The sequence below is a fragment of the Bufo gargarizans genome, chromosome 6 (genome assembly GCF_014858855.1).
Source record: "Bufo gargarizans isolate SCDJY-AF-19 chromosome 6, ASM1485885v1, whole genome shotgun sequence".
In the NCBI taxonomy this organism is placed as follows: domain Eukaryota; kingdom Metazoa; phylum Chordata; class Amphibia; order Anura; family Bufonidae; genus Bufo; species Bufo gargarizans.
Window position 1 is genome coordinate 112,608,955 of NC_058085.1, and position 122,514 is coordinate 112,731,468.

Sequence of the window (122,514 nt, forward strand, 5' to 3'; positions counted from 1 at the left end):
AATAGGGGTTCAGGGGGGTGATCTGGGGCTAAGTATGTACTGTTGGTGTACTCACTGTGAAGCCTGCTCCTCTGCTGGATCCAACCGACGAAAAGAACCAGCAGAGGAGCAGGCAGCCATATAACAGATCATATTTACAAATATGATCTGCTATATGGCTCTGTGATTGGCTTTTTTGAAAATCAGCAACCTGCCAGCCAATGATCGCTGGCTGGCAGGTCCTGACGAAATACTCCTCTATGAAATGCCGGCCCGCGATGCGCATGTGCGGGCCAGCTGCGGCGAAATCTCGCGTCTCGCGAGATGACGCGCCGATGCGTCCAGGAGGAGAAAAGCAACCACCTTCCGGACGCATCGGCGCGTTAGGCGGTCCGGAGGTGGTTAAAAAGGTGAAGGAGTTTGCTGTGCCCCCCCTGATGTCGTATAGGAGAGCAGACAGTCTGAAGGACAAACTGGTGAGAGCAGATGTTACCGGGGGTAAGGCCCCTGTTCAAACCTATATAGGCCGCAAGAAAAATGGGTGCTACCCGTGTTTAGGCTGTGTTAATTGCAATTATATGCTAAAAGGGGATAAATTCATACATCCGGTATTGAAGACCCAGTTTGAAATCAGACATTTTCTGACCTGTGATAGTTCATTCGTGATATACCTTTTGTCTTGCCCCTGCAATCTCCTGTATGTAGGGGAAACTATCTGCGAGGTCAAGACCAGAATGAACTACCACAGGTACTCGATCCGTCAGAAGAGGAGAGACCTCCCGGTGCCGAAGCACTTTGTTGAAGCAGGGCACAAAGAAAGGGATCTTAAATTCAGGGTCATTGACCATATCCCCCCACTTAAAAGGGGAGGCAATAGGGAAAGATTGTTGAAGCAACGTGAGATCATGTGGATACACAGATTACACACACTGAAGCCGGATGGCCTCAATGCTGAGTGTAGGTGGGAACTGTATGGATAAAGGATATTTGTAGTGCTCATCTACGTGGGGGGTTCTCGACCATTGAGTCTGGTGTAGGAGAAACATAACAGTGCACGCCTTTTGATTATATATTGACACTGTATTTTCTCTTTTTCAGGATGTTTTGATTAGCTTGATGAACTTTTATCTTGATATTGGATGGAGCCGCCCTAGTCCTTTGGATATGAATTTGATAATGAAACTACGTGTGGAGACATGCGGGACGACGTCAGACAGCCCGGGACTGTTACATGATTGCACTATATGCCCAATACTGTTTTATAATGTACAGATGGATTGATGGTGTGTGCGCGTTACTGACCACACAGTTGAGGGTCAGTGACTTGACATACACGATATCTTAAATATGTGCAGGTTGATGGGAGGAGTGTGTCCCACGACAGCCACACCATATGAAGTGGATGGTGATGGCAAAGGGGGATGATATAATCGCTTGAGCTAGTGGCTGGGCTTGATTTTCCTCCCCCCTGGCCATTTCCAAACACAGTCTTTTGTCTGGATCTGTGCGCATGTACTTGCTCTGGCCGCGCTAGGCTCGTCCGCTTGTCCACACTTGTTTACATCACTATGGTAACAGCTGGGTCCCGCCTGCGGTGTGACGTGCGCTGAGCCACATGGTCTGGCCTCCCTCCCCCAGCAGCTGCGGCTCCTGCGTGCGTTCCGGTGGAGGACGCTGCGGTCCATTGGAGCGTGACGTGGGTGCGCGGCGCTGTCGGGGGCGTGGCCAGAGCCGTCTGGTCCGGCGCATGCGCACCGCCGACTGGGGGACGCCAACGCTGACAGCATGGTGGTGTAGACTTGTAAATGTCTATAGATGGTGAGCTCCGTCCAACTTTTAATAAGGTACAGCTGCAACTGCAGCAGATGATTTTAACCTTTTATGTACTGCACCATATAATGTTTTACTGTGGAAAAGGGGCTTGGATCCTCTATATATTATATATTGTATATGCACCGTGGTTGTTGTGCACATTGCTTATGTTTTTGCTAACAAGATGAACACATTTTGATGCTCGTAAAAGAGTAAAAATATTATGTTTATTATGTCAGAACACCATGTGACGATGTAGTCTTAGGTCATGTGACTGGATCGTTAACAGGTGTAATCACTGATTGCTATTCACTTGTAATGTAGTGTGGGTATATATACCCAGTTATTTGCACTGTTATGTAGCTTGATAAAGGCCTCATTGAGCAGGCCGAAACGTCGCTTGGATTAAAGTTTGGGGTCTTCACCCGTACATCTAAAGCTGGAAGTGCTGCCTCGTTATTTCACCTTTTGTATATCGTGGAGGAGGGGCCTACCTCTGTGGGGATTTGCACCCAGTCCACTAACTCTGACTGTGCTGCTGCACTATTTGTGTTTATATATATATATATATAAATTTGGTTTCACCATGATTGTACTGCTCTAAAGAATAAAATACCCCAAAAACAATGGCCTATTTGCATTTTTCTATTGCACCACACATTTTTCAATATCTTGTATGGTATATTAAATGGGGCCATTAAAAACAAAACATCCAGCAAACAAAGAAGCTAAAATCAAATTAAAAAGTTATGGATCTTAGAAGTCTACAGTGACTGGAGGCCTGGACAGCACCCAGGAACAGTGATCCAACACACGGCAACACTGTCCCACTGAAGGAAAGGAAAAAGGAAAAGGGGAAAAGGTGAAGAGGGGGGATAGCCGACAAACTAGTGAAGCTAACCGATGTCTGTATGTGGCATTTGTACAAAACTATATGTAAATTTAAATTAAAACATTACAAATTATCTTACCTGTTTCTACAGAGGGCGGTGCACACAGAAATAATCCGTTCTCTAAGTAAAACCTAGACTATGCCCAACTCCCAATTGAGAGTTCTGACAAATACATAACATTTTATTAATTACAGTTCATGTCCACCATAATTCTGTAGCATATAGTTTTTACACACAGTCCTCCACATCTTCTGATTCTCTTCACAGTTAATGACAAAACTTAGATGTTTTACCTTGTTCTGTTTTTGTTCCTATATAGCCTGGAGAAAAATCAGAACATGAACAACTGGCCTTTATCAAAGACCTGGCCAGGAAAGTCCTGTGTGTAATTCCACGTCTGGTTCTCTCATTGGAATGCCAGGTAAGGATCCATAGTCTTCTATTATATCACATGTCCTAAAATTAGTCAGCCCTACACAGATAACTTCATATAGCTGTGAAGTTGGTTCATGTATGTGGCACTTGTATGACACGTATATATGAGGATATTGCAGTCCCCTATTATATACAATTAATATTAGCTGGTTCCTTAAAAAATTGTTTTGAGTGGAAATAAAGTCATTTTACTGCTGCAAATATTGCAGCCTGTATTCCGCATACATAAGCAGGGTCAGGCTGGAGCACCAGGATAACAATTCCAATTGGCCTAAGTTCCTATTCAGCAGATGCCAACGCCACAGATATGGTTTGAAACAGTCTCTTTTCACTTGGGTTTATTTCTTGAGGGTTGATAACATGTCTAATGGGACTGATTACAATAAAGTATGCTATATTGATATAGGGTAGGAGAACTTACACTTTTTCCACCTAATGTAAAAAAAACTTTGGATTTGATAGAGATTCAGTCATTTGTATCACTGGGGTTCACACCTTTACTGTTTGTGAAAGAAGAACAAAATGAAACAAATGATCCTCCTGAGCCAAAGAACAGTTACCTGGGACTAGCCAACGATTTGATTCTTTAACATTTTCATTATCGAATCTATCTAATAGATGAATATATAGCTGCCTCACACTGGATAATGGAAATCAGAACAATTATATCATTTATTGGCGTGTTTTACTTAAAATCTTGGGTGTTATGTGTAACCATGGAGCCTGAGCCACAGCTTTATTACACTTCTTGTGATTTTACATTTTTATTAACCATCTACTTGTTATTACTGATCATTGTATTATCATATTATGTATTGTTGACTGATCGATAATTCTGCCAGTGTCAGTATCATAGATGAGCTTGTCTTGTTTCTACTACTTTAGGCCTCTGGACTCCAATTTTTGGCTCGCCAAATACAGCAAAGCTACACCCGCCGGCATGCCTTGACAGAGTTTGTAAACTGTTGTCCCCAACGACTACACTGGTAATGGTGACATGTTATAGACAGGAGATATTGGTGGCATCTGGAGCTTTTATGTTCAAGCCTCTAAGTTTGCATTCCTTTTCTTGTTCTTTTTTTAGAACTTGACTGGATCCATGGTCAGAAAGCCTTGTAAGAGGGACTTTGAGACCTCCGCACCGATCAGCAGTGGAGCTTATGAGTGAGCTTTATGCTGGAATGATATGAGCTGTAGGCTCTGTTCACATATGTCAAGACTTCTTTATCTAATTCAAGCAGACGTGTAGCAGATGAATGAGATTCTATAATAAAAACCTGTTTCTCCTCTGTTTCTCACCGAGCGGGCGAACATGTGGCAATGTCTGCTGGCACCATATTCTTTTACATTGTGAAGAACTTTGACCCATCCATCAGGTGCTACAGGACAGCCAATTGAGACATTTCAGCACATGGACATACCCCCTACCTTTATAAATAAACCTGATCTGGCCGCCATTTTACATTCAGTCTTTTTCCAGTGTAGGGAGAGGTTGCTGTGTGGAGCAGGGAAAGACTGTTAGGGACACCAAACACTAGCTAGTAGGGCCACAAAAGTCCTTTTAAGGACTGGTATAAGTGTGCTATCAATAGGTGTGACTTTCAGAGGGGTGTGATATACTTATTATATACTTTCTAACATAGAAAGTATATTATAGTGCATTTGTATTGTGCAGCAGTTGTGTGCGGTTCTGCTGTGATACTGCAGCTATACAGAGGGACAAACGCTCTTGGAACAAATCATTTCAACTGGTGTGATATAGCAGTTGCCCCCCAAAAAAAACAGATTGAAGCAGGGGTGTGATATACCAATAATATACTTTCTATATAGTGCATTTAGGTAGTGCAGCATTTGTTTGCGGTTCTGCTGCGCTAACACAGCTACACAGAGTGACAAACGCTATTGGAACAAATAATTTCAACTGGTGTGATATACCAGTTGCCCCCCAAAAAAGTAATTGAAGTAAAAGGGAAAAAGAAAAATGTGTGCTAGGAATTCCCCTAAATGGCTTGGTGGTAGTGAAGGGGGAATTAGCACTGGGGCGCCAAGGGGGGTCTGTGCTAGTGGGTAATAAAATCTGGAATTAGTGGTATTAAAACAGTAATAACAGTACGAAATTGTAGTACTGGAGAAGAGTGTAATATATAAATGCGTATATAAGTAAGGCGGAGATGGGGGACTTACTTCACCAGGGAGGGCGGTATAGGATAAGCATATGAAACCTATACCCTTCCCTCCCCCGCCGAGATCGCTTGATAGAGTGGTATGAACTCGCCTCCACGTCCCAGAAGAATGACACCAGGAGAGTTCTTTATTGGTTAATAGCTCAACGCGTTTCAGGGTGTATACTCCCCTTTTTCAAGAGCAGATAAAATACCAAACAAGAGTGTACAAGGTAGCATACATATATAGGGGTGGTAATCAGCCAATTAGGTATCGAATGGCAGCAAAATTTGGTGCGGACCGGAAGTGGACGGGGCTTCACTTCCGGTCTAATCAACCTAGTCATGTGGCTTCTAGTGATTAAATAATAATGCTCTTGTCTATAGGGTGGCGGTGTGTGAGACCGTCTCTTTTGGGATTTAGGGCCCTTTGAGAGAGATTTCTCCTAGCTGTGCCGTATCCTTGGCTGTGATCGCCCGGGGACGACTTCCGGTTCCTCCTGCATGCGCTCCAAGGTGGAACGCATGCCCGAACTTACAGTTCACGGCCAGAAGCCCAGAAGTACGGACGCATCCTCGCTTCGCCCCGAGGTGGAGAGCTAATGAGAGGCACAGTGCTGTTGCATTCCAGTGTGGAGCGCAACATGTGTGGAGATTGGTCTGAATATATGGGTCTATACAGTGGAAATGAAAGTGATTTTGACCCCATGATGGGTATAATGGGACCCCATGCTGGGTATAATGACCTCTGACCCCATGCTGGGTATAATTACCAGATGTTGATTCAGTTACATATTTATTCCCAGAGAATTCTTGTACAGTCACTCAGAATTGAGAAAGCTTGTTGGAAGAACGAGTGAAACGTTTTCAAGGTTTTCAAGAAATCTACAGTAAGTCCAGTTGCCTTGATTTATACTTTACAGATTTAACAACTAGAAATCTGCCATCTGAGTCAGATTTAGATTGGACATTAGTGAAAGCTAGACCTTTTTTGAAAGCAATACTGACCTCTTTAGGATCTTGGGATCCACTACAGCTATGAAACCACTTTGTCATAAGAGGAATATTGGAGCTTGGGAATTTAATGCATTTTAAAATGCGTCTCCTGCAATAATAATATAGATGGCGAATTCTTGCGTAATAATGTGAAAACCTGCGATCTCTTTTGAGGTACATTAAACTCCTTCACATTAAAGGAGTAAATTCTATGTGAGGTAATGTCACAACTTGGGTAAGTATAAGACCCTTGTGAGTAATCTGTATCCTCGTCTCAGAGTGTCCCAACGAACCAACAAAATAAAGCATTACATAACATAAAAATAACAAAAACAGTGATGTCAAGAGTAAATATTTGATGAGACCAAGCTGGCCTAAACCGGAAGCCCAGAAGAGGACATCCAGGGCAGTTAACAGCTCGTCCAGATTGGTCCCATCAATTTTCGCTGTGTAACCGGGGGAAGAGGGTTGTAAAGACAACGCCATAGCTAAGCCTGTCTCACACAGGCCACCAAACCAGTTGCCAGTAAAACCACGGGAAACACTGTGATGAGATATAATATTGCCACAGGAAGGTATTATAAAACTAGAGTCGCATGGGGTGGGGAGGGGGATGGGAAGTAGGCTGAGGTAGACCACAGTACCACAGTTAGGTATAAACATAGGTCATCTCCATGTAAACTGTGTAGTAACTATATCATTAAACACTACTATATGCAAATAGAATGGCCATCTGTGTGTCTAACAAGTTGAGAGGGATAAGCAAAAGAAAAACGGAAATGTGAATCTTCAAACAAAAGGTCATCTCGTTACTAAACACCTGCGAAAATTGTGATGGATTCAGGCCCTGTCCTGGCCCAGTACGTCCGTGAAAATGGATGCGGCACTATGCTTTTCAGGTATGCCCTTGAATATCAGATTATTCCTGCGGTTGCGGTTTTCCAAATCCTCCATTTGGTTAAAGGCTTCATTCAGTTGCCGTTGTTGTTCCAAGAATTTGGATCTCACCGGGCCACCAAAGGTAAGTAGCGCCCCAGACTGCTCTTCCAAAGCGTCCACGCGGCCCCCAAGATGGCGGAGCTCCGTCCCAATATCTTTAAGCTCCTTCATAAGGGGCTTCATAGCAAGTGTAATGGTTTGCTTTAAGAAACCTCGGGTGATGGGTTTAGTATCGCTTACCCCTCCAGCAGCGCTGTCTGCATCAGAGTCTTCTGTAGCGTCTGAATCGAATGTGTTGGCATCCGGCACCATCTTGGATGCGAGTGAGCCAGAGTTGAAGTCCTTCCTTTTCAGGTATTTTTCAATCTCCGCTTGTTGTTTTAAGGGTCTGTGTGGACCAGGGGTCTCTTTACTCTTATCCCTGCCGACTTTCCCCATGGTGAAGGTCTGGGAAGTTGTTTAAAAGCTGGTTAAGGCGGCGTATGAGAAAGGAGCCCATGACTAAGCTTCCTTATCCATGCGTGCTCAGGCTCCGCCCCCCTCAACCCTCTTTTTAAGGAAACCTAACTCTCACCTTGCAATTTTTTCTTCACAGGCCAATTCTTGTCTGCAGCCAAGTCATCATTTGTGACTGTTGCTCCCCTGGTTTTAACAGCCCCAGCAATACACCAAGCCCCAGTGAAGTTATGATTTCAATTGGAACCAAGGGGTCATAGATTGGTGCTCTGTCTATGAAAGATGGCCCCCATGGCTATGGCAGGTGACTGTGATTAAAGAGAATCCCTGAGCTGAATACAGTGTCATGGAAGCCAGTATCTTTTATATGAATATTTACATAATCCCTTTTTGCTCCTTTCCAAATGCATTGGTATCCACTACTATATCTAGCACTGATCCTATTTCTGACTGCTCGCTCTGCACTCCCCCTCCTATATCTCAATGTTAGAGAAGGTAGGGAGCAGATGTTGTACACATCAGACTAGAGTGTGGAGAGGGGGTGAAAACATTCAAAGCCTGGAAGGTTGCAGGGGAAGAATCACATTGTGATGTAATCTGATACATGAGAGCTGAAGAAGGCAGCAGTATCCTGGACACACAGACCAGATATCGTATGCATCACTGAAAGGAATTCTCCCACATGAGGAACGTTTGAAACTAGAAGTAGGTAACAAACTGAATATCAGGTGGTCTGACAATGAATGCACAAATAAATGAATGAATGTTGCAGCCTGGAACTTGTTACTCAAGGAAAACTTCAAACATATGTAACATTTGTTTTCTCTATGTGAAATGACTGCGGCCAGGTAAATAAAGCCTTGCAGGAAGAACCAGAGCAAAAGCATAGGAGCAGTCTGGTAAGTAACAATATATTCTTTAGGTGGACCACGAGTGTTCGTTTTCCTCCCGAAAATGGACAACCTCTTTAACTGTGGTCAATCACAGCCAGGTATGTGGTATAGCATGTATTAAAATGAATGAAAGGCAAACTGGTGTAAAGTAGAACTGGCTTAGTTGCCCATAGCAATCAGATTTCACCTTTCATTTTTAACAGCTACACCTTTCTTCAATTTAACAGACTAAACGTTGCATGAGCCCGGAAGCCAAGTTCTTTTTATATAAGTTGCAGCTGAGGTGTGCAAGTGTGCGCCTAATGCAAAACCAACCAAGTTGTCCAACCCCTGTATAATGTGAGAGCCAAAGTGTGTGCCCCCCATACCAAGGCAACTAGAGGGTGCCTTTCTGATAATGCCAGTCCCTGTCACAGATTGTCAAGTTGACAACAAATCCAACTGATACACAAAGTGGAGTTGCACATGTTCTGTACAGCAGTGGGTTGGGCTCCTAAGTGCGAAACTGATTCTGGTTGTTAAATGGGGGGCTCTCACCACCCAGAACAGCATATTAGGGCATTGTATAATGAGCAATATTCTAATATAATCTTATTTTCCTAATTGCCCTCCCTGAGCTTCAACTTCACATGTAGGTGGATGATGTCAGATATAGATACAGATGGTTCCTATACCCTGTAGAGCCTGGCTACAACCTCAGGGTAGAAATGCATTTTATCTCTGCACAGAGCCGTCTGATCCTTTACCAATCAAGAGGTTAACAGCTCAGGCTCATGAAAATTTACGTAACAGTCCAGATTTGATGCTGCCTGGAAGTATGTGTACAGTACATCAATATTTAAGTAACTAGATCTAACTACAAGCCCAAGAAAGCTGGGAGGAGGCTCACACGACAGCAGCTCGGCTCTGGTGCTAAATCTTCCTTGCTTCATTCCCAAACCTTGTGCACAGGGTCACGGAGTAGTGATGGGCCGCAGCTTGTTATCCACCTTCATTAGACCCAATTATCAATTTAATTCTTAAACTGGATTTAGCAAAGATTGCCGACAATTTTTATATACTGTTTGACGTTCCATGAAGAAGGAGGGTGGACGTGTATGGGTGAGTCCAAACACAATTTCCTATTATTCTGTTGGTGTATATATAGCTGCAGCACAGGTTTACCTGCAGTCCTATGGAAAACTATAGATAACACATGAAGTCTAGCGCAATAAGTTCTGTTAAATGACAAACTCACTCCTGCTACATCTGTATCATAACTGGGATTTATTGAATAGAAACCTGTATAAGAGTATAAATATTGCCCTCTACATTTATTGGCAGAGGAGAACTTTTTAAGGGTGAAAAGTAATACTGAATATGCTGTATAATTATTAGAGGACGCATTTTATTTTGCCCACCACCAGCTATTGCAACACAGTAAATAATCATGTAACGGAATGTAGTAAATGTTTGTGATTTAGCTTTTCCTTTTATATGTTTAAAGATATCTTAATAGGTTTACCTATTGACACATACAGTGTAGATAGATAGATAGATAGATAGATAGATAGATAGATAGATAGATAGATAGAAAAGCAACATACAGCAGCACCTCACATCCAAAGTAAAGCAGTGCGGGCAGTGAGCAGGGTCCCGGCAACTTGAGCCTGTATCCATAATCCACAGCCCTTGTCCCTTGAATTTGTAGTTAGGTAGATAGATAGAATAAAATAGATAGATAGATAGATATGATAAATTAATAAATAAATAGATAGATCGATAGATAGTAATCCATGAGCGATTTTAGGAGATTCATTCCAAAAATTCTCGATATAAATTTTTCATTTTTTATTTAGTTGTCCATTATTACTACTGTTTGCAAATGGTGATTTCTCCTCATACACAATAGTAAACCCATCCATGATATGACCATACATATGATTATGGACGTACCACAGTGTACCATACATATTGTAAATCAATGCTGGATATATTTGGCATTCTATACAGAACAGAAAGATCAGTCCTGTTATATAGTGAGCCCTAGGCATGCATGGCATCACAAGCCAGGATATACTTAGCATGTCATACATAGACTAGCATATGCTATGATGATAACGAAAACTCCATGCTAGTAACAACCCCCCCCCCCCCCCCTCCTTCCAAAAGGTCATCTCCCAACCAGTATGTCATCCAGCTTACCCATACTCTTACATGGAAAATCTTCTCAGTTATTAATAACAGGAAGAGTAAGACATATTGGTGGCCACCCAAATGTTTGTTAATGTCTAATATATATCTATGAGCAGGAATTGGTCTCAAACTGGTTTCTAAAATGGTTCATACATGTGAAGAATAATAATAATAATAAATAAGTGAAATACTGAAAAGACTAAAGAGAACATGAACATTCATGGACACAAGGAAGTCGAGACAGTCTACATATGGTTTATTAGGAAATTCATCTCCTAGGATAACTTTAAAGGAGTTTTCTGGTACTTAGATATTGATGACCTATCCTCAGGCTAGGTTATCAATATCAGATCAGTGGTCAGTACCTGAAGCACAAGGTTCCACCCACTTGTAGTGGCCGTGTCGGGACACTGCAGCGTAGTTCCCATTCAAGTAAATAGGAGCTAAGCTGCAGTACACCAGCACCAGATACTACACAGAGTCATCCGCCCACTGTACTGTTTTCTGTGCCGTTGGCTGCCTGAGACAGCTGAACAGTGGGAGTGCCAGGTGTCTGCCCCCCATGATCTGATATTGATGACCTATCATAAGGATAAGTCAATATCTAAGTACAAAAAAAAACACTTTAATTTGATCCAATACAACTTTATAGCTGTTCACTTTTGCACCACCACTATGCAGTCTCCAATGTTCATCCACTAAACTACAAACAGAAATGAATAATAGAGCATCTTGTTTATCGTTGACCACTGAGACTCATGTCATCATTTACAATGATCATCAAACTGTAAGGCTAGGTCCACACCTGAGCGTTTTACAGCGCGTTCATACGCGCTGTAAAACGCTCAACAGACAAAAGCCAATGTTTCACTATGGGCATGGTTCTCACCTGAGCGTTTTACAGCGCGTACGAATGCCAGGGGCGTAGCTATAGGGGGTGCAGAGGTTGCAGTCGCTACCGGGCCCAGGAGCCTGAGGGGCTCAAAAACCCTTGTGCTGCTTCAACACTGACATTATAGATAGTGCATACTGGTCAATTTACACCTCTGGCTGGAGGGAAGGGGTGTAGGTTAAGAATTTGGCATGAGGGGGTGCCCTTTCAATGTTTTCCTCAGGCAGCAGGAAGGCTATGTGCTCCCCTGCCCCTTGCCAACATGCACTGAGGGACGGAGGCCCAAGCTGAACTCTTGCACCAGGGCCCATGAGCTTTTAGCTACGCCCCTGACGAACATGCTGTAAAACGCCCTACGCCCCAAGAAGTACAGGAGCTTCTTTGGGGTGTATTGTCGCGCGTAACACCTGTGTTTTTCATTGTACGCCTCTGTGGTCAATAGCAAGAACGCGCATACGACACGCGTTTCCAAAATACAAAAACGCCCCAAAATACGCCTCAAAAACGCCTGTAAACAGCGCTTATCAAATATGCTCAGGTGTGAACCCAGCCTTACACTTTCATCTAATATTCATTGCTGTCCATTCTATTCATCTATAGATGGTAAAGATAGACTAGATATGACAACTCCTCACCTCAGGTCTATCATCATTGCTGCCAGTCTGTACAATTGTCCATATATACATATGATTACTGCATCTTCACTAGAGGACCCATTAAACCTCATATACTATATACTTCCATAAAAGGAGATCTATTGGGACCTTTTATGACCTTATCTGGCCATTATTAAACATGGCAGCAAAGTTTGACATATCCACGGTGGGCTCTCATTCACCAGACCCCTTTAATTTGAGAGCCGCTGCATCCATCAGCGAACTGAGATTGCTGATTGAAGTTGCCGTTGGCTGCTCATTTCGCTTGCAGAGTCCACCACAGAGAAGATATAGCATAACTTGCGGCTAAGACATGAATGTTAATTAAGGTAATACATGGATGAACTGGGTCTGCTAGAGCAAGACTATTCCCTGGGACATCCATGTGCTCTAAAAGAGCACATTGAAAAAGAATGGTTGAGATGACACAACATTGCCTATTCTTGATTGCAAGTTAATAGAAAAGTAATCCTAGAGAGGGAGGGGAGATTTAACTACACTGTAAAATATTTCTACTTGATTTTTATATTATTTTTATGCTTTACGTTATCAGATACAGACATGCAATAACCATTCACCATGGTTCATAAAAGTAAATCTTTTTGGATTGGAAATTTTAAGGACTATTCCATAAATATCAATGTTGGAGGACTGAAGAAGAAAATCAGCTCCATCACACTATCACAGTTCCCGGACACTAGGCTTGGACGTTTACTATTTTGTGACTCTGAAGAATCCATCCTACAAATCTGTGATGACTACGACTTGGCATCTAAAGAGTTTTACTTTGACCGAAATCCAGGTCTTTTTCCATACGTCTTGTACTTTTATGAAACCGGTAAACTGCACATGATGGATGACCTATGTGCCTTCTCCTTCTCCCAGGAAATAGAATATTGGGGGATCAGTGAGTTTTTTCTAGACTCTTGCTGCAGTTATCGATACCATGACCGTAAGTTAGAAAGCAGAAGACGTAACTGGGATGAAGAGAGTGAGGTGAGCAGTGTGGACACATCTGTAGATGAGATTTCTGACTTTAACCATGACCTCCTGCGTTTCAACACATTACAATGCGGCAACTTGCGCAAAAGGCTTTGGCTAACTACGGAAAATCCTGGCTATTCCATTCCCAGCAAGATTTTCAGTTTTATTTCTATCTGCGTAGTTCTCCTCTCAATATCTACCATGTGTATCAACAGCATGCCAGAATATCAAAACCTAGATGAGGATGATGTTCCCATTGACGATCCAATCCTTCACAACCTGGAATATTTCTGTATCTCTTGGTTTACATTTGAAGTATCTTCTAGGCTGCTCCTTGCTCCCAACCTCAAGAAGTTCTTTAAACATCCATTAAACTTAATAGACATAGTTTCTGTTCTTCCATTCTACTTCACCCTTTTGGTAGATCTGACCATTGGCAGTGATCACGAATTAGAAAATGTGGGGAAGGTCGTTCAAGTGTTTCGACTAATGAGGATTTTTCGAGTATTAAAATTGGCGAGACATTCAACTGGCCTTCGATCACTTGGAGCTACACTTAAGGTAAAATTAACAGATATTACTTTTCAACTCTTTATTGGACACCTTTTCTTATTGATAGCAAAGTTACATACTGTAGTTGATAAAGTTGGAAAAGACATGGGTCCATCAATTCCAACCCACAATCCTAGACTATGGTCTACAAAAGAAGGCAAAAAACCCTGTAAGGAGGATGCCAATTGCCCCATATTAAAGAAGCACTCCCACAAAAAAACTTTATTCTCTGACCTGTTAGGCTACTTTCACACTAGCGCTTGATCGGATCCGTTCTGAACGGATCCGATCATATTAATGCAGACGGAGGCTCCGTTCAGTACGGATCCATCTGCATTAATAACTTAGAAAATTTTCTAAGTGCGCAAGATGCCTGAGCGGATCCGTTCAGACTTTCAATGTAAAGTCAATGGGGGACGGATCCGCTTGAAGATTGAGCCATATGGTGACCTCTTCAAGCGGATCCGTTCCCATTGACTTACATTGTAAGTCTGAACGGATCCGCTCGCCTCCACACGGCCAGGCGGACAGCTTGCAGCGTTCAGCTGTCCGCCCGTCCGTGCGGAGGCGAGCGGAGCGGAGGCTGAACGCCGCCAGACTGATGCAGTCTGAGCGGATCCGCTCCATTCAGACTGCATCAGGGCTGGACGGAGGCGTTCGGGTCCGCTCGTGAGCTCCTTCAAACGGAGCTCACGAGCGGACCGACGAACGCTAGTGTGAAACTAGCCTTAGAAAGGTACATGATGTAAACTTTAGTGAAGATAATTTTCTTACCAGTGACTGAGTTATGCCCTCCCTTCTGATGCTTAGTTGTGTCATGTGACTGACACTCAATCTCCAAATAACACATCATCGTATGTGTGGACAGGAAGTCAGTTTCTCTATGTATTCCTATGGGAGCCTCAATTTCAGTCTCATAGGAATGCATAGAGAAGTAACTGATTTCTTGCCCTGTGTCAGTTAAAGAGGCAGAGTGCTGTTCACATGACACAGCTGAGGATCAGAAAGGTGGAGATAACTCACAAATACAGTCTCAGGTTAGAAGATTACCTTCACTAAAAATAAATTTTTTAACAAATATCTTTTTATTGAGTTACAAAAAAAGAAACGAAGAATAAAACTTAAGCAAAAGAAAAAGAAAAAAAAGAAAAAAAAAGAACAAAATATAAAAACAGGTCAAAGGTTTGAAGGTTGAACGTCGCTAAGTCGGACCCGGGATCCCCCTTTTGTATTTAGTGTTAAGTATCATTTTGCTCCCATGATCAGTTACAGCGGAAGCAATCATCAGAGGATTTCTTCAAATGATCAAAGTCTATATGTGTGGTGGTGTGGACACAATCCCCTATGTGTTCATAACATTGTTTCTAAAGGCTGTCTATGGAGACCATAGCCTTTGGAACTTAAAATGAGATCTGTTTGCTCAGCTAGCCAGTTCCTCCATGAGGCATATCTGATCCACCCTCTCCCGCCATTGGTCAAGAGAAGGAGGGGACCTTCACTAAAAATGTCATTCCGTACCTTTCGAGCAGGTCAGAGAATAAAATTCTTTGTGGGAGTGCTTCTTCAAAAGAGAAAAAATCCGACCTTACCAATCCTAAATATGGCAATTAGAAAGTCATGGATCCAGGCCATTCTTGAACTTCTATAATGAATCAACCATCAGAACGGCTAGTGGCAGAGAGTTCCATAATCTTACCGCTCTTACAGTAAGGAACCCCTGTCAATGCTGATGATGAAACCTTGTTTCCTCAAAAAACATGGATAATGCCCTCGTTTTTCTGATAATATAAATTGATAATTGGAAATATCTGTGTACTGTCCATTCATATAGTTATACAGTGTAATTAGATCGCCCCTTATTTTCTTGGTTCTGCAAGCCAATTATTCCCTTAATTAACTTGGAGACTCCATCCTCTGGAGACTGTTTTGTCTTGCACATCTAATTCCTCTTTGAATGCATCCCATTGTTTTACTTGTCTTGGCAGAAGCTGCCTGGCATTTGTCACAAAAGTTTACTGTCTAACAATATACCTAAGTCTTTTTTCAATGGCAGTTTTACCCAGTGTTTGACTATTTAATTATATTGGTGCATTTTGTTTCCACTGCCCAAGTGCATTACATATGAACTTCGTTTGCCTATTCTCCACCCAAGTATCCAGCCTACCCAAATATCTCTGCAATGTTATATTATCCTCCTTTGTATTGATTAGGGTCATCTGGAAGTTGTGAAACTCCACTATGTATTAACAAACATATTAGGCTACTTTCACACTCGCGTTTTGGCTTTACATTTGTGAGATCCGTTCAGGGCTATCACAAGCTCACAAGCGGTACAAAACAGATCAGTTTTGCCCTAATGCATTCTAAATAGAAAAGAATCCGCTCAGAATGCATCACTTTGCCTCTGATCAGTCTCCATTCCGCTCTGGAGGTGGACACCAAAACTCTGCCTGCAGCGTTTTGCTGTCCGCTTGACAAAACTGAGCCAAATGGATCCGTCCTGGCACACAATGTAAGTCAATGGGGACGATTTCCTTTTTTCTGGCACAAAAGAAAACTGATCTGTCTCCCATTGACTTTCAATGTAGTTCATGACGTATCCATCTTGGTTATGTTACAGATAATACAAACGGATCCGTTCATGACGGATGCATGCGGTTGTATTATTGTAACTGATCAATTTTTGCAGATCCATGATGGATCCGCCCAAAATGCGAGTGTGAAAGTAGCCTTAAAAGGAACAGGGCATATTACTGACCCCTGTACAATTTCACTGGTAACTGTGACTATAAGGATATGCCATTAATAACTACCGCGTTTCCTATTGCTGAGACAGTCTTTTAACCCATGTTTGACAGCCAGACAGAAATTTAGCATTTAAACAGAAGTTTGCATTTGAAATGTATATATATATATATATATATATATATATATATATAAAGAAAAAAAGGAAAAAAGCAGCACACAATAAGTACGGGTACAAATCCTCCTGAGGACCTGAGACCAAGATCCCAAGTGTACATAGAAGAGAAAAAAAGGCAGCACTTCAAGTTGTGATGAAAAGAAGTGGACGGTTTATTCACCCATCTAGCAGCAACGTTTCAGCTCTTTCTTTGGAGCCTTTGTCCAGCTGGACAAAGGCTCCAAGGAGAGAGAGCTGAAACATCACTGCTAGATGGGTGAATAAACCGTCCACTTCTTTTCATCACAACTTGGAGTGCTGCCTTTTTTTCTCTTTTATATATATATATATATATATATATATGTGTATATATATATATATATATATATATATATACACTGCTCAAAAAAATAAAGGGGACACTTAAACAACACAATGTAACTCCAAGTCAATCACACTTCTGTGAAATCAAACTGTCCACTTAGGAAGCAACACTGAGTGACAATCAGTTTCACATGCTGTTGTGCAAATGGGATAGACAACAGGTGGAAATTATAGGCAATTAGCAAGACACCCCCAATAAAGGAGTGGTTCTGCAGGTGGTGACCACAGATCACTTCTCAGTTCCTATGCTTCCTGGCTGATGTTTTGGTTACTTTTGAATGCTGGCGGTGCTTTCACTCTAGTGGTAGCATGAGACAGAGTCTAGCACCTACACAAGTGGCTCAGGTAGTGCAGCTTATCCAGGATGGCACATCAATGCGAGCTGTGGCAAGAAGGTTTGCTATGTCTGTCAGCGTAGTGTCCAGAGCATGGAGGCGCTACCAGGAGACAGGCCAGTACATCAGGAGACGTGGAGGAGGCCGTAGGAGGGCAACAACCCAGCATCAGGACCGCTACCTCCGCCTTTGTGCAAGGAGGAACAGGAGGAGCACTGCCAGAGCCCTGCAAAATGACCTCCAGCAGGCCACAAATGTGAATGTGTCTGCTCAAACGGTCAGAAACAGACTCCATTAGGGTGATATGAGGGCCCGACGTCCACAGGTGGGGGTTGTGCTTACAGCCCAACACCGTGCAGGATGTTTGGCATTTGCCAGAGAACACCAAGATTGGCATCTTCACAGATGAAAGCAGGTTCACACTGAGCACATGACAGACGAGACCGAGTCTGGAGACGCAGTGGAGAACGTTCTGCTGCCTGCAACATCCTCCACCATGACCGGTTTGGCATTGGGTCAGTAATGGTGTGGGGTGGCATTTCTTTGGAGGGCCGCAAAGCCCTCCATGTGCTCGCCAGAGGTAGCCAGACTGCCATTAGGTACCGAGAGGAGATCCTCAGACCCCTTGTGAGACCATTTGCTGGTGCGGTTGGCCCTGGGTTCTTCCTAATGCAAGACAATGCTAGACCTCATATGGCTGAAGTGTGTCAGCAGTTCCTGCAAGACGAAGGCATTGATGCTATGGACTGGCCCGCCCGTTCCCCAGACCTGAATCCAATGGAGCACATCTGGGACATCATGTCTCGCTCTATCCACCAATGTCACATTGCACCACAGACTGTCCAGGAGTTGGCAGATGCTTTACGGCCTCTGCAGTGAGGGAATCCCCTGATTTATGAACAAGTTCCTGCAGCGTGGCTCCTGAACCAGAAGATGCATACTTACCTGCTTTATGCCGCCCTGCCCCCGCTGCCTCCATCTTCCGGTTCCTGCACTTTTACACCTGTCCGTGCATGACCATGGTCACATACACCGCTCCAGTCAATGACTGGCTGCAGCAGTGACATGCTGCTTGTGGCCACATCACCGCTGAAGAACTTTTTTACTGGGAAATTCCTTTAAGCCAGGGTAGATTAGCCATACATCTTACAGAGAAATTTCCCAGGGGGCCGTCTGGGCCCTCCACACGGCCAGCCAGTGAGAGATTTTGGGGATGTATTTTGTGCTCATGGGGGCAGTATTGTGTGATGAACTGTGGGGCGGTATAATGTGCCACAATATGGTATTGCTGGCCCGGACTTCCGTTAATTTGTACCCGACTACAAAATGGGCCACTGTTAGTATTTTTTCCAGGGCCAGCAGCGAGATACTCAGGTCAATTACTGGAAACACATCTTCATAGGGACACTCACTCATGATAACTGGCGGTATAATCGTGCCGCACATCTCTCTGTGTGATCAGGGATGTGCTACTGATAGTCAATGTAACTAAATGAAGGAGGAATGACTGTGATAGCGATCATTCCTTCCCAGTCACTTTACATCGGCCTGTGTATATTGCGGCCCCTTGAAATAGAGCAATGTGACAATGCGGCCCTCAGACCAAAAAAGGTTGTGCACCCCTGATCTAGACCTTCTAACATTCTTGCCCATGCTTTGTCACTGTTAGGAGAATTATTATTTAGCCCATTTTTTAACATTTGCTATACATTGACTGCAACATTGTAATATGTATCAGCACAAGAATGGACAGATGTTGCAAAATAAAATGTAAAATTCTTACTCAACAGTACAACCCCAATTCCCAAAAAAGTTGGGACACTGTAAAATGTAAATAAGTGTAAATAAAAAAAGAATGCAATGATTTATAAATCTCATAGACACATATTATATTCAACATAGAATATAGAGCACATATCAGATGTTGAAAGTGAGACATTTTACCATTTCATGAAAAAATGTACTAATTTAGAACTTGATGGCAGCGAAGCATCTCAAAAAATTGGGACAAGGGCAACAAAAGGCAAGAAAGTAAGTGGTACTAATAAAAAAAAACTGCTGGAGGAGCAATTTGCTACTAAGTCACATGACTGGGTATAAAAAGAGCATGTTAGAGAGGGAGAGTCCCTCAAAAGCAAAGATGAAAAGGGGTTCACAAATCTGTGAAAAACTGCATCTACAAATTAAGGAACAGTTTGAATATCCCACCATCTACAGTGCATAATGTTATCAAATGATTCAAAGAATTTGGACAAATTCATGTGTGCAAGGGAGAAGATTGACAGTCAATATTGGATACTAATGATCTATGGCCCTCAGGTGGCACTACATTAAAAACAGAAATGATTCTGTACTGGAAATCACTGGAAATCATGGGCTCAGGAAAACTTCTAGAAACCATTGTCTGTAAACAGTTCGCCGTGCAATCCACACAAGTTAAGCTGCCATATGTCAACACGATCCAGAAACATTGGTGTCTTCTCTGAGCCAACATTCATTTAAAATGGACCAAGGCAAAATGGAAAACTGTTCTGTGGTCAGATGAATCTGTCCTATGGACTCAAGAGGAGAGGGACCATCTGCACATTTCAAAGCCTGCATCTCTGATGGTGTAGGGCTGCATTAGTGTCTGTGGTGTAGGCATCTTACACATCTGGAAAGGCATTATCAATGTTGAACAGTAAATAGAGGTTTTAGAACAATATATGCTCCCATCCAGACAAGGTCTCTTTCAGGGAAGGCCTTGCATATTTCAGCAAGACAATGCTAAACCACTTACTTCATCCATCACAACAGCATGGCTTCACAGAAGAAGAGTCCGGGTGCTGAACTGACTTCCTGCAGTCCAGACTTTTCACTAATAGAAAACATTTGGCGCATCATGTAATGAAATATCCGGCAAAGAAGACCAAGAACGGTTGAGTGGCTAGAATCCTAAATCAGACAAGACTGGGACAACATTCCTCTCCCAAAACTCCAGCAATTGGTCTCCTCACTTCCCAGACGTTTATAGACTGTTGTTAAATGAAGAAGGGATGCTACACAGTGGTAGATGTGGCCCTGTTCCATCCATTTTGAGATGTGTTGCTGCCATCAAGTTTTAAATATATATTTTTTTTCATGAAATGGTAAAATGTCTCACTTTTATCATCTGATATGTGTTCTATGATCTATTGTGAACGAGGTCTATGAGATTTACAAATTATTGCATTCTGTATTTTACTTACATTTTACACAGAGCCCCAACTTTTTGGGAATTGGGGTTGTAAAACCAAAAGGGAAACGCTATTAGTAAAAGGGAAAAAGCAGCCACTGATTAAAAATGTTATATATAATGAATGCTACAAAAAAGCTGAGATGACTCTTTCCACTTTAACTACGAGCTACAATCCAGCTCTGGTTTAAACTTATAAAATAAAGATAAGCAAAGCTTTTATGGTGCTTTCAATCTGGCCAACATTTACTTTAAGACGTGTGGAATAATTTGTTTTTGGAGCCAAGAAACAGCGGACATTATACCACTACAAAAATGTTCCAGTATAAAGTACAGTCTGATACATTCAGTTATAGATTAACCAGGCAATGTTAAATTTATATCCACTATAATGTACCTATTAATTGAAAGGAGAGCTGTCTTCTAAGGCTGTTTTACCCAAATTGTAAAAATTGGTAAATTGTGAGGTTTGACCATATCCTACATATTATCTAAGTGTCCTCAAGGTTTGTAAGGCAAGTTACTCTCTTCTCAAATAAACTACATTAAAGGGGATGTCTCACTTCAGCAAATGGCATTTATCATGTACATAAAGTTAATACAAAGCACTTACTGTTTAGTGATAGTCCATATTGCTTTCTTTTGCTGACTTGTTTAATTTTTTTCATTGCATTATACACTGCTCATTTCCAGGGCTTACGACCACCCTGCAATCCAGCAATGTTGATCATGCTTGCACACTGTAGGAAAAAGCGGTGGCTTTCTGGTGGTTGGGACCGCGGAAGTGAGCTTTTCCTATAGTGTACAAGCACGACCTCTGCTGCTGGATTGCAGGGTGGTCCTAACCATGAAAACAAGCAGTGCATGTAATGGAAAAATGACTCAAGTGCTGCTTCTAAGGCTACCAGGATATTGTCAGCATTAAACGAGGCATGGACTCGCGGGGCAGGGATGGAATGCTACCACTTTACAAAGCGCTGGTGTGGCCTCATCTGGAATATGCAGTCCAGGTCTGGGCACTAGTACATAGAAAGGATGCACTGCAGCTGAAAAAAGTACAGAGGAGAGCGACTAAACTGATAAGGGGCATGGAGGGTCTAGTTATGAGGAAAGATTAAAATAATAAAATTTATTTAATCTTGAGAAGAGACGTCTAAGGGGGACATGATTAACCTATACAAATATATAAATGGGCCATACAAAAAATACAGTGAAAAACTGTTTCATGTGAAATGCCCTCAAAAGACAAGGGGGCACTGCCTCCGACTGGAGAAGAAAAAGTTCAGTCTCCAGAAGCGTCAAAGCTTCTTTACTGTGAGAACTGTGAATCTGTGGAATAGACTTTCTCAGGATGTGGTCACAGCAGGAACAGTGGACAGTTTTAAAAAGGGTTTCGACGAATTCTTAAAAGTAAAAAACATTAATGCTTATGAAAACGTGTACAGTCGTGGCCAAAAGTTTTGAGAATTACATAAATATTGGAAATTGGAAAAGTTGCTGCTTAAGTTTTTATAATAGCAATTTGCATATACTCCAGAATGTTATGAAGAGTGATCAGATGAATTGCATAGTCCTTCTTTGCATGAAAATTAACTTAATCCCAAAAAAAACTTTCCACTGCATTTCATTGCTGTCATTAAAGGACCTGCTGAGATCATTTCAGTAATCGTCTTGTTAACTCAGGTGAGAATGTTGACGAGCACAAGGCTGGAGATCATTATGTCAGGCTGATTGGGTTAAAATGGCAGACTTGACCTGTTAAAAGGAGGGTGATGCTTGAAATCATTGTTCTTCCATTGTTAACCATGGTGACCTGCAAAGAAATGCGTGCAGCCATCATTGCGTTGCATAAAAATGGCTTCACAGGCAAGGATATTGTGGCTACTAAGATTGCACCTCAATCAATAATTTATAGGATCATCAAGAACTTCAAGGAAAGAGGTTCAATTCTTGTTAAGAAGGCTTCAGGGCGTCCAAGAAAGTCCAGCAAGCGCCAGGATAGTCTCCTAAAGAGGATTCAGCTGCGGGATCGGAGCGCCACCAGTGCAGAGCTTGCTCAGGAATGGCAGCAGGCAGGTGTGAACGCATCTGCACGCACAGTGAGGCGAAGACTTTTGGAAGATGGCCTGGTGTCAAGAAGCGCAGCAAAGAAGCCACTTCTCTCCAAAAAAAAACACCAGGGACAGATTGAGCTTCTGCAGAAAATATGGTGAATGGACTGCTGAGGACTGGGGCAAAGTCATATTCTCAGATGAAGCCTCTTTTCGATTGTTTGGGGCATCAGGAAAAAGGCTTTTCCGGAGAAGAAAAGGTGAGCGTTACCATCAGTCCTGTGTCATGCCAACAGTAAAGCATCCTGAGAACATTCATGTGTGGGGTTGCTTCTCATCCAAGGGAGTGGGCTCACTCACAATTTTTCCCAAAAACACAGCCATTAATAAAGAATGGTACCAAAACACCCTCCAACAGCAACTTCTTCCAACAATCCAACAACAGTTTGGTGAAGAACAATGCATTTTCCAGCACGATGGAGCACTGTGCCATAAGGCAAAAGTGATAGACCAAACCGTTGACATTTTGGGTCCATGGCCTGGAAACTCCCCAGATCTTAATCCCATTGAGAACTTGTGGTCAATACTCAAGAGGGGGGTGGACAAACAAAAACCCACTAATTCTGACAAACTCCCAGAAGTGATTATGAAAGAATGGGTTGCTATCAGTCAGGAATTGGCCCAGAAGTTGATTGAGAGCATGCCCAGTCGAATTGCAGAGGTCCTGAAAAAGAAGGGCAAATACTGACTCTTTGCATAAATGTCATGTAATTGTCGATAAAAGCCTTTGAAACGTATGAAGTGCGTGTAATTATATTTCACTACATCACAGAAACAACTGAAACAAAGATCTAAAAGCAGTTTAGCAGCAAACTTTGAGAAAACTAATATTTGTGTCATTCTCAAAACTTTTGGCAACGACTGTAGAAATCTGAGTCTCACTTCCTTCTGGGATTCGCATCCCCACCTATGCCTTGGTTACACTTGATGGACTTATGTCTTTTTTCTACTATGTAACTATGTAACAAAGGAGGCAATATGGACAATCAGAATACATTAGTAAGTGCCTTGTATTAACTTTCTGTACATGATAAATGCCAATTGCTAAAGTGAGACATTCCCTTTAAAGAACCCCCAAAGCTATGATCATACACTGTACCTACTAAAAACAGAGCATGTGGACATTAGAAACATGATATGTTCCTCGTGGGGTACACATACGGTACCATAGGTTGGAAGCTTAAAGAGGTTTTGCCACTTCAGCAAATAGAATTTATTATGCAGAGAAAGTTTCCATGGTTACGACCACCCTGAAGTCCAGCAGCATGGCCGTGCTTGTACACTATAGAAAAAAAGCACCAGCCTAAGTGAGCTCCCACGGACTCGGCTACCAGAGAGGTTGGCATTTTTTCTTATAGTGTGGAAGAACGAGCACCACTGCTGGATTACACGGTGGATGTAACCATGGAAACAAGCAGTGTATAATGCGATAGAAAAATAAATCAAGCCAGCAAAGGAGGCAATATAGACAATCACAATACATTAGTAAGTGCCTTGTATTAACTTTCTTGTATTAACTTTCTGAAGTGAGACAGCCCTTTAAGATCGCCCCCGGTCAACTATCAGTGACTGAGAGATATGTACATATGTATACACACTTAGGCCTCATGCACATGAACGTATTTTCGGTTTGCATTTTTTACAGATCAAATGTGGACCCATTCATTTCTATGGGGCCGCAAAAAAATGTGCACAGCACACGGATGCTAAATGTGTGATGTCCGCATACATTTATCATGTAGAGAAAGTTAATACACTTACTAATGTATTGTGATTGTCCATATTGTCTCCTTTGCTGGCTGGATTCATTTTTCCGTCACATTATACACAGCTCGTATCCATGGTTACAACCACCCTGTAATCCATCAGCTGTGCTCGTGCTTGCAGCCTCTCTGGTGGCCAAGAGCGTGGGAGCTCATGTAGGCTGATACTTTTTTATATAGTGTACAAGCACAGCCACCGCTGCTGGACTGCAGGGTGGTTGTAACCATGGAAACTTTCACAGCATAATAAATGCTATTTGCTTAAGTGGCAAAACCTCTTTAAGCTATACTGTAAGTTGATTTAAGGGTGCACTTTCATCACATTTTTATCACATACAGTTGCAAGAAAAAGTATGTAAACCCTTTGGAATTACAAATTGGTCATAAAATGTGATCTGATCTTTATCTAAGTCACAACAATAGACAATCACAGTCTGCTTAAACTAATAACACACAAATAATTAAATGTTACCATGTTTTTATTGAACCCACCATGTAAACATTCACAGTGCGGGTGGAAAAAGTATGTGAACCCCTAGACTAATGACATCTCCAAGAGCTAATTGGAGTGAGGTGTCAGCGAACTGGAGTCCAATTAATGAGATGAGATTGGAGGTGTTGGTTACAGCTGCCCTATAAAAAACACACACCAGTTCTGTGTTTGCTTTTCACAAGAAGCATTGCCTCGCACAAAAGAGCTCTCAGAAGATCTACGATTAAGAATTGTTGACTTGCATAAAGCTGGAAAGGATTATAAAAGTATTTCCAAAAGCCTTGCTGTTCATCATTTCACGGTAAGACAAATTGTCTATAAATGAAGAAAGTTCAGCACTGCTGCTACTCTCCCTAGGAGTGGCCGTCCTGTAAAGATGACTGCAAGAGCACAGCGCAGACTGCTCAATGAGGTGAAGAAGAATCCTAGAGTGTCAGCTAAAGACTTACAAAAGTCTCTGGCATATGCTAACATCCCTGTTAGCGAATCTACGATACGTAAAACACTAAACAAGAATGGATTTCATCGGAGGATACCACAGAGGAAGCCACTGCTGTCCAAAAAAAAACATTGCTGCACGTTTACAGTTTGCACAAGAGCACCTGGATGTTCCACAGCAGTACTGGCAAAATATTCTGTGGATAGATGAAACATCAACATCAAAACCTCATCTCAACTGTGAAGTATGGTGGTGAGGGCACATGGTTTGGGGCTGCTTTGCTGTGTCAGGGCCTGGACGGATTGCTATCATCGAAGGAAAAATAAATTCCCACGTTTATCAAGACATTTTGCAGGAGAACTTAAGGCCATCTGTCCACCATCTGAAGATCAACAGAAGATGGGTGTTGCAATAGGACCCAAAGCATAGAAGAAAATCAACAACAGAATGGCTTAAACAGAAGAAAATACGCTTTCTGGAGTGGCCCAGTCAGAGTCCTGACCTCAACCCGATTGAGATGCTGTGGCATAACCTCAAGAAAGCGATTCACACCAGACATCCCAAGAATATTGCCGAACTGAAACAGTTCTGTAAAGAGGAATGGTCAAGAATTACTCCTGACCGTTGTGCACGTCTGATCTGCAACTACAGGAAACGTTTGGTTGAAGTTATTGCTGCCAAAGGAGGTTCAACCAGTTATTAAATCCAAGGGTTCACATACTTTTTCCACCTGCACTGTGAATGTTTACATGGTGGGTTCAATAAAAACATGGTAACATTTAATTCTTTGTGTGTTATTAGTTTAAGCAGACTGTGATTGTCTATTGTAGTGACTTAGATGAAGATCAGATCACTTTTTATGACCAATTTGTGCAGAAATACATATCATTTTAAAGGGTTCACATACTTTTTCTTGCAACTGTATTTAAAAAAAAAACTATATATGGCAATAGTTTTTTAATTAAAAAGTGAATGGATGGTTTTCTGGATATAGTTTTTGGAGTAATTCCATATATTCTACTTCCTGTCCTGGTTCTTTAACTTCCTACTTTGCTTGGACTTTTAGCATCGCAAACAGTCTTGCTTGACTTTTTTAGTTAGACCAGGGGTTCAGCAAAATCACTTCAGTTACTGATAATACAGACATCAGTTATGAATGGATCCGGTTGTCATATCTTTAACATAGCCAAGACGGATCCGTCATGAACTCCATTGAAAGTCAATGGAGAATGGATCCATTTTCTATTGTGTCAGCAGATTGCGTCAGAGAAAACGGATCCATCCCCATTGACTTGCATTGTGGGTCATGACGGATCTGTTTTGATCCACATCCCAGGACAGAAAGAAAACAGCAGCTTGCTGCTGTTTGCTCTCCGGTATGAGAACACAACCAAATGGAACGGAATGCATTTTGGAGCACTCCGTTCTGTTCAGTTACGTTTTGTCCCCATTGACAATAAATAGGGACAAAACAGAAGCGATTTTTCCGGTATTGAGACCCTATGACGGATCTCAATACTGGAAAATATTAACACTAGTGTGAAAGTAGCCTGACTCCATTAGAGCATCACACATTACACTAATCAATGCAATGCTCTTCTGTAGGCATCTTTATCTAGACCTTTCAAGACAACAATAGAGCTGTCATACTGGTACCTCAATTGTAAACCTACCATTATGAGAATTACCCATCAGATAACATATTCCCCTCATAGCAGCAGTAAACTGACAGGAGGTGTTATCATTTGTGCTGACTGCTTTAGAATCATTTGTATTTCATTTTCAATGGCATAGTAATGTTGCGATAAAAAAAAATAAAAAAAGGAGTTGTCTCACTTCAACAAGTGCCATTTATCATGTAGAGAAAGTTAATAAAAGGCACTTACTAATGTATTATGATTGTCCATATTGCTTCCTTTGCTGGCTGGATTCATTTTTTCGTCACATTATACACTGCTCGTATCCAGGGATTATGACCACCCTGCAATACAGCAGTAGTGGTCGTGCTTGCACACTATAGGAAAAAGAACCAGCCTATGCGCACTCCCACAGTCCTGGCCACCAAAGAGGCCTTTTCCTACAGTGTGCAAGCATGGCTATTGCTACTGGACTGCAGCCTGGCATCGAGCAGTTTATAATGCGATGGAAATATAAATGAGTCCAGCAAAGGAGGCAATATGGACAATCTCAATACATTAGTAAGTGCCTTGTATTAACTTTGTCTACATGATAAATGCAATTTGCTGAACTGAGACAACCCCTTTAATATTGCTTTTAGAAATAATACCCATTTCTAATTGGTGTTCCTTTAATCTATTAATTACTGGGACCATTTTCATTTTTGCTTTTTTTTTTTTCTCCCCATGTTCCAATAACCATAACTTTTTATATTTTTCTTTCATATAGCCATATGAGGGCTTAATTTTTGCAGATCCAATTCTTGAGAAATATCTTACTTCGGACCCATTGGTAACGGCAAAGCGTTCTAAAAATCTGAGGGACTATCATGTCCGAAGCTTGTTTTCAAAACAAGTACCCCCAATTTTTCCAGGGGTGGACAAACCAAGGTGGGGTTTCTCTCCGTGTGGAAAATGCATTGCTTGTCCAAACATGGAGAGAGCCACCTCCTTTCATGATTATGAAAAAACATTTCAAATAACACACTGTCTGACATGTTCAAGTACAGCGGTCGTATATATTATGCAACATGCCCCTGCCCGAAAATTTATGTGGGCTTGACCACAAGAGAATTGAAGGTTAGGGTACGTGAACATGTCAGAGACATTATGTCAGCCACTGATGAGAAAGATGTGACTACTCTAGACATTGTAAGACCCATCATGCTTGTAATTTCAGGGGTCTGAAAGTTTGAGCCATTGATAGTGTTTTGAAAAATGCCCGTGGTGGGGATATTTCAAAAAGACTAGCGCAGCTCGAATGCAAATGGATCTGGAAACTAAATACCTTACGCCCATATGGACTAAATGAATCCACCGGTTTTTCAACATTTTTGTAGGCTATCCCATAGTGGACTTCCCCGGGGCTCCATTGTCCATGATCTTGCTTTTAATTAAGTTTATGTGATTTGTTTATTACACAAATGATCTTTTATGGGTCATCCATGGGGTTTATATTGTATATATGTTGTATTCACAACACTGGTTAATTTCCAGTGTTGTGGCTATCCGAATAGCAGTAATTCCGAGGATACGAGGTTAGTATGATGTGGATGGAATAATTAGGGGAGATATGAACAGTAGAAATAGTGGAAATAGGGTGAGTGTCATGGGAATAGGAGTTTTTGCCATCACTGGTTTTGATGCTTCTAACCAGTATTGATGACAGTACTAATATTCTTGAATGCATTATTAATTATTTTTCTATACCAGGCATTCTGAATTATTTTTATTTTTCCATTATTCACATTTTCTTATTTTTCATTTTCCAATTTTTACATTTAATTTTTTATTTTTTATGATTTATTTAATTCTTAACTAATCATGTGTGAAATTGTTAATATTTTTTTTGTCTATACTCACATATTAGTTTGCTGGTCTGTGTGTTCCACAATTGTTTATTCATTTATCCGCACAGTCACATGTTTTGATCACATATCATATGAGTTAGTTTGACACATCTAACACATTTGTCTTTAATCTAGCTATCCACTAATTGTATTTTTTATAGCCACATGATTTCACATAGTATAATTTTTATTACACAGGTTTTATATCACAATGGTCACACTTTATTTTTTTTATGTTGCTCACTTTCATGTTTTTTATGCGTTCATTATGCAATGAAAATGTATTATTCTTTTTATAACAATCATGTCTCTCATTCATCTATTTATTTTGTGTTTAATCATGTGATGAAAATTCATTATTCTTATATCAATCATGTTTCTTATTCATCCATTTAACTCTAGGGCGGCCGCCCTCCCCCTCCTTTTCTTCTTTCTTTCCATATGTTTTTGTGTCTCTCCTATTCCTTTTACACGATGGTCCCTATACTATGCGGTGGATCTTGGTAACTATTGGGTCTGACATGCGCAATGTAACTGCTTATGCCAGGGGCATGATCTCGCGATACTGGGTGTCGCGATCCCATGCCAACGTCATCATCACGTGTTCACGGAAGTGATCACGTGACTTAATCACGTGATTTGTGTAATCATGTGACTTTCTAGCATCGCTTGGCATGTCTGCAATTGGGACCGCATAGAGCCATGGGTTTTATAGATTATGATAATCACTGGATTCATTGTGATTGCTTAGTCAATGTATTTAGTCTGTGTCCCCCCAGAGATGATGCCACCCCCAGATAAAGGTTTACCGAAACGCGCGTCAGGGCTGGCGTCATCCTGGAGTGAGCACAGCATGGTAAACTGTTCTCTGGCCAATTGACTGTTATGTCATGTGTTTGCACTTGCACTTTATTGTACAGTATTTAAGCACATGGACGTATACATGAACTCTGTATCTGCTGTGTTCTACCTCCAGATGATGTCGCCTTTTCCCTGCACCCATACCCCTTTTTAATCATGTATGTTATATATGTTTTGGGGAATCCTGGCTTTCATCATTGCATGTCATTTTTAAGGATAACGGTGCAGGTGTGTGTAGTGGAGACCCAGGAAATGTTAAGGAAATGCAGTCTACTCTGAATAACCTGTTTCATAAAAGGACTAAGATGTAGTGGAAAAAAGCATTTTTAGAGAGGTATCTTCAGTTGGATATGATACCAAAAGGCTTGTGAATACAGGTCTTTCCATCTTTTGATATTGACAATGAAGTCTTTCTGTCCAGTTGGGAAGAGGTATGTACAGAATCAACTAAGAAGCTTATGAATCTCCTGATTAATCACAATATCCAGACATTAACATCTTTGGATACTGATATTGAGAGGATTCAGTCAGCTCTCAAGCAATAATGCAGTCAAGAGTCTTTAGCGGCCTTTAATATGATGCTCAATAAGAATTTTGAGAAGTGGGAGAAAGAAATTCAAGATGTTAAATCAAAGAAATTTGTGCGGGATTGCAATGATTTTCAGCAAAAGCAAGTATACAAATGGAGGCGAAAAGAGAATTACCCACAGAGGAGTGATAATCTGGCCTTCCACAACCGTACATCTTCCATGTTAACTATATCATCAATATCAGATAGCCAGGAATCAACTGGCAGAATAACAAAGTCACGTTCAATGCAGAAAAGAAAAATACCTCCTGGCCCTCCCTTGAGTGGAAAGAGGAGGACGTTTTTTGAGAGGAGGGAAGATGGTCGTCAGGATGGTTTAAAGGTGATTAATTTATCTGAACATATCCTCACACCAACTGATGCATTGTTGCTAGAACATGGTTTAACTTTCTCATCATGTGTTGCTTTTGATTCTTTTATAGCGGTAAAAGATTTGCATATCTTTGCCCGCTCATTTCTTTTAAAGAGATGGCATCATAGGGAGAAGGACTCAGAAAATGTGTTCACCCCGGAAGAACAACAAGCGGTTCGAATTTTGGAGGAATTACAGGGAGAATGTGATCAGCCTACTTTTGAGGAGATTCCGGCTTCCATTAAATGTAAGTCAAAAAAGTTTCCCCGCTATCATTATGCCCAGCTATCGATCTCTTTGTCAAACTTGTATCAAAAGAGTTTGAAAACATGTCAAGGTTGATTCCATGGGACAACCTTTCCAAGGTCCAACGTCAGAGCTTAAAACATCTGTCTAAACTCTCTGATGTTGTTTTTAAACCCTCTGATAAAAGGGGAAACGTTGTGGTGTGGCCCCATATTCTCTATAAACGAGAGGCCTATAGACAACTGAGAGAGAAGGAATGCTAACAGAAACTAACCTATAACCCTCTGCATTCATTTGAAGGAGGTCTAATCCAGATTTTAGATAAAGCTGTGGAGAACCAAACGATATCCAAGGCTCTTTATGATGCTCTGATTGTCAAAGAACCTACTGTATCAACTCTATATCTTCTACCAAAGATTCATAAGAATGCCAAAGTGCCTCCAGGTAGGCTTATCATTTCAGGTAGAGGAAACTTCACTGAAAAGGTAGGACGATACCTGGACTCCCAGTTTAAGAACGTTGTAGCTAATCTTCCTTCATATGTAAAGGACACCACTGATTTTCTGCAGAAAATTGAGGGGATTCCTCTTGGGGAGGATACATTGATGGTAAATTGCAATGTGGAGTCCCTATATACCAGCATCAGACAATAAGATGGCATTCAGGCAGTTGAGTTTTTTCTAACACAGGAAAATTTAGATGTTGGCAAGAGGAATTTTTTGTTAGATCTTTTATCTTTTGTTCTGACACAACTTTTTTAATCTTTGATGGGTCCTTCTACCTGCAGCTCGAGGGGACTGCGATGGGGCGCACCGTGTGCGCCCTCTTATGCAATTTTTTTCCTAGGGCTGTGGGAAAGGGACCTTTTCCTGTCAGATCAGTGCATATCGATGAACCGCAAAAAATTTTGGGCACGGTACATTGATGATGTATTCATGATATGGCAGGGAAACTCATCGGATTTACAAGATTTTTTTGTGATGTTAAACAGCAATTCAAACTGACATATAAGTCTGATAGGAATGCCATCAAGTTTTTGGATGTCCAGTTGGAAAGGGGTTTATATGGCTCTATTGTGACCAATGTTTTCAGAAAACCAACATCTGTCAACGCTTACTTACATGCGTCTTCATCCCATCCCCCATAGATGATCAACTCAATTCCGATTGGACAATTTTTAAGGGCTCGTAGGATATGTTCAACAGATCAGATGTTTGAACAAGAGGCAGATGTTCTGAAGCAGAGTCGCAGATACAGTCAACGTTCGATCAAAAAAGCATGTGGAAGAGCAGAAATGTGTTCTCGTCACGATCTTCTTTTTTTCAGAAAGACAAAGACCAAAATTCTGGCCACTCCTCCTGACCGATCCAATTCTTGAGAAATATCTAACTTCGGACCCATTGGTAACGGCAAAGCGTTCTAAAAATTTGAGGGACCATCTTGTTTTCGAAACAAGTACCCCCAATTTTTCCAGGGGTGGGCAAACCAAGGTGGGGTTTCTATCTGTGTGGAAAATGCATTGCTTGTCTAAACATGGACAGAGCCACCTCCTTTCATGATTCGACTTATGAAAAAACATTTAAAATAACACACTGTCTGACATGTTCAAGTACAGTGGTCGTATATTATGCAACATGCCCCTGCCCGAAAATTTATGTGGGCTTGACCACAAGAGAATTGAAGGTTAGGGTATATAAACATGTCAGAGACATTATGTCAGCCACTGATGAGAAAGATGTGACTACTCTGAAACTTGTAGCTAGACATTTTAAGACCCATCATGCTTGTAATTTCAGGGGTCTGAAAGTTCGAGCCATTGATTGTGTTTTGAAAAATGCCCGAGGTGGGGATATTTCAAAAAGAGTAGCTCAGTTCAAATGCAAATGTATCTGGAAACTAAATACCTTATGCCCATATGGACTAAACAAAACCACCGGTTTTTCATCATTTTTGTAGGCTATCCCATAGTGGACTTCCCCGGGTCTCCATTGTTCATGATCTTGTTTTCAATTCAGTTTGCGGTTTTTTATTACACAAATTATCTTTTATGGGTTATCCATGGGGTTTATCTTGTATATATGTTGTATTCACTTTGTTGGTTAATTTCCAGTGTTGTGGCTATCCGAATAGCAGTAATTCCGAGGATACGAGGTTAGTATGATGTGGATGGAATATTTAGGGGCGATATGGACATAGTGGAAATAGGGTGAGTGTCATGGGAATAGGAGTTTTTGCCATCGCTGGTTTTGATACTTCTAACCAGTATTGATGACAGTACTAATATTCTTGCATGCATTATTAATTATTTTTCTATACCAGGCATTCTGGATTATTTTTCCATTATTACACAGATTTTATATCACAATGGTCACTTTATTTTTTAATGTTGCTCACTTTCATGTTTTTTATGCGTTGATTATGTAATGAAAATGTATTATTATAACAATTATATTTTTTATAACAATCATGTCTCTCATTTATCTATTTATTTTGTGTTTAATCATGTGATGAAAATTCATTATTCTTAACAATAATGTTTCTTATTCATCCATTTAACTCTAGGGCGGCCGCCCTCCCCCCTCCTTTTCTTCTTTCTTTCCCTATTCCTTTTACACGATGGTCCCAATACTATGCGGTGGATCTTGGTAACTATTGGGTCTGACATGTGCAATGTAATTGCTGATGATGGGGGCATGGTCTCGCGATACTGGGTGTCACGATCCCATGCTGATGTCATCACCACATGTTCACGGAAGTGATCACATGACTTAATCACGTGATTTGTGTAATCATTTGACTTTCTAGCGTCTCCTGGCGTGTCTGCAATTGGGACCACAGGTTTTATAGATTATGATAATCACTGGATTCATGGTGACTGGTTGGTCGATTTAGTTTGTGTCCCCCAGAGATTAGGCCACCCCTAGACGAAGGTTCGCCGAAACGCACGTTGGGGCTGGCGCAATCCTAGAGGGAGCACACCATGGGTAATTGTTCTCTGTCCAATTGACTGCTATGTGATATGTTTGCACTTGCACTTTATTGTATTTAAGCACATGGATGTATACATGAACTCTGTGTCCGCTATGTTCTTCCTCCAGATGATGTCGCCTTTTCCCTGCACCCATACCCCTTTTTAATCATGTATGTTATATATGTTTTTGGGAATCATGTAATAAATTGACATTGATTTAAAGGCGGTCTGGTAATCAATTATGGGTTTATAATTTTTAGCAGGATACGTTTTTATTTTTATGGCACCATTTAATTTACCATGTCTTGTATTGGAAAACAGGAACAAAATTCTTTGTGAGGTTGAATGTAAAAAAATCACAATTCCGACAAGGTTTTTTAGGTTTTGAATTACAGCGTACAAAAGTGGTATGATCTATACCAGTGTATTACTGTACTGCGGCGGCAGCAGCAGGAAGCGCACGGCGTCATAGCAACCAATGACGCCGTGCGCTCCTGCTCTCAGCAGGAATCCAGCCCGTGGAAACATGGCCGTGTGCATTCGGCCTTATTCTGCAGCTTAATACGATTATGACACTACCAAATTTGTATACCTTTTTTGTTTTATAAAACTTTTTAATATGTCCGTCTACAGAACTGTATGATGAACTGTAGTTTTTATTGGTATCGTTTTTGGGGTACATACAACTTTTTGGTAAATGTTATTCAATTTTGGGGGGGTAAAGTGACCAAGAAATGGCGAATCGCGTGTTTTTTTTTTTTGTTCACATCCCATAGGAAAAATATTTTAATATTTTCAGACACAATGATACCTGTCATGTTTATTTTTTTCATTGTTTATATATGTTTATTTGTAAAATTAGGAAGAGGGGGTTATTTAAACTTTTAATATTTTCTTTTACTTTTTAAACAATAACTCGGGCCTGTCCTAATCCCATATTTTTGTAGCGCCAATATGTCCTAGAAGATCTTTCTTATTGGATAATGTAACAGTAAATGTGCACTGCTTATAGATAAGGGAATACAATCAAGCAGAATTGAGACCCCCTTCTCTATGTGCTTCACAACAGCCAGAGTGGCTGGTACTATCATAAAAATGACTTTAGGAAAAACATTATAGGGGTTGTCCACTCCTTTTAAATTGATGGTCTATTCTCAGAATAGGAGATCAATATCTTATTGGCAGGGATTCTACACCCCACACCAACCCTATTCGAAAAGAGCTCCCGTGCTGGAAGTAGGCGATGGAACTACACAGCTCTATCCATTGTCTTATGGATGAAGCTCATTACTGTAGACCTCCTCTCATTCACCCTTAAACATTTCACATGAACAAGCTAGCACCTTCATCCAAGGGACTACGTGATGTGAGTAAAATGCATCTGAAGATACAGATGTGTCCTTCCTTACCTTTTCATCTGTTTCAAGATATCCTGAGATTAGTGGTGCAAGATGACCAGTTCTTAACAAAAAAAAACTCTTGGGTTTCTCACACCTCCCTACAGAATTTTTATTTTTTTTGGTACAGGAAAGTTGTGAGTCTTTCATGTTGACACGATATGACCACAAGCAGTTGTAAAAGCAATGTACAAAACTCTCGCTTGTATTTTATTACCATCTGACTATATTGTACATTTGTGTTCTTCTAGCACAGCTACAGAGAAGTGGGCATCCTACTGCTTTATCTGGCTGTTGGTGTCTGCGTCTTTTCTGGAATGGCATACACGGCAGAGAAGGATGAAGACACAGGGTTTGACACAATCCCTTCTTGTTGGTGGTGGGGGACAGTAAGTATGACCACTGTAGGCTATGGTGATGTTGTACCCGCCACCGTAGCTGGAAAACTAGCGGCTTCTGGTTGCATCTTGGGTGGAATATTAGTTGTAGCATTACCAATAACCATCATATTCAACAAATTTTCACACTTCTACCGAAGACAGAAAGCTCTGGAGAATGCTGTGAGAAACAGTGACAGGAGGCCGAGCAAAGAACCCAGTGTGGATGGAGAAAAAGAATCTGAGAATTTTACTGAACTGTAGGTAACGACAGAGAGAACTACCATATATTTTCTGTGACTATGCATGTACATACATACACTATGCGATAAACAAATGTATATTTACCCTGCAAGTGTCTCTCACACTGAAGCAATATGATACTAGCACAATGCAAGAAGGTTTTTTTCCTTTGGGACAGAGGTCTTTTATTTACAGAGGAAACATAAAATAATAAAATAAAAAATGACACCCCAAAACCGACAACGTGGTATGGTCTGCATTACAAATGTCAGCTTGTTGTGCATTGATGTGCATGTTGGCCAATAGGAAATTATAAAATGCCATACAAACACCATATTTTTTGTAGGGGCGTTCTAAGCCAGTTTCCATGCATTTTTTTCAACCCTTTTTGCTTAAAAAAATATGCTGAAAAGCAAGAAAAACATTGTTCCTAAAAAAATAAAAAATAAACACTTGTAAGGGTGGTATAAAAGGGTAGTATATTTTTTTTTCTGTATATTTTAGGCAAAACGCCAGCTTCAGGTCTTACATAGAAGTCTATGGAAATATTAAACGCAGCATATACCGGTATGTGTTTTGCTGTAGTGGCGTTTTTTGACAGGAAGTACATTTTTGAAATCACAACATGGTATGGCATTGTTTGCTTCATTTTCTGACATTTTTGTCCGACAGATAACTATTGGTTTTTGCGTTTTGTTGCGTTTTTCAGTGACATTTTTGTTTCGATTTTTAATCAATGCATTTTCTGCATACTGCTCTACAGAGGGAGTGACATTGCAGGGGGCTATATATTTTCATATCTAAAAATGCAACCCCACTAAAAAACACCCATGCTCTTTTGGTCACTTGGTGCCAGTGTATTGTGGACCCGCCGTACAAAATGTGTCAATGCTCCAAAAAAACTGTCTAGTCTAAGTTTACACCACCTATAAGTTGGTGTAGTTTTACAAATATGTGTCAAAATATGTGCCAAAATGTTAGCACATTTAGGTCATGCCCTCTTTCCCAGTGAAGCCTCGCCCCTTGTCAGGCGAGGCGTAAAATGTTTACAAAACAGTGTAAATCAGTTAGTAAATGTGATGCAAAGGGCCAAAAAACTAGCACTTTTTTAATAGTAAATCTGCCCCACTGTACAATGGAAAGATTTACACCTGTTCTGTATTTTTGACCTGCTCCTTGTTTGGCTCACAATCACTGATGAAAATCGCTGATCAGTGGTCAGTCAAAAACGGACCAAACATGGATTCCATCAGTGTTGTGTCAGCAACCGTTTACTGACTCAGACTTCAATCGGTGTGTTTGGTCTGCATCACAGACCAAAGTACTGCATGTCTCCGTGATTTTTTCACTGACCTACGGTCAGTAAAAAGCTACCGATATGTGTTCAAACACATTAAAATCCAGGAGCGTAGCTATAGTGTAAGCAGGGGAAGAGGCTGCTATGGGGCTATAACTCAGAATAGGCCAGTCCAGGGGAAGGACTAAAAGATTTAATTAACAGTATTATACAATTACATTATGTACAGTGACAGTATATACCGTGATATGACATACAGTATACATGTAGGAAACGGACAGAGCAGCTGCCTGGCCTGGTCTGAGAAAGTGATCTTGACTAGCCACAGGAGTGAGGGTTGCACAGGAGGAGGGGATTGCTGGGGGGGGGGGGCAGTTCAAAAATGTAATGTGGGGCCCAATCACTGCTAGTTACGCCACTGCTAAGATCAAAGGGTACATCTGCTGTCCATAGAAAATAAGGATAGCACACGTTGGTGAAAAATGAAAATGTGAACGAGGCCTCAGGCCATCTGTGCATGAGGCTCCCTACACTTTTTAAATGCTAAGCAGTTACCAAAAGACCTATAATCATAGTCCTGAGTGAGAGAGAAGAAAAAGACCCACACACTCCCAATATGTTAGAGTACTGGAAGTGGAACTTATATCTAACAGACATTTATGACATCATTTTAAAGTCCATAAATGTATCAAATGGTAATACCTCGTTTAGTTTTATGGCGGCCCCTGGGAGTGGTTCAACATGAATATGCAAGGTTTTAGGTCAAAAGGAGCATGATATAAGTGAATAACATATCTGTCTCCACCTAAGGCCTTATGCGCACAACTGTATTTTCAGTCTGCATCCGATCGCATTTTTTGCAGACTGGATGCAGACCTATTCATTTCAATGGGGCTGCGAAAGATGCGGACAGCACACAGGGTGTTCTCCGCATCCGTTTGTCTGCTCCACTGGCCTGCCCAAAAAATTTAACATATCTTATTCTTGTCTGTTTTGTGAAAGGACATTTCTACAGGAGTTAAAAAAAAAAAATATGGCAGCATGCACATGGCTGGGATCCGTATTTTCTAGATGTGTGGTTTGCGGACCACAAAACACATACGGTCGTGTGCCTGAGGCTTTACTACAAAATAGAGAGCTGACAACACACCCAAAAATGCATCTTTGTCAATTGGACATGATGTGAACAAGAATGCTTCCACTAACTGACAGCAAGCGGATTGATACATTAGAAAGTCGCAGATGCTTTATTTAAATAAAATCACATTTTAAAATCCCTTTAAATTGATTAAACATGAACTCACACACACATTATCAGCCTCACTCTATGTACATACATCCTTATAAGTTGCAGCAAAATATATAAAAAATGTCTAGAAAAATAAACATTTTTATAAAAAATATCAAAAGTCCAGCCATGGTTTAAAGGGATTTAGACATTTTGCTGCCTGCGTTTCTTTGATTCTATGGCATCTAGGATGGGCTGTCGTTTGGCCTGATACTTTTGATGAATTTCTTCAATTTCCCTCTCCATTAATGGATCCAGTGTATTCAGCCTCGTCTGTAGTTCGCCCACGTCCCAGTCGTTTAGCTTAAAGAGACAGAAACAATCAGTTAAAGAACAAAAACATCCATTTGCCATATCTTGTACTCAGATGTTCCTCTCTGGTAGGACAGAGAATTATGTCTGCTAAAATTACTGGAGTTCTATGTTCTATTCCATTGCTATAGAATAAATAAGAGGCATCCTTAGGATAGGCCCCCAATGAGTTATCAGTGGGGGCTGCCCAAATGATCAGCAGAATGAAGGGGTCTGAAAACCTATTCAGACACATTGCTGTATCCATACATGCGGCTGAGCTGCATCACAAGAAACGGAAAGTCAAAATACAGAATTAGGCTTCTTGCACACGAACGTTGTGTGGCCGTACGGCGGGTCCACAATACACTGGCACCGTCCCGTGTGCACTCCGCATCATGGATACAGACCCATTCACTTGAATAGGTCCGCAATCACGGAGATGAGAAACAGAAGAACGGATCGGAACCCCACGGAAGCACTACGGAGTGCTTCCCTGGTGTTTCTGTCCGTGCTTCCCTTAGAGGTCTGGAAGTATTAAGTCAGTGTTACCTAATACATTCCAGAACTGTAAGGGATACACAGCATCATAAATCAATATAAAGGTGTGTGACCCGTCAGTGGTGGAAGTTCAGGACCGGTGATGTACTGCAGACTCGCCACATGACACTTGCTCCTCTGAAAGGGGCCTAAGGGCTTAGTACTTCATTTTCCTTTGCTTCAGGCCCCATGCACACGGCCGTGTGCGGGCCGTGGAACCGCGGCCTGGATCCCTCCTGAGAGCAGGAGCGCACAGCGTCACTGGTTGCTATGACGCCGTGCGCTCCCTGCTGCCGCCGCAATACAGTAATACACTGGTATGATCTATACCAGTGTATTACTGTACTGTGCCGGCAGCAGGGAGCGCACGGCGTCATAGCAACCAGTGACGCCGTGCGCTCCTGCTCTCAGGAGGGATCCAGGCCGCGGTTCCACGGCCCGCACACGGCCGTGAAACACGGCCGTGTGCATGGGGCCTCACTGTTGAATTACTCAATTATTCCATCACCAGTCTATTTGGATGGAAAAACGCTAATTGTTGTGTTCTTGAATTGGATTACTATCTAATTGGATTACTATTGGAATTGGATTACTATTACTAGGAAAATGTATGACCCTATGATCTGTATTTCATCACACAAAGTATATGACTTGTTCTTTCAGGCAACATCTATGCCATATGGGCAAAAGTATTGGGAGACACCTCTTAATTCTTGAATTCAGGTGTTTCAGCCAGTCCTATTGCCACAGGTGTATAAAATCCAGCACCTATCCATGCAGTCGGTCTCTAAAACATTTGTGAAAGGAAGGGCAGTTCTAAAGAGCTCACCTGTTAGTGACAATATTCCAAAGTAGAAGCAATTAGGCTAGGTCTACATGACGACATTTGTCGCGCGACATTTTGTTGCACTAATGTCGCGCGACAATTTTTATAATGGCAGTCTATGGTGTCGTTCTGCAACATGCGACATGCTGCGACTGCAACGCGACAGTCGCAGAAAATCCATTCGAGATGGATTTTTCTGCGACTGTCGCGTCGCAGTCACAGCATGTCGCATGTTGCAGTGCGACACCATAGACTGCCATTATAAAAATTGTTGCGCGACATTAGTGCAACAAAATGTTGCGCGACAAATGTTGCGCCCCATCTGTCGCGCAACTTTTTGTCGCGCAACAAATGTCGTTGTGTAGACCTAGCCTTAGGAACCACAGCAACTCTGCAGTAATTGAGTCAGCAGAGCATTGTAACTTTACATGGTCTGTCATTAACATCAGCACAAAAACTGCTGGGAGCTTTAGGGCATGGGTTTCCATGGCTAAGTAACTGCATGCAAGCCTTACATCATCAAGAACCATGCCAAGCATCAGATGGAGTTGTATAAAGCATGTCACCACTAGATCCTGGGAGGGAAGGGATGCAAATGAGCTCTTAACAAGCTCTGCCTCTAATGCCACCAGATGTAAGGCAGCTATCCTATAAGTCAATGTCCAGCTCCTAAAATAAGCCTTGAGACATGACTTGGATATTAAATAAGCCAGCACCTCATCTGCAGACAGCTGTTTCGGGGTGATCACCACTAGATCCTGGAGCAGTGGAAACGGGTTCTTTGGAGAGATGAATCACTCTTCTCTATCTGGCAGTCTGTTGGACTAGGAGAATGTTACCTGCCTGCATTCTGCCAGCTGTAAAGTTTGATGGAGAAGGGATAATGCTGTGAGGTTGTTTTTCAGAGGTTGATGAAGGCTCCTTAGCTCCAGTAAAAGGAAATATTAATGCTTCAGCATACCAAGACATTTTGGACAATTTTATGCTTCCAACTTTGTGGAAACAGCTTGAGTTAGGTCCTTTTCTGTTCCAGCATGACTGTGCCATAAAGGCATTATTGGTCGAGTTTGGTGTGGAAAAACATGACTGGCCGCACAAAGTCCTGACCTCAACCCCATCAAACACCACTGGAATGAACTCGAACAGAGATTGTGAACTAGGCCCTCTCATCCAACATCAGTGCCTGACCTCACAAATGCTCTTCCCAGAAGAGTAAAAGCTGTTATAGCTGCAAAGGAGGACCAGCTTCATATTAATGCCTAGGGATTTGTAGGTGTAGTGTGCAGATGTCCCAAATGCTTTTAACCATATAGTGTATATCAGACAGTAACATCTATATACAGTAATATCCATGTACATATCTGTGCATAATATTGCTGCCTCTTTTTATAAGCTTTCTTATGGTTGCCACATCTGTTCTTAGGTGATTGGGCCCTTTAACTGTGGAACTGGCAGTTTCTTGAAATTTCTCTCTTACTGAAGCTTTTGCCTGACCTTGGTAAAATCCATATGTGCATTATGTTTAAAATAAATCTGATTGATTTTAAGGAGAGAGAAAAAATATCACATTTGCTGGTGTTTTTACTGAAGTGCAGAAGGAAAACTCTGAAGTGTATTGATCCTGAGTGTTAAACCTGCTGTATCTGATTACTGCATGAGCGCCTGTGCTCAGGGTAATGACATCTGCAGCACGAGATGTGTCAGGTGTCTAGATAAGAAATAGAAATAATGGTCTTCTCATCTATCCCTAAAAATGTCTGTTTCCAGGAATCCCAGAACTTCAGAGACATTAGAGGCAAACACTATACTTACAATTTATGAATGCACAACTCTACGTATGTGAATGCGGTTGTATGAGGTGAAGAGCACCACTCTTGTTCATGGGCTGGGTCTTGTTTTGCAGCTAAATACCAGACATAGCCTACAGACAGTAAATACATATTTGGGGATATGGATGTCACAAAGGGGAAATCCCCACTCCGGAACCCTGTCTGTGAGTCTGAGCAGAGAGCTGGTAAAAAGTGCTTCCCGGTTTGGTGGGCCTGCCTCATCCATGTATTACATGGGCAGCCTTTCATCTGAACTGCTGGCAATCATACCCCGATGCATCTTTCTCCATCAATCACAGCATTTTCTCAAGGCTTTCTGAAGTCAGACTATCATTTACAAAATGTGTTAACCTTAAAGGGGTTGTCCAGAATTAGAAAAACATAGCTGCTAGGGATGAGCGAATCGACTTTGGATGAAACATCCGAAGTCGATTCGCATAAAACTTTGTTCTAATACTGTACGGAGCAGGAGCTCCGTACAGTATTAGAATGCATTGGCTCCAATGAGCGGACGTTATTGCTTCGCGAAGTCTCGCGAGACTTCGCGTAATAACTTCATAAATCAATTTGTACTGTAGAAAAACAATTTCCCGAACTCGGGGTTGGTTCCAAGTTGAAGCAATAATTTCGGCTCATTGGAGCCAATATATTCTAATACTGTATGGAGCTCCTAATCTGTACAGTATTAGAAAAAAGTTTTATGCAAATTGACTTTGGATGTTTCATCCGAAGTCTATTCGCTCATCCCTAGTAGCTGCCTTCTTCAAAAAACAGCACCACACCTGCCTATAGGTTGTGTGTGGCAATGCAGTTAAGTCCCTTTCACTTCAATGGAGCTGATGTGCAATGCAAAATATCGGACTGAAGATCCTTAAGACTGTATTACAAGCGTTCCCTCCCAGCAATTACCTGCTCGCTTGCGGAAGAGACTGCTGCTATTAAATGCAGTAATCTCCTCCACAAGAAGGGAAGGAACAATCGCTATGCCATCATTCATTCTCATGCTGCATTATGGTTTGCCGACAGCAGATCATTTGATTAGACACCACCATCTGCCGCCTGCAAATGATAATTTCTAACATGTCAAAAGATTTGGTTTGCCCAATGAAAGAGCGTCAGCAGTATTACACTGCAACATGATTGCTAATAACAACATTATTGTGTTATAACTATAACCTACTGGAGGATCCTTTAGTAATCTGGTGGGCTAGTCGGAGCCTACAAACTGTGGAAAGCTGTGGTGCCGTTTCTGGAAGTATACAAACTAAAAAGACCGGGGCTACTTGAGAAACCTTAGACATGTTCTACACCGTAGGACATGTTGACTAATCTCTCAATTTTAAAATCAGTTTGAGGGTTTAGTGAGACTGCAGAGTGCACCTGTCTTTGCTATTGTTTTGTTATATTGTTATATTGATTATGACATCCGCACTTGCTACCTTGTGTGAGATGTCTATTGTGGTACTTGTGGTTCGCCGCGGGCATCCTCCACCGAATGCTTTTTGCTGGGGATCGCCATTAGCAACGGGCCACAAGTGCAGGATTTGCTCCCCTGTATATATGCACGACTGCATGTGGGTTTGAGCACCTCCTGGTAATGCCACCCTGTCTTTTTAGTTTGTATATATTGATTCCTGGAGGTGTATAAACTCCAATTTAAATGTGCCTGTTTTCCATCTACAGGCCACATTTAGGTGCACCTGTGAGGCCTGGGCCATATCAGCCAGTCTTGAGTGGGACTCGCAGACTCCTCCCTCCTCCCATTGCAAGCATGGCTACATGCTGGAGGTAACTGGTGAGCTGTTTGTGAGTCGGCCTCATGCTCCTGTAATTTGCCCACTGGCTCCTGGTATTGCCCATACGGCTCAGGTAGGAGAGTGTTAGGTCCTGGGCTACTTGAGAAACCTTGGCGTGGTGCCCAGGCTTAGACATGTTATACACCGTAGGACATGTTGACTAATCTCTCAATTTTAAAATCAGTTTGAGGGTTTAGTGAGACTGCAGAGTGCACCTGTCTTTGCTATTGTTTTGTTATGCCGTTTCTGGAAGACCTCCATGTGAATGACCTCCAATCAAATCTCCATGGGGGACCTCCACAAGTGCCCCAATCATACCTCCATGTGAATAGCCCCGAATCAGACCTTATAAATGCCCCAATCAGACCTCCATGCGAATGAACCATGCTCAGATCAGTTAAAAACAAAATAAAAATTGACTTACCTCTCCTGCTCCAGACGTCGCTACTTCTGACATCCATGCTCTTCTTTCTGCTGCACGCTGTGACCGAACGTGCACAGCATGAGGTCACAGAACACCGACGTCCTCATGCTGTGCAAAGTCACAGCAAGTGGCTGAGGAAAACCAGGAAGCGGTGAGTACAGAGCCCGGGGAGTGCTGCATTCACCGCTTTCCGGTCCTCCTGTACTAATGAGCTCTTCCATAATAGAAGCCCTCATTAGTATTCGTCCCATAAGATGCACTGACATTTTCCTCCCAATTTAGGGAGGAAAAATAGGGTACACAGGGAATGCAAGTAGCTACCGAAACAGACATGTCAGCAGTGGTGACAGGTTCTCTTTAAGATATTCTGGCAGCAATTGGGAAATTGGGTAAAAAAAGAGAATTTAAATATAAGCCCTAAGGCCTCTTTCACACGGGCGTCATATTTTTGGCCCGGATAAGAGGAGTGTGCGTTGCGGGAAAATGCGCGATTTTTCTGCGCGAGTGCAAAACATTGTCATGCGTTTTGCACTCGCGTGAGAAAAATCGCGCATGTTTGGTACCCAAACCCGAACTTCTTCACAGAAGTTCGGGCTTGGGATTGATGTTCTGAAGATTGTATTATTTTCCCTTATAACATGGTTATAAGGGAAAATAATGGACCATGTGATCTGACGTCACCACAGGTCATTTAGCCCACAGCTAAAGAAGAGACCGACCGGGAACTACGCGATCAAGAGGAGAAGGCGAGTTAACTTTTTTTAACCCTTCCAGCACTATTATACTAAGCATTCTGTATTCAGAATGCTCTTATTTTCCCTTATAACCATGTTATAAGGGAAAATAATACAGTGAATAGACTGTCACCTAGAACCCATGCGTGAAAATCGCACCGCATCCGCACTTGCTTGCAGATGCTTGCGATTTTCACGCAACCCCATTCATTTCTATGGGGCCTGCGTTACGTGAAAAACGCAGAATATAGAACATGCTGCGATTTTCACGCAACGCATAAGTGATGCGTGAAAATCACCGCTCATGTGAACAGCCCCATAGAAATGAATAGGCCAGGATTCAGTGCGGGTGCAATGCGTTCAACTCGCGCATCGCACCCGCGTGGAATACTCGCCCGTGTGAAAGGGGCCTAAGCAATATTGCTAAAATCTGCTTGGCCTCAAACAATGCTTCTGTGCTGAATGGAGTGGCCACACACCAGTTTTCAGAAGAGATAATGGCACCTATTGATGATGCCTCTTGGATTTCTCCTGGGACGATCCTACTCAGAGGAATAAAATGCTAGTAAACATAAGGGTTGAATGACACAACAAATTTTGGTGGGAGTTTATCAAGCCTACTGCACCAGAATAGTGGTGCCAAAAAGTCTCACATTTTCATGTAAGACTTTGATAAAAATAAGTGTGACTTACTACCCAGTTATGCAGCACTCGCCACTTTTCTGGATTGAGCGGGGCTTAGTAGGAAGGGAGTGACCTCCTGCAGCCCAACAAATTTACAATAAGTAACACCAGAATCTGTCATATATTATTGCTTAAATTTAAGCCAGCTCATAGCTTGCATACTTTTGACTTTCTGCCACACAAAGGGCCAGAGATGTACTTGATATATTAAGAGTCCTGCACCTCTTAATAACTAAAGACACATATTACTCACTCACTTCAAATGAAATGCCAGTCTTGATAAACTTCCCTTTTTACCTCTGTCAGCATTTCCTCTCACACATACTGTCCTGTAAATTATTATTTCAGTAATACTTACAAAGCTGTAGTCTCCATTAAGAGGTATTTTAAATTCAGATGAATCTGAAGAGTTTTCTGGGGTCTTTTTACTGGATGCGCCTAACTGGATCTCGTTCTTTTCGAAGTACTCCAGAAACGATGGTTTGGCAGGTTGCGAAGGCTTGCTAATTTCTGTAATGTAAAATGGTAGTGTCTACATTACATTAACTTTACAAGAGTACATGGAAATTGGCTGGTGTAAGTCTGCATTCACACTGGTCATTGATGATTTTTGACAGGGGTTCCTATATTATCAGTCTCTAGCGCTATTCTACCCTTCAAAAATACTTAGATACTGAAGGAAACCTGAAACACCATACAGTAAGTCCATGCAGTCCATCAGGATTTGTCAGAAGCCATGATGTTAATATGAAAAAATCTTAAAGGGGGTTTTCTGAGACCCCCAAAAATGTAAAGGGAGGTGGAGAATGTTAAAAAGTAAAAAAGAAGCAATACTAACCTGCTCAGTCCCCAGCTGTTCCAGCTCCACCTCTCGGGTGCGCCCAGCAGTCCGTTTCCAGAACTGTAGCAATGACATGCCCGATTATGCTACGTGAACACTGCAGCCAATGACTGGCCTCAGAGGTCACATGAGGTAGTTGTCCACGTCATTGTAGAATCACCAAAAACAAAGACCACTGGAGCAGCTACACTGGAATAGCGGGGGATTGTGCAGGTGAGTATTACTTAATTTTCTTTTATTTTATAACATTCCTGGCCTTCAGCTCAATTTTTTAGGGTCTCTGGAAACCCTTTGAAAAAAAACATGGTGCAATTTTTTACATTCTAGAATGCACATAAAAGTAAATGAATAACTGTACAACACAAGTAACCCCAGTGTGTGGATAATCAATTAATTCTTTGGTTATCAGTACTGTATTACAATTCATGTAAATGTCCTGTCTCACAAATAATCAAGCCTCTTCCACTACTTGATCATTTTGCATCTACAATATCCTCTACGTACAAGGATTAGGCATATGTTTTTCCTGCGAATTGGTGAGACAAGTCTGTTTTGATATGACCTTGAGTGAGTGGAGAAGGTTACGACTGACAAGTCCCTATTGTGAGATACGGTAAAAGCTTTTCTTCCTATGGGAGTATACTTTTTCAGACTCAAGTATTGGTGAGTTTGCCTGGAACAATTTAAAGACTGCAGTGGGATACAATTACAATCCTCAAAAGTCTAAGCAAAAGGACAAACCTCAAAGAAACAACTAATCAATACAATGTCAAGGTGGACTGGCAGTGACCTAATCGAAAAACTTTTCCAATGGTTCAATACCTACACGCAGTTTTCTACAGTAATAAAATAGCTGAGATATGTCCATTGCTCAAAAAAGGTCCCATTCGATATGTACCTTAAGTGTGGAATTAAGGATCTCGCACCCGACCAGTATGGAGAACGATTGGATCTCAGTTTTTCCACCAAAGAAGTGGGCACCATGGATCCCACTGTGATCAGCATGGCCAGCAGTAGGTTGGTTGATGCCTTCTATTAACATCCTCTTTTATAGTTGACCACATGGTGGCCAAATAATACAATGATACTCTGCATATATTACACTTCTATAAGGTGCTCAAATATCTGCAGACAGTTGTCTAAATCAGCCCTTCTCGAAGTGTTGAGGCACAGCTCAGGGGCCAGTAGAATTGCTGAAGATCCACCCAGTCTGGTTCCCTCGCCAGGTGGAGGAGAGGGCAGGGAGAGGAGTTAGAGCTTTGAGTTTCAAGGAGGATAAAGCAGTGACTGGATATGCAACATCAGGGACACTAAACCAAAGGATTATTGTTCCTACAGTAGGTGAGGACACCACAGTTTAGAAGGCAGCGCACAGCACTGTAGTCCTGGTATATTGTGCCACCTGGTTATCTGACATATTCCACAGAGCTTTAGTAACATTATCATCCCTGGCTGTCCCACAATCCCTATCAGTATATCTTTTGAGTGTGGGAGGAAACAGACTACCGTAGGAAACCCACGCAAACACAAGGAGAACATACAAACTCCATGCAGATGTTTTCCTTGGTCTGATTGAAACCTAGGACCCCAGTGCTGCAAGACATCAGTGCTAATGACTGTGCCACCATGCTGCCTAATTATTTATATATATTACAGCCTCTAGTCTTCTTGGGTCTGATACCACAAAGTTTGCACACCTGGATTTGGGGATTTTCTGCCATTCTTCTCTACAGATCCTTTCAAGTTCTGTCAGGTTGAATGGGAACCGTCAGTAGACAGCCATTTTCAAGTCTCTCCAAAGATATTCAAGTGGGTTCATGTCAGGGCTCAGAGTCACTCAAGGACATTCACAAAGTTGACCCTAAGCCACTCCAGTGTTGTTTTGGCTATGGGCTTAGGGTCATTGTCTGGTTGGAAGGTAAAGCCTAGTCTGAGGTTCAGAGCACTCTGGATCAGGTTTTCAATAAAAATATCTCTGCACGCAGCTCTATTCAACCTTCCCTCAACCCAGACCAGTTGCCTTGCCCCAGCTGCTGAAAAAACGTCCACACAGTATGATTCTACCATCACTATGATTCACTGTAGGGAAAGTATTGGGCAGGTGATGAGCAGTGCCTAGTTTCCTCCCGACATGACGCTTAGCATTGTGGCCAAAAAGTTCAATCTTGGTTTTGTAAGGTCAGAAAATATTGTTTCTCACAGTCTGACAGTACATTAGGTGCTATTCTGAAATCTCCAGGCGGGCTTTTATGTGTCTTTTACTGAGGAGTGGTGTCTTTCTGGCCAATCGGGTCTAAGCCTAGACTGGTGGAATGCTTCTGGAAGTTTATGGATCTTTGGAGCTCAGCCAGCGTAACCAATGGGTTCTTTGTCACCTCTCTTACTATGGCCCCTCTATCCTGATTACTTCGCTGGGGCGGCTAGCTCTAGGAAAAGTCCTGGTTGTTCCGAACATTTTTTCTCAGAATTATCTACTATGTTTTTTTTTTCTTTCTGTTGTTCCTCCCTAACTGGCTTTTATCATGCTCCTTGTCAAAGAGTTGTGTCCCCCACAAAGTCTGCCACTGTCCAATACTCACTGACAGTATCCAGCTGTGTAGGGACACATCCTATTGACAAGGGGAATGCTAACAGCCAATTGTCAAATAGGCCTGGGCTATATTATCAAGTGACAGATGAAGGTCACAAGGTAATTGAGATAATTGTACCATTCAAAAACTCTCAATGTAGGCCAGGCCATTTTAATACATTTACAATATGAATAACAGAAGGACAGATGCCCCAGAACTGTTATCTCATGGATGATAGAAGGATTTACTATGACAGACATGTCAGAACAGATGACAGCTCCTGTATAAATCTAGTGACTCAAATGTGATGTCTTCTCTGATTCTCTCTTCTTCTCATCTCTATCTGGCCCACACCAACATGATGACTACACCTCATAATTGCGGAGTTTGCTGCTAAGATATCCCTAGCCTTGATAGCAACACAAATCTCTATCCTTTCATACTACCGTCCTACTGCTACTACCAATACTGTGAATGCTTCTGCCCCCAAATACTTATACTATTGAAATAATAATGGCCAAGAACCTGTGTGCAGATGAAGACAGAGACTTGGATTAGGAGTTATGGGGCCTTACTTGTAAGTTTCCTTAACTCATGCTGGTTTAAATGGAGAGGCTGCATTACATTAAATCTCATATCTTCATTAAAATCAGCACTCATAAAATTCTATAATGAGAAAATCCCTTTAACTATATTGTGCAACTTTACCATCAATAGCAGTTTTGTTAGAAGTTTAGTACTGGCAGCTGAATAATTTAATTGATGTGCAGACACTGCTGGCACCGTTTCCTGGCTGCCTCTAACATTTGCCCTTTAAGGCAAATTGGCAGAACCTTACAGCTATTTGAGATATACAAACATTCAGTTTATAGCTCTTTTGGACCATTTAATAGGAAAAATAGAACCCTTTTGTAATCTTGATCATTCTCTCTGGCAGTACAATGGGGGAGGGGCTGGTAATAATATAATGTGCAGCCTGTACATGTTTATACAAATCTCTACATGCATGTGGCTGGTAAACTACTAGAAAGAGTATATTTGGCTCATAAAATGCACATTAAATATTTCTACAGACTGTACAAATTAGCAGACCTCTAAAAGAGTGCATTTGTCTTAAATTAATTTCAAACAAACCCTATAATGTTAGAGCATCTACAGAATGTCGAAGCAAACATCATCTGCAACCACTAAAAAGTATCCAAATTAATATGCCTTAACACCAAGTACATAGATGGATAAATAGAATAGATCATATCAGCTCAGACCCCCAAAGCTAATAAGACCCCCAATCAGACCTCTGCTCAGACCCCTAATACTAATAAGACCCCCAATCAGACATCAGCTCAGACCGCCTATATTTATAAGACCCCCCCAATCAAATCTCAGATATTGACCCGTGGACCCCAATCAAACCTTAGATTAGACCCCTATTGTTTATAAGACCCCCAGACCTCAGATCAGACAAAAAAAAAAATACAACTTATATCTCCTGTTACGGGTGGCGATCCTGAAATTCAGCGCTCTTCCTGCCATGATGTGAACAGATGTCGCACAGCGTGAGGTCACACGCTGTGCACAGTTAACAGCCTGTAGACTAAGACCAAGAAGCGGTGAGTACAGAGCCCGCACAGGGATCGCTGCATTCACCACTCCCGCAGCTGCACTAAAGAGCACAATGATGGATGCACTCATTAGTATTCGCCCCATAAGACACTATGGGCCAGATTTATCATTAGCTCAGGTCAGAATAATGGAGTGAAAAAGTCCCAAGAAAAGTCCCAAACGCTAAAACTGGGCACAAATTGGCGACTTTTTTCTGCTCTGCACTATGCTCGCCAGTTTTCTGAAAGTGGGCGTGTTTTCTTATGTAAATGAATCTCTAGACAGATTTACTATTGGGACTATTTAAAAAGTCGCAAAAAAGTCACAATTTCACTCCAGTGAGGACCATGCTCATCTTAGGAGACTTTTTAATAGAACATGGGACTTTTTCATAGAAACGTGCAACTTTTTCGTAAAGATGTGCGACTTTTGTAAAGCTGCTTACTGGCGGATAAACTGCTACTGTCAAACCACATTTATTTCAGTCTTAAAGGGCCGATCATAAATCTGACTTGGCTAAAACTGACTTTAGCCATATGTTAAAGTGGAGTGAGCTGTAGGAGTATGATAAATCTGGCCCTATGACATTTTCGCACCACTTTGAGGGGGGGGGGGGGGGAGTGCATCTTATAGGGCGAAAAATATTATTTTGTCAAGGCTGATTTTTCAGCCTGTAATTGTGGGAGGGGCAGAGTCCCTATAAACTCATCCATTCCACACGGGCGTCTTTCGTGCTGAAGGCTGTTCCTGTCAGGGGCTACGTCACAGTCGCGTCACAAGTAGGCGTCCAGCTAGGTAAGCTTGTGCTGTGGGTGCTCCAGCTGCCCGACCTTCTCCTTCTGGAGCCTCGCCCCCCCCCCCCTTTCAAAACAACTGCTTACCACTTGAGCAGTAATTCCTATCTGTGCCAGGGGGTGCGATGTCGCATCCAGTGGCAACCTACATCGAAGGGGGGGGGGGGGGGGGTCAGCTGGTGCAGCGATCACGGCACATCAGAGGCTGGCAAGATGCCGCTCAACTCCATTCATTGCCCGGCATGGGTCGCGTGCGCCGCTCGATCACAGGCAGGCGCGACTTCGGGTAATCCACCACTCGGATATATAGTTTTAGGGCATGGATGTCAAACTCATGGCCCTCCAGATGTTGCAAAACTACAACTCCCATCATTCCCTGATAGCTGTAATATGCCCAGGCATGATGGGAGTTGTAGTTTTGCAACAGCTGGAGGGCCACGAGTTTGACATCCCTGTTTTAGGGTCCTCAGGTCCTTGTAATAATTCGACCCTGTTGGGGTCACGGCTTTTACTGAACTGGGGGTTCATGATAAAGAAAAAAAAAAGAAAAAAATGAGTCACAGCGTATCTCAGATTGTTAATAGGGGATAACTGCTGCTTGCACAGGACATTTATCATATCATTATATGGTGGGTTCTTGTACCATTTAATCCAAGCATGTCACACTTTCTCATGTATTCGAATATTGTCTTTAATTAAGGACATGTTGTTTGTTTTTATCTACGGTTCATTTCTGGTTGTGTGTGACGCCTCTCCAGGCCAAGTTCTAACAGCAATACCACGCCTGTTCACGTCGTTTAGGACACTTTTCATCATCCAAGGTTTGTGGTCTGTCATTCAGGCACCATTCACATCATCTAGCCACGTTGATTACTGCTTGTTGTCTCGATCTTACGCCATCTGTCGCTTAATCACGCCACGATTCTCTCATATAGATATATGTTGCCTGCTCACGTTATTCAAGACAATTTTCCTATTACCAATGTCCATCGCCTGTTTACGTTATTCAGGCCACGTTTTCTCATATCTATGTCTGCCGCCTGTATACGTTATTCAGATCACGCTTTCCTCATATCTATGTCTACCGCCTGTCTACGCTATTCAGGCCACGTTTTTTCCTCATTTCAATGTCTATAGCCTGTTTATGTAATTCAGGCCAAGTTCCCTCTTATCCATGTCCACCGCTTGTTTATGTTATTCAGGCTACATCTCCTCACCTCAATGTCTACCACCTGTTTACATCATTCAGGCCACGTGTTTTCCTCATCTTAATGTCTATTGCCTGTTTTTGTTTTTCAGACCATGTTTCCTCATCCCTTTGTCTGCCGCCTGTCTACGTTATTCAGACCACGTTTTCCTCACTCTCAATGTCTATCCCCGTTTACGTTATTCAGGCCACGTTCCCTCTTATCCATGTCCACCGCCTGTTTACGTTATTCAGGCCACGTCTCCTCACCTCAATGTCTACCGCCTGTTTTCGATATTCAGGCCACATTTGCCTCATATCTATGTCTTCCGCCTGTTTACATTACTCAGGCCACGTCTCCTCATTTCAATGTCTATCGCCTGTTTTAAACTATTCAGGCAGTTTCCTTGTCGATGTTTCGTCGCCTGTCACATATCCAGGCCACCCTCTTCTTCACCCTGTTACGTCAGTCAGACCACGTCTCCTGCATATCAATGTTTACATCACACAGGCCTCTTTCTCTCCCTCCAGTGTTGCTGTTTCTTTCAGGCCACTTCCTTACAAAAATCGATCTCCTGCGTATGTTCCACACATGTTTTCCTTCGCCTGTCTACGTTAGTCAGATCACGTCTGTCGCATGCTAATGTCTGTCACTTACATTCTGGCCATGTTCCGTCAATGTCGGTCATCTGACACTTATCCACGCATTCTCTGTACATCGCCTGTTATGCTCTGCGGGTCTCTTTGTCAATGTCCATCGCCTGTTCACGCCATGCAGGCAACCTTCCTGATCTAGGTCTGTCGTCTTCCATCTTATTTGAGCCTCATACCTTGTCTGTCGCATGCCACCCTCTTACTCAAAATTTCAGTTGCCTCCAATTCACGTTCTGTCTTCATATGCTGATTCTTACTACTCAATCGCACTCCACCTTCTCGTTACTTAGGTCACGTCCGTCTTCTAACTACACTTTAATTCACTATTGGTTGTCTGTCATCTAAGCTCGCGTAATCACAGAACGTCTGTCATCCACTCACGTCACTTCCTGGCTTCTAGTATCTTATTCTTATTCCATCCAGGGAACCCTTATTTCATGTCTGCTCCAATCTAGGGCACAGCCACTTCTCACGGTTATTCAGGCGTTTAGGCTTCTTCATCGTCACTGGTTTCCGCTATTGCTCATTCACGTCTTTCATTCGGATCTACCGGGTTTTCAAGTCAATTCACATTTCTTGTCTCACACGTGGCTCATTCACGTTCATCTTCAACCACGTACGTCATCTCATCCCAATGGTTTTCCTCCAAGATTGTCTCTAGGGTCACATATCTCGCTTGTCTGTCACTTCTGCCATTAACTGTCTCTTCCGCCAGGCCATCTTCTAAATTTCTAATGGTTATCTCATTTAAGCTTCGGTTGCAGTATTGCCTCCACGATTCAATTCAGGATCAGGGTCTTTATTGCAAGTATTGGTCGCCGGGTTCGGATATCAGGTATTTAACCTCTCTCCACTAGGGTCTACCACATACACGGGTCATCATATGGAACTGTTCTGCTGTCATTTCGCCGGGCTAAAAGCTCCAGCGTGCGCTTCATGCCAGCCGATTCTCCATTCCTCAGAATGGTATCTGAATTTCAGTTATCCGGTGGCCCAAAGAAGATCGGCAGGCCCCTCAGGGTTCCAACAAAGGCAAAACACTGGCACAGATAAATTGGGTCGTCCCATAGTCTTCTTGGGTAGCAGCCAGGTCTGCAATAACTATAATTTGGCAACATGTAATTACAACAAATGCAGAGCACTCCACGTCTGTTCTGCCTGCTTCAGAGCTCATCCCCTTTCGGCTTGCCCTCAAAGAACGTCCAGCAATAAATGACTAGGTGGGTTTAGGTTGACCTGCTGGCAATACTTCTTCGTGATCACCATAACCCTCACCATGTACAATTCTTGCTAGATGGTAAAATCATCTTGTATCATGCCCTTTGTTCACAAATTAGTCTTGCTTTCCTTACATTATAACTTTCACATGTCATGCAGACATATCCAAGGCATTCAGAACTTAGCTGCTGACGCATTATCACGCTTTAATTTCCATAATTTTTTCCAGGTCATGCCAGAAGCGGAGCAAACGGGATTATACCCTCCAGACTTCAATACACTGCGCATGGATTAGAACATTAATTGCTTTTCTCGCATATTGTCATAAACACCTTAAATTCGTTTATAATCCAATTAAATTATATTTGGCTGGGGTGAAACACTATTCAATGTTGAAAGATCCAGGTAGTAGGTCAATCTTCTCATCCCCTGCAATCAAGGCAACTCTCAGGGGTATTCAAAAAAGCTGCAGAAAAACCACTTCAAGCAGACAAACAGTTTCAGGGGAACTGTTCAGGAAACTCTCCAACTCCTTAGACGGTAATCCTTTTGGGCTGGGCCGCCATGTATTTAGGTTTCTATGGGTTTCTACGACCACGGGAATTCACTGGTTTCTCTCCCAAAACCAAAAAGGTTTAACTAGGAGCCAACTAGTATAAAAATCCCGACCATTACATTTTATATATGCCATCAACTAAAACATCATAAACCAGGCCTCCCGTTCAAGTTAAATATTTTCAGACTTTCAACAAGTGGTGCCCTGCCCATATTTTAAATCGGTTGATAGCAACCTTGGGTAATTTCTCTCCTGATAGTCCGTTACTGCCTTTCAAAGCCAAGCCCCTTACGTCAGCACAGTTCATATCCCACATCCGCATTTTAGCAACTGGGTTAGGTTTCGACCCCAAAGCCATATCAGGGCGCTCGTTTCGCTTCCGCGGCTTCTAAGCACAATGTGCCCTGCCATATCATCCGTAAAATGGGTCACTGGCAATCATCACCAGGTACATTCCTAACCCACACAACTAAATTTCTGAAATTTTTTACCCCTTATAGGCCTACCCACGTCCCCGGCTATGGGCACAATCCAAGCAGTTCAGTTAAGTCAGCAGGAAGTGGATAGATAGACTATTCTGTCACCATCGTGTTCAGGTTCACTATCCGCAGCCATGACCACAAATACAAAATTATATATATATATATATATATATATATATATATATATATATATATATACACACATATATACAACTTTTTAACACTTTGAACTCCCTTCTCCGTCCCCCAGCGCTCCCACCCTCTCCTCTCATCTCAGCTGAGGACGTTGCCGCATAATTCAAACAAAAAAGATAGACAACATCAGAGGAGAAAGCTTCAGTACACAGTCCCCACAGACCCTGTACACAACTGCTCAGTCCTCTTCTCCCAAAACCCGCTTCTCCACCCATTACAGAATAAAAACTCTCCACTCAACTCTCCAGATCACATCTTACCACCTGTGCACTTGACCCAATCCCATCCCACCTCATCCCTAACCTCACCCTAACGCATCTCTTCAACCTATCACTAACCTCTGGTGTCTTCTTTTAAACATGCTACCATTACACCCATCCTCAATAAGCCTTTACTTGACCCATCTTCTTTGTCCAGTTATCGCCCCATATCACTTCTTCCGTATGCCTCTCCTCTAATCACATCTTCCCACAATCGCCTCCAAGATTTCTCCCATGCATCCCCCACACTCTGGGACTTGCTACCCCAACATATCAGACTCTCACCTACAGTGGAATCCTTCAGAAAGATACCTAAAAACCCACCTCTTCAGACAAGCCTACAACCAGTGACCCTCCTCTATACCGCCATGACCAGCCTTACCCTCACCTACTGTGTCCTTCTCCCATACCATGTAGATTGTGAGCCCTCACGGGCATGGCCCTCTCTCCTTCTGTACCAGTTTGTAACTTGTCTTGTTTAAGCTTAGTGCAATTGTCTGTGTTATGTATATATATCCCTTTTCATATGTACAGCGCTATTGAATGAATGGCGCTTTAATAAGTATATATACACAGTACAGACCAAAAGTTTGGACACCTTCTCATTCAAAGAGTGTTCTTTATTTTCATGACTATGAAAATTGTGGATTCACACTGAAGGCATCAAAACTATGAATTAACACATGTGGAATTATATACATAACAAAAAAGTGTGAAACAACTGAAAATATGTCATATTCTGGGTTCTTCAAAGTAGCCACCTTTTGCTTTGATTACTGCTTTGCACACTCTTGCCATTCTCTTGATGAGCTTCAAGAGGTAGTCACCTGAAATGGTTTTCCAACAGTCTTGAAAAAGTTCCCACAGATGCTTAGCACTTGTTGGCCCATTTGCCTTCACTCTGCGGTCCAGCTCACCCCAAACCATCTCAATTGGGTTCAGGTCCGGTGACTGTGGAGGCCAGGTCATCTGGCGCAGCACCCCATCACTCTCCTTCGTGGTCAAATAGCCCTTACACAGCCTGGAGGTGTGTTTGAGGTCATGGTCCTGTTGAAAAACAAATGATGGTCCAACTAAACGCAAACCGGATGGAATAGCATGCCGCTGCAAGATGCTGTGGTAGCCATGCTGGTTCAGTATGCCTTCAATTTTGAATAAATCCCCAACAGTGTCACCAGCAAAGCACCCCCACACCATCACACCTCCTCCTTCATGCTTCACTGTGGGAACCAGGCATGTAGAGTCCATCCGTTCACCTTTTCTGTGTCGCACAAAGACACGGTGGTTGGAACCAAAGATCTCAAATTTGGACTCATAAGACCAAAGCACAGATTTCCACTGGTCTAATGTCCATTCCTTGTGTTCTTTAGCCCAAACAAGTCTCTTCTGCTTGTTGCCTGTCATTAGCAGTGGTTTCCTAGCAGATATTCTACCATTAAGGCCCGATTCACACAGTCTCCTCTTAACAGTTGTTCTAGAGATGTGTCTGCTGCTAGAACTCTGTGTGGCATTGACCTGGTCTCTAATCTGAGCTGCTGTTAACCTGCGATTTCTGAGGCTGGTGACTCGGATGAACTTATCCTCCGCAGCAGAGGTCACTCTTGGTCTTCCTTTCCTGGGGTGGTCCGCATGTGAACCAGTTTCTTTGTAGCGCTTGATGGTTTTCGTGACTGCACTTGGGGACACGTTCAACGTTTTCCCAATTTTTCGGACTGACTGACCTTTATTTCTTAAAGTAATGATGGCCACTCGTTTTTCTTTACTTAGAATTTGTATTATGGCAAGAAAAAAAAGCAGCTAACAGTCTATTCAGAAGGACTATCAGCTGTGTATCCACCAGACACCCCATTTATAAGGCAAGAAATCCCACTTATTAGACCTGACAGGGCACACCTGTGAAGTAAAAACCATTTCAGGTGACTACCTCTTGAAGCTCATCAAGAGAATGCCAAGAGTGTGCAAAGCAGTAATCAAAGCAAAAGGTGGCTACTTTGAAGAACCTAGACTATGACATGTTTTCAGTTGTTTCACACTTTTTTGTTATGTATATAATTCCACATGTGTTAATTCATAGTTTTGATGCCTTCAGGGTGAATCTACAATTTTCATAGTCATGAAAATAAAGAAAACTCTTTGAATGACAAGGTGTGCCCAAACTTTTGGTCTGTACTGTATATATATATATATATATATTTTTTTTTTTTTTTCCAACTTTATACTCTACAAGAGTTATCAATCCAAGCATAAAGAGTCAGTGAACTTAATGCTTACGTTTCATAGTACCAGACTCAATGTCCTCATCTTCATCCTCGTCGTTTATTAACATGGTGCCAAGCTGTGTTTCTAGGTGTTCATTTTCCACCATTGTGCCATCTGCCCCTTCACTCATGGTGCTGAACTCCTGCATTGTCCCAATGTCTTTATTTCGGGTATGAACCATCGTGCCAGCATCAACATCATCCTCATCCTTAAAAAGAGAAGGAAAAAAAACAAAAAAACACAAAAAACTTGTTTTGAAACAGCAAAAGTCATATGCTGGCATTGGGAATTATTACAACTTTATATATAGGCTACAGGCTAATCTTCTGAGGATTTGTCTGTGAATTGGTCACACATCTTCCTAAGGGCTGATATTTGTGGGTAAGACTCCAGGTAATGGTGGGATGATAATCTTAAAAGGGTTTTTCAGGAATTATCATATTGACATCAATATGACATTGGTGGGGGTCCGACTCCCAGGACCCCTATTGATCAACTTGATGAAGATGCCGTGGCATTCGGTAAATACTTAGCCCTCTTCCTAGGCCATGATCGTTCACATGATCTAGGCACAGCTCAGTTTCTTTCAAGTGAATGGGTTGAGCTGCGAAACCAATGGTCAGTGCCGTCCGCATACGTAGTTCCGTTCGCAAAAAAGATAGAGCATGTCCTATTCTTGTCCACAATCGCAGACAAGAATAGGCATTTCTATCATAGGGCCGGCCATGTGCGGTCCGCAAAATGCAGAACGCATACAGCTGGCATCTATGTTTTTGTGGATCCGCAATTTGTGGACCCCCGTAGTGTTAGGGAAATGATGAGAAACCTGAGGGAGTTTCCAAGCTACATACACATGTTTACAAACAGCTGATTGGCTGCAAGTATTTAATCTGCTGACTGGTGCTTCAAATTGTACTGAGATTTCCTGCTGTGAGTGAGGCAGGGGTAGCTACCTAAACCAGACTTTGGAAACAGAACGTTTTACATCGCTGCTGCCAAAGATCAGACAACAAGCTTGACATAGCACTGATTTACAAGTTTTTGTTGCATTAATGTGTTTCTAGTATTAATGTTTGCACGTAACCACTGTGAATGCTCATATGGTGATCAGTGTACAGTCCCTATAGATATGTTTAGTAAATACCAACCGCATTCTCTTCCTCCTCTGGTTCCACTTCACGTTGCTGGAATTCACTACGTTTAATATTTGCCTCCATTGCTTCATTTATTAAATGTTTTAAAATGGATGCTCCTTTGGTAACTTTGACAAATGGGTGCTGGGTAAGATAAAAGTAATATAATACTAAATGTCAAACCTAAAGAAAATCACCAGCTAATTAAATAAATACCCCATAAAATTACTTTATCTAGTAAACTATCACACAATGTACACATAAGGCCTTATGCACACGACAGTTGTTTTTTGTGTCTGCAAATTGTGCGTCATCTAAAAATAACGGATGCGGCATCCGTTTTTTTTGGAGGATCAATTTTTTCCCCACAGATCCCTTGTAATAAATGCCTCTTCTTGTCCGCAAATGTGAAAAAAGTAGGACATGCACTTTTTTTTTTTTTCTAAAGGGGAACACGGACAACGGACACGGAACACATACGGATGAACTATCAGCCTTTTTTTGCTGACCCATTAAAATGAATGGGTCCCCATCCTATCCGCAAAAAAATAAATAAAAAATAAATGGAACAGAGGCCGAGAAAAACAACTGTCGTGTGCATGAGGCCTAAATCTAAAAGACATTTATGATTAAATTTATACATTTTTTATTATTTTTTATATATTTGTAGTGTTCAGAGCTCAGTTTTTCTGATATACACAGTCACAAAACTCCTGTATGGACAAACAGTACAAAAATCTGTCAGCCTTCAGCCACCACTAGGGGAAGCTTTGGAGTTTATTACATAGCGTACATATACTGAAATAACATGGAGGCAGAGATCAAAATAAGCCAGAATTCTGGCCCAATTTACGCCAAAAACTGGCAGATATAATTTGCACGGCATTTACTAAGTGTTTTAGACTCTTCAAGAGTGTTTTTCTCCTTTCACAAGGAGCCTGTTGTAAAAGGGGCATGACTTGAAGATGTTATCCCAGACATCATATAGAACATGAAATCTCTCTCTACCAGCCATGCACCTCTCATGGATCTAGTATCTTTCCCCATTCACTGCTCCAGTTGCCCTGCTAGATTTATTTCAAGCTAAAAGCTCAGGTATGTGTCCTTTCTGCTGTAGTTCCTTACCTGGAACGGTCACAGTTTTAACAATAGATATGGCTGATAGCAGTTGGAAGTATGGAACTCAGCATGTGCGTCCACCTCAGCGATGTTACTCAGGTGGAAAGAGAAATAAGGAAAAGAAAAAACAGCAGGTGGCGCTATACCAAAAGATTTTATTGAGTAACTCAGCGACTATACAAAAGTTCTAATTACATGCAAATACAGAAGTGTTCAGATCCAGGTGCTTCTATGGAAATATAGAATATTTTTCATGGGACAACCTTTTTGAGATGTGCCAGAAATCACCACAATTTTGGCACATAATTGTGATGTAAAGTAATCCAACTTATAGATGGTGTAATGTTACATTAGACAGTCTAAAGGTGCATCAGATTTATTATCCAGCATCAGTGTCATAAATCTGGCACAGTTTGTCTAAGTTGACACTGTCTAGTATTTGTAAATTTGCCCCAGGGTATCAATTTTGCTAAGATTGTAACATTGCAAACGTGTAGGTCCATGACGCTAACCCTAGTGACTTTAGACTGGTGTGACCATTACCAGTCCAGCTAATGCGGTAACACATCTGATCGTTAATAATAGATGGCATTTATTTATCTTGTATTTAATGGGTGTTGTATTTGGCGGAGCCCAAATCTCAGGTCAATAAATAATTCAGTGAAATATTTGTAGCACATACTATTCCCACCACATCATGTCCTAGTTTTCCGAAGTCATGACTTCCCTGAGTGCATGAACATTTTATTTCCTCAGAAATAAAAACACTAAAGGGAATCCTCATGGTTATGAGGGAAATCCACATTCTGAAAGGTCCCATGATTGAATTGTCACATTTAGGATGCACAAGCAATTAAAGCAAAACAATATTCCAGCTGCTGCCCCATGTAATGGAGGCTTGCAGTATTAGGTCCTGCTTAAAGGAACAGACTTTTTGAGATTGAAGAGGCATTGTTTTTTCCTTCTCCCATTTTGGGAAAAGAGGGAAGGCTTTGGCTTTGTGTGTGGCAGACTATGAGACAGATATCATTGGTCTGTCTAAAATGAAAAACTGGTGAGCCAAGTCCACCCCTCTAATGTTCTCCAGCCAATGATGAAGAGGTGCACAAGAAAATTGACCTTTTTTTTCTCACAAACACCTTGGTATGAATGCAGTTTGGTCTCAGTTGCTTGAACCTGAAGGCTCTTTCCCACAAAAACCCTTCTGGTGCCTTGTTAAAACACAGTTGGATAAGGCCTAGTCTCCTCCGCAAATTAAACTGGACAGATGTAGATCTCAGTAACTCACTCCAATATAATTTTTCCAAGGTAATTGATTCTTCCAGCACAAAGTTTACCCAATAAGTTCAAATATCCCAACCATGAGTAAGAGCTCATATGATCTCCGATAACTAATAATGCCACATATCAAGGTGGCGAGATCCTTAACAAGCAGCTTTTGTTGGGGAAGGACTAGGTCTGCTGCTTGTTAATGGCCCTTCATTTTAGTTCACATGGGGGTATAGAACCTGGTATCCCATTATTCGATTTTTTAAAACCATGCGCTGTCATCCTCCACAGTACTGCTAATTGTCCAGAAGCAGTGCATGGCTGCTAGCATCTCTTCTCTCCTGGTGGTCTCAAATGTTGGAATACTCATCACTAGTGTTGCACTTCTGTCCATGTCACTCATGATTGCCCCACCTCCTTCCCACTGCTTGTGTGCACTCCCTTACGGCACATGTATACTCACCCTGGCTGTTATAGAGCCAACACCTGCACAGTATAATCTGTCCGAAGCCTATATGTACCTTTTTCCTTTGAGAGGGTGCCTGAGCAATAAGGTTCCTAGCTTGTCTAGTTCCTATGAAGGTATTCCACAAGTGTGTATTCTGAACCCCCATGTCCTGACTTCTGCCTGATAACCATATAGACTCTGTGCTGCCTGTCCTGACCTATTGCTTGTTTTACCGTGCTGCACAAACTGCCTGTCTTAACCTTGGTTTGCCCTCTGACCACGTTTCTGCTTGCTGTCTTGGTGACTATGGACCTGCCTGGCTCATCAGCTCCTGAACGAAGACTGCTCCTAGAGCTAGAGCCTGGTGGCCACCCTGTAGCAACATCCAGATCCCAGTACGGAAGTAAAAGGGTGAATACCAGGGGACCACTTACAAGGCCCTAAGGAGTAGCCCCAAGTTAAATATATTCATTGGCACAGTGGCTCCACACCTGCTGCATTACGGAGAGGAAAAACACCATAAATTATGTCACATTTCAATTTTGCCCCTGGCTTAAGTAGTATAGTTACAGATAAATCTGTCCTATAGTAACTTATCAGTCAACGATCAAGCAATGAAATAATTACATTATTTAACATATCTTTTAAAAAGTAATGATCAATGCTGTCGCTATTCATAAATATCCATAGTTCATATGGGAACTGTAAACTGGCTTTATATATATAGAAATGAAAAGGATTATACCTGTAGCAGTTCAGTTGCACTCCCTCTCTGCTCCGGATTTTTGACTAGACACTGGTTAATAAAATCTATGAAATGTTTTGACCAAAGTTCTGGTCTTCGAAGTGTTGGTGGTGGGTTTGATGGAATCATGAATATAGCCTAGGAAAAAAAACAAATACAAATGTAATATGATCATCTTGTTCTCTTGAATATAGACAAAAGTTCTGATCCAGAGCCCATATTGGGTTCACACAAAAATGTAATTCCACACTCATGATGAATCATATGCCCCCTTCAACAATGCTGTACACCCATCCAATTGTTAGAACTGTTCCGTTTCAAGAAGGTCAGCATATTAGGACAACCCTCCATTCATGGAATATAATGTGGTGCAAATGTGTTAGAGGACAGCATTGGATCATTAAATTGGCAAATGTAAATCTAATAGCTTTGTAACATCTCCTGTTTACTTATTGTACGCACCAACTCAAGATGCCTTTACTCTATGCAGGAGAACTGAACAAGCTGCTGTTCCTGATCTATCTGGAAACTTTTCACATGCTAAATGAGAATTTGGAAATCTCATTTAGTTTACGAAAATCGGTACAGAACTGTAATGTCCCATCCGGTTTGGGTATTAAAACTATAGGACTGTCCCACTCACTTTTAGACTCCTCAATAACATCTAGTTGCAGCATTAGCTGCACTTCCCCTGAGATGGCTTGTCGCCAAGCCTCGGGTACTCGGTATGGTTTTAACCAGACTTTTGCCTGAGGCTCAGTGACAATGTCATGCTAAATTGTGGAAGTACATCCAGGGAGGTCTGAGAACACATCTGCTGACGAACTTCCTAGCCTCATAAGTCTGTTTAGAGGAGAGGCTGTCAGCAATCTTCACTGTGACAACCGCTTCCCTTGCATCAGACCAGGGTCCGGAACCTCTTCCCCTAGAAAATTCAGGCGCGGGCTGTCGTGAGTTCCATTCTCCCTATCTTTCCAAGGTTTGAGAAAATTCACATGGTACACCTGCTCCGGCTTTCGCCGCCCTGGCTGGTGTACCCTGTAGTTTACCTCTTCAACTTTTTCAATTACTTCGTAGGGTCCCTGTTACCTAGCCAGGAAATTGCTCTCCACGGTCGTTACCAGAACAAAAACCCGATCTCCCAGGTTAAAGTTTCGAACCCGAGCCTGCCGATTATAGACCCGACTTTGAGCTCGCTAAGCTGCCTCCATATGCTCTCTTACAAGAGGCAACATGGTTAACAAACGTTCCTGCATCTGGGTGACATATTCAATAATACTTTTATATGGGTTGGGTTGTTGCTCCCACGCCTCTTTGGCTATGTCCAAACAGACCACGAGGATGTCTGCCATATAGCAGTTCGAAGGGCGAGAACCCAGTAGAGGCCTTGGGCACATCTTGCACTGCGAACATAAGATAGGGCAGAAGGAGGTCCCAGTCCTTCCCATCCTTAGACCCCACTCTTTTTAACATGTTTTATGTTTGGTTAAACCTTTCTACCAGGCCGTCAGTTTGCGGATGATAAACGGACGTCGATAGCTGTTTGATGTGCAGCAACTTATAGAGTTCCATGACCTTGGACATAAAAAGGGTCCCCTGGTCAGTCAGAACCTCTTTAGGTAGCCCCACACGGGAAAACATCTTCATTAACTCTATAGCTATAAGTTTGGCCGATGTATGTCGCAGTGGCACTGCCTCCGGATACCGAGTGGCGTAATCTAGGATGACCAAGATGTGTTGGTGTCCTCTAGAGGACTTCGGTACTGGACCTATGAGGTCCATAGCGATTCGCTCAAACAGTACCTCGATGATCGGGAAAGGTACTAAGGGACTGCGGAAAAGGTGCTGGGGGCTAGTTGTTTGGCAGGTCGGGCAAGACTTGCAAAACTCGTCCACCTCTGAACACACTGGGCCCGTAAAACCGTTGTAATATCCGGTCCTGTGTTTTCTGCATTCCCATATGACCACGAGAACATGTTGGTGGGCTAACTTTAACACGAGTTTGCAATAAGCCTGGGGCACGACCAACTGGGATTGGGATAGGGTTTGGTCCCGGTGTTGTGCTGTACCGAAATTTTCCCCGCAGACGTTGAGGTCTGCCAACTCAGGACCCAGTGGCAATTCCTCCACGTCTCCCACCATTACACTCAGTGGGGTTGTCTCCCCCTCTTCCACCGAAGTGGCGGTCACCCCTACTGCTGGCCCTTCAGCCTCAGATTCCCAGGCTTTCTCCTGAACAAGGCCAATCTCCTGGGTTTACCCCTGACTCACGGGTATCAGTAACTCTTACAACCGGCCGTAGAGTCGGGAAGCCCAGAAAGTCTCTCCCTATTATGAGTTCGTAGTGTAGATTTGTGGTGACTGCCACCTCGTGGGTCCACCTCCAGGCTACCGTTGTTAAAGACAACAGCGCGGAGGGGTAGTCTTTTAAGTCTCCATGGATGCACATCACCCCGAGTCCAGCAGTGCCTCCGCTTGAGTGTCTCCCACTTCCACCTGGCATAAGTGGTCTAGAGATTCCTGGGTACCTGTTGCACAGTTTCCTGACATAAAGCGACTGATGGTAACCACAATTAGTGTCCATGGGCTCAACCCGATGAGGACAGTCTGCCCTTACATGGCCAGGCTCCTGACACTGCCAGCAGACTAACGGAGCCAGGCCCATAGTGGGTACATCCCGGGTGGGTTTCATCGGCCCAAATCTCCGGGCCTGGGGTGGAGATTTCCGGGGTTTGATTGCCCCCCTCTCAACAAAAAAAAAAAACCTGTAGATTCTTAGTAGCCTCATAGCATTCCACCATCTCCAGGGCATTGCCAGGAGACACCTGGCTGATCCAGTGCTGGAGAGGGGGTGGCAAAGCCCTCCAGAACATATCAGCCAATAGTCGATCCAGCATAGCCGTGGGACTCAGCACATCAGGCTGATCAACACATTCACCCCCAGTCTTGCCAGAATCTCACCCTTTACCTTCTGGTAGTCGCTTGTTTGTCCGGCAAGTCGAAATACACCCGCTGAGAATCGGATGACAGGAACGGAGAGACGACCTCTGCCCACTAGTCTCGGGGTAGTTTCTCCCTTGTGGCCACCTTCTTGTACATTGCCAGGTAGGTTTCGACGTCATCTAAGCATATTTAACCAATCATTAGTAACAGGAGTCATCCCGGAAGATTGGAAATTGGCAAATGTCGTGCCCATTCACAAGAAAGGTAGTAGGGAGGAATCGAGCAACTATAGACCAGTGAGTCTGACATCAATAGTAGGCAAATTAATGGAAACCCTATTAAAGGATAGGATTGTGGAACATCTAAAATCCCATGGATTGCAAGATGAAAAACAGCATGGGTTTACTTCAGGGAGATCATGTCAAACAAATCTTATAGATTTTTTTGACTGGGTGACTAAAATAATAGACGGTGGAGGTGCAGTAGACATCGCATATCTAGATTTTAGTAAGGCTTTTGACACTGTCCCACATAGAAGACTTATCAATAAACTGCAGTCATTGAGCATGGACTCCCATATTGTTGAGTGGATTAGGCAGTGGCTGAGTGACAGGCAACAGAGGGTTGTAGTCAATGGAGAACATTCAAAACAAGGTCATGTTACCAGTGGGGTTCCACAGGGATCTGTACTGGGACCAATTTTGTTTAATATCTTCATAAGTGATATTGCAAAAGGCCTCGATGGTAAGGTTTGTCTTTTTGCTGATGACACAAAGATATGTAACAGGGTTGATGTTCCTGGAGGGAAACGCCAAATGGAAAAGGACTTAGGAAAACTAGAAGAATGGTCAGAACTCTGGCAACTGAAATTTAATGTGGATAAGTGCAAGATAATGCACCTGGGGCGTAAAAACCCAAGGGCAGAATATAGAATATTCGACACAGTCCTGACCTCAGTATCTGAGGAAAGGGATTTAGGAGTAATTATTTCAGAAGACTTAAAGGTGGGAAGACAATGTAATAAAGCAGCACGAAATGCAAGCAGAATGCTTGGATGTATAGGGAGAGGTATAAGCAGTAGAAAGAGTGAAGTGCTTATGCCGCTGTACAGAACACTGGTGAGACCTCACTTGGAGTATTGTGCGCAGTACTGGAGGCCATATCTCCAGAAGGATATAGATACTCTAGAGAGAGTTCAGAGAAGAGCTACTAAACTGGTCCATGGATTGCAGGATAAAACTTACCAGGAAAGGTTAAAAGACCTTAATATGTATAGCTTGGAAGAAAGAAGAGACCGAGGGGATATGATAGAAACTTTTAAATACATAAAGGGAATCAACTCGGTAAAGGAGGAGAGCATATTTAAAAGAAGAAAAACTACCACAAGAGGACACAGTTTTAAATTAGAGGGGCAAAGGTTTAAAAGTAATATAAGGAAGTATTACTTTACTGAGAGGGTAGTGGATGCATGGAATAGCCTTCCTGCAGAAGTGGTAGCTGCAAATACAGTGAAGGAGTTTAAGCATGCATGGGATAGGCATAAGGCCATCCTTCATATAAGATAGGGCCGGGGCTATTCATAGGATTCAGATATATTGGGCAGACTAGATGGGCCAAATGGTTCTTATCTGCCGACACATTCTATGTTTCTATGTTTCTATGTCATCTTGGGGATCGCCGCACGGACCGCTTTTCGGACACTTTGGGATGTTCCGGCCGTCTGTATAGCCATCACGTGTTGTAACAGCAGCTGGTTTGTTTCTTGCTGCTGCCTGTTGGCCTCCCATTGTTGCAGGTTGGTTTCTCACTGCTGCTGGTTAGCTTCCACAAGAGCCTTCATTATGGCCTCCATTTTGTCGAGGGTCACGTTTGAAATTTAGCAGAGCAAAAAAAAAACAAAAAAACAATACTTCGGCGATCACACATGCCTCACTGCGCTTGCCCGCATCCTCCACCAATTGTGGGGTTTCGGTCAGGTAGATAGGGTAAGCGGACGTAGTACAGAGGCAAAAGACAACTTCTTAACGCAAAACTTCAGTGTTTATTCACACTTGAGTCAAATGCACAAAACAATGCGTTACTTTGTAGTCTTTGTGTTTACTTCACACACAATGGAAAGTACATCTTGGTGTTACACAAATTGGAAAGTTCATATAAGACAAGTCACCTTGATGTCAGTTCTGCCTCCAGCAGTCCACGGCAGGCTTTAGGGGGCCTGTTTCCTCGGCCCATGGGTCTCAGCCCTCCAACCTGGCACCAAGTCTCAGATCCCAACACAAAGATCCTGCTGCTGAGACCAGCTGCCTATTTAAAGGACAGCCAGGTGCTGCCAAAAACCCGAACCGGCAATTAAAATCCAGTCCGGTATTTGACCCCACCTGGCTGCAAATCAGCCCAGCAGCACACGCTGGGAGGAAAATACCTGTTTTCCCAGACCATTCCCCTCACTGTGTCACAATATATACAGAAAATATATAGAGAAAGAGAAATGCACTGAAGCTCCAGTGCCACTAATGGCTAAGGGAGTGGGTAATCTGAATGCTGAAAGTTGTAAACAGGTTCATCAGAATTGATGATGCATTGTCCACTTTTGGGAAACTCTCCTTTAGGGCTCATGCACACGAACGTATTTTCCTTCAGTGTCCGTTTTTTTTGTGGACTGTATGCAGAACCATTCATTTCAATGGGTCCGCCAAAAAAAAACAAAAAAAAACAGAAGTTACTCCATGTGCGTTCCGTTTCTGTATTTCCGTTCCGCAAGAAAATTGAATATTATTGTCCGCATTACGGATAAGAATAGTATTGTTCTATTAGGGGCCAGCTGTTCCGTTCCGCAAAATACAGAAGGCATACGGACGTCAACCGTATTTTTTGCGGACCACAAAATAAATACGGTCGTGTGCATGAGGCCATAGGGTACATTTACACAACCGTATGTGTTTTCCGGTCTGCAAATTGCAGATCCGCAAAACACAGATACTGGCCATGTGCATTTCGCATTTTGCGGAACACACATAGCCAGCTCTATGATAGAAATGCCTATTGTACCGCACCGCACTCCGTGTGCTGTCTGCATCTTTTGCGGTCCCATTGAAATAAATGGGTCCGCATACATTCGGCAAAATTGCTGAACAGATGCAGACCCATTCATACGGTCATGTGAATGTACCCTTATACGAAGACTAATATTCATTGTAGTACAGAGTTCAGACTAAAAATACTTCAATTACTCTTACCGGTAATATGTTTTCCATGAGCCCATGACAGCACCTGTGAGAGAGATTCTCCCCCTTCCAGACAGGAAACAGGAACTTCCCAGATCTTTAAATTGGTCCACTGCCTTCCACCACTCAGTATTTTACAAGATTCCTGGGACCAGCAATACACCTATATACAGTGAAACTAAGAACATAAGCAAAAAATAACACAAGGAAAACTGTGCCAACTATATGCCCGGGCATATCTCCTCTTTGACACAACACTTGACTATATATAGATTTAATTTTTTTTTGCCCCATGACAGCACCTGTGAGAGATTAGACTAGATGACTATTAGGGAGGGACTACAGCCTGCAGCACCTTTCTCCCAAAAGACATGTCCTGCATAGACGAAAGGTCCAATCTGTAGTGCTTGTAAAACGTGGAGGGAGAACTCCCTGTTGCTGCCCTACAAATTTGCTCAATGGTAGCGCACACCTTTTCTGCGCAGGAGGAGGCTACTGCCCTAGTGGAATGAGCTGAAAAATCCAAAGACACCTGACAACCTGAATATGCCAGATATCGCAATATCGCTCTCTTAATCCATCTGGCTAAGGTACGGCTTGTGATTTGGGGGACAGATGAAGGACTGTGGAGGAGATTGACTCCATCCTGAATTTTTGGTATGTCAGATATTGGTTGAGGTTCTTCAGATTTATTATCAGTCGGAATGTACCGTTGGGTTTGGGAACCAAAAATAGGGTCCAATAGAAGCCCTTTCCTTGTTCATTTTCCGGAACTGGTACAAGGACTGCCTTGCCAAGGAGGTTGTTTATTTCTTCCATTAGCGCTGCCTGTTTTGGAGAATGTTGGTTTATGGATGTGATTTTTAATGTCCTGGGTGGTAGCTTTTTGAAGTCTAGGCGGTAGCCTTCTTTTATAATACTTCTTACCCAGGCGATTGCGGTAATATTTCGCCAGGTAGGAGAAAACGAAGAAAGACGACCCCCTACCTGGGGTCTGGCGTCATTGCTGAGAGGAACTCAAAGTCTGAGGTCTGGATTTAAACAGCACGCTTTTTGATTTATCCGATCTCCATTCCCTTCTTTTCTTTTGATCCCCAAAACCCTTCTCTCACTATTCCGAAATGGCTTCCCCTGTCTAGGAAAGGACGGCGTTGGAAATCCTTTTTTCTTATCTGATGCCTCATCTAAAATGTCGTCCAAGGCTGACCCAAACAAAAAATTTCCTTGACAAGGAAGGGCACATAGCTTAGGCGTTGATGCCACATCGCCATTCCACCCCTTCAACCATAGGGACCTTCTGGCTGAATTAGACAGTGCGGCCGCTCTAGCAGATAGTCTCAATGCATCAGCGGAGGCATCAGAAATAAAGTCTACTGCTCTGGACATGGTTGGTATAGCTTCCAGAAGCTGATCCCTAGGAGTCTTGTTCTCTATATGAGACTCTAGTTCCTCCAACCAGACTTTTAATGACCTTGCCACTGAAGTAGTTGCTATATTCAGTTTGAAGGCAGACGTGGATGCCTCCCAATTTTTTCTTAAGTAGGCGTCTGCCCTTTTGTCCATTGGATCTTTAAAGGGATCCTAAATCCTCAAAAGGAAGAGCCGATTTTTATTTATTTTTGCAATGGAGCGAAGATCTGGCCGTCCGGTTAAGTATCTGGTTTGCCGCTGCTCCCTCCATGCTGGCTGGCCGGTGGTCCCTTTTTCAAATGGGCCGCGTAACGTCCGCCATGTTTAGGCTCCTCCCCTTCCGGTCGGTGGAACACACGTGTCACTTCCGGTGCGACGCGCGCGTCCAGACTCGGCCTGCCACAAATAAGTGGAGAAGATACACCTTCCCCCTCATGCCGAACTTCGCCGGCCTGGCAAGGGACGATGAGGCAGCCCCAGGCATCCCCCCATGGCGCTGAAGAAGGGAAAAAAAAGCCGGGCTTCTCAGCGGCTTCTAGTGGAGACTTACGCCAACAGGTACCTCTACTAGGTTTCAGTCCTTTTAACCCTAGAGGTCCTGCAGCCCCAAAAACAGACCTGAAAAGAAATCCTCCTGTCTCTGGACAGGAAACAGGAAAGAACTAAGTGGTGGAAGGCAGTGGACCAATTTAAAGATCTGGGAAGTTCCTGTTTACTGTCCGGAAGGGGGAGAATCTCTCTCACAGGTGCTGTCATGGGGCGTAATGGAAAACAGCGCTATATCAACTAGAAGCTGCGGGTAAAGACAAGTTCTTGTGTGAACATCATGAATGCATCTGCTCATCCTCCATCTAATATTCCAACCTGATTTGATATCTGAGCAAATTATAATCAATAAAGAATCCTGGGCAGAGTCCCAAGATAAGGAGGATGGCCGGTAAGAGTACTACAGGGTCCATAAATGGATCCATTACCTAAAGATCAATGATGTCAGTCATACTGCAGCGCTGATGTTTCTGGGATTGGATTATATCACAAGTTGGAAAAAAAAAAAAGTATAACAGAGGTGTAAATACGATATGAAAAGGTTCCTATTCCATTTCCTGGCAGTTGTTATTGAGGACATTTTAGCAAAAAAATGTCTGCAAGTAAAGATCTGTCATCTCTCTTAACATGTCTGTTTTATTTAATACGTCACTACAATTCACATGACCACATATTTCCTGGGTTGTCTGTTGGCCAGCATCTGCCAGGCCGACCACGGCTCCCTGACCCCAACTGTATCGCAATAGTTTATGATACAGTCAGTCTCTATCTGATTGTGGGTCTATGGTACTGTACTCCTATGATGAGGCGAGTACACTGCCCTACGATCAGATAGAGACTGACTGTATGATACAGTCAGTTTGGGTCAGGAAGCTGCAGTCGGCCCGGGAGATGTGGCCAACACACAGACCATGTTTTCCAGGCTGATCGTGGTCGTGTGAATCAGCCCTAATACTTACAGCACTGATAAGATTAGAAGATAAGTGTTAGACTGTGCAGGCACATGCCTCTTTGACAAGATGAATGGTGAAGTTGTCTATTTATTCATACATTCCAATAGGTATAACAGAGGAGGGGCACAACATCAAGTTATGAGAAAGATGCTCCAGAATTGTTATTTAATGGGGAATAATAAAAAATAAGAATTTACTGAAACTGACATTTCAGGAGAGGGGACAGGTCCTCTTTAATTGCTATAAATACCAAATTCCTAATATAAAAAAAATAAAAAAAATAATCACTTTCTTTATAAAGATGGAGCAAATATCCCTGTAGGGCTCCTGTGTAATTCAACTTGTTATCATTTGCCCTTGTGAACCTGTCATCAGAATAAGTTATCATTTCGGATCTAAAGTACAAGATTGTCTTCTATTTTGAACATGCATAGTTCTGGCCTCCAAGATGTATAACCTTTTTGTTCAATCATAAGATAGTACAACATAAAGGGGCTGTGGTCAAATGTAGCACTAAAAGTATAATGGTGGGTCACTTAAAGGGGGAGTCTGTCACTACAAAATTCACTGGTAAACCAGGCCCAATGCCCTGTAGGAATGGCTCCACTGAATGTAATGATACCGTTCACTTAGCAATCCATTGAGTCATTGTGGAGAAAAAAGTACTTTTAATCCATATGCAAATGAGCAGATGAGTGCACTGAAGGTGGACCCAAGCAACTCTGTGCATCCTTGCCCGTCCTGCTTCCTCTGCCCAGCGCCTACTTTTCTTCTTGATGCTCCTGCATAGTCATCTTGTTAGGCCCTGTCAATCAGGGAGAGAGAGGGGCTGGCAGAGGAAGCAGGAGGAGTAACTGTGCACAGAGTGGCTTGGGCCTGCCCTTGGTGGATATAACTGCTAATTTGCATATAGATTAAAGTACTTTTTCTCCAGAATTAGAGGGGTTTTCCGAGACCTATATATACTGATGCAATGGAGTATGGCGGAGCTCACCTGAGTGACCACCAGTGGAAGCACGGAGAAAAAAAAACACCAAGAACCAGGCGTGGATGAAAGCAACAGAAGAAAGTGATCCAGCTTCCAAGATGGCAGTAATAAACGTGATATCCTTTATTTCATGGGTGCAGAATAAAATCCAACATATGCCGTACTTCTACGCGTTTCGGGTTGTCAGGTTCTGATCCTTACTCATGACAATAGTAAATACTGAGTGTCGGTCTTGTATAGAAAAAAAGAGGCCGGACATCTCAGGTGGAGGTCATTAGCAATAACCACTCCTTCTTACATGCAAATTAAAATATCCTGGAAAACCAGCAAGACGAAAAAAACAACATGTGCTGGGATCAGTAATGTAATATCAAATCCTGCCTGCGATTGAGTCCCTTTGGTATGCGTGTATCCATAAAGAAAATCCAATAGGATTCTCTATTTAGGAGGGCACGCCTGTGGTCGCCACCTCGCTTGGGACAGTTAACTCTTTCCACTGCTTGTACTTTTAAACCAGTAACATCGCCCGCATGACATGCCGTGTAGTGTGCACTGACCGCAGACACATTTCTAGATAATACAAAGGGTATATCAGAGATGTGTCTGCGTATCTTCACCTTGAGATTGGTTGTAGTACAGCCAATATATTGTAGTTGACATAATGTGCAAGTAATGCAATGAACCACAAATGTGGTATTGCAAATAACATCCTGTTTCAAAGTGTGTATTTTACTGTTAGCTGTAGATTGAAGGGTTGGGCCTGATTGTATAAAGTCACAACACATACAAATGCGGCGACCACATTTGAAAGTGCCCTTAAATTGCAGCCAGCACTGTGATGTCTGAACAGAGTCCGAGAAAAGACTAGGACTAATTTTTTGTGCTATAGTAGGCGCCCTGCGGGCAATGCAGGTGATACCTAAGCACACTATATCTGACCATTGCAGATCATGACGTAAGGTAGAAAGGTGTTTTCGGATGATAAGGCAGATTTAGGAATATTCCAAACTGTAGGTCGTGGCAAAAATAGGATTCTTGCGATATGTTCATTTACCTTTAGATATTCTGCCTCTATTATCCGGGAAGACCACATCTGTGTGTTTTTTGGACGAAATGTAAGACCTAGTAGCCTCTAAAGAATCATGAGAATATCCACGTGCCCTGAGGCGATCAGAGGCTGAATCCAACTCCCTGGAAAATGCCTCATCCTTGGAGCAGTTTCTCCTGAGACATGTGAACTCGCCCCTAGGAATATTTCTTGTAAGGCCCCATGCACACGGCCGTTGTTCACAGCCGTGTGCGGGCCGTGGAACCGCGGCCTGGATCCCTCCTGAGAGCAGGAGCACACGGCGTCACTGGTTGCTATGACGCCGTGCGCTCCCTGCTGCCGGCACAGTACAGTAATACACTGGTAAAGATCATACCAGTGTATTACTGTATTGCGGCGGCAGCAGGGAGCTCACACCGTCATAGCAACCAGTGACGCCGTGCGCTCCTGCTCTCAGGAGGGATCCAGGCCGCGGTTCCACGGCCCGCACACGGCTGTGAACAACGGCCGTGTGCATGGGGCCTAACTCTATATAAGACCGGCACTCAGTATTTACTATTGTCATGAGTAAGGATCCGAACCTGATTATCCGAAACGCTAAGAAGTATATGTTGGATTTTATTCTGCACCTATTAAATAAAGAATATCACGTTTATTACTGCCATCTTGGAAGCTGGATCACTTTCTTCTGTTGCTATATATACTGATGATCTATCCTCTGGATAGGTCATCAGTATCTGATCGGTGGGGGTCCAACACCCGGATCAGTCACATAACCTAGGTGCAGCTCAGCCCTATTGAAGTGGATACGGCTAGGCTGCGATATCAAGAAGAACAGCTATACAATGTACGGCACTGTGCTTGGTGAGCTGAGAGGAGGCTGCAGCGCTACCAAGAGCACTGCTGCCTTCTCAAACAGACCCCCACCAATCAGTCTCACTTCGTGTGCTGTCCACATCCGTTGATCCATCCCACGGCCCCACAAAAAAAAAAAAAAAAAGGACCATGTCCTATTCTTGTCTGTTTTGCGTTACTTTTACGCACATAGGCAGCATCTGTAGTAGTCGTGTGCATGAGCCCTAAAGGGAATCTGTATAAAGTAAGGGACTCCGAGTCCGGTCCAATTATGTAATTTATTTTCATACTTAGGCCTCATGCACACGACCGTTGTTTTGGTCCGCATCCGAGCCGCAGTAGTTGCGGCTTGGATGCAGACCTATTCGCTTCAATGGGGCCGCAAAAGATGCGGACAGCACTCTACGCTCCGTTCTGTGGTCCTCAAAAAAAATATAACCTGTCCATTTTGCAGACAAGAATAGGCAGTTATATCAATGGCTGTCCGCGTCGTTCCGCAAAATGACTGAACGCACACAGACGCCATCAGTGTTTTGCGGACCCGCAATTTGCGGACCACAAAACACACAACAGTAGTGTGCATGAGGACTAACTTGCATCCTGACCCTGTGCTCTCAGAAACTAGCCGTAAAATGCATTGAGAGGACTCCTCTTTGAGTCCACTTCATTATACAGTCAGGTCCATAAATACTGGGACATCGACACAATTCTAACATTTTTGGCTCTATACCCCACCACTGTGGATTTGAAATAAAAAGAACAAGATGTGCTTTAAAGGGAACCTGTCACCGGTTTGATACATATGCAAATTAACCTGAGATGAGTCCTGTCCCTGACTCATCTCAGGTTAATTTGCATATGTATCAAATAGTTTTTTTTACACAATAAAAGCATACAGAGCTATGGGGACGGGATATTGTGGATGTGCTAGCGGCCATCTAGCAACCCATGTCCTCATCTCTATACACAAAATCCCGGTGACAGGTTCCCTTTAACTGAAGACTGTCAGCTTTAATTTGAGGGTATTTACATCCAAATCAGGTGAACGGTGTAGGAATTACAACAGTTTGCATCCAACTTGTTAAGAGACCAAAAGTAATGGGACAACTGGCTTCTCGGCTGTTCCATGGCCAGGTGTGTGTTATTCCCTCATTATCCTAATTGATAAATGAGCAGATAAAAGGTCAGAGTTCATTTCAAGTGTGCTATTTGCATTTGGAATCTGTTGCTGTCAACAGATGAGATCCAAAGAGAAAAACAAAACAAACCCATCAGAGAGATAGCAAAAACATTAGGTGTGGCCAAAGCAACTTTTTGGAACATTCTTAAAAAGAAGGAACGCACCGGTGAGCTCAGCAACACCAAAAGACCTGGAAGACCACGGAAAACAACTGTGGTGGATGACCGAAGAATTCTTTCCCTGGTCAAGAAAACACCCTTCACAACAGTTGGCCAGATCAAGAAGACTCTCCAGGAGGTAGGTGTATGTGTGTCAGAGTCAACAATCAAGAGAAGACTTCACCAGAGTGAATAAAGAGGGTTCACCACAAGATGTAAACCATTGGTGAGCCTCAAAAACAGGAAGGCCGGATTAGTGTTTGCCAAACGACATCTAAAAAAGCCTTCACAGTTCTGGAACAACATCCTATGGACAGGTGAGACCAAGATCAACTTGTACCAGAGTGATGGGAAGAGAAGAGTATGGAGAAGGAAAGGAACTGCTCATGATCCTAAGCATACCACCTCATCAGTGAATCATGGTGGTGGTAGTGTAATGGCGTGGGCATGTATGGCTGCCAATGGAACTGGTTCTCTTGTATTTATTGATGATGTGACTGCTGACAAAAGCAGCAGGATGAATTCTGAAGTGTTTGTGCAATATTATCTGCTCATATTCAGCCAAATGCTTCAGAACTCATTGGACGGCGCTTCACAGTGCAGATGGACAATGACCCAAAGCATACTGCAAGAGCAATCAAAGAGTTTTTTAAGGGAAAGAAGTGGAATGTTATGCAATGGCCAAGTCAATCACCTGACCTGAATCCGATTGAGCATGCATTTCACTTGCTGAAGACGAAACTGAAGGGAAAGTGTCCCAAGAACAAGCAGGAACTGAAGACAGTTGCAGTAGAGGCCTGGCAGAGCATCACCAGGGATGAAACCCAGCGTCTGGTGATGTCTATGCGTTCCAGACTTCAGGCTGGGATTGACTGCAAAGGATTTGCAACCAAGTATTAAAAAGTGAAAGTTTGATTTATGATTATTATTCTGTCCTATTACTTTTGGTTCCTTAACAAGTGGGAGGCACATGTGCAAACTGCTGTAATTCCTACACCATTCACCTGATTTGGATGTGAGTATCCTCAAATTAAAGCTGACAGTCTGCAGTTACAGCACATCTTGTTAGTTTTATTTCAAATCCATTGTGGTGGTGTATAGAGCCACAAATGTTAGAATTGTGTCGATGTCCCAATAATTAAGCGCTGCTCCCCGCTGCTACCATGGAAGTGAATTGGAGTGCACAGCACACGCGCAGCCCCTGCTCCCATTCATTTCTATGGTGCAGACGGAAATAGTCGAGCCAGCTATTTTCGGCGGCCCCATAGAAATAATTGGAGGGCGGCTGTGCATGCGTAGTGCGCCCTCCATTCATTTTCCCGCTCCGTTCTCATAGTAGGTGCATGTCCCCCCTGTATCAGACAATGGGGGCATATCCTAGTGATATTCCCCCATTGTCTGGGATGGCAAAACCTCTAAGTATGAAGAAAAAAATTACATAATCGTACTCAGCATCACTTACACTAGTATGTTCTTTTTTTTTTTTTAAAAGCTAAAAGATTCCCTGTAAGCTACAGATTGCACTGTGAAAGATATCATTACATTCAGCTGAGCCCTAGAAGACACTGGGGTAGATTTACTAAACATGGTGTAAAGGAAAATTGACTTAGTTGTCCATGGCAACCAATCAGATTCCATCTTTAATTTTTCAACACCCCCTTGGAAAATGAAAGGTGGAATCTGATTGGCTGCTATCGGTAACTAAGCTAGTTCTACTTTACACCAGTTTGATAAATCTCCCCCACTGTGCCTGCTTTCACAGTGAATTCCCTGGTGACAGGCTCAGCTCATGGGGATCGTGGACCCATTCCCTTCAATGGGTCCGCGATCCCTCCCTTCCGCAAAAAAATAGAACATGCTCTATCTTTTTGCGGTGCGGAGGCATGGAACAGAACCCCAGGAAGCACTGCGTAGTGCTTCCGCAGTGTTCCGTTCCGCATCTCCAGATGCGGAATGCACACGGAACGGTGCCTGTGTATTGCGGATCTGCAAAGGAGATCCGTAATATGGCAACGGGCAGCACACGTTCGTGTGAACGAGCCCTAACACAGATCTAAAATATATTTCTGTAGATCCACGGGCCATAATCATGCACTGTACAGCAGCGGAGGCCAACAAGAATGTGATTAAGAATGGCAGGCAAATTACATTATATTGTACTACATTGTCGCTACAATGAGGTTTTACCTACCTAATGACCCACTTTTCTCATTTAATCAGTGTAGCCCATCGTAAAAATGATCTGAGCACCCTGTGGACATTTACACTGCTGCACCGACAAGCACATAAGCGTTCCTTCACGACAATCTCCTGCTCGCCAGTGGAGGTGAAAAGCTGCATTTACAGGCAGAGATCACCTCCACAGTATTAGGATGCATGATGGCTGTTATCATCGCTCATCATCCTACAGATTCACAGACATCCCAACCTGCAAAAACTCATTTCAGGGAGGTTTTTTTTTTTTTTTTTCACGAACTTTTTATTACATTTTCCAAACATATGCAGTATCTGCACACTTTGCTCTATGGTGTGGAGGACCGGGCTCATTACCCTGCCCCAAATTATCATATTTATATATATGATTAAAGCATCCAGGGGGTGTGAATTTAACACTGGGGTAAATAATATAATTAAAATGGAGGGTTAAATGTGTAAATGTATTTTTTTAAAAATGCATCTCTCTCAATAGTTATATAGCTACTGAATGAGACAGAAGGGATGCCTTTAACATATATATCTCCTTGAGAAGCCAATTTGACCCTAAAGGGTTAATTCAACCTGTAATCTAAACTCTGTCCTGTCACTTCTCTTATCTCTCTGCTCTGCTATCTGACTGAGATAAACCTTTCCGGGAGATATTGTTTCACATGAGGGTGTCAGGGAGCCGCTATCTAATAGCGGGAGACTCCCTGAACCTCCGGGAGAGTTGAGATCCCTGGATTCATTGTTCCTGCAGACCCCTGTTCACACAGCACGATCTGCTGACTGGAATGTAGCACTTGTGTACAACAACACATCTGTAAATTATACATTTCTATTTTATTATACGTTGCTTTATATAATTTTATTCCATTATCTTTCATCCTCCCCCAAAACCACTAGAGCAGGAACATTAAAAGGAGTATGACTGCTCAAGCTGGTTCAAACTGATCTTAGTTCTTGACCATGTCATTACTGATGATGGCTCAATCTGTGGTCTATAGAGTACACTGATCAGCCATGACAGTAAAACCACTGACAGGTAAGGCGAAGAACTCTGTTTACAGCATTATAATGGCACTTGGCAATGGGTAGGATATATCTGACAGCAAACCCCTACACTCATCTTCTGGGAGGAGAACCCACAGTCAAATGGAGCTGAACAAATAATATCCCCCTTAAATAGGGATGAGCGAACTTGTGTTTTCAAGTTCGGCATACAAGGTTTGGCTTATCTAAGAATTCCGTTATGGATTCCGCTACTAGAGGAATCCATAACGGAATTATTAGATAACCTGAACCCGAACCTTAAAAACCCAAGTTCGCTCATCCCTACCCTTAAACTAAGGGTGGGTTCCCACTAGCATTAGGGATTCCGTTATGGCGTTCCATTATAACATGGTTATAACGGAATGCCCAGACAGAATGCAAAACGGAAGACTTTTTTTTCCGTCTTGCATAACGGGACCCAGGCGGATTCGTTTTGATTCCCCATATACTTCTATTAGGACGGAAAGCAAACAGAATGCCTTTTAAAGGCTTTCGTTTTGCATTCCATCATAATACAAGTCTATGAGCAGAAGAACGCATCCGTTCTTCCGTCTTATGCATTCTGTTATTTTCCGTTACAACCACGTTATAATGGAAAGCCATAACGGAATCCCTAACGCTAGTGTAAACCTACCCTTATGTGAAAATGGAAGAAGGTAGTTTTAGGCCTCATTCACATTCCATGTCCGCCTGACATCCGTGAAAGAATCCATCTGTATTTCATCTGTAAAGGATCCCTGTTTGCTCTGTGTGTCCATTTGTTGCCCTCCGTGTGTCAACTGTGTTCCATGGACACTGCTAGGCTGAAATTTATTTTCCAGTGCATCTCCATGGTCATCAGTGGTCCATGAAAAAATGACCAAACACAGATGTCATCCATGTTGTGTCTGTGTTCTTTCATAGACTTCAAAGGGCCTGCTTGATTATGGACCACAGTGGTGCCTGTCTCCGCGATTTTTCCACTGATCCAAAAAAAGCTGACAAAAATGGAAATGTGAACGAGGCCTTAGGCTATATGCACACGTCCGCTGTGTGTTCTGCGGTCTGCAAAACACGGATGGCGTCCGTGTGCGTTCCGCAATTTGCGGAACGGCACGTACAGCCTTCAATATAACTGCCTATTCTTGTCCGCAAAGCGCGTTTTTTTTGCGGTCCACGGAACGGAGCTACGGATGTGGACAGCACACTGAGTGCTGTCCGCATCTTTTGCGGCCCCATTGAAATGAATGGGTCCGCCCTCTGAACCGCCAAAACTGCGGCTCGGATGCAGACCAAAACAACGGCCGTGTGCATGTAGCTTTAGTTGTGATTTTCTTTCTGCTTTGCTGAATCCACTAACAGTCTGATCAAAAATGAAAGCAAAGAATATTATAAACTACTGGATTCACGGCCTCCTCTGATGGATTACAGGGTGGTCGTAACCATAAAAGCAAGCAGTGTAAAATTTGATGGACAAATGAATCCAGCCAGCAAAGGAAGCAATATGAAGAATACCTTAGTAAGTGGCTTGTATTAACTTTCTCTACATACTGTAATAAATGCTATTTGCCAACTTGAGACAACCCCTTTAACTCTACTCACAGGAATAATAGAGGAAGTTATCACCTACTCACAGGATAGGGTAAAACTATTAGATCGGTGGGTGCCTTTTACCTCCAAAACGAATGGAGCGGCTGGTCAAGCATGTGCACTGCTGCTCCATTCATTCTCTAAGGGACTGTTGGAGACATATAAGTACAGCACTTGGATATACAGTCCCATGAATACAGCGGCAGTGAGCATGTTCGATCAGCCACTCCATTTATTTCAGGGGGACATGGCCCTTGTTTTCATAATCAATGGGGGTCTCAATAGTCAGACTCCCCCATACACATACACTTGATTACCGATTCGACTCCTCTGGCAGCGGCTTATCACATGCGGGAACAAATGCAACATTCCCAATACTTCAGGACACCCCCATATACATTAGTCACTTGACACTGCCAAAATCAAGGGGTTCACCCAACATACATCTAATGTGTATGGGCACCCTCAGTCAATGGGGTACATTGTGGACTATAAGTACCCACTGTATGAGGGCAGGGGGCGCTGGGGCTTCTGTGACACATGAAAGCCACAATGCTGATGTGAACAGTCCCTTTCCTCATCGTAAATATCCACAAGACAGTCCTTTAGCGTCCCTAACAAACAGGCAGTATATTCATGCCGTATTCATTAGTGGTAGATGGACACTGGTCCTTCATTGGTGAAGATGATAAACATGTATTTATTTTCCCATTTTGACATTTTAGATGCAGGTAGGAGTTTAGGAAAACAGTTTGGTTGTAAAATTTGCAGTTTCTAGTTTTTCATCTGGGTTTTTAGTAATTGAATATAAATTTATATTTTCAGTTTCCATAAACACGGATTACTTTCATTCGGTGTATTTGTGAACATGTCAGAATCTCCTACCGTATGGATTACAGCAGCTCACTGGTAGATCACCGTCTCCCTCTTGTGGATCTCACAGAAGTTGCTTCAATATTTGTGAGTAACAAAGGGGAATACAGAAGAAATTCACATTTAGCTATCCAGCAACCTATGAACACAGTAATCATGTTCAAGAGTTAAGGTGGATTTAGACGGGTCGAGTTATAGTTGATTGTCTGGAAGGATGCGTTCCTTCCCGACAGTCGGCTACTCGTTTAATGGAGGTGAAGCGTGATAACCTACACGGTAGAAGAACAAAGGATCGTCCTCATACAGCTGCACTAATTCTGTGCAGCAGATCTCTGTTTAGACAGCATGATCTGCTGCCAAGAAACGATAATTTAGGTGCCTGCACGAACGACAGGCTCACCCGATGGACGAGCGTGTCACCTGCACCTTTAGACTGGCAATTTGTTAGGAACGAGCACTCACAGGAACGTTGGTTCCCGATAATCTGCCGGATAATTGCAGTGGTATTGGAAGTTTATATTGTTATATATACTATTCTATACTACAATCATTCCTGTGATTATCTTTATTACAAAAAATCTGGAGAAAAAGTATGTATATACTGTGAAATAATGAAAAAAGGTCTGGTGATGGTCTATGTGCTCACCTTGATTAGTTGTGCTAAAAGGCACTACTCTCATTTGTGCTTGTGAATGAATCCCGTTGCCAGGAAGGACTGGAAGGACATCCAGTGATGAATGCAGTAGTAGTATCAAAAAGAACCCAACTGCGCTGTCATCCGAGAAATTCTCATAGATGCCAGAATAAGTGACTGCAAAACTTAAAACGCATTTTATAAAGGTTGGAGAACAGTGCAGTTTTGTACTTCACCCGTACCTACTTGCACGATCCACCCTAAATGGTGGCCCACAACTTGGCAATGGTCCCTGATTTGACTAAGGCCTAAACCTAATGGGGTAAAAGTGTAGTCAGACAAAAAGAGGTAAAATCCAGACAGGCAAAACCAGGACCGGATCACAATAAAAAAGCCAAGTCAAACCAAAGAGATATGTCAGAACCAACACAAGATACAAACACAGAATCAAATACCAAAAGGGCTCTGTGCCAGGAGATAAGGCCAAAATGAATAATCAGCAGTCAGGAGCAAGGTCAAAGACAATGCAAAAGTCAGAATAACAGTAATCCAAACAATAGTATAATACACCACAATACGAAGCATGTGACGCAGGAACCAAGCCTCATTGGCCCTACGTCCCTGTTAGGTCAACCAGCCCGACAGTCCGCAGAGCAAGTTGTCACAGCAACGGAATGACCCCGGCCGGCATCAGGCAAGTATGTGACAAGGAGTTTTGGAATGTACAATGACCCCTTCTTTAGATAATAAATGACAGATACCTGTTTCCTTCCTGTGATTATGATTGACTATTCTTTATCCCTATATAGTACAATTCTGCATATTTTATATTTTTGGTGCCACAGGTTCTATATCCGTTTCAGAGCTCTCACAAGCGGTCCAAAACGGATCAGTTTTGCCCTAATGCATTTTGAATGGAAAAGGATCCGTTCAGAATGCATCAGTTTGCCTCCGTTCTGCCTCCATTTCGCCTGACGATGCAGAGGCAAACGGATCCGTCCTGGCACACAATATAAGTCCCCTATTGACTTTCAATGGTGTTTAAGACGGATCCGTTTGGGCAATGTTAAAGATAATACAAACTGATCCATTCTGAACAGGTGCATGCGGTTGTATTATCGGTGCGGATCCGTCTGTGCAGATCTATGACGGATCCGCACCAAATGAGAGTGTGAAAGTAGCCTTAACATACAGCAGGGGTGGTCAACCTTACAGACCCAAATTTAAACACAGGTCACTGTATTTTTGGCCCTACAAGATGCACCTAGGTTTAAACAAAGAAAAATAAGAGAAAAAAAGATTTTTCATCTGATCTCAGGTCTGATAAAAATATATTTTTCTTATTTTTCATTACCAGAGAATAAAAGAAAAAATATATTTTTCATCCGACCTCAGATTAGACTCCTAAATCAGATCCCCAATCCTCATCTGACCTAAAATAAGATCCCCAAACTTCATCAGACCTCCAAATCAGACCCCCAAAATAAGAACCCCAATGCTCAGATCGGACAACACAAATCAGACTCCCAGTGTCAGACCCTCAGTGCTCAGATCTCCCCCTTCTCAGATCTGACCCCCATTGCTCAAATCAGACCCCCATTGCTCAGTTCTATAATTAAAAAAAAATAATTATCTCTTCCCTCTCCTGATCAGGCACTGGGTTACTGCTCGTGCACCTGCTACTCTGCAGGTCTGAAACGCTCTCCACTGTGACCTGATGAGCACAACGTCAGGTTATAGTGCATGTCTCCACATACTACGTTTTCACACTGTGTGCATCAGGACATAGTGGATAGTAAGCTCGACCTGCAAATTAGCAACATTACCTGATCAGGAAAAGAGATCTGAGCATGGGATGGAGAGTGAGCCGGCCTGACTGCTTTCCGGCTCCACAGCTAGAGCCGCATGCGGCTCAATAGCCACAGGTTGGCCACCCCTGACATACAGGGTCTTGAAAAGGTATTCATACCCCTTGAGCTTTTCCACATTTTGTCATGTTACATCCACAAACTTAAATGTATTTTATTGGGTATTTATGTGATAGACCAACACAAAGTAGCAAGTATGTATGAAGTAAAAAGAAAATGATACATAGTTTTCTAACTTTTTAATAAATAAAAACCTAAAAAGTGTGATGTGATCCCCTTAAATAAAATCCAGTGTGACCAACTGCCTTCAAAAGTAACCTAATTAGCAGAGTCCACCTCTATGTAATTTATTCCCCGTATAACTACAGCTGTTCTGTGAAGGCCTCAGAGGTTTGTTACAGAACATTAGTGATCAAACAGCATCATAAAATCCAAGGAACACAACAGTACAGGTCAGGGATAAAATTGTGAAGAAGTGTAAAGCACTTACGAGGGCAGTCAATGGCTGATACAGTCATGTAGGTAAACAAACCTGTTATTGCTGTAGCAAAGAAAGGGTCTTTTTCCATGACAGAAATTCAAGACCGCCCCTTGGATTTCTGCCATGGTTTTGCATTTTGCATGCAGCATACCGCCTGTGGGTTTAACCCCATTCAATAGGGCCAATCCAAGTGCAGACACCTGGCACTATTTCTGCGCCCCATATGGACGGGAGATTGGATTCCAATTAAAAGACAATGGGAGGCCATTTCCGTGTAGATTTCAGCACAAATATCTAAGCACAAAATTTGTCATGTGAATTAGCACTAAACAAAAACCATAGGGCACCTCTGGTACGGTAGAACTAGAGAAGTGGGGAATTTATCTGGTTGAGTTAGTTCTCTTGCTATTTGATGCTATTTCTTCCCTCTAGATAAAATTGTGTACTACTAAAGGGGTTTTCCAGGCTTTTAATATTAATGACCTATCCTCAGACGGCGCTTGTGCCGTCTCCTGTCTCGCTTCCTGCTCACTGCTGCTATGTCTATGGCAAGCAGGAAGAGATACAAGAGACGGGGTGCACCTTCTCTTCATACAGCTCATCGGACGGGGTGCCGGGAGTCAGACCCCTGCCGATCTGATATTGATGACCTATCCAGAGGAGAAGTCATCAATATTAAAAGCTTGGAAAACCCCTTTAAAGACATATATTCCTTTATCTTTATATCCGTGGTATATTTAGAGTATACAGGCTGCCCTAAACAGCATTTACAGGGCAGTAACTTACCTACATCTAAAAAAGGATTCACTTTGGCACTGTTAATACTTGTATGAGGACCACATTGTGTGGGCCCCAGAATGTACTATGTGTATCTATACCTGATGGAAATTAGATTCTAAGCCCTCTTGACTTGGATACACTGCTGGAAAATATACTCGTGTGATATTAATAAAGTAAAGAAATATTAATATTATTGTAAAATTATATTCTAACATATCAAATGTGAAGTGGCTTCAAATAGAAGCTTTAATTTAAGTCACCCATGTTGCATGAACATACAGTTTTAAGTCTTAAAGAGGTTGTGCCAAGTATGAAAGTTAACCCCTAGCCCAGTGGTGGTGAACCTATCTGTGGGCACGCACACTCTGGAAAAAGTCTATGGTGTACAATATGCCTTAGACTTTTCCTGCCACTCATCAGCGCAGGGCGCACTATGAACAGCACAGACAGTGCACAGAATGCAGGCAGGATATTATAGCTAAATTATAAAGTACATGGAAAATATACTACATTGGACTGTAGTATTCAGGTTAAATTGCCGTGTGGGCACTTTTTAATAAATAAGTGGGTTTTGGGTTACAGTTTGGGAATTCAGCGTGTAAAAGGTTCGCCATCACTGCCCTAGCCTGTGGATAGAGGATAACTTTCATACTTGGCACAACCCAAAGCTTTTTAAGGAGGTCCAACTGCTAGAACACTTAGCGATCCCATGAATGGGTGTCCTACGTACCAGCCCACATGGAGCGGCAGGCTAAGCGTACACCCTGCCACTCCACTTATCCTCTACACCGTTGCCAAAGATGGTCGAGTACAGAGCTTGGTTATTTTCAGCAGTCCCACAGAGATTAAATAAAGTGGAATGGGGTACATACTGCAAACCTCTCCTTCAGGACTGGAACATGGCCAGGGCGCACGCTCCGCATACTGCTCCATCAGGATTGGAACATGGAACCTCCATTCTCGGGATCATTGGTGGTCCCAGTGGTCAAGCCTGCACCGATCAGTTAGTTATGCCCTATCCTGTTTCATACTTGGCACAACGCCTTTACCTTCCATTCTAGTCATAATTCATAGCTCTTACCCTCATTGGATGAATATCAGCATATGGCGGCTTCCCTTCAGCCATCTCAATTGCAGTTATGCCAAGGGACCAAATATCTGCAACACAGTTATATCCAATCTCTTGAATCACTTCTGGAGCCATCCAAAATGGAGTACCGATAACAGTGTTCCGCTTTGCCATGGTATCCTGATGAAAAATAACACTTCAGCTAAACAATACAGAGCAGCCACATATTAGACCTATTTTATGGTTTGCCTCGGATATTAGCACTTTCCCTTTTGGCCCAGTTGTCTTTAATTAGCAGGAGGTTGGGTTTCTACGTAGAGGCCACGGGAGAGTTGTGTGCCACATGGTAAAACTGCAGTAGTTTGCCACTTTTTTTGCCATGTGCTTCATCAGTACTTGCTGAGACACTGTGGCGAGTCGTGGCAGAATGGCTGTGGCACACTAACATTCCGTGGTCGCTAGGTGGATGCCCATCCTCAGACAACCACCTACTTTCTCTCACTCTGTTTTCTGAGACCACAAGGGAAGGTTTAGCCTGGCACTTCTCTGGTGTACCATTGAGGCCAGTGACGGGTTTACAGTGGTCACGTGTTGTCAATGTGGATTCATTCACCACTGCAGAAGGAAAAAAAGAGCCTGGCTGAGAGAGCTGGAACGGGGGTGCTGGATCTGCTAGGTAAGTACTGCTAAATTCTCTAATCCCCAGTACTTCTCTGGTTCTTACTGAATCCACACAACCCATTTACTGTTACAATAAACTGATATCCACTGGTCTACTGAGGTCACTGCTTCTGCCCCATAGATTTGAGGTCACATGTCTGACTGACAGATGGAATCATGGATGGGACCTCTATGTGGATAGTTTTTGCATCATTATACTGTATGGTGAAAATTACTTACAGTCAGCTGACCTGCCACCCCAAAGTCTGCTAGTTTAGCAACCCCTTCAGAGCTTAGTAATATGTTCCCGGCCTTAATATCTCGGTGGATTTTCCTCATGAAATGAAGATATTCCAGTCCTTTTAATGTTGATTGGAGAATGGTTGCTATTTCTTCTTCTTTTAACTGGGGAGAGAGAATAAAATAGTGTTTGTCATAGAAATCGGTAACATATACATTATATGGCTGCAGCCTGTTATACTACTAGCTCTTGGAATGTCACTCGAGGAATATCAATGGAAGGCTCGTTTCCTATGGTGCTAATGAGACTTAAAGGGAACCCGTCATGTGGATATTTGATTATAATCTAACTAATTATATACAATCATTAACTACTAAAAAGTACCTTAGATGTATTCACTTACTGGTGTGACAGATGGTGACCTCATAATATACACACAAATATGCCGCATGCTAATGAGCTGATTTGAGTCCAGCGTGATGTCAGTAAGTCCAGCGTATATTTAATTCAGAGCTATAGCCACTCCCCTGCCCACCTGCTGCTGATTCATATGGAAACAAACTGTCATTCAGCAGCAGGTAGGCGGGGAGAGTCAGGAGCTCATGAATATTCAGGACTCATCATTATCAGCTGGAGCTTTTCAATACAAGATGTTGGCAGATTGACTGGGTCAATTAAAGAAAGTGACCCAGCATTTTGCTAAGAGAATCAGTCACTTATTTATGTTGCCTTTAGTTAGGACACCATAAAACTGGTGACAGGTTCCCTATTATAGCGTGGAATTGCATCATGAGCAACTTTGTAGTCATATATATGTTCTTAATGCTGCAATGTTCTACAGTTCCCAGATCCCCACCTCTCTTGTTCCTTCTGTTCCCAGTACAAACTCTACTCCCCCCTTCTTTATCAATACCAAGACTCCCGGTACTGTGTTAGGATAGGCCAGTGGTGGCGAACCTATAGCACGGGTGCTAGAGGCGGCACTCAGAGCCCTCTCTGTGGGCACACACACCCTGGAAAAAGTCTATGGTGTACCAATATGCCTCAGACTTTTCCTGCCATTCATCAGCGCAGGGCGCACTATGAACAGCACAGGCAGTGCATTGCATGTAGGCAGGCTATTATATCGAAATGATAAAGTACATGGAAGATATACTATATTGGACTGTAGTGTTCAGGGTAAATTGCCGTGTTGGCACTTTGCGATAAGCAAGTGGGTTTTGGGTTGCAGTTTGGGCACTTGGTCTCTAAAAGGTTCACCATCACTGGGATAGGCCATCAATAGCTGACTGAGGGGCTTGAACCCATAAAACCCCTGCCAATCAGCTGAATGAAGGAACCATTTGGTTGCATGTGCGCCAAGTACTGCAGCTCAATCCCCTTCACTTCAATAGAACTGCGTTGATGTGAGCTGTAGTACCAGGCACTGCCACAGCGAAACGTACAGTGCTGTGACTGGGAAAACAATAAGGCTTCATGCACACGACTGGTCAGCAAACAACGGATCTGCAAAATATGGATACCCTCCATATGCATTTCACATATTTCTCATTCCCATCAATAGAAAGGATCATTCTGCACCTTATATGGAGGAGGGCAGCGAAATCATCTATGTCGGTACTTCATCAGGAGAACCAATATAAGATCTTAATGTACTGGTATCACACTCCTGACCTCCTACATAGAATGAATCCAGTGGTTCCGGGTGATTGTTGGAGATGTGGCTTACATAGGGGTACATTGCCTCACATTTTCTGGGATTGTCCCAAGATAGGCCCTTACTGGTCTGAAGTAGGCGCTCTCCTGACCGACGTTTTTGGAACCGAAATCCGACCCGAACCTGTGTCCTTCCTGCCTAATGTGGTCCTAATATTGTTAGATCAATTCAACGCTTTATTTTTGTCTGGTCTTCAATGCTCCGTCACGGAATATTGTCAAGTGTTACATATGCTCATCCAATATGTATGTGATGTGTTTTGTGTATTGCTCCTCCTTGGAACTTCTGTGCACTATGACATTGTAAGAGTGTATTCACGTTTTTTGTTTTATATACCATAATAAACATACAATTATAAAAAAGAAAGGATCATTCTCGCCCGCAATATATGTTCTACAATATGCTACACGGATTCACATACAATACGGAGGTGTGCATGACTCCAGAGAAATGAATAGGTCAGGGAATAGGTCAGGGAGCGGGGGAGCAGTATACTTACCATCCGTGCGGCTCCCGGGGCGCTCCAGAATTACGTCAGAGCGCCCCATGCGCATGGATGACGTGTCCATGCGATCACGTCATCCATGCGCGTGGGGCGCCCTGTCGTCACTCTGGAGCGCCCTGGGAGCCGCACGGACGGCAAGTATACTGCTCCCCCGCTCCCCACTACACTTTACCATGGCTGCCAGGACTTTAGCGTCCTGGCAGCCATGGTAACCATTCAGAAAAAGCTAAACGTCGGATCCGGTAATGCGCCGAAACGACGTTTAGCTTAAGGCCGGATCCGGATAAATGCCTTTCAATGGGCATTAATTCCGGATCCGGCCTTGCGGCAAGTGTTCTGGATTTTTGGCCGGAGCAAAAAGCGCAGCATGCTGCGGTATTTTCTCCGGCCAAAAAACGTTCCGGTCCTGAACTGAAGACATCCTGATGCATCCTGAACGGATTTCTCTCCATTCAGAATGCATTAGGATAAAACTGATCAGGATTCTTCCGGCATAGAGCCCCGACGACGGAACTCTATGCCGGAAAAGAACAACGCAAGTGTGAAAGAGCCCTTACTTGGCTTCTCATACAACTGGTCATATTGTGTGTGTCTGAACAACAAAACATATTTATTGTTTACTTGATAAATTTATAAGATAATAAAGACTGTTTTCTTTCAAAGCGTACTCTGTATCTATACCAACATACATTTTATTGTAAGAGCCTACAGGGCAAAAAGACCAGTGGTTGTCCATGCCTTTGAAGAAGCCACAACAGTAGAACTGAAGTCCCATTTGGTCTTCAGAATTTTCCCAGTTCACCGGAGCGCCACAGCCTTCTTACAGTCCTATAAGGGTATGGCCAGATTCTCTGGTTTATGCTTACAATTGTGGAAGCCAAAACCAGGCGTGAATTCAAAAAAGAGAAGTCATATCTGTCCTTTGAACTTTTTCTCCTTTTATGATCCACTCCTGATTTAGCCTTCCAGAACTACATCAGGAAACCTGACCGTGTGGCCGTGCCCTAAAAACCTCATGAAACCTTTACTTTTCAGTTAGTAATGTGTAGATAATGTTGGGCAGAGTGGTGGCACTGGGGCTTACTAGATGGAGTGTCTGTCGTCATTCTTCTGCGTTTATGGGTGACCTGCAACTGGTCTCTGAGTTAGTATTTTCTCCTGGAGTCCTCCGTTTCCTGTAACTCATTCTCCTCTTTACCAAGGTTAGGCTACTTTCACACTCGCGTTTTGTGCGGATCTGTTCAGATAATACAATCGTCTGCATCTGTTCTGAACAGATCTGTTGTTATTATCTTTAACATAGCCAAGACGGATCTGTCTTGAACACCATTGAAGTCAATGGAGGACGGATCAGTTTTCTATTGTGCCAGATTGTGTCAGTGGAAACGGATCCGTCCCCATTGACTTACATTGTGTGCCAGGACGGATCCGTTTGGCTCAGGTTCATCAGACGGACACCAAAACACTGCAAGCAGCGTTTTGGTGTCCGCCTCCAAAGTGGAATGGAGACTGAACTGATGCAAACTGATGCATTCTGAGCGGATCCTTTTCCTTTCAGAATGCATTAGAATGCAAACTGATCCGTTTTGGACCGCTTGTGAGAGCCCTGAACGGATCTCAAAAACGGAAAGCCAAAACGAGAGTGTGAAAGTAGTCTTAGGCCTCTTTCACACTTGCGTTGTCCGGATCCGTCGTGTACTCCATTTGCCGGAATTACACACCGGATCCGGAAAAACACAAGTGAACTGAAAGCATTTGAAGACGGATCCGTCTTCAAAATGCGTTCAGTGTTACTATGGCAGCCAGGACAGCCATAGTAGTAGTGGGGAGCGGGGGAGCAGTATACTTACCATCCGTGCGGCTCCCGGGGCGCTCCAGAATTACGTCAGAGCGCCCCATGCGCATGGATGACGTGTCCATGCGATCACGTCATCCATGCGCGTGGGGCGCCCTGTCGTCACTCTGGAGCGCCCTGGGAGCCGCACGGACGGCAAGTATACTGCTCCCCCGCTCCCCACTACACTTTACCATGGCTGCCAGGACTTTAGCGTCCTGGCAGCCATGGTAACCATTCAGAAAAAGCTAAACGTCGGATCCGGTAATGCGCCGAAACGACGTTTAGCTTAAGGCCGGATCCGGATAAATGCCTTTCAATGGGCATTAATTCCGGATCCGGCCTTGCGGCAAGTGTTCAGGATTTTTGGCCGGAGCAAAAAGCGCAGCATGCTGCGGTATTTTCTCCGGCCAAAAAACGTTCCGGTCCTGAACTGAAGACATCCTGATGCATCCTGAACGGATTTCTCTCCATTCAGAATGCATTAGGATAAAACTGATCAGGATTCTTCCGGCATAGAGCCCCGACGACGGAACTCTATGCCGGAAAAGAACAACGCAAGTGTGAAAGAGCCCTTACTTGGCTTCTCATACAACTGGTCATATTGTGTGTGTCTGAACAACAAAACATATTTATTGTTTACTTGATAAATTTATAAGATAATAAAGACTGTTTTCTTTCAAAGCGTACTCTGTATCTATACCAACATACATTTTATTGTAAGAGCCTACAGGGCAAAAAGACCAGTGGTTGTCCATGCCTTTGAAGAAGCCACAACAGTAGAACTGAAGTCCCATTTGGTCTTCAGAATTTTCCCAGTTCACCGGAGCGCCACAGCCTTCTTACAGATTACTCTAGGCCCGTGACGTCACATTCATCGGTCAAGTGAATGGGGCTGAGCTGCGATACCAAGCATGGCCACTATCCAGTGGACATCACTGCTCTTGGTAAGCTATGAGGAGGCAGCAGCACTCACTCAAGCACCACTGTCCCCTAAACAGCCGATTGGTGGGGGTGTCAGATCTTTACGGATCAGATACTGATGACCTGAGGATAGGTCAACAGTACAAAAAGTCAGAAAACCCCTTTAAAGGGTTTCTGTCACCCCAATTTCCGCTATTAAACAGGCCGACAATATAAATGTGAAAATGTCACCAGAATTTAACTCTGCATTTTATTTTATTTAAGTATGCCCCCGTTTTCGTGTAATTTTAACTTTTCTTACATGCAAATGAGCCTCTAGAAGTGGGGGGGGGGGGGGCGTTGCAGCTGCTCCTAAAGGCTCCGTTCGCCCTCATTTCCACGCTCTTCTGTCTTGATTGACAGGGCCAGGCTAGCTTTGGTTCTCCTGCTGGCCCCGTCTGCCGTGTAAATCTCGCGCCTGCGCTGTCCCGTTCAGTATTCGGCGCAGGGGCAGTGAGAAAGCCGGCTGCAACGCCCCCCCCCCCCCCCCTGCTCCTAGAGGCTCATTTGCATATAATAAAAGTAAAAATTACACGAAAACAGGGGCATACTTAAATAAAAGAAATGCAGAGTTAAATTCAGGTGACATTTTTCACATCTATAATGTCAGCCTGTTTAATAGTGAAAATTGGGGTGACAGGAACCCTTTAACTATTGAGGATACAAAATTAAAGAACTACATAACTGCATGGTCCTGTAGAAAGAAACACAATAATGCTAAAGTATGTGTTCAACTTACAGTTTGTTTCCGCAGTCGGATGATGTCAGAGACAGAGCCCCCTCCACAATACTCCATAACAATCCACAGGTCACTGTTCTTAAAGTAGCTTCCATAATACTTCACAACGTGGAGGCTGTGGAAGAAGAGTGGTGAATATGTACTTATACAAATTAAATTTGGCTTGCGTGAAGTGTGCTCACTGTTCAATGAAATCTATGCGGAGAAGAGGTATCCAAGTAAGAAAAGTGGGAAATACGCTGGTTTGTATGGCTACGGTAGGAGAATAGCTAAATAGCCCATGAGAGGCAAGCAACAATAGAAGAGAACTGAAAAACAAAAAGGCTTCTATGAATCAAAAATGAGCAGCTCACATCAATGAAAGCGTTAATATGAAAGTGTACCTGAGTTTTCAAAAAAAATAATAATTGCATAATGGCTGTGTTTCTTTTGTACAATCATACATTTTTAGGGCTTCCCTAATGTATTTTTCAGCTTAATTATTCCTCCTCTTCAGCTGCACAGCTAGATGCATTTCTATCAGAAGTAGGGGGCATCTTCCTTCTGTAGATGTTCTGGGGCAGTGCCATAAATACCCGAGATGGCTAAAACCCCTGAATAAGCAGCATATGCACTCCTGTGCAGATGAATCCATGGTTCCCCAAAATTCTTTGATTACACGGGTTGTAGTGTTGAGACGCGAACTTGACAGGTGCCATATGTGAGATATTATTAAGATGACACATCACTGTGGTGATGAATGAAAAGTTGCCAGTGGCATATCTTCAGTTGAGGCAGACCACACTACTGTTTTGGAGCCCGGGGGAGGGGAGCCCGACGCTGAACACAATGCATTTTCATTCAACCGCCAAAGGGATTATTTAGCTTCTAGTCCAGTAAACGGTAATTGTAGAAATTCCTATGCACTAGTGGTGGCTGCATGCAGCCAGCTTTATAATAGAAGGAAACCAGGTTTATCAATGTATTTTTACCAGTTGTCTGGTGTAAATACATAGAGAAATATAGTGTTTGGAATGAGCACCATATTTATGAAACACCTGCATTGACCTTTGTGCTGACTGGGAGCAACTGTCACACGTGTACTGGGAAACTGGGTGAGTCAATGGGACCCATACTAAGTTTTGCTATGGGGCTCTAGGAGGTCTATAGCATAAAACCTCAGGTAGAAAGGCAATAAAAACCATACTCTGTTTGAAAACTATTATAGAAAGATGTGAAACCAATGGGATTTCTAATGCCAAATGCCTGGACAGGTTAAGAAAGGTACATGGCGCTGTAGATATTGGTGGAGGCTAGAGATGAGCGAATTTCTTAAAAGTTAAATTTGGCTAATTCACCGAGTTTCACGAAAAAAATTTGCTTTGTGACTAATTACTTAGTCACAAAGCGATTTTTTTGTAAGTAGGGGGTGCAATGAAACGGAGCTGCGATAGCGCCGCCCCGTCATTGTACCCCTCAGATGCGGCGTTCATACATAATTGCGACATCTGAGTGTAAAATTAACAATAAAAGAAAAATGTAATCAAACTTACAGCCTCCATTTGCTCGCGATGGGCCGGCCGCCGCCATCTTGCGTGAAGATCTCGGCAGAAATCCTGTGCGGCGCGAGATTACGGCATCACGCCGGCCAGCGTGATGATGTAATCTTATACCGCACAGGATTTCAGCCGAAGTCTTCAAACAAGATGGAGACTAGCGGCCCGTCGCGAGCAAACAGAGGAGGAAAGTTTTTTTGTTTTTTATACTATTTCAAGTTAAATCGATTCGCTGACACGAAGCACAAGGAAATTCGGCTTCTAGGCGAATCAAATTTATCCTGAAATTCGGATCAAATTTGTGGGATTCTATTCGCTCATCTCTAGTGGCGGCCTATACAGAATATCATCTACATTCTAAAAGAGCACTACAGCATTAAAAATGTAAGATCAGAGTTTGTCCTGGAGAAACCAGGACATGTGTTAAAAGTAATCCAATTCATCCACTTCACATAGATTTCTATTTCTGTGTGTGGTAACATTCCGCATGAGATGCGTATGAAAAGTGTTCACAGGAAACTCATTTAAATGAACTGAAGAGGAAATCATTTGGCTGTATAAAAAGGTCAAGGCTTAATAATTTAGGAAGATTTAAATATTGAATGAGCCCCAGTTCCCTTGTGTCCTGACAGCAATTGCTCCATAGGCTCCTCAGCACTCAGAAATATGAAGAAACACTTGAAGCAAAGGGCGATGGGAAAAGTAAGCGCAAATTCCCTCTAAGGAAATCACATCTATTACTTCAGAAATTCATGCTGCTGCTCGTTTACGGGATGATTAATTGAATAATTAATTGAATAATTGACAGGTTATTTCATGCAAAAATATTATCATTCAGATTTTCTAAGGATTAATCCACCAAATCATGAATAAGAGATTAGGGTTTTTTGATACTTGCTTCTATTTGTCTATACATTCCTATGGATCCGGGACAAATGCTGACATACTTAAAGGGGGTTTCCAAATTTGCATCAACATCTTTTAAAATAATCATTTATGAAGGCAGCTGTAATTTTGTAATGTATTTCTATTACCTTTATTGCTCCTATCTTTCAATCTGGGCTGTGGTCACATGACCATGTCCATGTAGCTCCTTCCTATTTCCTGTGATGTTATGTCCATGGGCGTATCAAAGGAACAGCAGGGGCAATTATGGGGGAGAGTTTATATAGCTGGGTGGGAGGAGAGAAACTAACTGGGCGTTGTTAGGGGCGGTGCTAGAGTTGTGGCAGTGGAAAGAGAAGTGCATCATGGGTTTGGTTGGATACAGGAACAGGAAGTGCTCCTTACAGGATGGAAACAAACCAGAGTCATTGGTTTACATGGTGAAAACGGGTCAGGAGAGTCCAAATTAAAAAAACAGTTTGAAGATGTAAGGTAAGTAAGGACATGAACATGTTTGTTAAAAACCATAGTAATCTCAAAAACCCCTTTAAATCATCCATACATAAGACTGAAGAAGGACAAAATGGAAGATTTAAGCCATATTGGTAGACCATCAATTGAAAAAATAGAACGATAATTTGTGATGGCCAGTGGCAGACATCTGGCTATCAAAAATGTGATTGGCCAGGCTAGAAAACGTGGCCATTGTTGGCTGTTATTACATGTGTATGGCATAATAGATCCAAAACGCCCTATCCTATGACTATCTGGTCCTTGAGCACAATGGCAAATTTTATTAAAAAAGGTTTCCTGGTCGGCTAGTTTAGTTTGGCATGTTACTGGTGGGATCGGACACAATACGATATGGAAGGCTTTAGTCGTCATCAGTTCCCTCATGGTCAGTTGTTTCTGTTATCATTCAGGTCAGTGGGATAGAGAGATTACAGAGACGGATGTCTTCGATGTGATCAGTCGCAAAGCAAAATAAAACTGAATGCAAATCTTACCCTAAACTATAATAATATACTGAGTACTGAACAGCTACCCTTCTAGATTCACGGATATTAATGATAAGTATACAGATTTAGGTCTTATGCACAAGGCCGCATTTTTTTGTCTGCATCCGAGTCGCATTTTTTGTGGACCCTTTTTAATGGGGCTGCAAAAGATGTGGACAGCACACTGTATGTCCATTCCGTGGCCCCGCAAAAAGAAAATAGAACAGGTCCTATTCTTGTCCATATTACGGACAAGGATCGGGCAGTTCTATAAAGGGCAGAATGTTCCGTTCGGCATTATTCGGAACGCAAGCGGCTGGTATCCGTGTTTTGCGGATCTGCAATTTGCCATGTGCATGAGCCCTAAAATGTATGGGGGGTTCACAACTCTCAAGCATCAACCGTGCTGGATTTTATCTATGTTGTGCCGGGAGATAGGCCGCTCTCAGAAGTGTCTGGCCGTTTTTTAGGCTTTAGTAAGATAGTATCTTTTTAATGTGCTGAGTATACCTGTCACACTGCTGCATGATGGAGATCTCCTTTATAATTTCCTGCAGGTCAGACTCCACAGGAATCTGTTTAATGGCCACAATCTGGCTTGTTTCCTTGTGGTTTGCTTTAAATACACTGCCATATGACCTATGGAAGAAAGAACACACATCATGAAAGGCAACTGGCCTTGGATAACTGGCCAGCTTGGCATGTATCTGTACCGAATCATGGGTAATAGGTTCTACAGTCCTACAGTAAATAGCAACGCTTTTTCTTCCTCCTCTCTCTGATCTGTCTCCATGTTTTCTTAAACAAGACAATGCAGGGCACATCCACATTTACATGACCAGGTATGAACAATACCTTATACCAGGCATCCTCAAACTGCGGCCCTCCAGCTGTTGTAAAACTACAACTCCCACAATGCCCTGCTGTAGGCTGATACCTGTAGGCTGTTCGGGCATGCTGGGAGTTGTAGTTTTGCAACAGCTGGAGGGCCGCAGTTTGAGGATGCCTGCCTTATACCATTCATTAGTCCAATTGGTTTCCTAGATTTTCTTAAATGCACTTTGTTTAAACTGATTATCTATTCTCTGGATAGATCATCAGCTTCAGTTCGGCGGGGGTCCGACACCCGGGACCCCCGCCGATCAGCTGTTTGAGAAGGCAGCAGCGCCGTGTCACGACTAGTATCAATGGCGTCACGACTAGTATCAACTAGCGTGGGCGGGGCTAAGCTCCATTCAAGTGAACAGTGCTTAGCCCCGCCCAGGCCATTGATACCAGTAGTGACGTCACTGGGCCGGCGGTAGACAGTGAGAAGGCCGCGGCGCTACCTCCTCAAACAGCTGATCGGCGGGGGTCCCGGGTGTCGGGCCCCCGCTGATCAGAAGCTGATGATCTATCCAGAGGATAGATCAGTTTAAACAAAGTGCAGAACCTCTTTAAGGTTGGAAGCTCAAGAGCGTGTCCTTTCTGCTGCAGCTCTCTCCTCTTAAGGCCTCTTTCACACAACCGTATGGCTTTTTCAATCTTTTGCGGTCGGTTTTCACGGATCTGTTGTTCTGTTTTTTTGTTTCCGTTTCTGTTCCGTTTTTCCGTATGGCATATACAGTATGCAGTAATTACATAAAAAAAAAATTGGTCTGGGCATAAAATTTTCAAAAGATGGTTCCGCAAAAACGGAACGGATACGGAAGACATACGGATGCATTTCCGTATGTGTTCCGTTTTTTTTGCGGACCCATTGACTTGAATGGAGCCACGAAACGTGATTTGCGAGCAATAAAAGGACATGTTCTATCTTTCAACGGAACGGAAAAACGGAAATACGAAAACGGAATGCATACGGAGTACATTCCTTTTTTTTTGCGGGACCATTGAAATGAATGGTTCTGTATACGGAACGCAAAAAAGGCCCGTAAATGAAAAAAAAAAAAAAAAAAAAACGGTCGTGTGAAAGAGGCCTAATCTTCAGAGGACTAAGGGTAGCTTCACATTTCTAGAGTTCACCGGATTCGGCTTAGCCGGATACTGACGTTCATGCCAGACCCCATTGACTATAAAGGGTTCTGGTGGGGATCCAGACGCTTTCCAGCATGAGTTAAAGGGGTTATCCGAGTTAATAAAAATAAAAAATAAAACTCTTAAAATCCATCAGGATATACATATATTTTGGTTAAGCTAGATTTCATCAAGTTAAGGCCTCCTGCACACGACCGTTGTGTGCACCCGTGGCCGTTGTCCCGTTTTCCGTTTTTTTTTCGCGGACCCATTGACTTTCAATGGGTCCGTGGAAAAAATAAATAAATCGGAAAATGCACCGTTTTGCAGCCGAGGCCGTGATCCGTGTATCCTGTCCGTCAAAAAAATAGGACCTGTCCTATTTTTTTGACGGACAATGGTTCACGGACCCATTCAAGTCAATGGGTCCGTGAAAGAACACGGATGCACACAAGATTGGCATCCGTGTCCGTGATCCGTGGCCGTAGGTTGCTTTCATACAGACGGATCCGAAGATCCGTCTGCATAAAAGCTTTTTCTGATCTAAGTTTTCACTTCGTGAAAACTCATTTCCGACAGTATATTCTAACACAGAAGCGTTCCCATGGTGATGGGGACGCTTCTAGTTAGAATACACTACAAACTTTGTACAAGACTGCCCCCTGCTGCCTGGCAGCACCCGATCTCTTACAGGGGGATATGATAGCACAATTAACCCCTTCAGGTGCGGCACCTAAAGGGGTTAATTGTACTATCATATTCCCCTGTAAGAGATCAGGGCTGCCAGGCAGCAGGGGGCAGACCCCCCCCCCTCCCCAGTTTGAATATCGTTGGTGGCACAGTGTGCGCCCACCATCGGCCCCCCTCTCTCTATAGTAGTAACAACCATTGGTGGCAGTGTGCGGCCTCCCATTCCCCCCCCCCCCCCCCATCATTGGTGGCAGCGGAGTTCCGATCGGAGTCCCAGTTTAATCGCTGGGGCTCCGATCGGTAACCATGGCAACCAGGAAGCTACTGCAGCCCTGGTTGCCATGGTTACTTAGCAATAGTACAACAGTATAAGATTAATACTTACCTGCTTGCTGCTGCGATGTCTGTGAACGGCCGGGAGCTCCTCCTACTGGTAAGTGACAGTTCTTTAGCAATGCGCCGCACAGACCTTTCACTTACCAGTAGGAGGAGCTCCCGGCCGTTCACAGACATCGCAGCAGCAAGCAGGTAAGTATGAATCTTCTACTGTTGTACTATTGCTAAGTAACCATGGCAACCAGGACTGCAGTAGCGTCCTGGTTGCCATGGTTACCGATCGGAGCCCCAGCGATTAAACTGGGACTCCGATCGGAACTCCGCTGCCACCAATGATGGGGGGGGGGGGAATGGGAGGCCGCACACTGCCACCAATGTTGTTACTGCTACAGAGGGGGGGGGGGGCGATGGTGGTTGGCAAACTGTGCCACCAATGATTTAATACAATAGAGGGAGGGAGGGGGGGGCGATGGTGGGCGCACACTGTGCCACCAACGATTTCTAACATTAGAGGGAGGAAGGGGGGGCCCGATGGGGGGGCGCACACTGTGCCACCAACGATATTCAAACTGGGGAGGGGGGGGGGTCTGCCCCCTGCTGCCTGGCAGCCCTGATCTCTTACAGGGGAATATGATAGTACAATTAACCCCTTTAGGTGCCGCACCTGAAGGGGTTAATTGTGCTATCATATCCCCCTGTAAGAGATCGGGTGCTGCCAGGCAGCAGGGGGCAGTCTTGTACAAAGTTTGTAGTGTATTCTAACCTGAAGCGTCCCCATCACCATGGGAACGCCTCTGTGTTAGAATATACTGTCGGATCTGAGGTTCACGAAGTAGCTCATATCCGACAGTATATTCTAACATAGAGGCGTTCCCATGGTGATGGGGACGCTTCAAGTTAAAATATACCATCGGATTGGAGAAAACTCCAATCCGATGGTATAAAAGAACTCCAGACTTTACATTGAAAGTCAATGGGGACGGATCCGTTTGAAATGGCACCATATTGTGTCAACATCAAACGGATCCGTCCCCATTGACTTGCATTGTAATTCAGGACGGATCCGTTTGGCTCCGCACGGCCAGGCGGACACCAAAACGACTTTTTTTTCATGTCCGTGGATCCTCCAAAAATCAAGGAAGACCCACGGACGAAAAAACGGTCACGGATCACGGACCCCGTTTTTGCGGACCGTGAAAAAAAACTGTCGTGTGCAGGAGGCCTAAAACCCATATGTACACCTTTTCATGGTTCTGTCATTGCTTTGTTTACATGCTGAGGGGGCGTATAACAAGAAAGCCTGAGCTCTGCCTCATGAATATTTCTGGGTGTGAACAACCTGACCTTTCCCGCCCCCTGCTCTGCACTTTGCATCAAAAAAAAAAAAACACACAATCATCTCCTAGCTCACACTGGCAGAAGATCTTCCTGTCACATTGCAGCTGCCGGATCCGCCGATCAGTGTGACAACTGACAGCATTTGTAGACGGATCCCAGGTGCGAATCCGTCTAGAAATGCATTGCAAGTACGGATCCGTCTATCCGCTTGTCATGCGGATGAACGGATCTGTGTGGCAGTCTTTTTCACAGTTTTCATGGTCTGCTCATGCGCAGACCGGAAGGACGGATCCACCCTTCAGTTGTTTTGCAATGCCGGATCCGGCAGGCAGTTCTGTTGTCTTAACTGCTCGCCGGATCACTATGCTGCAAGTGTGAAAGTAGTCTTAGTCCTGCGATCTCTCGCCGTGCTGCGCCGGAGCTCTGCCCCGTCCCCATTATAGTCAATGGGGATGGAGCAGCAGTCTAGCGGCACGGCCAAATAGCGGCAGGGCGGATCCGACAGGGTGAACAGCCAGTCGGATACGTCCTGCCGCTAGTGTGAAAATACACTTGCGCTAGTGTGAAAGTACCATTAGCAGTATCTGTATCTAAGCAATATCTATATTATTCAAATATATATTCAATATACAGACGTGGACAAAATTGTTGGTACCCTTTGGTCAATGAAAGAAAAAGTCACAATGGTCACAGAAATAACTTTAATCTGACAAAAGTAATAATAAATTAAAATTCTATAAATGTTAACCAATGAAAGTCAGACATTGTTTTTCAACCATGCTTCAACAGAATTATGTAAAAAAATAAACTCATGAAACAGGCATGGACAAAAATGATGGTACCCCTAGAAAACACAGAACATAATGTGACCAAAGGGACATGTTAATTCAAGGTGTGTCCACTAATTAGCATCACAGGTGTCTACAACCTTGTAATCAGCCATTGGGCCTATATATATGGCTCCAGGTAATCACTGTGTTGTTTGGTGATATGGTGTGTACCACACTCGACATGGACCAGAGGAAGCAAAGGAAAGAGCTGTCTCAAGAGATCAGAAAGAAAATTATAGACAAGCATGTTAAAGGTAAAGGCTATAAGACCATCTCCAAGCAACTAGATGTTCCTGTGAGTACAGTTGCACATATTATTCATAAGTTTAAGATCCATGGGACTGTAGCCAACCTCCCTGGACGTGGCCGCAGGAGGAAAATTGATGACAAATCTAAGAGACGGATAATCCGAATGGTAACAAAAGAGCCTAGAAAGACTTCTAAAGAGATTCAAGGTGAACTTCATGCTCAAGGAACATCAGTGTCAGATCGCACCATCCGTCGTTGTTTGAGCCAAAGTGGACTACATGGGAGACGACCAAGGAGGACACCATTGTTGAAAACGAATCATAAAAAAGCAAGACTGGAATATGCCAAACTACATGTTGACAAGCCACAAAGCTTCTGGGAGAATGTCCTGTGGACAGATGAGACAAAAATCGAAGTTTTTGCCAAGGCACATCAGCTGTATGTTCACAGACGAAAAAATGAAGCATATCAAGAAAAGAACACTGTCCCTACTGTGAAACATGGAGGAGGCTCTGTTATGTTCTGGGGCTGCTTTGCTGCGTCTGGCACAGGGTGTCTTGAATCTGTGCAGGGTACAATGAAATCTCAAGACTATCAAGGAATTCTAGAGAGAAATGTACTAGCCAGTGTCAGAAAGCTTGGTCTCAGTCGCAGGTCATGGGTCTTGCAACAGGACAATGACCCAAAACACACCGCTAAAAACACCCAAGAATGGCTAAGAGGAAAAAATTGGACTATTCTAAAGTGGCCTTCTATGAGCCCTGACCTCAATCCTATTGAGCATCTTTGGAAGGAGCTGAAACATGCAGTCTGGAAAAGGCACCCTTCAAACCGGACACAACTGGAGCAGTTTGCTCATGAGGAGTGGGCCAAAATACCTGCTGAGAGGTGCAGATGTCTCATTGACAGTTACAGGAAGCGTTTGATTGCAGTGATTGCCTCAATAGGTTGCGCAACAAAATATTAAGTTAGGGGTACCATCATTTTTGTCCATGCCTGTTTCATGAGTTTATTTTTTTACATAATTCTGTTGAAGCATGGTTGAAAAACAATGTCTGACTTTCATTGGTTAACATTTATAGAATTTTAATTTATTATTACTTTTGTCAGATTAAAGTTATTTCTGTGACCATTGTGACTTTTTCTTTCATTGACCAAAGGGTACCAACAATTTTGTCCACGTCTGTAGATATTGCTTTGATAAATATATGTATTATGTATAGCTGAATCCAAAAATATGATTGACATTTATTTATTTTTTCCCAGGGTGTGTTAAATGTGTAATGTCTGCTAGTGGGGGGGAAGGGGGGGAGGGCTGTAAGAACAGGGAACAGGGCTGTAAGAACGATCCATGTGTACAAACTGGCACCTCTAGCCCCAGTGAGTGCAGGAGGGAAAAACATACCCTGCTGCTGGAGAAGAGATCGCCTCGGCTCTGGTAAGTACCGCGCATGAGCGATCGCATACCAGAGCCGAGGCAGTGTGAGGAGAGCTGGAGAGGGGAGGGCACCAGAGCCGGCTTGCTGACGTCAGGGGTCACATGACCCAGAATTAAACTGGCCAAATGGAGAAAGATAGCTTATAGAAGTGATTTAAAGAAACCTTCAGTGAACTAGAATAAGAGTAATTAGAATAAATTTATTTAAGTCGGATAACCCCTTTAAGGGGTTTTGGGCCAGACAAAAAACGCTGCATGTACTGTTTTTTGTCCTGCTGAAACCCAGCACTCCTGCTGCAAACTGGCTGGATCCCATTATAGTCAATGGGGTCTGGCAGTAAACATCAGTATCCGGCTAGGCCAGATCCAGTAAATGACGGTAGGCTGTTCTCTGCTGGAACAGCCTGACGAATCAGTGAAGCAGAGGTGTGAACCTACCCTTAGGCTTTTTATTTTTTTGCTAAATATCATGTTATTGTTTAAATTAGGTGGATGGTCAGAATAGCGTATATTTCTATTTTTCAGATGAATGGCATATCAAAAGATTTGAAACTTTTTCACTTACCCTTCACCAAGTTTTTCTAGGATATCAAATACTTCCTCCGGTTGTTTATTTAAGTTGTCTTCACTTAGTTTTTTTAACTGCCTATAGTAAAGTGCAGACAAGAGGTTTCTGTTAGCAGACATGAAATATAAAAGGGAACAGCATGTCACAGGCACTCCTACACTTCTCAAAGACACCATTGCCCATGTCTTTATTTCTATTAAACCATTTTCCTCAACTATTGTAGTTTTCTCAATGACCACTGAGCTTCAGAATAGGGTAACACATCCTCTTCTGTACAGATCACTTCTCAGCAGTCATCTCATTATCATCACAGGCAGGATGAGGATCACAAGAAACAACCTGCTATCATAAAGCTGGAGGCAGATAACCCAGGGTCCACTGCTGAGCTCATCTCCTACCCCTCCCCTGCACAGTGACCTAAGCAGATAACAAAGCATGCTCACAAAACTCTCCCACAGAAGTCATTGAGAAAGGACTATTGTTTTGATGCGTCCATGCATAACAGACACTTATGATGCTGTCAGGTTGGGAATTACACAGGATCTCCAACCATATGGGTGCAAAAATACATCCATAATATCCTTGTCCAAAACCAGTTTCAAACTGTATAGGCCTGATCTGCATTTACCCACAGCTTCTCTGTAGATTTGTATGGTACAGTTATCTGAATAACTTTCCTATGACATTAAAGGAGCTAAGACAGTAGGGATGTGTCTAATAATGACAATATTCTTAGCTGATTCCAGCAGAATTGTGAATGCAGCTCTGGACTATAACACAAGCTGCAACACATTATTAGTAAAGGGTAAGTAAACCATTGTATTTACATAGCGTCAAAGGAAATAGGGTTTTGACTGACAGCTATATCATGTGTATGGGCGGCCTAAAGGGAATGTGTCACCACAACATGACCTATTGTTTCAATCATGTTTTTAGGCTAAACATATTTTGAAGAATCTTTACTGATGCTTTTTAAATTTAAACAAATTCCTAAAAGGCCTCATGCACACAACAGTATTTTTTGCACGGTCCGCAAAACGGGGTTCCGTGATCCGTGTCTGTTTTTTCTTCCGTGTGTTTTCCTTGATTTTTGGAGGATCACCAGACCAGAAAAGTGAAAAAAAAAAAAAATATATAAGTCAAGTTTGTCTTGAAAATGATAGGAAAAAAACGGACACGGATCACGGACGCGGATGACAAACGGTGCATTTTCCGAGTTTTCAACGGACCCATTGAAAGTCAATGGGTCCGCAGAAAATCACGGAAAACGGAACAATGGACACGGATGCACACAACGGTCGTGTGCATGAGGCCTAAAAATGTAAGACAATATGTTTATCATCTGTTAATCGTATCCGTTTCTATCCAGATACTTCCTTTGATATACATCAAATCTTTATTTAAAAAAAGAAAAGTTGCAAAAAAACTGTATGCACATCCGTCAAACGTATATGTAAAAAAAGAGAGATAGCCACAAAGTTGCATACATTTGTATACTTTTTTTTAACTGTGTGTAAATGTATCCACTTGACGTACGGCAAAAACGCACTGTGAACAGCCCCTTTGACTCGAGGCGGAAACTGACATCAGGTAGTGACATGGCGGTGTAAGCCAAAAAACGCACTGTGAACAGCCCCTTTGACTCGAGGCGGAAACTGACATCAGGTAGTGACATGGCGGTGTAAGCCAAGTGACGTTGATCTTTTTCTTTGGGCTGCTGCCGCCGGATGTCACACCCCTGTGGTCTCTGCACGGCAGCGCTCAGAAAGGTCTCTTCGTTCCCTCTGTGTTCACTAAGTGATAGATAATACATAATAGGAAGTGGCAGAGACGAGCCGGGCATTTTAATGGTATTTAAATAGCACCTTCCGGCTTCTGATGCAAAAAAGAAGAAGTGAAGAGGCTTGCCCAAGAATTTATTACACAACCCTTGAAATGTAAGAAGATCCTGACAGGCCGTGCTGTATCTATGTGGACGCCGCACAGCGAGGCCATTGTGTGAGTGAAATACAGAGGCTCCGATTATGACGACACATCCTGTACTAAGACTCCTACACAGTCCCCCTTAGGCCTCATGCACACGGCTGTGGTGTGTTCTGCGGTTTGCAAATCGCGGATCCGCAAAACACGGATGGCGTCCATACGCGTTCTGCAATTTACAGAACGGCACGGACAGCCTTTAATATAACTGCCTATTCTTGTCCGCAAAGCGCGGACAAGAATAGGACATGTATTTTTTTTTTTTGCGGGGCCACGGAACGGAGCAACCGATGCAGACAGCACACGGAGTGCTATCCGCATCTTTTGCGGCCCCATTGAAGTGAATGGGTCCGCATTCGAGCCGCCAAAACTGCGGCTTGGATGCGGACAAAAACAATTGCAGTGTGCATGAGGCCTTATACGGATGATGGGAGTACAGCTGGACGTCAAGTTAGGGCACATGCTCCTGCTACATACAGTACTAGACACTAATACACTGCTGGTAATCTAATGTCCCATCAGCTCTGGGCAAAGGACACAAAGGAGCATTTTTAGTTTCCTTTCAGAAGCCCATGGTATAAAGCTATATATTTCCCCTGCTTTCTGGCTAGGCCAAGTACATTAAAGGGGTATTCCGGTTGTTAAAAGTTATCCTCTATACACAGGATAAGGGGGATAACTATTGATGATGATCCTACTCCTGGGACCCCCACCAATTACACAAACCGGTATCCCATATCCCTCGGAGCTTCCCAAATGAACAGAGCAGCAGCTAGGGCATGCAAGCTGCCACGTCATTCATCTCTAAGGGAGTTCTGGAAATAGGTGAGCGCTGTACTCTGCGGTCTTCACTACATTCATCTGTAAGAGAATAGAGCGGCACTGCACGTGTCTAACAACCCATGTCCTCAGCTCTATACCCAAAATCCAGGTCACAGGTTCCCTTTAACCGGCCGCTGGGGTACTCTTTCTTGTGACCAGTGGGGGTCCCAGCAGTAGGATCGTCATCGATCTAAGGGTCCATTCAGACATCCGAAGTGCATTGCGGATCCGCAATACACCCGGCCGGCACCCCCATAGAAATGCCTATTCTTGTCCTCAATTGCGAACAAGAATAGGACATGTTCTATTTTTTTTTCGGGACCCGAAGATCGGCGGCACGCTCCGGAAATGCGGATGCGCAAGTGTGCTCTCCGCATCCATTCCGTCCCCATAGAGAATAAATGGGTCAGCACCCATTCCGCAATTTGCGGAACGGATGCGGACCCATTATTACAGATGTGTGAATGGAGCCTAATAGTTAATATCCCTTTAATGCCTCTTGCACACAAACGTTTTTTTTCTGTTTATGTTCCATTTTTTGCGTTCCAAATACAGAACCATTCATTTTGATGGATCCGCAAAAAAACGGACAAGGATAGAACTGTTCTATCAGGGGCCAACTGTTCCATTCCGCAAAAAACGGAATACACACAGACATCATCCATATTTTTTGCGGACCGCAAAATACTGAAAAAGCCATACGGTTGTGTGCAAGACGCCTGTCAAGAAGAACATGCATGTTAACAGTGGACCTGGACTAAAGCTGCTTTCACTGGTGTTTTTTTGCACCTGTATTTTTTGTTGGAAAAACTCCAGCTCCAAATACCAGCTGAAGTCTATGGGAAACATGAAATGCAGGACACAAGGGTTTTTTGCTGCTGCCATTTGTTATTAAGTGGTGCTTTTTGCCGCTCTTTCTTTTCAAAAGCGCAGCATGCTGTAGAAAAAAAATGGCACTGAAAACGTCACGGCACAAAAAACTGAAGCAAAAAACACGAGCCTATTCAAACACTTGACATGCTGCAGATTTTAAAATCCACACTGCAGACCAATTTCTGCACCATATTACTAAAGATCTGATCTACTTGGCCGATACTGTATACGAAAACCAGCTGAACGGCGCTAAACCATGAGCAGGTTTTTGATAGGCTATTTTCATACTAGCGGCAGGACGGATCCGCTATTTCGCCGTGCCACAGCTATTTCGCCATGCCGCAGCTCCGTCCCTATTTACTATAATGGGGACGGTGGCGGAGCTCCGGCGCAGCACGGCAGTGCAATTTAAGAGGCCGCCGGACTAAGGGTACTTTCACACTAGCGTTATTCTTTTCCAGCATAGAGTTCCGTCAAAATGGCTCTATGCCGGAAAAGAACTGATTAGGCATATCCCCATGTATTCTGAATAGATAGAAATCCGTTCAGTTTGCATCAGTATGCCTTCCATTCAGTCACTGTCAGGCGTTTTAGCCGGACATAATACCGCAGCATGCTGCGGTATTATGTCTGTCCAAAATGCCTGATCAGTCGCCGGAATGCCGGATCCGGCATTAATTCCCATTGACTTGCATTAGGGTACTTTCACACTTGCGTTGTTTGATTCCGGCAGGCAGTTCCGTTGCCTGAACTGCCTGCCTGATCAGACAAACTGTATGCAAACGGATGTCATTTTTTCTGACTGACCAGGCATTTTTCAGACTGTTCAGGATCTGATCAGGATCCTGAACAGTCAGAAAATGCCTGATCAGTCAGAAAAATGCATTGCAATACCGGATCCGTTTTTCCGGTGTCATCAGGCAAAACGGATCCGGTATTTATTTTTTTCTCATTTTTAAAGGTCTGCGCATGTGCAGACCGGAAGGATGGATTCGGCAATCCGGTATTTTGGCACTAATACATTCCTATGGAAAAAAATGCCGGATCCGGCAGTCAGGCAAGTCTTTAGTTTTTTCGCCGGAGATAAAACCGTAGCATGCTACGGTTTTCTCTTTTGCCTGATCAGTCAAAATGACTGAACTGAAGACCTCCTGATGCATCCTGAACGGATTACTCTCCATTCAGAATGCATGGGGATATGCCTGATCAGTTATTTTCCGGTATAGAGCCCCTGTGACGGAACTATGCCGTAAAAGAAAAACGCTAATGTGAAAGAAGCCTAAGTGCCGGATCCGGCATTGCAAAAGAACTGAAGGACGGGAAAACTGTGAAAAAGACTGCAAGACTGCTGTCAGGTGTCACACTGATTGGCGGATCCGGCAGGCAGCTCCGACGACAAAACTGCCTGCCGGATCACACTAACGCTAGTGTGAAAATAGCCGAAAAGTACTGCGTGTCCGACTTTTTAGTCTGGCGGCCTCTCACCGCGAACTGCGCCGGAGCTCCGCCCCGTTCCCATTATAGTCAATGGAGACAGAGCGGCGGTCCAGCGGCACAACGAAATAGCAGGACAACGGATCCGACAGGGTGAACAGCCTTTCGGATCCGTCCTGCCGCTAATGTGAAAAGCAAAGGGTTCCACATGGTAATCGCACCAACAATGGACCTGCACGAATACCCTTGGCACGGCTGTCCCCTGAAAACAATGGGAGGTGGTTTCAGCGCACACTGAGCACCGAATCGATGCTGAATAGTGTTGAGCGAAGTTGTGGTTTCAAGTTCGGCGTATCTAAGAATTCCGTTACGGATTCCATAAGTTATGGTCCGCGGTAGCGGAATCCATAACGAAATTCTTAGATAACCAGAACCTGAATCTCGTACGTCGAACTTGAAAATAGAGGTTTGCTCAACACTACTGAAGAGGAATTACTGCGACAGTGTAAACAGGACCACATAGTAAACATGAAATAATAAAAAACCCAAGATGGTCATTGTGTGCAAAGTTGTGTAGAAGCAGTGCTAACAGAAAGAGACCTGTCCCAGATCTTGGGATACATGAAGAAGACCTCCATGTTCAGCCTTGGACAGAGCAGCTTTGCAGTTCTGTTCCTAGTATATATGAAGCAATAAAGTGCAGCTAGCAGTTATGGACCAAGTGCAGACCTAGAAGCATAAAAGACCCTCCTGTGTCCACAGACATGACTCTGCAGCTGTGACCACCATATGTCTGTACCTCCAATTCATAAAACATCCCGACATTATGAAAATAGTATAAAAACTGCTCGAGCACATGATACAATGTAATACATCTCCAGTCAGCAATGAGTGGTGGACGCGCTACCTCCTGGGGTGGTTCCTCATCTGCACAGCCTCCATGTTGCTGTCAGGTAGGTGGACGCAGCCTCCTCTGCAGGTACCTGAGGCACAGGATGATGGCAGCTGCGGTTCCTGCAGACAGCAGTGTGCACAAACATTTACATACCCCAGAGAACGGAAGTAGGAACAGGAAGCCAGAGCCTCACACACAAGTCACAGCAGCTCTGATGTCACCTCAGATAGGTTATCAGGGAGCTCCTGCAGGTGTCTGTCCTCCCGTACAGCAGGGTGGAGACCAGGGCACGTGCTGCCTTACAACTACAACTACCAGCATAGCCTGCCACCTACTGTACAATGTTTGACCATGTCCCAAAGCAGCACCAGGACTGCAGGGTGATAGAAAGGGGGCATTTCATCTAAATACTGTATAGACATTACCTATACTGTATGCCGTGTTCACATTCACATAAGGCGTTTAAGGGGAAGATTTATCCACCTAACGCCATGGATTTGGCGTTAAAAAGACGCCAAGCATGGTTTTGTGACTTTTTAAATGCCTTTTTTCGACTAGATTTAGTCAGAACTGCCATTTTTACCCCTATCTCGCCAGTTTCTGAAAAGGAGGTGAGGGCATGGCCGTCGGCTCCGATACGCTGGTGTAAATGACTGAAATCTACTCTGCTATGGGCTGGAATCATTTTCAGTCAGGCGGACGGACTGCCGGAGGAGGCATTGAAGTAAGGGTGCATTCACACGACCGTATCCGTTTTGCGGTCTCAAAAAATATGGATATGGTCTGTGTGCCTTCCGCACTTTTCGTGGGTCCCAGTGAAGAAATGCCTATTCTTGTCCGCAAAATATGTTCAATAATGTTGAGAGTGGGCAAACGGATGTGGACAGCACACAGATGACATCCGGGTGCTGTCCACATTTTTCTGCAGTCCCATGGACACGAATGGGTCCACGTGCGATCCGCAACAAAATGCAGCTCAGATGTGGACCAAAATACGGTCGTGTAAATCCACCCTTATGCTGAGACCTGCTCCTCGTCATTAGTGATGAGCGAAGCGAGCTTCGGATGCTATATCCGAAGTCACTTTGTTCAAAACTTCAGTTTAATACTGTACGGAGATCCACCTCCGTACAGTATTAAAATGTATGGGCTCCGATGAGCCGAGGTCAGTTTTTTGCAAAGTCGCACGAGACTTCATTGAATCACTTTGGTGTTTTTAAAAGTGGAAAACCACTATAAAATTTGGAACCGAACTCGGCTTCGGTTCCGACTGGTATGATGCTTTTTACTAAGGGCGCTGTCACACATCGTGGCTGTGCTACGTTTTTGGTGGGCAGGATCTGCTGGATGGAGACATTAAGGGGTTCTACACTTGTTTAAACTGATCGGCGAGGGTCCGACACCCGGGACCCCCGCCATTCAGCTGTAGCGCCGCTGCCTTCTCACTGTTTACCGCTGGCCCAGTGATGTCACGACTAGTATCACTGGCCTGGGCGGAGCTAAGCTCTGTTCACTTTAATGGAGCTTAGCCCCGCCCAGGCCAGTGATACTAGTTGTGATGTCACTGGGCCAGTGGTAAACAGTGAGAAGCCCGCGGCGCTACTGGAGCGCCACTGCCCCCTCAAACAGGTGATCGGCGGGGGTCTCGGGTGTCGGTGATGATCTATCCAGAGGATAGATCATCAGTTTAAACAAGCTGCAGAACCCCTTTAAATATAACTATTTTGTAATTAATGTACTTCAGTTCTGTGTGTGATTTTAATTTTAATTTTTCCTTTGCTGGAAGAAAATGTAAAAACCACATGAAAAACACACCAAAAACACAGCACCACTGCGACATGAGGCCCCTTTCACACTAGCGATGCAGATTCAGAAAAAATGATGGTTTTGCACACAAGTTTAATCAGTTTTTTTCTGTTATTGCGTTCAGTGTGTGTTTTCGTCTGTCCGTATTGCATGCGTTTTTCACGCAAGTGAAGAAAAACTGAAAAATAACAATCTACATCTCCTAGCAACCATTTGTGAAAAACACATTGCATCCAGATAGAATGCATAGTGTAGTGAACGCATAGCACCTGGACTCAGTCTCGACTCATTCATTACAATGGGTCTGTGTACACGTTTTTCACGTATCATCTTTGTGTTCAGGAAAAATCGCAGTACGTTCTATATTGTGCGTTTTTCACACAGCTCTGGCTCCGTAGAAGCGAATGCCGTTTGCGTGAAAAACGGAAGGCATCCAGATGCAATGTGTTTTTCACTGATGGGTGCTAGGAGATTGTGGATTGTTATTATATGCCTCTTTCACACGAACAATACGGATTGTGTCAGGATGCGTTCAGTAAAACTCACGCCATTTCGCAAGTAAAGTTCAGTGTTTCAGTTTTTTTCAGCGCAGTTTTGATGCGTTTTTCAAACAACATCTCCTAGGAACCATCAGTGAAAAACTCTTTACATCTGGATGCAATGCGATTTTAACGGAAGCCCCATTCACTTCTATGGGGCCAGGGCTGCGTGAAAAACACAGAACATAGAACATGCTGCAATTCTCACGCAACGCAGAACTGATGCATGAAACAACAAAAACGCTCATTTACACAGACCCATTGAAATAAATGGGTCAGGATTCAGTGCGGGTGCTATGCGTTCACTTCACGCATTGCCCCCGTGCGGAAAACTCACTTGTGTCAAAGGGGTCTAAAGGTTACATAGCATCATATATCAATATACTGCTATGTGAGCCTGGCAGTGCTGGGAGGTCAGGACGGGAGTGAATGGGTCTGCATCCGTGATGTGGAATACACACGTGTATTGCGGAACCACCATATGCGGCCCGCAAGAGGCCTAATAAGAATTATTCGTTTTTCTCCAGAACAAAGGTATCATTACATTCAGCTGAGCTAGCCCTATAAGGCATTGGGCCAGATTTATCATTACACTTACGTCTTACTCCACTTTTACATATGTCTAAAGTCACTTTTGGCTGAGTCAGATTTATTAATGGTCCTTTAATACTGTGATAAATGTGGTTTGACGGTAGCAGTTGATCCTTCAGTAAGCGGCTTTACAAAAGTCGCACGTATTTACGAAAAAGTGGCATGTTCTATTAAAAAGTTGCATGTTCTATTAAAAACTTGCATAAGATAAGCATGATAAGATAAGAGTAAAATTGCGTAATTTTTTGCGACTTTTTAAATTGTCGCAATAGTAAATCTGTCTAGGGATTCATTTACATAAGAAAAAACGCCCACTTTCAGAAAACTGGCGAGCATAGCGTAGAGCCAATAAAAGTCGCACATTTTTAGACAGTTTTAGCAATAGCGCAGAAATTTGAGACTTTTTTACTCCATTATTTTGACTTGAGCTAATGATAAACCTGGCCCATTGTTTCTGGTGTAACATGGAATTTCCCTTTAAGTGCAAATATTAGTGAGTTGACCAAAGATACTTGACATGGAATAGCCGAGGGCAGATTTATGAAAACTGCCTTGGTTGTCTATACCAACCAATTACATTGAAGCTTGCATTTTTCCGGATCACTTGCAGAAATGAAAGCTGTGCTATGATTGGTTGCTGTGGGCAATCTTTCTTTCAGTTTGATAAATCCGCACCTATGGCCTCATGCACACGACAGTGTTTTTTCACTGTCAGTGATTTGGCTTCAGTGGTCCGTGTCCGATTTTGCTTCAGTTGTGTTTCCTTGTGTCTTCCTTTTTTTTTGTCTGACAGAGGAAAAAAAAAGGAAGGTTAATGAAAAGTGTCATTTTATTGCACCAAGGTCTTGTAGAAAAAAACGGACACGGATGACATACCAGTTATGCATCAGTTTTTTTTGACGGATCCATTGACCTGAATGGTTATATTTTTTTGACGGACTGGAATCACGGATCACGGAGAAAAAACTGAGGACTATCATTTTTTTTTCACAGCTCCATAGGAATTAATGGGACCTCCGCTAAACTGTGAAAAATGACGGAACAGACGCGGATGCACACAACAGTCGTGTGCATGAGGCCTGAGGCTATGGACACACAAAGAGATTTTTCCACAGTTGTATTTCTGCAGCATTCTTGGAAATTTCGATGTGGATTTTACACTATGCAGTGCAAAGGGTGGCATCCGCAGCATAAATTGACTTTCTGTGGATTTAAAATGTGCAGATGTAGATTTTTTTTTTTATCTAATCCAGTTTGCTGGTACTGTCCAACCCTGCAGATTTGCTGCGCACAAATCCATAGCGCATCTGTCCTGTGTGAACATCTTAAAAATCCATACTGACACTAAGGCTTCTGTGTGATGTGCAGGCAAAAGTGGCAGCACAAACGCAGAGGCTCTGTTTCCACCACCGGAGCACCGACTGTGTATGCGCCACTACACTTCCAGGTAGTGGCGCATGAACAGTCGCTGCTCCAGAAGCGAAAACAGAGCAGCAGCACAGGTGGAAGATTGTCCGACCCTGTCAATCAAGCGTCAGGAGCTGCATCAGCAGTGGGGACAGCCCCTCGCCGGTGAAGAACGAATTAATATGCTCATCTGCATTCAGCAAAAGGAAGGACTATGAGAAGTTTGCGGTCTATGCTTTGGGGTTCTGGGAGTCACGTTACACAGATTTACTTAATTCTCTTATTTGGCCTTTACACCAGGCCGTCTGTGATCCAGCTTTAGGGCTTGTACACACGACCGTTGCCCCTCCGTGCCCCTGCTGTGGACCGCAAATTGCGGTCATCGGCCGTGAGGGCTGCCGCATGCAGATCGCAACCCCATTTACTTGAATGGGGTCCGCGATCCGTCCGTTTTGCAAAAAGATAGAGCGAGTTCTATCTTTTTGCGGTGCAGAGGCACGGCACAGAACGGAACCCACGGAAGCACTCCGTAGTGCTTGCGTAGGGTTCCGTTCCGCACCTCCGGATTTGCGGACCCGTTCAAGTGAATGGGTCCGCATCTGTGATGCGGAATGCACACGGCCGGTGCCCCGTGTATTGCAGGCCGCGAAAGGCAATGTTCATGTGAACAAGCCCTTATTCAGCCAAAACCAAGAGTGTATCGTAAGGAAAGTATAAAGGAAATACGTATTCTCTCCAGAAGTGTGACTAAGGGCTCATGCACACAGACGTTGCCTGTTTTACAGTCCGCAGATTGCACTTACTGGCCGTGTGCATTATGCATTTTGCAGAATGGAACGTCCTGCCCTCTGTAGAACTGTCCTATCCTTGTCCGTAAAATGGACAAGCATAGGACATGTTCTATTTTTTGCGGGGCCACAGAATGCACATACAGATGCGGGACGCACACTGAGTGCTGTCTGCCTCTTTGGCGGCCCCATTGAAATGAATGTCTCCGTTACCGACCGGCAAAAAATGCAGATCGGATGCGGACAAAAAAACTTGATTGTGTGCATGAGCCCTTAAGGTTATACGGTGCAGGTAGCAAGTCCCACCCAAGCCCTGGTGCATTAGGGGAACAAAGGCTTCACTGCCACATAGGACCACAGTATTACAGAAGGTACGAGAGACAGGAACTTGTTATCTGTGCTTTATCCCCTAAAAACACTGGGGCACACTTACTAAGATGTGTACGCTTCCCCTTGAGCTGCCATCAGATTTGTCTAATTTATGATGAGGCATGTGCTTGTGCCTGGCTGCCGTAGTTTTTCGCCAACCTTTACATCTGTTTCCAGCTGTAAATATTAGTAGATTTGCAGGGGGCCGTCCCAGCCCTGGCACGGACCCAGACCGCCCACTGCTGAACACAGCGTAAAAGCAGCGGAGACACTAAATACTGTCACTTGGTCAGTTAAAAAAAATGAAAAATAAAAAAATTGGTAAGATTGGTATCCATGTGCTCATACACTTCCATTCGGTCAACAGCTACTAATTCCAAAACACCCAGAGACACAAATGCTGAAGCACGTGTTTTCAATGGGGAGAGCAGAATAATTCCCCTAAGACCCTGTTCACTTCACGCCATTACTCTCCATCTCAGCACGGTGTCTAAGTGGTTAACACTGGTGCCTTGCAGCACTGGGAGTCCGGGGTTCAAACCCAAGGATAACATCTGCATGGAGTTTGTATGTCCTCCCCGTGTTTGGGTTTCCTCCGGTTTCCACAGACATACTGATAGGGACCGCAGATTGTGAGCCCCATTGGGGACAGCAAGATGCTAATGTCTTCAAAGCACTGCGGAATATGTGAGCGCTATATAATAGCATAAAACAAATAAAAAATAAATACATTTCACATATACTGCCAACAGCTGTGAATTATCCACTATATAGGCCTACACTGGGATATGTCAGCCATAGTGTCCCATTTAAAAATGTATACCACATAGCATGTTGTTTTTTTTGTTTTACCGATATATACCAGCCTGACAGAGGCCAAAATACCATTCATTTAGACTAGTCAAGTGAACGAAGTCTATGGATGCATTTAGCATGTACACCAGGAGTTTTTCCCGACATACATGATAACAGTAACATGTGAACAGGGCCTAATAATGTGTACGCCCACACTAAGTAAACTGCTAAGACAAGATGTAGAAAATCGAGGCATCAGGTTAGTGATGAGCAGTCATCTTTACTAATGGAGTCCGAGACATAAAATGAAAAGGTGAGTCTTCAAGTGAGAAATATGCAGATAATCGCGGGGTATTTATCAAGAACACAGGCTTAGTTGTCCACAGCTACCAATCAGATTCTACCTTTCATTTTCCAAAAGAGCTGTGAACAATATAAGGTGGCATCTGATTGGTTGCTGTGGGCAAATAAGCCAGTTTTCCTTTAGACCACTTTTGATAAAATCTCCTCCAATCTTTCCTTAAAAGCAAAAATCAGACTTTATTAAAGGTGCACACTAGATTTAGAGTAACCCCACTAAAAGGGGGTCCCATTATGACAACTTATCCCCTATCCACAGAGTCCACCGAGCAGAGTTTCCCATTTGAGAGAAGCCCGGAGGTGCAAAACCTGTCTGGTTTGGCAATTCTTTTCTGAAGCTGAAGCCTAGTAACCTCGAATCCAAAAAGGCAAGTCAAGGGAGGAATTATCAATAACCTAGCCAAACAATACCGAATACTACATATATCCAAGTACTATGATAGGTTAAAAAAATACCCCCTCAGGTAGCAGATTTGGATTCTTTTACTACAACTGGCAAGTGAGCTATTCCTGACTAAACTTGCCTCATGATCCTCAGGGCATTCCTCAGCCGATTACCTGACTTAAAGAGGACCTGTCACCATGCCTGACATGCCTGTTAATAGCTTCATGCATTCCCCATGTACTAACAATTCTGCAGCATCTATTCTTATGTCTGCATGTTGTGACATTCCTGTATTATTTCTACTAGAAGTTATGAGTGAATTGCTAGCAGTCTGCAGTAAGGGTACAGAGGGGTGGTAACTAGTATCCAGAGGATAGATCATCAGTTAAAACAAACTGCAGAACTCCTTTAACTTATTGCGTTATCTTGAAACAAAAGCCATTGAAAAGCAATTGAAGGTGTTTGCTTAAATGGGTTTTCTCATCTCAGACAATAGGTGCATATCGCTAGGATATGCCCCCATTGTCTTATAGGTGCGGGTCCCACCGCTGGGACCCGCACCTATATCGAGAACGGAGCCCCGAAAGTGAAGGAGAATGCACTGCACATGCACAGCTGCTCTCTATTCATTTCTATGGGGACGCCGAAAATAGCCGAGCACTGGCTCGGCTATTGCCGTCTGCCTCATAGAAAGGAATGGGAGAATGGACCGCGCATGCGCGGCGCGTTCTTATTCACTTCTATGGCAGAGGCGGGGATTAGCGCTTGGTGGTGGACGGACCACGGGAAATCTGGGGTCCTCCAGCCACAGCGCTCCCTACTCTGTTCTCAATATAGTTGCGGGTCCCAGCGATATGCCCCCATTGTCTAAGATGTAAATACCCCTTTAACACATTTAGTTTAGATAACACGTCTCATAAAGCATGTGTGTTAAGTCTACTACATCTGTACTCCTATCTCAAGAACAGGCCTCCTCAGTTATTGGAGAGCACGCAATGCATGCACAAGTGTGTTCTCTATTCACGGGAATAAGACTTCCCAAAATTGCTGAGCCAGCACGCTAAACTATTTTGGGAATTCCCATAGCAATGAATGTCTTGCATGTGCAGCTACTCCTCCATTCACTGCTAGGGGACTTCTGAAATTGGAGGGTGGCTGCACATGAGCAAAGTGCTATCTGTTCACTTTGGGCCCTGTTCTTGAGAGGGCAGATGGGGAGCTTCACTGCTCGAAAAAATTATATTGGTAAACATCTCAATTCAAAAGGAAGGAGTTCCTCCCTGTCCATATCCCATTGGTTGCTTTTTTCCTGCCTCTCCGGGGGGGGGGGGGGGGCAGGAAAAAAGCAACCAATGGGATATGGACAGGGAGGAACTCCTTCCTTTTGAATTGAGATGTTTACCAATATAATTGGTCTTACCTCCTTCTATATGCCGGCGGTTTGCGCGGCTGCTTAACGGCCGCCACAGTGCCAGTTTATGCTGTCACACTACACCAGTGTAGCAGTGTCTTCTAATTCCACTACAAGCTCTTTAATCTTGCTTTGTTGATTGGTCCTGATGAATCTATTAGATGAAACGCGTTAAGCCTAGACGCTGCATGTGGGAGCTGTAGCTAGTGGAGGGCAGGCGGTTAGTTCAGAGAACTTGCTGTCTGGGTGGCTAACAATTGCAACAGCAACACATACACTCACCTAAAGAATTTTTAGGAACACCTGTTGTATTTCTCATTAATGCGATTATCTAGTCAACCAATCACATGGCAGTTGCTTCAATGCATGTAGGGTTGTGGTCCTGGTCAAGACAATCTCCTGACTCCAAACTGAATGTCAGAATGGGAAAAAAAAGGTGGGCTACAACAGCAGAAGACCCCACCGGGTACCACTCATCTCCACTACAAATAGGAAAAAGAGGCTACAATTTGCACGAGCTCACCAAAATTGGACTGTTGAAGACTGGAAAAATGTTGCCTGGTCTGATGAGTCTCGATTTCTGTTGAGACATTCAAATGGTAGAGTCCAAATTTGGCGTAAACAGAATGAGAACATGTATCCATCATGCCTTGTTACCACTGTGCAGGCTGGTGGTGGTGGTGTAATGGTGTGGGGGATGTTTTCTGGGCACCCTTAGTGCCAATTGGCCATCGTTTAAATGCAAGGGCTACCTGAGCATTGTTTCTTACCATGTCCATCCCTTCATGACCACCATGTACCCATCCTCTGATGGCTACTTCCAGCAGGATAACGCACCATGTCACAAAGCTCGAATCATTTCAAATTGGTTTCTTGAACATGACAATGAGTTCACTGTACTAAAATGGCCCCCACAGTCACCAGATCTCAACCCAATAGAGCATCTTTGGGATGTGGTGGAACGGGAGCTTCGTGCCCTGGATGTGCATCCCTCAAATCTCCAACTGCAAGATGCTATCCTATCAATATGGGCCAACATTTCTAAAGAATGCTATCAGCACCTTGTTGAATCAATGCCATGTAGAATTAAGGCAGTTCTGAAGGCAAAAGGGGGTCCAACACCGTATTAGTATGGTGTTCCTAATAATTCTTTAGGCGAGTGTATATAATGGGTCAGAATTGATCAGCTGGTCGGACTCCAGCATATATTTAGAGATATACTGACCATTAGTTTCTCATACTCACTACATACTGCCTTACCCAGTTTTTCTTCCCCCCCCCCCTTTTTTTTTTATCCAGTCCATGTTTTTGATAATACAAGCCTGTAAGTGCGATCCTTCTTATTGTGTATTTTGATATAAATAAAGTTTATTCGTTTTAGTGCCTCCAATTGTCCGAGATAGGGAGTTTCACCAACTGGAAATTTATGACATATACCAGGGCTGGCCAACCCGCGGCTCTCCAGCTGTTGCAAAACTACAACTCCCAGCATGCCCAGTCTGCCTACAGCTATTAGCCTACAGCAGGGAATGATGGGAGTTGTAGTTTTACAACAGCTGGAGAGCCGCAGGTTGGCCAGCCCTGACATATACTATTGATACAAGAAATTTGCACAGGTTGAAACCAGTAAGGCTACTTTCACACTAGCGTTCGGGCGGATCCGTTCAGAACGGATCCGCCCATAATAATGCAGACGGAGGCTCCGTTCAGTACGGATCCGTCTGCATTATTTTAGCAAAAAAAAGCTAAGTGTGGAAATAGCCTGGGACGGATCCGTCCAGACTTTCAATGTAAAGTCAATGGGGGACGGATCCGCTTGAAGATTGAGCCACATTGTGGCATCTTCAAACGGATCCGTCCCCATTGACTTACATTGTAAGTCTGGACGGATCCGCACGCCTCCGCACGGCCAGGCGGACACCCGAACGCTGCAAGCAGCGTTCAGCTGTCCGCCTGTCCGTGCGGAGGCGAGCGGAGCGGAGGCTGAACGCCACCAGACTGATGCAGTCTGAGCGGATCCGCCTCCATTCAGACTGCATCAGGGGTGGACGGCTGCGTTCGGGTCCGCTCGTGAGCTCCTTCAAACGGAGCTCACGAACGGAATACCGAACGCTAGTGTGAAAGCAGCCTAAGTTATGGCGGCCTTAGGCTGCTTACCAAATGGTGACTTGATAAGAAGCATATCAATGGGAAGAACTGAGGGTGAATCCAGGCGTCCACTTCAATTGCCGCTCCCTCCAATTTCAGAGCCCAGAATGAAAATGATCAAGTAAAAACAAAAAGGATTGCGGGGCGCTAATGAGAGACTAATAGTGTTTTATTAGGCATGTTTTAAAGGGGATCACATAGGTCTGAGAAAGAAGAGATCCCTTTTCAAACACGTCCATCATTAGCAGCCCCCAATCCCTTTTTTTTTTTTTTTTTTATCATATATCATTGATATGCCATAAATATCCCAGATGAGCATACCCATATAAAAAGATACCATATTTTGCACTTAAAAATACACAATGTGTCTTATAAAGCAAATACTAACGAGTTCTTCTATTATGGAAGTCCTCATTAGTACAGTAGGACCAGGGAGAGTAGCGCTGCTATTACTCGCCACTCCTTGGTCTTTTCTGGATGGAGCACTGTGCCCAGTGTATGGACGTTCAGGTCACAGTGCAGCGCTGCAGGAAGAGCACAGTGGATCTCCTGAGTGGTGGCACCATACTGGGCAGGAGAGGTGTAGTGGATTATTTTTTTTTCCTTATTTGAGGTCGGATTAACATTGGTGGTTGGATCTGAGATCTGATTAACATTGGGGGTCGGATCTGAGATCTGATTAACATTGGGGGTCGGATCTGAGATCTGATTAACATTGGGGGTCGGATCTGAGATCTGATTAACATTGGGGGTCGGATCTGAGATCTGATTAACATTGGGGGTCGCAACTGAGATCTGATTAACATTGGGGGTCGGATCTGAGATCTGATTAACATTGGGGGTCGGGTACCTGCACAACTTATTGCAGCAGCAAAACTGCTTATTCCAAAATACTGGTTATCAAAGAAGGTACCCAGTCTGAGAGAATGGGTTAATAAAGTTCAGGAGATATCTCAAATAGAAGAACTAACTAGCTGGGAGACTTTGTAGCATGATAGGTTTCTTTTAACCTGGAAAAAATGGTCTGAGTGGTATAGGAGCTACATTAATTGAGAGATGGATGTGGATACACTCTTATTTCTGCACCAGGTTTTAGGGTTGGGAGTCTTTCTGATGCACATCTCTCACATGATTAAGTTGTAACTTACTCCCATTTAGCTGCCGGTTGTGAAAGTTGCCTAATTTCATACAGCACAGAGGAGTCAGCTTTATACAATTCTACCTCCGCTACCACATACAAGCCATGTTTTGTGTTTGTGTCATTCCCTATGTCATTTTCTTCATCTAATTACCTTAATTGCAGATATTTCTGTAGTGATAATTATCAAAGTATGTGATCATTAAGGATTATGGAGTACTTCTTGATGTTTATTGGTTCTTTTTACCTGCAAGTGTCATGTCGATTGATGGAAATATTTGTCAAAATTTGAAAATAAAGATTTGGGGGTCGGATCTGAAATCTGATTAACATTGGGGGTCGGATCTGATTATTTTT

General features: G+C 43.3%; 2 protein-coding genes across 2 annotated transcripts; one reads left to right on the top strand and one right to left on the bottom strand.

The window, feature by feature from the left end:
• The first annotated feature begins 9,527 nt into the window (after positions 1 to 9,527).
• Positions 9,528 to 38,444, top strand: LOC122940560 (potassium voltage-gated channel subfamily S member 1-like). Its single transcript, XM_044297161.1, has 3 exons — positions 9,528 to 9,666; positions 12,842 to 13,833; positions 35,659 to 38,444. Exons 2-3 carry the CDS (start codon positions 12,868 to 12,870, stop codon positions 36,046 to 36,048), a joined length of 1,356 nt encoding a protein of 451 aa, XP_044153096.1. The 5' UTR covers positions 9,528 to 9,666; positions 12,842 to 12,867; the 3' UTR covers positions 36,049 to 38,444.
• A 111-nt stretch (positions 38,445 to 38,555) lies between these two features.
• LOC122940559 (serine/threonine-protein kinase 4-like) lies at positions 38,556 to 110,596 on the bottom strand. Its single transcript, XM_044297160.1, has 11 exons — positions 110,433 to 110,596; positions 104,414 to 104,494; positions 97,483 to 97,611; positions 93,555 to 93,669; positions 87,796 to 87,960; positions 86,908 to 87,075; positions 63,068 to 63,205; positions 59,502 to 59,630; positions 58,366 to 58,561; positions 46,095 to 46,246; positions 38,556 to 38,915 (listed from the first exon to the last, which is right to left on the bottom strand). Exons 1-11 carry the CDS (start codon positions 110,465 to 110,467, stop codon positions 38,757 to 38,759), a joined length of 1,467 nt encoding a protein of 488 aa, XP_044153095.1. The 5' UTR covers positions 110,468 to 110,596; the 3' UTR covers positions 38,556 to 38,756.
• Positions 110,597 to 122,514: the final 11,918 nt, after the last annotated feature.

Bases quoted from the DNA above. Each gene is read 5' to 3' on its own strand.
- LOC122940560 (XM_044297161.1), top strand. From the start codon at position 12,868: ATGGTTCATAAAAGTAAATCTTTTTGGATTGGAAATTTTAAGGACTAT. The intron at 13,834-35,658 runs GTAAAATTAACA...GTGTTCTTCTAG, and splicing joins CACTTGGAGCTACACTTAAG to CACAGCTACAGAGAAGTGGG.
- LOC122940559 (XM_044297160.1), bottom strand. From the start codon at position 110,467: ATGGAGGCTGTGCAGATGAGGAACCACCCCAGGAG. The intron at 97,612-104,413 runs GTAAGTGAAAAA...TTTCTTCCATAG, and splicing joins CTAGAAAAACTTGGTGAAGG to GTCATATGGCAGTGTATTTA. The intron at 87,961-93,554 runs GTAAGTTGAACA...CTCTCTCCCCAG, and splicing joins TCCGACTGCGGAAACAAACT to TTAAAAGAAGAAGAAATAGC.